Genomic DNA, 121,896 nt, shown 5'->3' on the forward strand with positions numbered 1-121,896 from the left:
CCCACTGTGGTACATTTATAGGGTGACCAGATTTGTGCCTGCAGTTTAGTGAGGAAAAGAAAAAGTTCAGGGCATGAGGCATGGGGAGACATGCTATAACTTTCAAAGGTACCGACAATGCATTTATTCATCGATCCAGTAAATGTTAGTTAACTACTCAAGGCCAGAAATGACTCTCAGTACTTTCATATGGAAATGAAAGATAGTTCTTGATCTCTGGGAGTCAGTGTGCCCAGTGCAGTCAGGTAAACCAGCAGTGACGTTACATGCCGGCTTCAAGGAAGGCTTCTAGAAGAAGGAACATCTGAGCCTGTCCAGTAAGGCAGAGCGCATGTTATCCTGAATAAAGAGGGAAGGGGTTGTGCAGGTGCATGTGCGAAACTTCATACATGTAATTGTATCCGGGGATAAATACATGGGAGGAGCAGGAAAAATGACTAGAAATTGGCAGGAGTACAATTGCACTGGAATGCCACACTAAGACGTCTAAACATAGTTCGGGTGGCGATAAGATGATACTGACATACTTCAAGGAGGGAAATAATTTTACCAAACTTCCATTTCATAATTACATCATATTTGGGAGGAAGAAATGAAGGTGGGGTAGGGTGGGGTGGGCTGAGATTCAATACTGTTAAGAAACTCTTGGAGTAATCTGCCTGAGTGATAACTCGAGATACAGGTAACATGAGCCTGGCACTTTCACTGTTCCAACTAGAGCAGTGATGGTGAACCGTGAACCTTTTGAGCTCAGCGTGTCAGCATTTTGAAAAACCCTAACTTAACTCTGGTGCCGTGTCACATATAGAAATTTTTTTATATTTGCAACCATAGTAAAACAAAGACTTATAGTTTTGATATTCACTTAATATATTTAAATGCCATTTAACAAAGAAAAATCAACCAAAAAATGAGTTCGCGTGTCACCTCTGACACGCGTGTCATAGGTTCGCCATCACTGAGCGAGAGACATGAACACAGAGCACTTACCTTTATGATGAGAACAAAGCAGCCATTGGAAAATGACAGAAGCGCACAAATATTCTTCCACTGAGTTCTAATAACAGTCATATGAGTTGCTATTGAAAATGCACGTCAGAGGAGGAACCGAGGCTCGGAATGTTTAAATGACTTAACTAAGGACTTACAGCTCCAAAGTCAGATCCAAGCGGACTGACTCGCACACCGGGGACCTCGGGACCATCGCTAACTACCTCTGAACACAATGCTCAGCCTCTTCACGACTCATTTGAGATCCAGAAATCCCATTTGCAAAGATGCCGATGGAATTCAAACACATGAGTACAAACACCTTCAAAAACTCTGATTCTGTGTGTCCACTGTTCTTTACAATATGGGGCAAGCCTGCAGAACCACAGCTAATCCAGAGCAAATCTGACAGCAGCGAGGGAAAGAGGTGATGTGGGCACTGTAGGCCCTGAGATTACTTGATTTCCATTCCCATTAGCTGAACATCTACCACATTATTTAGGATAATTAACTATGAGTCTCAAAGGAATATGGTATGCCTATTCTCACTCTAGCCTCTGTGATGGGCATAAGGATGAGTTTAAGAGAAATGGCAAAATATCTCTATGAAAATGAGTTCCCAGTTTGAGCTCCCACTATAAATCCATTTTCCTTTTTTTTTTTTTTTTTGTCTCCCATCCTCCAATACTTTGATAATGTCATGGTTTTAATGTGATTTCTGAGAGTAAAGAGCTCTAGGGGAACTTGCATTAAGCAATTACCCCAGGGGCCAGCAAACACAAGCTCATGATATTTACTTAAAATTCTCAATTCTGTGGATATGTCAAAATCTTTATAAACAAAAGTGACTTTTTCAGGGTTGGCAAATTAGTACTGTGTCCGGAATAATCATTTCCGCAAGGGGCATGACATGTCCTTATTTTCTATCCCTGTTCATTGGTGACAGGTGCCATTTCAAGGAATTTGCAACATAAATTCTGAAAATTGTATAGAAATGATGCTTAGGAGACCTTGTTCATGAAGTAAAAAATTCTTTATGTGTCATGAATGTTGAAAGAGAAAAGGATCTATGAGATCTATACACTAGATAAATTGGGGGGAGGGGAATGATCTTCTTATTTGATGGATTTTGTTTCCCAGTGTTTCCCAGGCAAGACCAGGAGAGAAATACTTGTAATTGGAAAACAGGGAGATTACAGAGACCACCCAGGTGGATTCACATGAGAGGAGCTACAAGCAGCCAACTGATCAGGCAATAACATCTGACCCTGAAGAGTTCTGTGGCAAAAAAAAAAACTCTTCTTATGGTGGAAAAGAAGAAACTAACATTAGATTTTTAATCTAATAGCAAGAACTATACCCAGCAATTCCACTGCTAGGGATAAATCCAAAATAATTGAAAGCTGGGACTCTGCTACTTCTACCCAATGTTCACAGCAACATTATTCTCAATAGCCAAAAGGCGGAAACAACCCAAGTGCTCATCAACTGAAGAGTGGATTACAAAATGTGGTGTATACACATAACATAATATTATTCAGCCATAAAAGGAATGAAATTTTGATACGTGCTACCACAGAGATACTTAGTGAAATAAGGCAGATGCAGAAAGACAAATATTGTATCATTTCACCTATATGAGGCACCTGGAATAGGCAAATTCATAGAGACAGAAAGTAGAATAGCTATCAGCAGGGACAGGGATGAAGAGGGAAGTGGGAGTTATTGTTTAATGGGTACAGAATTTTTGTTTGAGGAGATGAAATATTTTGAGTATAGACAGTGAAGATAGTTGCACACCGTGGTATATGTATCAATGCCATCAAATTGTACAATTACAAATAGTTAGAAAGATAAACATTATGCTATGCATAATGTACCATAATATAAAAAAAAGAGATCTTAGCAATCTCCCTATAAAAAGAATTAGAGTCCTCATAATGTGGAGACAATTGTTCTAGGACTACACATTACAACAAAATGGTACATTACAGGAGCATTTTTCAATTTCAACTTATTAGAAATTATTGATAGAGAATGGGATAAACAAGATTTGGTGCATACACACAATGGAATACTATTCAGCCATAAGAACGGAAGAAATACTGCCATTTGTGACAATATGGATGGGCCTTGAGAATATTATGCCGAGTGCAATAAATCAGTCAGAAAAGGCTAAGAACCATTATTTCACTCACATGTGGGATATAAAACTGAAACTCGTGGACACAAAAAGCAGTGTGGTGGATGCCAAGAGGAAGGGGGCAGGGACGGGTGAAGGGGGACTAATATATAGGGATGGAAGATGACTTGACTTTGGGTGGCGGGCACACAATGCATTATACAGGTCTTGTATCATAGACGTCTACACCTAAAACCTATATGATCCTATTAACTGATGTCACCGCAATAAATTTAATTTAAAGATAAAATTTTAAAAATAAATTATTGGACCCTTGAGGAATCTTCTGGAAGTGATGGAACCCCAACACTGTCATGTATAATTTGGGGGACAGAAACTCCAGCACCCTGAGGTGTCCCCGCTGACCTCTCTGCAAGAACAGTCATGTGAGACTCAACCACACGGTGTGGCCAGCTGCTGAGGCTCCAGATGGCTTTCACTGAAGGGAGGGGAACTCCCGGGCCTGTGATCGCCAACGTCAGCTAAAAATGCTAAAGTCACAGACAGAATTACAGGACAAAGGACAATCGTTACCAGCCCCAAAGCTCATGGACTCATGAGTGCAGTTTCAGCTTGGTCTCAACTAACTGCCTTTCTCCCAGCTAAAGATCACAAAGGGTGCATGGTAATGAAATCAGCAAGAAGGATAGAGAGTTACACAGTTTGACTTCAGCTCATTAAAATATAGAGCCATGTTAATAAGCTATTACATTCATCTTCGGGTCCATTTTTGAGAGTTGCCTGTGCACAGCTGGCTTCTCTCTCTCTCTCTCTTTTTTTAAAGGAAAACTTAATAACATCCTTTCTGAATCAAAAGAGGTTTTTTGTATCCGGTTGTAATTTGAAAAGGAACGACTAAAATTATACATTTCGGAGTAACGTAGGAAATAAACACCCCTTCATTACTGGTCACGAAGTTCTATTTTTATAGTCCTAGTTAATGCTTACTATTCTCTGAAATTTCTAGGGTTGGCAGAACTTTTACAAATTTAGTAGAAACTGGTATTTTATAAGTCTAGGATGAGAAGGGTAACAAACTTGAAAAGTCTTAAATAATAATTTTCTTTGTTTCTAGCTCTCAACTTATTAAGCGTTCAGCTTCTATGCGGACTCATTCTTAACAAATCAAATAATAACAGCGTTTGAATGTAGACTATTTCTACTGCATAGCTACTAAATGCACAAATCAGCACCTAGAAATGAAAAGAAAAAAGAGATGGAGTAATTAACAGTGATGTGAATTGCATATTTAAACTTTTACCATAAAGAATGGATCCCTTTGAGATTTTTGTTAATACAGTCAAATAGCATGTGCAATTAAGTCTAGCCCAGCGGTAGTCCTTGACCCTTCCCAAATCTAAATATAATAACTGTTTTTATTCTAAAGTCATATTCATCCTACCATATAATCAAAAACATTTAGCCTGAAAGAGTTTTCTGCAACAACATCTGCCCCTGAGGCACAGCACCCACTCCGACTGCCCTGCGATCTCATTTGCTCTTATCTGTATTTAAAACTTTCCTCCTGAATGAAGGCAAAGGCCGTAGGAGAAATGTGCCATGAAACACTTTTAAAGCTTCCCATAACACTGTTTAAAATTGAGTTAGTCAACCAGGATTTGCTCCATTGCACAAGGTTAGGATGAACACTTCTTACTGTGACAATAATTAGAAATAAATGTGATTATTTAATGACACGTTCAAGCCCTTTTACGAATGTCTGTCTCTTTTATAAGCTACAAGTGTACAATGGTCTGTCAATCTGCTCCAGAAAAATCTCTCTCTTTAAAAGTCTACTTTTGGGTAATTTGATAAGTGATATAACCGAACAGTGCTTTCCAAAAGTTAGTATGTGTTGACCTGCAAGATGATTTTACACAACACACAGGAAGATTGTTGTAGTAGTTGTACTTTTATTTTTATGGTCTTATATCTATTGCAAGTACCACTGCACCTCCATTCAGAGCAGAGATATAAAAGTTCCTTTTGATGAGTTTTATTTAAATTAAAAATGGTTATATATTTTTTAAAAAGCTATCCTATATAATAAAAGCCTAATATGCAAATTGTCCCCTCGACCAGGAGTTCGACCGCTCGCTATGATGTGTGCTGACCACCAGGGGTGGTGTGGAACATGGCGGGCATCAGTGATGCAGCACTGGCAGCAGGTGGCAGTGGAGGTGCTGCCAGCCCCGATGGGCCCCGACAAAGAGCAGGACCGTGGCGGGATGGTGGAGCAGGTGAGTGGGCAGTGCCAGGCCAAAGCGGGTGCAAGCGGGGCCCAATCACACTGCTGATTGCCCCACAGACGGCGACCAGCAGTGGCGGTGGGGACAGGGATGCCACCTGGCTCCCAGGCACTGAGGGAGCAGGGTGGGGGCCCAGTGACTCAGGCAGAGGGAGGTGTGTGGGGGCCCGAGGGCCCAGGTGCTGTCCAGGGCCCAGAGGTCAGCTGGGACCTGCCCTTCCATGCCAGACACTCATGCTTCAATAGCTAGCCAGGCCTAGGGACCGCACCAGTGCACAAATTTCGTGCACTGGGCCTCTAGTTAAGTATATAAGACCTCAGGTACACTGCTACAGCAGAAATTGAGAAAATAGTGCAAAGAGGAATAGAAACTGCATGATGGTATAAAGAGAGGGTGTTATAAATATCCAATGGCCCTTGGCAGAAAAAGGTTCCCCACCCTCGAGTTAGAGGGACATACAGGAAATGACCAAGAGACTGAATAAAAACCACACACACATTATTTGTGAATGACAAAGCATGAAAAGGCAAGTGGCAGAATAAAAGGAAAAAATTACTACACACCTCATCCCAGAAAAGATTCATATGCTCCACATAAAGCACTCCTCCAATGGAAATCGTATCGAAGTTTTATTGTATTATCATGAAAAATTCACAAGGTAACTCAAATAATAAAAAACAGAAAGGAATAATAAAATGCATGGAAATGCTAGTAGTTATTGGTGATCATGAAAACATAACTTCAAGAGAATGAAGTACAGCTTTTTGCCTATCAACTTGTTAAAAACTGATGATTTTTAGAGTTGGCAAGAATGTGCATAAAAAGACACTTTCATATAATGTTAGTGGGACAATATATTGATGCAAAGAACATACCATCAATAGGTAAATGGGTTGTCATTAAATTCAAACTAATGTACAATCTTTTAAATTTATATTCACAGAAGCTATAAAGGAATAAGAAAAATGGTGATGTTAATATATCCAGTGTCTTATTAGTCTACAAAGAGTGTGTGCTACATCTGTGAAAAATGCTCGTCTCCTGCCCTGGCTGGTTGCTCAGTGGTTAGAGCATTCCTGCAGACTAGAGGGTCTAGGGTTCAATTCCCGGTCAAGGGCTCAAGAGGGAGGCAACCAATCAATGCGTCTTCCTCTTGTTGATGGTTCTCTCTTTCCCCCTCCACTCCCTCCCTCCACTCTCTCTTTAAAAGATCGATGGAAAAAATATCCTCAGTGAGGATCAAAAAAAAAAAAGGCTCATCTCCCAAGCCATTCACTTCCCTCCTCCACAAAATAATGAAGAAATTCACAAACTTACCTAATGTGGTAGAAGTGGTCATGGAAAACGGAAGAGGAATATGAGATATATTTAGGAGAAAAATAATTATAGAATTTAGTGACCTGGAATATGGGGGGTGACAAGAGGGAAGAACCCATTATGGCTCCATGTTGGAGAATTGGACGGTATCTCTCCCTCAGATAAGAAGCACAAAAGAAGCCATGTTTGAGAATAAAGATAATTCGTTCACCTTGATACTTGATGGTTTTGAGGAACAATGGTGTACTCAAATGAAAATATCCAATAGAGTGTTGAATATTGGAGTCTGCACCTTGGGAGAGGGTGTTTATGAAGCTCATCAGGAGAGGACAAAAACCATGGCCTTGGTGAAATTACCAGGGAGTTTATGTGGCATGAAAAGAGAGGAAAATCAAGGAAGGAGCACAGCCAGTAAAGACAGGGCAGAGGAAGAAAGCACGCTGCTATGGTCTGAATATGTGTGTCCTCCGCTCCCTCAAATTCATATGTTGAATCCTAGCCCCTCAGGGGATGGTAGTAGGCAGTGAGAGCTTTGGCAGGTGACTGGGTCATAAGGGTAGAACATTCATGAATGGGACTAGCACTCTTATGAGGGATGCCATAGAGATGCCCAGCCTCTTCTGCCATGTGAGGACACAGCAAGGAAGTGTCTGCTGGGAACCAGGAAGAGGGCTCTCACTAGAACGCAACCATGTTGGAAACTTGACCTTGGACTTCCCAGCCTCTGGAATTGTGAGAAGTGAATTTCTGTTGTTTTAAGCCACCCAATCTATACTATTTCCAACAAACTAATAAAACACACATCAAGGAGGTATGTGAGAGGCCTCATGGGCCCACGCCCAGGCCCAGACGGAGGCATGTCCTTCCCTCCGCCGACTGGCCTGAATACCCAGGCCTCGGTTCTGCCACCCCGGTGGCCAAGTGGGAACCTGTGCCTAGGAAAACAGGTGTGAGTGAAGGTGAGCCAGAGCATCTTCTTTGTCTGAGCCAGAGAATGTGTCCTCGTTTTCAGAGGAAGGGAGAGCATCATTTGTATGGAAAGTCTTGGAGTTAGCAGCCACAAGGGTCTTAGCTCACAGACACCCTCTCCCCCGGATCCAGATGCAAAGATGCTGGGAGGAGAATTGTCACCTCCCTTTTCTCATATGTTATTAAGCAATCGATGCCCTTTTTCACACACACACAAAAATAATCATATTACTCCAACTGGATTAGTTCAATGCATATTATTTGTAAATCTCCTGGGAAAAGGTGAAGAATACTTTCCTTTGTTTTCAGGAAATCTGATTGAAGCAGATCATACATATGTTTACAAAGGATAAAGAGCCGGATTAATTTAAAGAGGTGAAGCTACAGGGAGCGTTAGCCACAGACATTCATTAACAAAAGCCATCTGAAAGATTAGAATAAACAATCACCAATGGGTAGTTGAAATTCATTAAAATACATCCTAATCTACAGTCCTTACATGGTAAGTCCCAAGGTAAATTTATTTATAATCTCAAATCCTATTCAACTATCCTTTTATAATAAACCCCAGGGTAAATTTAGTTATAAAAATCAAACTCTAATGTGAGGAAAAAATATTAAGCATATTGAAAATTAAATACAAGTTTAGCAATTATGGAATGGTATGAGTAACAGAAATGAAATAAAATATTTCAATCATATGCTATTTATTCTTTTTTTCCTATTCTTAAACTTAAAAAACACATTTTTATGATTCCCAAATTCAGTATTTGCTGTTATATTAAGTAACAAAATAAAAAAATGTTAGTTGTTAGAACCATCATGGTTTCTACATATAGATTATCTAGTCTTTTAAAATAAAATCTAGTAAAAACAGAATTTGGATAGGATTCTTAAATCTTTTATTACATAAGATGCTTATTATGAAATGCTTTATTGCAACTGTACTTAATGTTCAATTCTTCATGAAAAAGAAGACTTTTTCATCCAGGAACATACTGAAATTACTGAAATTCTATGCCCAATTTACATTTTTTTCCCCTCAGAACACAGATATAAAATACCTTTCCCCCTGTTAAATCAAGAAAATGCAATGCTGCTATATTTCAAGAGAAGACAATAGATTTCCATCTCTGCTGGATGACATTTAAAATCGCTGTCCTCTTGGTCTCCCAAATATATGTGGCGGCTCACAACATGAAAGAACCAGAAACGAAATAAAGACTAAGGAGGAAAAATGAGGCAGGATGACAGGCTCATTAAAATGTGCAGAAAGCATCTCCGACTCCCTGGAGGAAGCTGTTATCGTGAAATAATCACATGGACGAACACGGAGAGACTGGACTCCGGCAGGGCCTTGTTTTGCACCCAAGAAGTTGGTGATTACATCCCGGAGATGTGACCCCTGTGAAAGCCTGGCTGCTTTGTTGCTTAATAGAGTTCACAGAAAATGCTTGTCTCCAAAATGAGATTTCTCCCCCATCCCCTGCACAGCCTGGGAGTCCTGGCAGGATGAGCAGGGGGCCATAGCCCCTCATCTAGGTGGCGGGTGGGGGAAGCCCTGGGGGTGGAAGATTGTAAGCAATCAAGCTCAACTCTTGCAGGGGAGAGCTCCCGCCTTCTGTTTGGTTGTCAAATGGCCATAAAGGAAGGGTTAGGGAAACAGCTAGAATTTGCTAGACATAAGGGATAATGGGTGAAATGAACCCATTTTTCTTAACAATTATCCCATTTCTTATCTCCAAGGCAACGACAAATGTTCCCTTGCTGCCTAAGTAGCCTGTCTATGTATGCATGTTTAGCTCTTAATTGAAATATTTGTGAGTGTTTCCATTTTTTCACTCCCTGGGTTCAAAACTCTGATGTATCCTTTCATCTGAAGACACAAACAAGGCTTTCTAAATTGCTGCACTGAATAGAATGTTTTCCCTCTTGTGGCAGCTGGATTGGGAGACAATGGGAAGGATTGGGGCAGGGGGGAGGCAGGGAATGAAATAATACAGTCTGGGCCACAGGTGAGGGAGGCCTTTGAAAAACTCCAATTCGGGGTTTATAAACAAGAAGGGATCCCCAAACCTTGAAGGTACCTGTTTTAAGCATAATTGAATTATTTGTAATAAATCATTAAAACCTAAGGATTCACAAACACAACTCTAACCCAGGGGAATTTTCAAGTGCTTATTCACCCCAAGCAGAGTCCTGTCCCTGTTCAAAGGTTCCTGGAGCTAGGTCAGAGGACCTTACAGTGCTTAAAGGCCACTTGGTTGGCTATCTGTTTACCAAAATGATCATCTTTGCCCTGGAATCCCACAAATGTCCCTGAGCAATAGTAAGCAAGCTTCTACCAACCTGTGAAAATTTAGGCACAATCTGGACCTTATGCTTGAGTTTCTACCAGAACTGGTATAATCTCCCTGTTGTGGGTACACACTCTGTATATTAGAGACTAGAAATGTTATGTTACTTCATACCAACACTTCTACAACCCTAGGGACTGGCACATTGGGGATGAATAGTTCAGACATATCCTGAGAACTCAGGCACAGCTCACTTCCTAACAAGACTAAAAACTGCCTAACAAATCTCATACTATTAACGAGTGTACCGGTTAATAATGTGGATTTTTTCAATAGATGGAGTTACACATATGGTGATCTATATGCGATTTGATATGTATGCTATTTTGTTGTATTGACGACAAGTTTCAAAACGTCATATGTCAAATTCTCTGAAGGTGATAACATCATAGATATTTTTATGCTTAAAAATGTCAAATTTCATGCCAAAGAAGAGCACTTGTGGGAAGTTTTAATTCATTACTTTATTTTCAAGAAAAGTGCTGCTGAATGTTATCATATACTTCGGGAATCTTATGGTGAACATGCTCCATCTCAAGATACTTGTGAACGCTGGTTTAAACGCTTTAAAAGTGATGATATCGAGGTGAAAGGCAAAGAACATCCAGGTCAACAGAAAAAGTTTGAAGAACAATTACAAGCATTATAGGATGAAGATGGGTGTCAAACTCAAAAAAAAAACTTGCAGAAAGGTTAAACGTTGCTCAGCAAACAATTTCTGATAGTTTACAAGCAATGGCAAAGATTTTAAAGAAAGAAAATGAACGAGAGACAAATGGAAAACCGAAAAGTCATCAGTAAAATGTTGCTTCAATGGCACGAAAGAAAGTCCTTTTTGCATGGAATTGTGACTGGCCATGAAAAGTGGATTTATTTTGAGAATCCCAAACACACAAAATCATGGGTTGATCCAGGTCAACCATCAACATCGACTGCAAGGCCAAATCGCTTCAGAAAGAAGACAATGTTCTGCGTTTGGTGGGATCAGGAAGGTGTGGTGTATCATGAGCTTCTAAAACCAAGTGATACCATTAGTACTGATTGCTACCGACAACACATAATCAATTTGAACCACGCTTTGGTGGTAACACGACCAGAATGGGCCAGAAGACACGGCCAGGTAATTTTGCTTCATGATGACGCACCATCACACACTTCAAAACCAGGTAAAGACAAGTTAAAAGATCTTGCCTGGGAAGTATTAACCCACCCAGTGTATTCACCAGACCTTTCTCCTTCAGATTACGACTTGTTCTGATCAGTGGCACACGCACTTTCTGAGCAGCACTTCAAAATGTACGAAAACGTGGAAAATTGGGCCTCTGAATGGTTTGCCTCAAAACAAGAAAAGTTCCATTGGGACGGTATCCACTAATTGCCTGAAAGATGGAGGAAATGTGTAGCTAGCGATGGACATTACTTTGAATAAAGTACCCTTGATGTTTCCTTGAAATTATCGTGTGTTCTTTTATTGCAAAATCCGCATTAGTAACCGGTATCCTACAAGTACAGCACTTGGAAATGCCAACTATGAAACTAAATGAAATATTTTTGATGTGGGATTTCAGCCTGAGAAGTAAGCTCCAAATTTAGTGTACCCTGGAGTCGATAACGTCCTCCAAATATTTTTGTTTCTTGGAGGTAGGCCAGCCCTAAGCCCTGCGCATTCAAACCAGCGTGTAGGGTGGCAAAGGAGCCAGGAAATGTAACGTACTAAAGCCAGGCGTCCAGTCATTCACACAGTCCTCCCTCCAACCTCCAGGGGCAGATTCATACAACACCACCTGGAGCCACTAGAAGAGGGGGCCAAATGGGCCCCAATGTCTACAATCCTTTGAGCTAAATCCATTACACTAATATCTGACAATTAGGAACTAAGTCTCATGCGTGGATGCTCTCACTGAAAGGCAAAATCACTGAGAGGAGTGAGCTGTGCCCCAGCCCGGGGTTGAAAAGACACCCCACTGGTTATAATGCAACCATCAGGCAGACCTTATTATATTTAATGCTGAACAAATTATCCTTTGCAAATGACAGACTGAGGATTCGCACTGTCAATCTAGCTTTCTACTCAGCTACATTTCCATTTCACGGGACACCTTGAATCTGACTGGGAGGTAGGATCCCTAAAAATAGAGAGCAAGAATAAGTCCAACAGGAAGAAGGAGTCTAATAGGAACTGCTTGGCCAAACTAAGGACAGTAAAGCATCCTTTTGGCAAAAATTCCCCGCAAGGGTGACTTCTAGGACCCTTACGTGTTTGCCTCTGCATCCGGGGCAAATATATATAGAGAGAGGAATGGGCTTAGGAGGATTCCACCTCCAGGGGCAGAATTGTTTGCACTGTATCAGGGCCTCTTTCCTAGTATAAACATTTAGAATTTAAACTGCAAGGCCCTGTTAGAGGTCATGGGATCTGACCTGCTGTGCCTATTTCCATTCAAATGGAAATTCAAACTATGTGCAATTATTCGTCATAAGGAGTCCTGCAGACCTCCTGAAAGGAGTCTTTGCATAGTTGGGCAGCTCTCTCTGCATGTTCTTAGTCATGAGCCACACCTGCAGCCTTTTAATATCTACTTATTTGCAACCTTCAGAGCAACACACCCCAACTGACTTTGAACCATAACCCTCTTTTGCTGAAATATAAACATCACATAATCCCCTTAAAAATGTTTTAAATCATGCCATCATTTAATGAGGAATAAGATAAAAAGTAATGTTGTGACTTTCATTTTTAATATGAGAAGATTATTAAATATTCTCTTAGAAAGTTTATTATATCAAGCATACTGAGTAAACATGCGATGATAAATTTTTATTGTTGCTTATTTACAAGTTCTATACACTGTGCAATTTACTTTAATCACATGAGGCAATGTGTTCAAATTGAAGTGCATATAGTTTAGTGAAAGAATGAATCTTGAACTGAAAATTAAATTTTAAATATCTGTGTCAATATGAAGAATACTACTTATTAGGCGCCAGGGAAACAATGATGGACAATATACAGAGCCAGCTTCTTACATACTTCCTTCTAGGACTATAGATAGAAGCAAGTGAATGCATGAAATGGGGGAGGTAAAGCTTATGGGAGCAGGAATAGCACATGACCACTGGTGAATAATGCCAGACAACTACAAAGATGCACTAAGAAACAATATTTATATTACATACTACTAAAACATGATTTTATATTCAAGAAACTATGAAATATAACTGAAAACATATGTCAGAATAGTGTGATTTTTTTTTTTAAATGGTGATGGAAAAAAATAAAATTTAAAAAAAAAAGAAAAACTGCCTGGCTGGTGTTGCTCAGTGGTTGAGCATCAACCTACAAACCAGGAGGTCACAGTTCAATTCCTGGTCAGGGCACATGTCTGGGTTGTGGGCTCAATCCCCAGCAGGAAGTGTGCAGGAAGCAGCCAATCAATGATTCTCTCTCATCATTGATGTTTCTCTTTCTCTCTCTCTCCCCCTCTTCCTTCCTCTCTGAAATCAATGAAAATATATCTATAATAATAAAAGCATAATATGCTAATTAGACTGGAAGGCCAAACAGAGGAACAACTGTCCAGATGACCTTCCCAACAAAGCCAGGGCTGTGGGGGCCAAGACAGCCACCACAGCTGCAAGGGCCCATCCCCTTGCACGAATTTTGTGCATCGGGTCTCTAGTTTAAAAAAAAATAATAAAATGGAACGTGAAGAGTAATTTCATTCATTCATTCAACCAAATAACAATTATTGAATGCCTTCAAATGTCAAGCCCTGTGCTGGGCATTAGTTATACTAGAATGACAACAAAGTCTCCAAGGATCTATTGTCCAGCAGGAGCAACAAAAATTCGATTATTACAATACAATATGCATTAAGTCCTATGGCACAGTTAACATTAGGGTGTAAGGAAAGACTTCTCAATGAAGCTTTGAAAATTTCACAGGAATCAGTTAGGGGAGAATGTCATCTACTGTGAATGAATAGCATATGCAAAAACAAGATGGTGAGAGAGGACATGGCATGTTTGCAGATTTGGAAGTAATTCAACATGACTGGAGCATATGTTATGAGGTTAGGAAGCAAGGAACATTGAGGCTGCAGAGATAGACAGAGGAACTCTAATAAAAAGCTATATTAAAACATGTGGATTCTATCCAAAATATAATCGTCTCTGACTTTAAAATAATTTTAAGTAATATATACAAGAATCTATCATACCATAAAAATCAAAAGATAAGCAAAAATAGGCTGTCGGATAATTTTGTTAAGAAAATAAAAACTGAATGATGGCTTTGCACATAAATCTTAAAAATAAGAATAGGAAGCCATTACCATCTAAGTTCAACTTAGAGGTCGGGTTTATTTAGACACATAATGCACTAATAAAAGTCCATTTCTGCAGCTCTAAAATGGATTCGAGGCATATATTTGGACTTTAATAAAAGAAATAACAGTGTGGTCATGAACACCTTCATTTTAGAATGCAGACATGACTGAAGCCTCAAAATGAGAAAAGATTCCCCACTCCCTGGATAAGATGCTGTTGCTATGGTGATGGTCTGCCAGCCTGTGGCTGAGCAACTTCAGGTGGCTTTAGTTTGGGGGGACGGGCTAAGACACCTTTGAACCATCTTGCTTTGAAGCACCATAGCAACATGACCAGTGTTTAAACCACCACAACCTGACCAAAGGAAACTTTTCACATTTCAGGATAAGTTATCCAGCCCTAAGCTGGTTTGGCTCAGTGGATAGAGCGTCAGCCTGAAGTCTGAAGAGTCCTGGGTTTGATTCCGGTCAAGGGCACATGCCCAGGTTGTGGACTCAATCTCCAGTAGAGGGTGTGCAGGAGGCAGCCAATCAATGATTCTCTTTCATCATTGATGTTTCTTTCTCTCTCTCCTTCTCCCTTCCTCTCTGAAATCAATAAAAATATATTTGTAAAAAAGCATAAATTACCCATTTTTATAAAACATGCCATGGCTTGAAATCTGCCTATGTGATGAAGACTCTCACATGTTTATCTGCAGCCTGGACCTCTCCTCTAAGCTCCAAATTTCTACTCTCCACCTCCATCTGGATGCCTTGTTGTTATCTGACATTTCACATGACCAAAACAGAGCTAATCGTTTCTCCCATCCTCACCCCAACCAAACCACAACTACAATCCAGTCCCATCAAAGTGAACTGCACCTCCGTCCACCCAGTTGTTCAGACCAAAAACCTAGGCATCATCACCACACTGCCTATTTTAATTTCTGTAAAACACTTAGTGCCTGAAAGACCTGTTTGTTCACTCATTTTGATCTGGCTCTCTCCATTAGAGTATCATATCTTAGAGAGCAGGATTGCTATCTGTTTTGTTCTCCACTCTATTCTCAGCATCTAAAGCAATGCCTGATATGTTGTAGGCATTCAATAAATATTCATTGACTGACTCTGCCTGTTTCCATGGTACTACTTCCTTACTTTAGAATTTGCAATATTATTAAGGATGTGATGTGACTGCAAACAATTTACTTTCTCTGGGCATTTGTTTCTTCATTTATCGAACGGGGAAAATGAATCTATAAATTTTCCACTTGTGCAAAAACTTCATGGCTGTGATCAAAACTTATGTAAATTATAAAATATTCCCTTTCCACTCAATTCACTATGTGATTTCCATTTAGCTATTATTATCATATACAATAATGTACTATATGTAGTTATAGTTTTCAAAGCACTTATGTGTCCATTATTTTCTTGACACCTGAAACTCCTGGAGAATTATGCTGATTACTTCTGTTTTACAGATAAAGAACTACAGGCCCTGAGAGAGTATATGAGTTGCTCAAACTTACCATGTAGCTCATGGTATTCATAAACCAAACTATGATGCATGAAAGTTGTTGGCCTGGCTAATACTTTATTTTTAGTCATGGTATAGACCCAAGAATGATAATAAATAATCTTTCTCCAAGACATTTTTCAATACATATTCATATTTGTGGTTTAAGAGAGTCTACCATGGTTTTCCAGTCTTCCCAAGGGTTCTGATTAAACTCTATTAAAAAAAAAAGAGAAAGCTATTGGCATCTTTGAGTTGAGCGGACAAAATATTATCAAATCTATTCCCTGTCCATCCTGCAGTACTATCTCATATTTCCCCCATTTGACTCATTATCTTTGAAGAAAGGCATTGTTTTCAACTGCCACAGCAACATGACCAATGTTTTAACCACCACAATGACTTGACCAAAGAAAACTTTTTACATTTAAGAATAAATTATCCACTTTTTAAAAGCACCCCATGGGTTAAAAGCTATCTATGTGATGAAGCCTGGGCAGTGAATAGGAATACAGGAAAATCAGAAATAGATTTGGGTTCAAATCCACACTTCACCATGTGCTAGCTTTATGACTGTAAACAAGGCAAGGCTCCCCTATTTGTCAGCAGCAAAGTATAGAAGGAATAACTACTTTTTAAGAAAAATGTAACAAATTAGACGATATAAATTGGTATATACACACTCAGCAAATGTAAGCTCCTCTCCATCCTGGTAATGGAGGAGCACATATATCAGCTTAATCAATCACACTTTAACCAATGAGCCGTAAGAAAATGAAAAGACAAAAAGGAAAAACAACATAGGCTTGGAAGATAGTACTGGGTAAATATTGTTGAATGAATAAACTAATTATAGCCAGGAACTAAGATACAGTCCCAGGAGACCATCAAGCTGGTGAAAGAAATAAGTAGTTTTTGACAAGAAGCCAAAGGGGTGGATATATCTGTGTTGAAGGTCAAGAAAAGTTTAAATTTACTGGCTGGCTCTTGAGTGAATGGGGGTGGACAGGGAAAGGTGCATACTAAGATCTAGCCATGTCAAGAGAAGAATTTGTGTTGTGATGGGGTTCCATTATGTTACGGATCTGTATTTTCAATGGAGGAAGGGGTTTCCAAGACTTAGAAAACACCAGAGAGAATAAATCTTAGAATCGGAGCCTTAAGATGAGAGAGAAGTAGGAGAAGCGATGACCAGAGGAAAATGTGCGGGGATTTAACAGGATGTTTCGTGCATTTAGTAGCTTCCAAGTTAAGCTAATGCGAGACTGGTGGGTTTCCATTGTATAAAGTTTGCACTGCAGAGTTCTTGCACACATAAAAACAGGACTGTTGTACTTTAAGCTGATTGTGTGTGCTAAACTCAGGTGACCAGGGAAGAAGGGGAGGCAGGGGAGGTGAAGCAGGTCATGGTCAGGGCGGGGATGCTATTCTGCAGAAGCAGACTCTGTACAGAGAGCTCTTTGTAAGCGTAAAATGAAGATTAAACTAAGAGTAAGCAAATAAGACAACAAGAAACTCCCCTGGAAGAGCCATGGTGGTGGCTGCCCTTTGACCCTTAGCTATGGCAGGACAAGATAATGCAACCAGCTTCCTCATGAATCTCTTTAGTTAAACTGAACATTCTAGATGGGGCTGCCTGGGGCTCTGGCAAATTCTAAGGGGGGGAAAAGTACCTTCCCACCAATCTCTTCAAAAACCTACCTTCCCAGAATAGCAGGTAGGGTGTCTGATGGATTCTTTTGCTTTTGGACTCACGGATTGGAAGCGTTTTCTTCCCAGTCCTGGGGATTCCTTCAATCTCACCTAAAGTCAATACAAAGTATATCTCTATTGCACTTGCTATTAAAGATGCTTGGGGTATTTTATCTAGTCTAAAAGCATTTTTATTGATGAGGAGAGAGAGGGAGAGAGAGAGAAAGAGAGAGAGAGAGAGAGAGAGAGAGATCCAACCAGCAACCTTGGCGCACTGGGTCGACGCTCCAATCAACGGAGCCGCCAGAGCTTATTTAGTTTTTAAAACCCAATCACTGTTACCTCTTGAGGGCAGAAAGCGAATGGTCACACTGATCCCCGGGATCGGGACATTCGGATACAGACCCCTTATTTAGACCCGGCACCCCAGGTCACTGGTGAAGTGGTAAAAACTGTGCCTGCGGGTAAGTCCTCATCCCAGTTGTGAGCCTGGCCTCCTGGGCGGGAAAGGAATTTCCCGGGGAGCAAATGGCCTACAGGGCACCTCAGGTCCCGGCTGCGGTTTTCGGGGGTTCATTCCCAGAGTGCCACAGGGAAGACCACGCGGCCGCCCCGGCGTCGGGAAGCGCAGAGCCTCCGCCCTGAGCGTTTCCTCCAACCGCGGGCACCGGCGCCTCCGCAGTGCGCCGCCCGCCGCGTCCGAGAGGCTCCGGGAACCCGCCCGCGGCGCCGGGGCAGGGGCCCTGCGGACCCGACCGAGCCTGCAGGTCCCGGGCACGGGAGGCAGGACCCCGCCGCGCCCCACCTACCGGCGGCCCGGTGGTCCCCGCCCTTCGCCCGTCGGTTCGCCGCCCCGGCCCGGCCCGGCCCGGCCCGGCGGCTGCGGAGCCCGAGGGGCCGCCCAGACCCGAGCGCGCGCGGCAGCGAAGGCACCACGTGTCCGGCCGGGGCTGGCGCGGGTGGAGCGGGCCTGGCCCGGCTCCCCGAGCCCGAGCGCACCCCCGCGGCGGCGCCAGGTCGCCCCCGCACCCGCTGCAGGCCCCGCCGGCCGCCGGCTCCCCGGGCGCGCGGGGATGCCTCCTGCTGGACGGCGGGATGGGGCTCCTCTGGGAGAGAAAGGGTAAGACCCCCCCGGCACTGAAGGCCGGTGATCCCCTGCAGTTCAATGAGGGCAGAGATGGACCCGCCATGCCCGGGCGGGATGGGGGCGGCGGGAGGCGGGGGGGGGGGGGGGGGGGGCGGGGGGGCGCGGGGGGGCGGGTTAGTCCAGGGCGCACAGGTGACCCGCAGAAGGAAGTCTTGGAAAATGGGGACGGGACGGTCAGCAGAGGGAACCCAAGGGACAGTGCCCCTGACTGATTGGTTTTTGAGCCCGTTGGGCTGGACTTCTTGCAACAGATAAGCTGAACCCAGCAGTCTTTTGGGGTCTCCCTTTACTGCTTGTCCTCGGGAGTGGGCCTTGGAAATGCTGCCTTTTGAGGAGGAAGGTTTAGTCGTGAATCCGTGGTCTCCAAAAGGAAAGCTGCTGTAGATCTCCCCAAAGACGTGGCTGGTCCAAAGTCCCCAGAGGACACTTTAAAAAAATGTTTTTTTTTAATTGATTTAGAGAAAGGGGCAGGGAGAAGAGAGAGAACCATCCATTGGTTGCCTCCTGCAGGGCACCCCGGCTGGGAATGGAACAGGCAGCCCTTTGGTGCACTGGACCAGGCTCAACCAACTGAGCCAAACCAGCCAGAGCCGCTAGACTCTGGGCACTTGTCAAGGTTCTGTTTCTTCTGGGATTTTTCATACAGACGATTTGAGGTGAGGAGAGAGGACCCGTTTTTCATCAATATGTTGTTAAAGGGCTCAGTTGATGAGTTCAAAACCTCTTTATACTGGGTGGTATCAACAGGCTTGAATTTAAAATCAGAGTGACTTGGAGAGGAAGAGATCTCTGAGCCTAAACTGGTGCATGGCAAGAGATTCCTAAAGCTTTCCATGGAAGGGGTCACTTGGGGAAAACTGCTTTCCTGTCTTTATCTGGTTCTCCTGCATCCAGCAAGTAGTGACCTCAATGAAAGCAGGGAACTCCACTGCTAGGTTCCTTGCAGGTGCTCTGCCCTGACCCCAGACCCTGCACAGCAGAAGCAAAGAGCAGCTCCGGTGTCTAAATCTTCCCGCTCAGAAAAGGGCCAGGTTTGGCCCCCTCAGTTCAGAATCTCAAAGTTTCTGCTGCACCATTGCAAGCTCAGATACTTGACCAGGCACATTTTAGGGATGTTTCCTTCTTCTTCCCCAAAAGGGTGCCCTTGGAGGCAAAGGTAGCCAGGTAGTGGCTGTGCCAAGTTTTCTCCACCTGTACATTTGGGAGAATAGTAGTACCTGTCCCCTTGAGAGATGGGTCCAAGTGAAATCATGTTTTTCACTTGCTTCGGATGTCACAGCAGTAATATATTATCATTTTCCCTATGCATACATACCTCTGATAAAGTTCAATTCATAAATTAGACACAGTAAGAGATTAACAATAATAAATATTAGTAAAATAGAACAGTTATAGTAATACTAGAGGCCCAGTACATGAATCCGTGCACTGGTGGGGTCCGGCCGGACTGCCCTGATGGGGGCTAATTGGCCATTTGGCCAGCCATGACCCCGATCAGGGAGGGTGACGGGGGGCGGGGCTGGCCAGGGGAAGGGCCGAGGGTGGTTGGCGAGGGCGGGGGTTGGGCGGGGGGTCGCGACCAGGGCTGTAGTCAGGCTGGTTGGCCGCTGCAGTGCACATAGTGACCAGTCGTTCCAGTTGTTCCCGTCCTTCCGGCGTTCCAGTCACTTGGCTTTTATATATATAGATACTGTAATAAATGGTGTGTGAATGTGGTCTCTCTCAACATATCTTACTGTACTGTATTCACCCTTCGTAGGATGATGTGAGATGATAAAATGCCTACGTGATGAGATGAAGTGAGGTGAATGACGTAAGCATTGTGACTTAGCGTTAGGCTATTGTTGATCTTCTGAGGATACATCAGAAGGAGGATCATTTGCTGTGGGTGATCCTGGATCACTGAGCCTTGATGTCCATGGTCAGAAGTCAGGAGCAGATGATGTCCATGGTTGGGGAAATTTAATATTTTCCCGCCGTGGTTGATCACGAGGAGCAAAAACCACAGACAAGGAGGCGACTACTGTATATGGAGTTGGTTTGGAGTAGAAATTCCTTTGGGGGAAAAATCATAGATGAGAACAACTTTACATTCTCAAGGTAAATTTTTTTAAAACTGTATGAGGAAATATAGTATGGAGGGACAATAACAGTGATCCTTAGGATGCTTTCGCTGTGCTTCTGCTGGTTCCAAAACAAACTTTTAAGATCATCAAACTTCAGTGAGAATGTTCACTCATCAGTAAGGGTGGGGCGGGGGAAACAATAGTATGTTTACAAAGGCATTCTTCAGGGCCATGATACTTTTATTTCTTTAAGTTGTGAAATGGTAATTAAAGATATTATAGGAGGTTTGGGCTGCTGAGTCACCAAAGTATTCAACATGTTGGTGTATGTAGAATGTGACCAGATACCCCAGGCTGTACCTATTGACACCATATCCCATCTGGTTTAGCATTCGGCAGGTGTAAAATATTTTAGAAATAAAATTTAAATGAATGCATGAATAAATGTATTAATTAACAACACCCATTTGCCACAGTGTAATGTGTTTTTTACCCAAAGTAATTTCATGTCTTAATGCTGAATGCGTAGGAAAATTCCAGAATGAAGTTAGCACACAAAGAGGCACATTCGTGGAGTGCTCATATAACTTAATGTCCAAACTGGGGCAAATATAAACTCCATAAGAGCAGATATTTTTGTTCCTATTTTATTCCCAACACCTAGAATAGTACTTGACAATGGTAGGTTTTGTGGTTGTTGTTTTAAACATTTTTAATATTGGTTTTTATCGAGAGAAAGGAAGAAAGAGAGAAACATCAATGTGAGAGTGAAACATCGATCAGGCTGCCTCCTGCATACCCCCTATCGGGGATCGAGCTGACAACCTGGGCATGTGCCCTGACCATGAATTGAACTTGCAACCTTGATGCCCAGCCAACTGAGCCACTTCAGCCAGTGCAACGATAGTAGGTTTTTAATAAATATTTTCAAATAAATGACTGAATATAAGTAGACATGTAATATAAGTAGACACACGTAAGTACATTCACATATTTGAGAAAATATTAACATTAAATTCAAAGTCCAGCCCCAGGGTTTTTTCCATATGGTCTAGTGAATTGCTGGATTGTGGTTCAGGTAAATATTTCTAGTGTAAGAGCAATCTAGGTCATCAATAGGAAGATCCAGTTATTCTTCTATTGAGATTAAATTTGAACTCACCTAATTGCAATGTCTCTATTGCTCATTATTAAATTCTCAATAATGATATTATGTAAAACTTTGCCAGATGCCTCACCGAGGTCCATATGCTTCTCCACGGGTCCCAAGCTGGCAGCGTACAGGCCAGATTCAGTCTACAGATGTGGTCTGTTTTGTTTTAAAAATCAGGGGAGTATTCATTAACAAAAATTCACAGTTAAAATTTTTTTAATCAAAAAGATTCACCAGCATAGGGAATATAGTCAATAATATTATAATAACTCTATGGTGCCAGGTGGTTACTAGACTTATCAGAGGGATCACTTTGTAAGTTATATAAATATCTAATCACTATGCTGTACACCTGAAACTAATAATATTGAATGTAGTTGAAAATAAAAAAGAAGACTTATTTAAAAATATAAAAATCCCAGATTTCCAGCTTCCCTGGGAAAGTAAACAATAAAGTTAGAGCTGAGTGGTGGTAGCTGGGCACAGTCTCTTCTATTCACAGTGCCCATTATCATTCCATTTAAAATCATACTGGGCCACTTAACTCATGTGTGTTAATTATCTGGACTAAGTAAGCTTCTAAATTGGTGACTTCTGTCCTAACCATTTCTCAGATTTACTAGTATTAACCCTATTTGTTATAAAAAAAGAAAAAGAAAAGAAAAGAAACGAGCCTTTCCCAAGTTATCCTTTGGAGCCGGAGCCGATTGCTCTTCTAAGTGCTCAGAAACCATCTTTTTATTGTTTTGTGCCAGAATATTGCCTAATATTTCATTTCAGTCTTACCAGTGTTTTAGAGACTCTTCTAATCTTTGAAACTCAGAACTATATGCTTAATTGCTAGATTTCTAACCTCATGGCATCTCTCCTTATCTCCAGGATTCTACAAAGATATTAACAGTATTATTAGAATCCTATTTGTAAACGGTGAGATTATAAAGCCCGAACATAATTTGTCTGTCAAGTGAACTAAATGTTTTGGAAGAAGTTAGTAGCCTTACCTGGCCTGAGCTTACCTTTTTAGTTTGGATATTATTTTGCTTGATAGAGAAGAAAAGAGTAGCTACAAAGTTCTGTTTTCCTTTAGTCACCCATCAGTATTAAATGAACTGCAACAAGTGGTAAGCTTGTACTTTTCTTTCTCCAAACATAATTTAAATGAATATATTTCTCATATTTGATGTTTTTGCAAGTCATTGTTCAAAATTATTCTACTCCTGCTATTATGAACCAGCATTTTGGTATATCAAGTGTTTCTGGGACCAGACCATGGGTTTTTCCATTTTTTTTCACATTAATAGTAATAGTATTATCATAATATTTAACTCATTTTAAATTGATTAGACACCACTATTTTGTGTGATACATGGTGATAATGTGAGGGAGAGATTACAAAATAAAAATATCCTGAATGACCCCTAAGTTGAATCTGTAAGATGAATTCAGAAAAGGAAATGACATGTTATGTATTTCTCTGAAATTACTGAATAAAATATCAATTTAATCTCAGAAGTGCACATATCTTCTTATTCCTTGAAGAAAACTGCAAACCTTTGATAACCCAACCAAAGACAGTTACCTGAATTTAAACCTATAAAAATAAATTTAGGTTCAACTAACAGTGAGCTTTTCTTTTCCAAAGGGCAGGGCTGACATCTTTTGTAGCATGGGGTGAAAGGTAATATTAACCTGTCTTCTTCCTTCTTCCTTGATTTAACTTGTGCCCAGAGAAACTCTACTCATAATTTCATCAATTTCACACCATTATTGTGCATTAAATTAACTTTAAAAGGTATGGTATAAGAGTCTGAGTGAGTAGGAGCCATTAAACCTAATGACACTTAAATGCATTTATCACAGGGATGCATGTCTTTAAAAGGACCATTATGTTTTTCCATAAGATAGAGGAGGTTTGAAAGTGTAAACTTGATATAATTCAGCTGAACATTATTTAGCACTCATTTTGTCCTTAAAACATCTTAAAATGGAAGATGGCTGCTATAGAGTTATTTCTTACATTTTAACATCAGGGGAACATTTCCTGTAGCCCCAAGAGTAAGGCTGAGTGCTTTGTCCATGGTGCTGAAACTTCTCCTGGTCAGTGATCCCAGGTTCAGACAGAGGAGGGAAAAGGATTGATACTTCTCTCAGTTAATGACTTGTAAGAATACAAATATTGACCTAGAAATGAATGTATTGTTCAACTTTATAACCAGCATAGCAAGAAAATTTTCACACATTACAAGTTTGTGTATTTGAACGACGTGTAACATGGAGGCTGAATTGGCAAATGCTTGTTTTTAACCTATTTGATCTACAGCTTGGGAATTTTCATCACCTTGCTCCTACACTTGATTTAGTGAGATATACCAATAGCAATAATATTCAACAGTTGTCCATTTCTATTTGGTTTCCAAAAACTCTTTATTTTGGATTTTCTTAGGCCTATGACCATGCTTTTTCTCTTTGACTTGTTTTATATTCCCCCAGTATAATGAAAAAGAGCATTAAAATAATTTGGAATTAAACGTCTTCTATACTTTAAAACATGTCATGTTAGCACATGAATAAATTGCACTGTTAGTTTTGTTTTCTCTTATGACCTTAACTTTTTCATAGCATTTTCCATTCCATTAATCTATGCCTTGATCTATATTTCACTGACCTAAGGAATTTCTTCCTCTTTTTACACTGCCCAGTTTTGCCTGCCAATGAAAATTTGGCACATGAGGGAGAAGAGAAAAGTGAAAAAAAAATTCGAAGACACACATAAATTTCTTCGTTCACAAGAAATGGAAAATTTATTTTCTCGGTCTCTTGAATACATCTTTCAAAAGAGGTGAGATAAAACTAATATGACTACAAATTTCCAACTGTTCAGATTTGCACATTCATTGAGTGGCTTGTTTTACTAGTTCACAGGCAAGTTCCATCTCTGGGACTTATTTTTTTCCCCTTTTGGATATTTAAGCTGGAAGCTTTGTCAGACTGCATCAGTGTTCCCTGAGCAAGCAGGCATTCAAACTGCGGTATTAGCATTAGCATTCTACTTAGAACAAAGGGACACCCAGGAAGCTCTACCCACCAGTGCTGATTCCAGCCCTCTGACTCGGGTTCATTTAAATAAGACTCCAACCCTGGCTCCAGAACTGAAGCCTCCTATATAGCTCTTTATATTTCCCTACCCAGTGATTTCTGATCACTTCTCCTTGCCAATAGGTAAGTTTGCTTGTGGTGATGAGGGAGGAATATTTGTTTTGCTTGGGGGGGCGGGGATATATTTTTTGTCAAGGATTTGTCATAAAAATATTAAGAAAATAGTGGTGAATAAAACCACATTTGGAAAACATTGCTGGTTTCTCCAAAGAGCCAAATTTGGGAAATTGGAAAGGATCTGAAGAAAATTTGCATTTCCAAATGAGCGTTGAAACAGCAAAGAATTTGCTCTATCTGATTTATGATACCTGCAAAAAAATATATAAATCATGTATTGTAAAAAGTAACCCTAATTTTTCACTTTGGTAGACTGCAGCTTTCCTTTTATCAGACCATACAGAACTGTTTCCTGTGTTCTTCACTGAGTATTTCTGATCTGGTTGACAGGAGGTCGTTGTTAACTACAGTGGCATGTAGACATTCCTACACCTGCTAGCTAGGTAGCAGTTGAGTGAGTTAAATGAGTTTCTATCCAGATTTATTCTAGACCATAGGTTTTGTTTTATCATGTAACAAAAAGACTTCTCTTTGATCTGGAAGCATTGTAATTAATAGTAACTTGATGTTAGTTGTACTGCAATTGTACAAATGGAATGCTTCTGTAGTCTATGAGAGTCTACACACACGCTCTCCTGGTTGGGAGCTGTCACAGAATCGGATTAAAGACTCATACTTGCTGTTAAGTAGAAGTGCTGTACTATTTATTGCTAAACTATCCAGTATGGAGATTTCCAGAGATAGCTGCCATGAATTTCATAGTCTAGCAACAACTTGATGGAGACTCTTGTAGGTGAAACTGGATTTAAATATAGCTGTTTTCTTATAGGCTCCAATTCCAGGTCTCATTAAGTAGCTGCCAGTTTAACTCCCACCTCAGCAAGGCAGAAAAGGTGTGTTGCCTGCTGCTTTAAGACTGCCTCTCTCCAGTAAGTCTTATACTGTTTGTATAGATATTCAGGCATCTACCCCAAGGTGATGGTGATTATTGTTATGTCCGAGTTATCTCACTCTAATAACATTGAAAGCTGTCATTCTTGTGCTGTCCCTAATTCCTCACACTGACCCGGTGCCCCGAAGTTCATCTTATTTGACATCACGTGGGTGCAGTAGCAAAACAATAGCAAAAAGAATAATGCCACTGGTGTGGATGGAAACTAAGAACAGTGTTTTCTGACCTTAGCTGCACATTAGAATCACATGGCGGGCCCTAGGAAACAATATTTTTTCGTTTCCTAGGTAATTCTAAGATTTAGTCAAGGTTGAGAACCATTGCCTTAGAAGAATCATCTTCCTGTATAATTTTAAAAAGTCCTTTGAAACTGCTGTCCTCTCCACTCCAGGTAGCAATATAGATACTAGTGATTTATCCACTTTTGAGAGAAATAGGGAGATATCAAGGTTGATCCATCGGTCTTGAATTACAAGGCATGATGAATAAAATAAAATGCACAGAGCTGCAAATGTGTTTAGTTTTGAAAGTGTAAAGCAGGATGCTTTATCTAAATGCTGATGTATTTGGAAGTCAGGTAAGGAAAATTAAAATTAAAATTAAAAATCTCTAACTAAATATAAAAATGGTGTTTGAATTATTCAGCAGTGCTTATTACATTTCTCCAGTCCCTGAGACCCATCTCAGCCTGCAGTTTGGGGAACACCCGAGCAAGTTTCCACATCTCCAACAAATGGCTAGATTTACTACTTTATTTAAGGAGTTACTAAAGGGTAAATGGAATATGCATGTTAAATATCTGGCCAGGTGCACAACTGATACTTGTCTAAGTTAGTTCTTTCCTTCCTTCTTCAGTTTATTTATTGTAACATTAAAACATCCCAGATTAGCCTTAGGCAATGGATATGGAAAAACTGTTGATTTTAGTATGTTGATTTCTCTGTTGTTGTTTAAACTAAATGAATTCAAAGCTTTGCCTGGAATGTGATATGTATTTGTTTCTAATTCACTTCAAAATAATTAAAGAAATTCAAAGTAACTAGAAAATGCAAGGTTTATTAATTTGCCTAAATGTTAAAGTAAGGAAAATGAAATTATTAAAATGCATCCTTATTTTGGTAATGGCAGCAAATAGACTGCAGAAAATATTTACAAGTATTTGGCTTGTAAATTTTTTAACTAAAAAGTTTCCAGGGATCAATTTGTATATATTATTTTTATTTTATTTATTTAAATATATATATATATATATATATATATATATATATATATATATGAAATTGATTTCAGAGAGGAAGGGAGAGGGAGAGAGATAGAAACATCAATGATGAGAGAGAATCACCAATCGGCTGCTTCCTGCACGCCCCACACTGGGGGATCAAACCCATAACCCAGGCATGTGCCCTGACCGGGAATAGAACCTTGACCTCCTGGTTCATAGGTCAACACTCAACCACTGAGCCATGCCAGCCAGGCCTGTATATATTGTTTTTAAACTGTTGTAAATTATTTTAGTTTTTTGAACAACCATTGTCATTTATTGACACAGTTCTTTAAAAGGCATCCAACTCAAATCTTAACTCATCTGTATACCACTTGCCTCTATCCAACTGAAGACATATTTCTAGCTTTTTTTTTTTCTTTTTATCTTCCTTAACAGCAAGAGGGAGAAGGGCACTCTGAGATCTTAGCCAATTTAAATGTTGACAACAACTGGTTACTGCCAAAGCAATCCACTGAATGCCAAACTGACTCCCTCTTAATTACCCAGAAACAAATCCCATTTCTTCTTGGGTGCCACGTCCACAGCTCAATTTATTAAGAAAACATTTTAAAAGACATTTTAATCCTCATCTGAGGATATGTTTTCATTGATTTTTAAGAGAGATAGGAAAGGAGAGGGAGACAGAGAAAACAAAAAAACATGGATATGAGAAACATCAACTGGTTACCTCCCATATATGCCCCAATTGTAGATTGAACTGGAAAACTATGTATGTGCCCTGACGGGGAATCAAACCCCCAACCTTTAGGTGTATAGGAGGACACTCCAACCAACTGAGACACTGGCCAGGGCTAAGTAATTTTTAATCTTCCAATTCCTGGACATCAAACTATAAATCTCAATACCGAAATTACTTATGCTTTTTCTATATCAGTTGGATTCTTGCTAATTTATACAGGGTGTGACAAAAGTAGGTTTACCATTGTGAGGAAGTGAAACACAGAGGTTATTCTTGTATTATTATTTATTAATTATTGTATTATTTTCCATATGAACAACTATAAACCTATTTTTGCCCCATCCTGTATTTTGTGTATGAAATACTAGTATGTGCTCTATTGTGAAATTGGAGTTAGACAAATGCTAGTGATATTGAGACCCCAGATTACTTGCTCAACTACAGTTTATTAAATGCACAACCACCTGCTTGGCCGGTGTGGCTCTGTGGTTGAGTATCGACCAAGGAGCCAAGAGATTGATTCCTGGTCAGGGCACATGCCAGAGTGGTGGGCTCGATCCTCAGTAGGTGGTGTGCAGGAGTCAGCCAGTCGATCATGTTTCTCTCTCATCAATGTTTCTCTCTATCCCTCTCACTTCCTCTCTCTAAAAACCATTACAAACATATTTAACATATAAAATAAATAAATTCACAGCACCCTTAAAATTACTACCATTTGATACGTTCCTTCTAATAATAATAACTATGTGAGTAGTTTACTAATGTCAGTAAGTGTTTTCTTGAGATAACAGCTATGCATCTGCCTCAGATATATGCAGAAGTGAGGTGTGGGAAGAAGTTACTTCTCAAATTCATTTTTGGTTCCTGTTTTTATGTAACTTTTTGTTTAATACTGAAAGTATGCAGGTGGATCAGGGAAAATATATAATCTAATATTAAGGAAAATGATTTTCATTCCTATTCTTAGATTACATAATACATTTTAGCACCCAATTTATTAGTTCATGTTGACTTCATAAATGAGTTTTCCGAAAACAGTTTACACTAATACCTCCTTTAATTCAAAAGGCGGGAAGAAACATGCTCTCCTTGTTTTTATAATTAAAAGTTTATTAAGTACCCACAGCATCTTTGACACATATTAATGAATGCATAGGCCTAAATCGGCTGTACATTCTTCTAAGAAACATGAATCCAATTTATATAAGTAAATAAGTGACATGAACCCTTCCAAATTTAATTAGAGATTGTTTTATGTTCATATTTCAGAAAATAATATTTCTGAAACACAAAGTACAAAACACATGGAAACACGTAGTTTGAAATTTTTTGAATGCTATATTCACTCAAATTATTCTAGGGCAAAGTGCCATTGGCCTGATTCATGTGACCAAAGATTGAATCCCAGTGGAACTTGGAACCCACTGGAGCATCTCTGTAAGGATATGTCTGATGACACCACCTGCCCTCTTCCCAAGCTGCCCTCCAGCCCCACTGCAGAGCCCCTTGGAGCTGTAGGCTGAGTGTGCCCCTCAGAGGACACATCTGAGAGAATGCTCCATGTGTACACACTCCTGTCTACTGGTATGAATAATGAATATAAAGCCTATGAAATATGCACTCACATAGCCTTCCTCCCTTTTTAAAACACTCTGCCACACCCAGAATAAGGAGAAAACCTGATAAATCTGAAATAAAATGTATTTTCAACTTCATATGACTTTTACCTTGAAGAATGGTTTCCTGCATGTAAACATTAGTTCACTCTGTCAAAAAGAATTCTAATGGGAAGAAAAACCAATATTGCACATTTGAAGTCGGGATTTTCATATCTAATTACTACGCTATAAATTTCAAAGAGCAAGTAGTTTTATCTAGAAGGTTTATAGATTGAGAGGTGTTTTCTCAATTACTTCTTTGAAGACAACCTGTCTATAATTATATTATTCCCAGAATGATATAATATATGGAAGAGAAGAGGGAGAGAGGGAGGGAAAGGAACTAAAAAAAATGGAGGAATCAGGGTTGTTTAGTAAAAACATATCCTGGCAGAGATAAGGCAAATATTCTTTAATCAAAATTTTAATTTAAAGATACTATATTTAAACACTGGTGATAGACATGAACCACCATGTATATCTTCATTCAATAGTATCTACAAAACCAAAAAAATAATTACACAATAGGCTCATTAAAAATAGTACAATAAGGGTCGAGAGACATTTTGAATTGAAATGAGCTAGCATACATGAAAATGGTTTGTAAAACTAAAATATATAAAATATATTTAAGTTGTATTTTTCTGGAATTTTCTTCTTATACATATGAAAAGTCTGATCTTCAAAACTTCTTTAACTTAGAATTTTACCTTCTTAGTGCTCAATTTGGATATTTTTGTTGGTATAGTGATGCATACATATTATGTTGATAATAGCCAATTATAGAAGCTAATTTCTACAGCATAGTGTTGTTATTTATTAGAGTTCTGTCCATAATTCTGTTAATTTCACTAATCTTTCTTTTATTTAGCTGAAGTCTAATCCTCTGCATTTACACTGAAAATAAACATGCCTATGAGCATTCATCACTTATTGAAGGATTAAAGTACTTTGACTGCAATTTTTACGTATGTAGCTGGGATCCAGGCTCAGTCAGTAATACATACACAGAGGCAGTTGTCATTAAAACATAATAAGTAAATACCCTTCAACTGGAAACTATAAAACCAGTGGATATGCTTTTTCCAGTTATGAATAATGACCTCTGGCTGCCTTACATTTTCTTGGACAGAAAGAGAAGTGGGAAAAGGAAAGGATCAACCCCAAAAAGCTTTTAATTAGTAGAATCTCTAACTTGCACCCCAGAAATTAAAACATGGTGTTTGAATAAAACCTCACATGATATTAAATGAGAAATGACAATAAGATGTTTTCTACTTGAAATTCCAATACATTGATATGTGTTTTTTTTGTTTTTTTTCCTTATTATCACAATTTTATTCCATTGATATGTTTTATATATCCATACTGTGTAAATATAATTTACTCAATCAGATTTTATAGGTGTTTATGCTAGCACCAATAAATACTTTCAATGTCATAGATTAGTTGCTTCATAGACTAATAATTAAATAGGTCATGGAAATAAGCCTGCATATGGATTTTTAGGTCCATTTTGTAACTAAAATGTAATGTAATTGAATTAAATACACACCTTTTCTATTTTTCACAAAATACAGGTAATACAAATCAGGGGGATTCCAGGTTATAAATTATCGAGCTTGAGTGAGCAGCAGATCTTTTTCACAGTGACTCTTTTGAAGCACTATTCAACCATTCAGTGTTGCCCTGGTTCAGTCTGAATTGCAACCATCCTGGGAACCTCTAAAATATAATCATCTTTGCCAGCAATGGTCTGAAAGAGCAGGATACTATTTTTCTATTGTAAATGATACCATGAGGAATATGACTTCATTTATCTTACTGGAAAACTGGAGTGACATCCCCCTTGAAATCACCTCTTACCCCTAGCCTCCTGCCATGCACACACACATACAAAGATAGAATCACGTTGTTTGCTGGGTTGAAGTTTTAAAGAAGCATGCAAAGTAAACAACAATAATAATAAAGTTCAGTTAATCTTTGAAGATTCTTTAATTTGGCCATAAATTCACTATGTAGCCAGTTTTCTTCTAGAGTCAGAATAGGGTCACTTTTTGTTAGCTATATACCAGAGATGAACATGTTGGTTTATAATCAGAACTCTTGTATAAAGATATTTCTATCTTTAAACACTAGAAACACACATGGTTCAGTGAGCCATGAAAAACTAAAGAAATAATTGATTCACATCTCCCATTTCACTTTAACTTCCAGGCCTAAGCTGGAAAATGCCTACACTATTAAAAATCTCTCTCTCCTTTCTCTGCCTTCTCTCCCAAATTGAATAGTTGAATATGATTAATTTAAATGAGAATATGACAAGACTCCTCTGTTTTGCCAAAAAGTCCATTAGCCTCTTCAACTTACAAGGCTGATGGTATTCGGCCAGCTCTCATTAAGAGTTGCCCAGGAAACAGTAACACACACGGTGAACTTGAGCCTTGAATTTGAATATCATTTCGACCAGACACATCAATTTTGACAAGTTTCTTCAACACTTTGAGCTCAGTTTCCTTCATTTTCAGATGTGGGTCATAATACCTACCTGAAATCAAGCAACTGTTAAGGGTTAAGTGAGAGAATTTTCATTAAGCCTACTATAGTGTTTACCAAGAAATGGTGGCTACTGATATTATTAGTGATTAGAATAATGGTTCTTTAAGGTGTTTTTTTTAAAAACTTTCTTTTTTGAAAACAAACCACCAGAGGGTAGTAGAGAACAAATAGTTTATATACATTGTTCCAGATGCTGCCTTTGTGAAATCCCCATATTCTTGCCCTCATAATACATCTGTCTGCCTTGACTGTCATTTCAAAATAAATGTATAAGCCTAAAAGCTTGGGATATGCTTTCTCTATTCTTAAACTCTCCAAGTTTTACACATGACAAAGAATAAGCTATACTAGGTATAAGATGCTGTTAAATGAGGAGCAATATCTTGTTTTGAAGAGTTTTATGTGGTTGAAAAGGTGTTAGGTACTGCCATGAATTACTGCATCTTCCTTGTGCTACTATTGAAAGATACCAAATTGAAGGTAATGAAGTGTTAGTGTTCATCTTGCTTATTTAGGGAGTACAGTTCATTATAAAAACCATTTCAGAATAACACCCTTGAAATATAAGCAATTGCAAGCTGCTACATCTATTCACTCTGTTGCATGTAATGACTGTGTATGAAAGTCTACATTATCATGATAGTATAGCAATTTCAGGTAAAAATGAGGTGGGGTATATAAATTAAAGGGCAGGCTAAAACAAGATCATTGAGATTGAGAAGGTGGGACACAAGAATATTCTACGAATCTAATCCATTTTTCAAAGGCTACAAGCTCTTAGGCAAAGCAGATGTAGATATTAATATTAATGGGTATGTACTCTGAAACTAGAGCTCATACTATATTTGTACATACATAATTTTCAGACTTAGAATAGAGCAGTGGTTTTCAGTCGGGCAGTTTTGCCCCCCGAGGACCTTTAGCAATGTCTGGAGGTACTTTTGATTTGACGAGACCTGGATGGGGGCACCAGGGGAGGATGCAATTGGCATTCAGGGAACGGAGGCTAGAGATGCTTTTAAATACCAAGCAATGCAAAAACAGTCCCTACAACAAAGAATTATCCAGCCCAATACGTTAAAAGTAGTGATGTTCGGAAACGCTGGATTAAAGCCATGAACTTTCAAAGACTATGTTGTGTTGTTGAGTATTTTTCATTCCTATGCCATGCCATTTGGAGAAGAGCTCTCCACTCAGAAGCACAGCAGTTGCCTTGGCGTTCATCTCCCATTTTTAAAGCAGCAGATTTTGCAGAGCTTTTATTTAAAGAATGTGCCATGTTCACTCAGCTTCTGACGGGTATTAAATGTGCTTTGGAAACTAAGCAAGAAATGTACAAGCTCTCAAGAAAGAGAATTTGTTGAAAACATAAAGAAGAGCAGGTTTCTAGTTTCTCTTCCCCCAATATGGCCTTTATGGACTAAAAATTGAACAGAAACATTTGGAAGTATTGGTACAATGCCTTCAGGACATGCTATCTTCAGTTACTTATTTAGAAATGTGATGAAGTGTGAAGAAACTGCACCAGCAGGAGGAATCATTTACAATTTTAAAAACCTGAAAAAATACTTTCATAGAGTGTGTGTGTGGTTATAAATCGGTGGTATATATAGTAGAGCCTTCATGTTTAACTGTCACAAATCTACAAACTTTTCTTAACTTACTAATAGTTAAAAGAGAGCCAAAAAAGAGTGTGAAGTTAATTTATTTAGATTAATTAGCTGATATGGAGGGAAAATGGAGATTTTTACTTTGAATCTATAATTATACCTTATTTGCCTATTTTAAGTACAGCTAAAAATATTTCTAAAAGCAGTAAAGCAAATGTGTCTTAGCCATTTAAATAGTTTAAAATTTTCAATCGTGGTTAACATTACAAGAAAACTATTCAAATTGACAGTATTGTCCAACTAGTTTATGGCCAATAAGGTAGTGTTAGATGTGTTATAAATGTCAAAAAGAAACTGGATTTTGAAGGTTTGACTAAAAGAAAAATCTCATTAATAATTTTATATGGATTACATTAACATGATAATATTTTGGTTATGTTGGGTTGAATAAAATATATTGTTAGGTTAGTCTGTTTCTTTTTTTTAATGTTGCTGCTTGAGAATTTTAAATGTACATTTGTAACTCATTTTTATTGGACAGTGCTGGCCTAGACCATTCAAGTTTTAATCAAGTAATCTCTTTCATGACCAAAAATGAATCTATGAAATTATAATAATACTAGAGGCCCTGTGCCCTTTCGAAATCCGGGACCCCTCGGGGGATGTTGGAGAGCTGGTTTTGGCCCGATCCCTGCAGGCCAGGTCGAGGGACCCCACCGGTGCACGAATCCATGCACCGGGCCTCTAGTATGCATATACGATCTTTGGTTAATCTCTTCCCACCCTCCACCCTCCCCACTTCACTCTGAGACTCATCAGTCTGTTCCATGTTTCCATGCCTGTGGTTCCCACTCCAGCATTGAGCACCTGCCCCCTGGTAGTCAGTGCTCATCATAGCTACCAGATGGTCGGACGGTTGCTTAGGCTTTTATATACTAGTATATAGATGGAGGGAAACATAAAAATACAGTTTCCTAATCATTCTATTACATAGCATCATTTACATAATGTTTCTGCATTAACATAATATCACGGCTTCTCTATTTTTCTATTTCTGCCCTATAGGAACCTTCTGATTCCCCAAAAAGGTTCTTCCAAACCTTCCCGGAACAACCTAGTGTTCTCTCCTCTGTGTCTTTCTGCTCACAATGTTCCCTTTGTCTAGGATGCCCCCTCTGCATCATCTCCACCTCAGCCTGCCAAGATGTAACTCAGCATACTAGTAGCTCTCCTTCACAATGGTTTTCCCCAACAGCAAGTGGTCTCTCCCATTCCTCAACCCGAGCACTTACTCTGTCCCCTGTACCAGCCTTTCTCAGACGGTGCCTCTTCTAATGCTGGGACTGCCAGTGTTACAATAGGGAAATGCTGAGTTAAGTGCAGTCAAATTGGTCTCTTTACCTCAGGATTTCTTAGGGCTCTTAATAGCTTAATCTGGGTTGAGAACTTTTAAATGGCCATTTGGTACACAGCATTGCCCAGACCTTATTGACAATGGAATGCTTTATTTTTCTCTCTACACATTTCACAAAATTGAGTTCCTAGCAACACTCTTTGGGAAATAATTCACATACCATTAATCAGCACATACTCTCATGTGGTTTTTTTTTCTCTTGATTATAGCTGTTATATAAATCTTATATCTCTACGTAAATTTTAAAAGTTTTATCTCTTGTTTCCTAACATATACTGAATGCAATTTTTTAAAAGCCAGAAATCAGCTTGGTTGGCACTGTGCAAAATTACTAATTATCTGTTGATTTAGCTTAATATATTAAGTGATCATGCTACATGTGTATCAGCCCTGTTAATGATAATGGCAATACTAATTGGACATTAAGTAAGCAAAACCCTATAGTTCTTACCATTGCGCAATACTTTCAGATTTAAACTCTAATTGGTGGGAGAAGTTCAGGGCAAGCCTGCAACCTGTTCAGTATAAAATAGTACAGCAGCACTAAACAAAGCCAATAAATAACTTTGGTATTTCTTTGCAGGCAAAGAGGGTAAAGTCATTAGAAAATATAAGCGAGGAGCCCACACAAGACTAGGAAATGATAGCGAAATAGAGAATTTAAAGTAACAAGTGTACTAGGGAGAAGGAAAGATAAGGATGAATAATAAAGGACCACCAGAAGTATTTTTATTGCAATCAGATGACACCAATAGGAAAAAAAAAAAAGCCCTTTCATAAAATATTGGCTAGGTCATATGTTAACTAACTCATTCTTTTCAAAATTATGCACTCTGTGGCCAAATTCCAAAGCCTAATTGATTCATTACTATTATACACACATGCATTGTCTAATCAAAATTAGAATACAAATGGCCCCTGAGTTACACTTTATCGTGGTGTGAAAGCTATAGGCATTCAGTAGAAACAGTACTTCAAGGTTTGAATTTTTATCTTTTCCAGACTAGTGACTAGCCTATCCCATTCTACCCTTTATTGCCCCTATGGATGTCAGTCCTTTCTCTGCCCTGATTCTTGCTTTATTCATAAGATGAGTGAAGGAGACCGAAGAGACTGTATTTTTTGCCTCGTTATACAGGGTATCCCAAAAAATGTATACACATTTTGAATAATTATTCATTCCAGTGGGTTAAAGCTGAAAAGAAAGAAACATCAATTGAGTTATCAGCTGCTGAAGTGTGTATACATTTTTTGGACACCCTGTATTTCTGGTACCTGGTATAATTCACTTATTATTTGCAGAAACCCCAACCATGGCATCAAGCATTGTGTTGACCCAAAAGAGTAGTAGCTGTTTTGTTTATTACCATTTCAGAAATCGAGTGTATTTCAGAACCTAAATTTCCCGTAATCCAGGATGCATATTCTTCATGACTTCTTCTATATTGTAAAATATATTAATCAATTGACCAACAAGTGTTTATTTACAATCCGTTCACTATGTTTGGGGACAGGTGCTTTGGGAGGGTAAAGAGGAAGTAAAAAACTTTCTTCCTTTATCTTCAGGATTGAGAAGAAAAGACAACATGTTACTAGAAAACAAATGGAGAGTGAGTGCTAAGTTCTGGGGCACATATACTCCAGGTCAGAAATGGGAATTGAAAACGGGCTGGAATAGCCAAGGAAGTATGCAAAAGGAAAGGCAACTTTGAAGGTTGTTAAAGCCAGGGGCATGGTTTACATTATGTTCTAGTAGACATCAGAGAGCCCCTGAAGATTTCTGAGGAAAGGGTCCACAAGGTAAATCCTGTGGTAAGATCAGACTCACATAGCCCAACCAGGAGATAGACAAGAGTTGGGGAGAGGCTGCGTAAGCAAAACCAAGTCAGAGACTGGACTTCAGCCCACGTTGGAAGGATGCCTGTCTTTCTAGGGCAGTTTTGCACTAGACCAGGAGCAGCATTTGAGAGAAGAACAGATAGGACTTGGTGCCTGACTGGAAACTGGAAATTAAAAGATGTGGTTGAGGTAATAATAAATGACCCCAGGGTTTTGAGCACAAATAATAATAATAGTGTATGATTCTGAGCATTTATTCTGTGCATGTCAGTGTTTGTATGCTTTGTGTGAATTTTTCTGAGTTTCATGATGCCTTTATTGATGTAAGTACTAATATTTTCCCATTTAACAAAAGAGGAAACAAATTTATAGAGGAAATGTACCTGTCCAAAGTCACAGCTGAGTAGAAACGTTAACCCAGGAAGCCTAGATCCAAATCCCATGCACTGAGCTTCTATGCTGTTCTCTGTCTCATGTCTTAAAGAAATGAGGTTGACATAGAGACATGTGGGATGAGTTGCTAAAATGGCGAGAATAAGAAATAATGACTTATTTTTTGAAATAAAGTTTCGGTTTGGGACAACAGTATTTGCAAGTAGACAAGTTCAGATGAGATCTGGGAGATGAAAGACCTCCAGCTTGGACAAGACGGAGCCCTAAATTTAACCGTAAGCATCACAGAGAAATTAAAGGTTCTCAAGAGAAGAGAACACAGCAAAGGTATCAAAGACTGCAATTTTTCAATAGCTAATACGTCTTGGGGGGTAATGACTTTGATAACCATGCATATTGGTATTTCATGTTCTACGACCCCAGACCGGTGCTCCACAAACATCTTCGACCACACGCCTCTATTATAGCACAGTTTTTGAGCATACATCTTTAGTCTATGTAACCTATTCTCTGCTGTTTTCACTTAATAATGTAGCTAATAATTCATACTGGGGAAAGAGGCAGTGCTGGCATTTTCTGATTTGCTTCTGTCTTTGCACTATGAGCGTGAACTTCAATCTGCACTTCTTTTGCAGGGCACTATTTGAAGCCATTTCTTTACTTCGTTGAATTTAAACTATTCTGTATTGTCCAGGCACATGTAAGCTGCACTCTTTTACAACACACTGTACTTTAAAGGACACCACTGTCCAAACCTGCGTATGGGCCTCTCATTCTCACTGCATTTACGTAGGTGGCGCCAGACATCCAATTTAAGAGCTACATTATGGCATTGGTTTCATCCTGTATATGAACTATCATAATTGTTCATTTATAGATTGCCACTCTAGCATTTCCTTTCCACCCCCAAATAATGCTTTAGTTCAGTGGTTCTCAACCTTCTGGCCCTTTAAATACAGTTCCTCATGTTGTGACCCAACCATAAAATTATTTTCATTGCTACTTCATAACTGTAATGTTGCTACTGTTATAAATCGTAATGTAAATATCTGATATGCAGGATGGTCTTAGGCAACCCCTGTGAAAGGGTCGTTCGACCACGAAAGGGGTCGCGACCCACAGGTTGAGAACCGCTGCTTTAGTTGTTCTCCACCCAAAAAGGGGAACTTCTCTGCACCTCAGAGACCACTGACTTTGTCTTAACATTCTCAAGGGTCAGAAGGTGCTTCCTCAATGCTCAGATTGCAGCATTTGCTAAGTAGAGAAGCCTGAGATCACTGTATGTATACACTGTATGGTGTACTCGCTCCTGTTTCTCTTTTTTCCTTTTAATCACTGTAGCTTCAGCCCTCTCCTGTTTCATCTTATAGTTCTTGGGCTATGATATCGAGAATTTCACAGTCTTTTCAGAGTCAGCCACTATAAGTTAGTACGTGGACAGGTCTATGTTCACTCTATGCATCCAGAGTTGCCTTCAGAAATACCCAGAAATTCATGTCTTTCCCAGCTCCACTCACTGGGGAATGAGTAGTTCCCCTTCATTTGTCAGAAGTAAAAGTTGTATCAGTGTCAATAAACATCTGCTTAGTGAGAAATAATTTGGAGATTAGAGTCAAATGGTAATGTCAGAAATATTTATTAATTCTCATCAAATGAGTAGAAAAAATTAATGTGTCTTATTTTTATTTAGACTATTGCATTTAAATTATTTTTAATTCCTGTCTTTTCTTGTTAATCACTTGTCGTTTTTTTTTTAGCCTTGAATTAAAAGTCTTCCTATGGTTGGGCAGGTGGTAATTATACAAATAGTTACGCAGGCTGGCCACACTGCACTTGGAAATAAATTCTCATTTGAGTCATAGAAAATAAGTGATAGCATTGAAAAATTGTGATTGTGAGTATTAAGATATCAGACAACTGGGAACCCAAATTGGATTATTTGAGATAAGACACAATACAGACATAGTCCAGAAAGTTTGTGATATACTCATCTTTCCAATAAATATAAATAATTAAATTGATATTAAAATAACTTGTAATTTTTACTATGTACTGATGGGAACCTTTTATTATGACTGTAAATGGGGAAAAATTAAAGAATTTATAAATAACTGTGGAACAATTTTCTTCCTTGACTAATAGGGAAAAGGGCTTTTATTTTTTGATTTGTAAACAAAAATATGGTTCTGGTTTTATTTTAAATTTGACATTAATTTGGAGGGATGTCTTCAAATATATTTTTTATTGAAATAAATGAAGCCAAATGGATACTGCCAGAAGATGACTCAGAATTAGGTATATTTTAGAGTCATTGCATCACAGCTGTCTAGCTAGTTGGCTTTTTGGCTGCTTGATTCATAAACATACCGTTTGATATTGAAGTAAAATTAATTTTTCTGTCCGTTTCCATGCAGCGTTTATATTTTCACATTTCAAATGAAGTTAGGATCCTATCAATATAATTTTTTAAAAAACTGGCTTGCTAAACAGTTTTATAAAAACACCCACCTCTCTTTTCTAAAACTAACTAATAATAGTAAATACATATTTTCCCCTTCTCATACTAACAGTTCCCTAGATTGCACCTATTTATAGGGAAATAGAGTTGAGGTTATTAAATGTGTTGTTCTCTGTGTAGAAAAGAAAAAGAAAAAAAACAAATGGGGCCGCTATGGACTATGGTGCTGCTTTTATCAGTGACACAGTGGGCTCCTCCTTAAAAAAGAACAATGTAAACAAACATTTGGGCAGTGAAATGCAACAGAGAGCTATCAGCTTTGAAAAGCTCCTACCAGGACACACTGGAGAACTTCAACTTGGCAATCCTAAACAGAAGTGTAGGTGCGGAGGCAAACAAGAGGCAGCAGATTTGCCAAGTTGTTTGCTCTTGCCTACACAATGGCCACACTGGAAATGCCCTTGGCTAATTTTCTCTCCGTGCCCAACTAGATGTTCACCGGCAGTAGACTTGGGGCAAGACGACTTTCCTGAAAGTAAATATAAGGCTCACCCACATCACTGGAAAAGTCGTCAGACATGATCTATGATCACTGTTTAGCAAGTTCAGTACTTTTCCATCCTTAGTAATGGGTCTGACCGCAAAGTGACGTATACATTCTGTGTGGGTAAGATAGCTTTGACAAATGTTAAATGATTGAGTTCAATAGAGGCCAGGCAGGTAAATGCAGAAGGTTTGAAGAATATAATTATTAAGCTAGTCTCAGAGCTTAGAGTGGATGTGAATGGCAAGCATACTGGTTTAATGGGTAGCAGCATCCGTTCACTCTAATCTCCAACTGAAGAAAGAAGACTTGCTCAAGCAAGAAATGCTCTTCTTATTTCAATAGCTTGTCTTAATCACCATTTAGAAAGCTAGCAGCTATGGACACATTTAAAACACTGGCTTTGTTGACATTTTTACCACACTTCTCCTTATAACTTATATCAGAGCCTCTTTTTTGTGTGAATTAAAAACCTTAGCAGAGTTTAACAACACTGAGGAAAGCAGATGGAACACACTGGTTATAGCATAAAAACAGGACAGGTAAAGCCTTCCTTCATATATTTCCTCTGTTAGTGCCTCACTGTAAAAAGCATGGTCAATGGGTGGCTCAGTTGGTTGGAGCGCTGTCCTGTACACCAAAATGTTGTGGGGGGCAGCCAATAGATGTTTCTCTCTCTCTCTCTCTCTCTCTCCCTCTTTTTTTCTCTCTCTCCTTCTTCCTCTCTGTCTCTCTCTCCCTCTCCCCCTTTTCTCTAAATCAATAAACATATCCTCAGGTGAGGATTATTTAAAAATAATAATAAAAAAGCATGGTCAGTGGGAAAATCACAAGTTCAGGCCTACAAGTGAGGATGTTAACTAGCCTGAAGTCTGTCCTACATCTTGCACTCATCATTGAGATATTAGACCTAGTCACCAAATGGCATTGTCTTCCTGAAGGACAGTGTGGTTGGCTCTTTGCCACATCCCTTCTAAAATAGTGCTACTGTACCCTCAAGAGGATCAAGACAGGGAGCTTGTATGGTGACTCAGTGGTTTACTGGTGGGGGCAGAAAGAAACCCAAAGGTAGCATCTTTCAGTAGGATCAAGCTAAATGGGGGGTAGCATTGTGAGTAAACATTTTAGGGAAAGAGTCCTCATTTATACTAATGCAATTCAGAACTGTGGGTATCCCATGTTGAGGGGACTCCATAAAGAAGATGCATCTGGTGGTGTTTAACATTTTGGGATATAAATATATGGTCAACAAATAAGCAAGCCTTAAGAGAACTTGAAATGTTTATTAATCCCTGAGGAAGGGCTGCTACCCAGTTGGCTCAAGAATGGCATCACTCAAAGGTTTCAGATTCAAAAGCCTCACACAGCTCTCTAGGCAAGAAATTTGGCAGAAATGCTGGAAAACTACAAAGAAAAATTCTCCAATATTTATCATATGATTTGTATTCTGCAGTCATTTCCAGTTTCAATGGCAACGGTGGAAAGGAAAGGGTGGACTCAGGTTGCAGGAACTGCGTGCTTCAGAAGGGCTTGGATATCTAACGCACGTTTTTATGAAAGGCCCAACGCCAGGAATGCACAACTGCAGACCTTTTTATATTAAAACTCTCAGAACAGACAAATTACCTTCTGGCCAAAGACCATCAGAAAACTCAGTTTTGAAGGAGAGCCATATTCCTTCTGATAAAAAATAAATAGAATTTTCTGCTTGAACCCCCTCTGTAAGTCACCATTATTTCTGGCTATATTTGTCAATTATGGAGAAGTGACTATTCTGTTGCAACGTGTAATAATAGAGCTATTATGGCAAAATAAAATGATGAAGCGAGTACATTTCCTACCATCCAGGGGTTGTCGTGTGTCTGTTTAGTTTTTAATGTTTATAGAAACAGCAGTGCTCTGTGGAAAAGGAATTCAAGAGATTCAGCCAACAGGGAAAAAAGACTTGCTTAATTTTCACTTGACTGCATTTCTTAATTATAATGAAAAAAATACAGCATTTATTCTGTGTTAATAAATAGGATTCTTTTGTCATGTTTATTTCTGTATTTTTATTCTTGGTTTATCTTAAAATAGAGTTTAAAGCTAGAAATTGAAGTATTACTATTAAATGAGCTGTCATTACCCTATAAATGTTAAAAATGATCATATTTTATTTTATTATTTTAAACTTGCCCCAAAAGAGTGCTCATGGCTTCATATTTGGTTGGAGTTCATCATTCTAACCTTCTGATAATTGACCATATAACAGGCCAAACCCTGCTTAGGGCACCGTGCGAAGGCACAATGTAAATTTTTAAAAATCACACCTTTCCTACTACCAAGGCAAACTACTTAAAATTTCTCCTAGAATTATTTACCAGAATTCTTGGTGCATAGCAAGGAAAACTCGATTAATATTTGTTGAATAAATAAAGCCACTTATTTATAAAGAGTCTGAAATTCACAGGATAAAATTGGCAGCTGTAAAAGTATAACTCTGTAAGGCGGTTCTTAGGCGAGCATTACAGAAACTGCCTAATTACTACTTGCATCAGCTCCACTGTATTTAGGAATGAATAATCTTCATATTTTAAAACAATGTTTCACATACCCATTCATGCATAATTAAAAGCCAAAAATGAAAAACAGAAGATTCTTAATTCTGTATTTATTCCCCATTTGCAACATTTCACAATCCTTTTCTATAGAGGTATTTCTGAATTTAGAACTGTAGAGGACTACTACTGACAGTGTTGGCAGAAAAAATGGTGAGTAATTGATATGCAAAAATTACAAGTGTTTACCATGGGAAACATAGCACATTGGTTTTTAATGAACTCTCAGTTCTATACTTAGCATCTCAAGCATTAGGACATTGGCTGCTCTCAAGGGTATTTAAAAAGATGTTGTAGTGTGGGGGGTCGTAACATTCTCTTTCCCAAGTAGCTATTCATTATAAATCATGAGTTTCGAAATAGTTCTACCTAAATCATAGATAAGGTGGGAACTATCTGAATTTGACTTAACCATATGACTTATACATATGATTTACCTCGCTTGTCTGTAGTGGTTACAGAAAAACAGAATTTAGAAGCAGCGTCTATCAGACCTTAGAGTACCTGCCCATTATCCCATACCCTCTGAATATTGATTATGTTCATTGATATTACGTGAGGTGTATCCTTAAACTTGGAGTGTGTTCTGAAAATTTGAATAAAGGCACTATTAATATTAGGGTTTGTTTTGAAGACCTTGTTGCAAACCAAGACTGTCAGAAGAATAATACACTAGTGAACCAATAGGTGGCAGTATGACAACGTTCTTGAAATTTTAAATAATGTTGCTAATTAACAAAATTTTGATTGAGGCACTAGGTGCTGTGCGTGATGCTGTGCAGGTAATCAAAACTCTGAGGCGAGTGCCTTTCTCCCAGAAGGTTATGTCAGACAGTAAAATTTCTCTCGGCATCAGTCTATTGTGGAACTATCTGAGGTCCACTTTGTCAAGTATGTGGTTATCACACCACCTGGAAGTAATACAAAATAATAGTGAATGTAAACTGTAATTGAAAAATAAAATGTAAAAAAAAGATATTGTGGACAAGTGTGTTGGGCAGCAGAAGTCTCTCGAAGTAGAAAGAAGATATGGGGGTGGAGGAAGGAAGGGGAGGAAATGGGGGAGATAAAGAGAAAGGAACTCTGAAAGAGCCTAAATTATAATAGGACCTATTTATCCTTCGAAATTCATCTCAAAACTCACCCCTGAAAGCCCCAGATCCCAGTCTGATTCGGAAATTATCAAGCTCTCAGAACATTCGTCTGTCATGGCACTGACATGGTGTGTAGTGGTGCACATGCCCATGCCTCTGTTAGACTGAGGTACTTGAGGACGGGAAACACTGTTCAACTTTGAATACTCTGGAACCAGAGCCTGATCCAGTGCCTGGCTCAGAATAGGAGCAAAATAAACATTGATGAATGAAGGAATGGTAGGTATCAGGACATTTATCATGCCTTTTACCTTTTTAATCTACCTTTGGGAAGAAAGTCCTGTCAATATATTTTCTGAGAAGAAATTCAGTTTCTTTATACCTCATAAGTCACCTGAAAAAAACTTATAGTTTACATTTAATAAAAGTTAAAAAATTAAAATCTTTAGGAAGAGGAGAATGTGAAACCGCACGTAGGGGGCAGCAAAGCTGGTGATCCTGAGGGAGAAAGGACATAGGTTAAGTTCTAACCATGTGTCAGACATAATTGGGAGGCTATGCGTGTATTTTTATCAAGTCCTTACATCAGTATTATGAACTATTATTATTAAGCCCATTTTATAGTTGAGAAAATGAGAATCAGAGAAGTTAATCTACCTGAAGCATTAACTGGTGCAAACTTAGCTTCCTTCCCGCCCTCCCTCCCTTCCTTCCACATGCAAGTGTCACATGCTGGGCCCTAGAGGGGTTAAGTATCTTCCCTAAGGTTGCACAGGCGGAAAGAGGTAAAGAAGGACTCACCATGCCTATGGCACTTGAGAAACCATGTCCTTTATTAAACTACTTTTTTTTTTCATCACAGATCTCTTGCAGACTTTTTAATCAGCATTGCATTATGCAAGCCCGTAGCTGGGCTTCACATGGAAAGGGGCTGAGGTGTATTTCCGACCAGCTTCTGAGTTGAGATCATTTCTCCAGCCTGGGATTTGCTAATTCTCCACCACATTACCGATAGCTTTTCCTAAAACTTTTGGCTGGTCCACTTGCCACCAGGGCCAGGGACCTGGGAAGCTATCCTTGAGCTTCGAGTTTCTTTTCAGTAGCCCCAGCAGTTTGCAGTGCTAAGGACTGAGTGACTTGTATCCAAGATTAGTGCCCACTCCGAGGACAGAGGCGGTAACTTCTGGGGAAACAACAGGCATGGGCGCCTACCACCGCCACCCAGAAATAGCCAGATGTGATGGGGTCAAGAGGCCCCAAATGCCATCCAATGTCATTTAGAATTTTATTCTCAAATTAACAGCGCTGCACTGAAAGATAAGCCTGAAAGCAAGTACAAGAAAATGCTAACGGAAGGACTATTGATGTTAGGGTGATGAAATGATGAGTCATATTTTTTTCCAAAATTTTGATGATGCAGTTTTAGTACCTTTAAAAAGATATTGTTCAAGTTATCTTTTTTAAAGTGCTTCCCCCTTTTTTTGATTAACCAGCATTCTATAAATAGCTAGAGAAGACACATGAACAGACAAAACAACAAAGGCCAGATTCCCAAATTCTGGGTTGATTTTCCTACGGATTTTTCTGCACCGGATTGGAGAAGAGCTACAACTACACAGCAAGTGCTGTATTTACTAAGTCAGGAGATTTCAGGTGATGAAGGAAAATGATTCACAAGAATGCCTAGGAGGTAGAAATAAAGTAATAATCAAAACTGCCTTCATTTTCACAAATGCAGATGTCAATCCTCCACCCCTACCCCCCGCCATGTCTGTCCAGCCAGTGCAGTGTGTCCAAGGTTTCCCAAGGGTTCCTGTAGCCGTCTTACAGCAGTTGGCCTCTGCTCAGCGCCCAATTTTGCAATACTCACTACTCCTGTCCTTTGAACAGACAATCTCAAAATCCTCCTCTTTCTCCCTCCCCATCTTTTTGCAGAAATAAAAGCAGAATTATTTTTTTTTTTAGAAATTCCAAAGCATGTTCACCAGAAAGTTGAAGGGAAAACAAGTACAAAATCGTGGAAATAAATGATGGAGAATGGATTCCTTTACTTTACTGTAATTAAAATCTAGTCCCAGAGCTGCTCTCTGGGAACCCAGGCTATACATTTGTCTAGGCCTAGGCTGCTGTGGATGCTGAAGGAATCCCTCAGAGCCTCCGACCTGGACCACCTGCTCTGCCCCTGCAGCATCTGCGAAGAGTTCAACCCTCATTCCCCGTCTTCTCTCTAGGGAGCTAGGTGCTGTGTTCAGGCAGCTTTCAACTGCCCTGTCCTTCTCATACTTTCTGGTCTCAGTCTCTTGGGCAAGGAAGGTGCTTTTCTCTCGGGCTCAGGATTCAGCCTCCAGACTGAGGCCTTCCTGTGTCTACTTACAGGCAACATCCTTTGCCCTTCCTGTGAGTCTGTAAGACCCACACATCTGCCTGTCTTGTCCAGTCAATTAATGCATCTCATTAGGTAAATGTCAAGACTTCATTTCTCCTATCTGGATGGCAACCTTTACACTCATACTTCCCAGAGCATCTTCATTCCAGTCATTCTAATCTACCATTCCAATAAGTCAATTACTTATCCAACCACGTGTCCCCAGTTTGTTCAGTCACCATACTTATGTCTCTGGCTAGTATCTTTCTCTGTTCTCACAAATGGGCAAAAGGTCACAAACGGCAGACGGCATTCTGGGAGGATACCTCAGGTTGGCTCCCCCATCAGGCAAGCTGAAGACTGTGTCCTTAGCAGTCTTTAAAGCCCCCAACCCCCAACCTCTGCCTCCTCACATGGATTTGCCCTTAATGCCTGTGACTAAAAACTCATTTGCAGAATAGAGATAAAATTGACACACTCCAAACCCGATGAATGGTCCAATCGATCTTGCCTCAGGTTACCCACTCCCCTCTCTACCCCAGCTACTGTCTGGGCCCCTGGTCAGGGAGTGATCTTGCAGAATTCTACTCATTATAGTTTTACAACATCAAAATCTTTAACCATATAGTAACAATAACACACCTACAATAAGAGAAGGGTTGATCATTCACACACGCTCTTATGGGAAAATGGGCTCTCTCCCTGGTTAAGAAAAATAAGGGTCTGCATCCTACAACAATAAAAAAAAAGGAAAAAAAAAATCCCAGGATGCCCAGAATGCAGTTTCTTTTCTTCATGACGTGTTGTAGAGCACGTCAGCTGCTCCTTGTTGCTGTGCAGATCGCCCAGCACCGGGTCACAGAGAGAAGGCAGCGCTTGGTCACAGAGAGAAGGCAGCGCTTGCTCGCACAGCTGATAGGATTAGGAGCTGGTGCGGTGTCAGCCCTGACCGAGTCCCAGAAAGCTCCCAGCATACTGAGGTGAGCGGAGGAAGAGCGGCTGTGAGGACCACGAGGGGTCTGGTATGGTGCAGACATTTTCTCTTTGGCAGTGTGTTTGTATTGTCTTTTCTGGGAAGTTTGCAGTCTGGTTGGGAGCGGGGGTTCCTGTCCATAAAAACCTGTCCTTTATCACTTACCTGGTTTCAGGGGGTGGTCACAGGATTTTTGTGAGTCTCAAATAAGATTATGTATGTGAAAGAGCTCTAAAAATATACAAAGTTGTGGGCAGAGGAATAGTATGGGTCATTTAATCACAAATTTCACATAAACAAAGAATCAAATAATTCATACTAGACTTGGAGGCATGATTACACAGACACATTTCTTTCCCCCCAATCTGCAATGCCCTGTTCCTCCCCAGACCTGGGCAAGAATGCTGTCTATAATCTTGAAGGGTTGGTTCTAGCCCTCGAAAGCAGCTGATATTTTTCTAAAAACCAGCATGACATTCATTTCTAAAGGAAAAGCCACAGAATTACAAAACCAGACCATAAAAAAAGTACGTCAGTAGAAACTGGAAATGATGCATGGGCATATTTTTAAAAGCAGATGAAAGATGAATATAATATACTGTATTAGATTATATCTCTTTGATGGTGTAATCCAAACGTTGTAAGACATTTCTCTTCGTGACACGGGAAACAAATGAAATTAAAGGCAACACAGATACTATCATTTGTAAAACTTGCCTTTTTGAACAGTGGAAAAACAGGCTCGGGCTCCAAAAGTACAGAGCTAGGAGGCATTTGAGCACTAACTCATCAGCCTTTCCCTCCGCAGGGTTGCTATGGTGACAAGAGGGCGACTGTAACCGCACAGCCTCTCGCTGCCTGCACTTCGGCAGTAAAAGCTTTCACTGAACACATGTTGGATTTTTTTAGGCAACCACCTCATCATCAAATACAAAGACATAATGGAGGCAGCTCTTTCCCTGCGTCATTTTCAGGACAGAAGTTGTGTCTATGTTCTTCCTGCTATACTGACAGGCCCCTTATGGGGTTATAGAATTCACTCATTCATTTGACTGGTATATATTGAGTGCCTACTGTGTGACAGGACGTGTACTAGGCACAGCCTATACAATCCCTGGTGAAGACAAATAAACAGGGAATTCTGATGCAAGAACATAAAGCTCTCCTGGGGGTAAAATAAATACAGGCGTCCTGGTATGTAAGAGGGGAATCTGGCCCTTCTTGGGGGATGAGGGAAGGTTTCCTGGGAGAAGCTGTCTCTGACATGAAACTTAATGTCTCTTTCGGAGTTGGGGAGGATGTGTGGGTGGGGTGCAAGAGTTGCTCTAGTCTAGACAAAGGGGCCAGCATGTACAATAGAAGAGAAAAAGAGAGCCTATACCTCCAGAAACTGAACGTTCCACAGTTTGGGGGGTAATCCATTTGTGAGGGAGGAAGTAGGGAGGGAGGAAAGGAAGGGGGAAGGATACCTGGTAGGAGAGAAAGGAGTGGCAAGAAACGAGATTGAGGAGGTAAACAAGGCTAGATCATGAAGGCCTTTGTGCCACATTAAGGAGCTTGAATATCACTTGGAGGACATCTGGGAGGTCATTAGCGGGTTTTAATGAAGAAGCATGGCTTAATTTGGCCTTTCAGAAAGACCTTGTGCAAAAATGAAAAAAAAAAAAAAAAAAACAGGCAAGAAAGGAATAAGAGGCAAAATTGGAAGCAAGACAATTTTAGGTTAGACCACCCTTGCAGTAACCCAGAATGTTTGTGGTTGAGACTTATACTGAAGATAATGCAGTCGATCCGTGGGGAGAAGGAATCAGATTGAAGACATTATTACCAGGGTAGCATGGAGATCACGTGTGGTTTATGCTATGTGGACCACGGGAGGGAGGAGAAGTCAAAAATGACTCTGAGGCCCAGAATTGGATAGCTCAGTGGAGGATGTTTCTACTGTTAGGCCCCCAGACGCCATTTTCAGTTCTCAGTAAGGAACTCAGAAGCACCTTCTGGCCTTAGCAGTTCATTCCTATCTAACAGTATATGTCCTCAGGCTCATAATTTTGGAAATAATAAACTGCAGGAATCATCATGGACCATCACTTTCCTGAAGTCCATTATCTGAGATAGCGATAGAAAGTATTAATTAATCTACCCCTTTCCCCCAAATAAAGAATTTTAAGATTGCCAACCTCACTACTTAAGAGAGCTAAGTAGGTTAAAAAGGCATGAAGATGTATGAAGTAGAATTTCTTTGGGGGGAGCGTAAAAAGGCCGTTGAGTCCACGAATCTCCTGACGAGGCTCTTTCTAGACTCATACTGCACTTTTGTAAACTTGACAGTTGAGGGCTGAGAAAAATGCTGTTTGGAGGACAAATGGGGGACAGACACTTGGCTGTAAGGATCAGTCTGTTCCCCACCCACATTGCTACTTAAAATTCTCTCCAATTCTGAATAAATGTATTACACATGTGGAGCTCATCACCGGATAAGGTTTAAGTATACCCAGTGTAAACATAAACCAAGGCCCATGACCCAGCTGATGGTGCCTATTCTAAGGCCTCAGTTGGAGTTTTTTTGGAGTTTTTGAGTAAAATTTAGAGCTTTTTTGAGTAAATTTGTCTGCCTCACAAATGATTTTTCTGCCAATCATGTAAGAGGCAAATATTGAATGGACAACTCGGAGGGGACATAACCTCCCTTTGGAAAGTGTTGTTCTATCAGTTGGGCACAGCTCTTTTGTATTCGTTATCTAATTCTCACAGCTATCCTTTGAGGTAGATACAACTATTATTATTATGATTGTTATCCCTCAATTTCACGAGGCAGAGCTGAAGTCCAAAAAGGTTGAGGTTTAGAGGCCATTCATTCAGAGTTGGCCAAGAATTTTAGGCATAAAGGTACTACAGGGAGTAGGGTGGTGCCTTGAACCCGGCTCTCTGAGTTCAAGGGCAGTGTCCTTCCCATAGCAGTGACCCTGGGCTCATTCCCGGGCGGCTGCGGGCAGAGTTGGAGAAGAGGCTGCTCTCGCCCCGCACAGCCTAGCTCCCCGGTCCCGCGGGAACCGCCTTGTCATTCTAACCCAAGGACCTCCCGATGCACCCCCCCCCCGCCCCCGCCAAGCAGAATCGCAGCCCTTGGGATCCCGGAACCCCGCAGCGGCGTCAGCTCTGCATCCTCGGCTTGGCTGGGGCCGGGCGGAGAGGGGGCCGCCCTGCCTCTCGCGGGCGAGGTAACTGTGGGGAGCTGTAAGCTGACTTGGGGCCGGGAGCGGCGGCGGGGAACAACTTTCCCTTCTCCATTTTGGCCCGTGGCGATGGCGCAGCTTTTCTCAGCTCTTCCATCCGACGTGTAGAGCCTTCCCCCCGGATACCGGGTGCCCCAAAGAGGATGTCGGGCACCTCCCAGATGCAGAAGTGCCGCGCCTCGCCTGCCCTCCTCGGGTCCGCATCTGCAGAGAGGGAGGGGCGCGCGGCACCGGGGGCGGCCGTGCCCGCGGAGAAACCGGGCGGGCTGGACCAACCGAGGCGCGGACCAGCCGCGCGGGGGCCGGCAGGTGCGGGAGGTGGGAGAGGGGGCGGCGCCCCGGGGGCGGCCCGCGGCACCACGTGTCCGGCCGGGGCGGGGCGGCCGGCCGGCGCGCCCTCGGAGCCGAGAGCGAACCGCGGCAGTGGCTGCGGCGCTCAGCCCCGCCGCAGCGCCCCGCACCCGCACCCGCGCCCGCGCCGGCTCAGCGCAGTCCCTCGCCCCGGTGCCCGCAGGTGCCTCCTCCTGGACGGCGGCAGCGGCAGCGGCAGCGGCGGCGCGAGGAGCGGGCGGGCGGCCGCGCGATGGGACCCCTTCGAGAGCCCAAGGTAAGGAGGGCACGTCGTGCGGGCGCGGGTGGCGGCGTCCCTGGGCGCCGGGGGAGTGGGAAGGTGGCCACTGCGGGGCGAGAAGCGGCCAGGTGTGAGCTGGGGGGGGGGGGCAGGTGGAGGGGGAGCGTTCAGGGCAAACGGGGACAAGGGGTGGTGGGACGATGGGGAGACAGAGAGCCGTTTGCTCAGGTGATGAGATGGGGAGATGGTAGTGGAGGATCAGATGTGGGGGTTGACAGGAGGGTGAGAAAGATTGCCTTTGGAGGGTTAATCCCATCTCCCGAAATTGAGGCTTTGGGATCTAGCTCTCAATTGAATTCCTGTGTGTGCGTGTGATGATTAAAAGCCATTTGAGGTATTGGAGGCTGAGAGAGGAGGACAGCTGTGAGCGACCCAGCTCCGGTTCGGGGTCTGCGGGGTGCTGGGCGGAGAGGCGGGCGTGTGCTACCTGCTGGCTGCCTGATGTGCAGGAGAAACCCGGAGGCTGGGCGGGGCGCGCGCCCCCGGGTGGGCTGGGTGCCGGGGCGACCTCAGGATTCCCCGGCTGAGGCTTTCCCTTCCACACGCCTGCCCTGGGCGGGCCTCCCCGAGGTGTTGACTTTGGCAGCGACCCTTCCCGGTAAGCAGCGTGGAAAGGAGCAAGAGGTCATGTTTCGAAATAGTGTTTGTTACCTAATCCACAGCCTCTTTTCAGCGGCAGAGGTTGGAGGGAGCAGTGGCTTTTTTTTTTTTTTTTTGCCAAGAGCTCCTCCTAGGAATCCATTTTACTAAGGCAGGGTGGTGGTGACTCCCGAAAGCGCTGGGCTTCGGGTTCTGCTTCTAGGTGATGTGCTGTGTTGGCCAAGCATCTATAGTTACCTCTTTGGGCCTCAGTTTTCTCATCTGTAAATAGGGATATAAATTAGTGTTCTCTGTGTGGCTGGATGATAAGGGACAAATGGAATCATGGTTGGGAAAGCCCCTTAAAATTGGAAAGACATTGCCAAGATATTACTTCTTATGCAATTTTTTTTTTTTTAAAAAAAAAACCAAGACATGGCCCTCTGTATTTAATGCTGTGTTTTTAAGGAGACAGAAAAATCCCTTCCTGTGGGTATCCCGTAGGAAAACAAAAGCTGACCATGGTGTAAAAGGTGGAGCCATCTTACAGAGTATTGGATTTTTGTTTGCTTGTCTGTTGGCAACTAGCCTTGTGTACCAGGATATTAATGAATAATTAAGAGCCGGGCTGGAAGAGGAGGGATTGGAAGATAAGGCTGCATGATCTATCAGGAGGGGATTGTTCCAGGTATAAGGGTCTATGTGAGGAGGTAGGATGGCAGAAGTCACATTGTCACTGCTGATTCAGGGACAGCAAAATGGAAGTCTAGAGGAAATCAAGTCGTGTGCTGAGAGTAATAAAAAGCCTTTGCAACAGTCACAAGCTTGAATGGGACAGAAAAAGCCAGTGGGAAGGTGAGTCAGATATATACCAGCCAGTGATGTGATGGACGAGTACATGGTGTGTGTGTGTGTGTGTGTGTGTGTGTGCGCGCGCGCACACACGCGTGCACACATCCTCGCTGGAGTGTGTGCTTTTCAGTAGATTAGAAGGGCTAGCTCAGTGGAAGAGCTTTGGAATTCATTTCAGCCACAGAGATAAGGGCTACTCGGTGAAGATTCAGTATTCACAGATGTGATTTCTTAGAAACTGAGCCCAGAAGGAAGAGACTAGAGTTCAGACGGGGAAACAAGTTTCCTTTTTTCTTTTTCTGTCCGATTCTGAGAAGGAGCAGAGAGTGCATCATGAGAAGGAGCTTTCCCGAAGCCGAATTCCCCGTCTGATTCTTCGGCCCCATCTGCCCCAGCAGCAGCACAAAGTGTCCCCAGCCTCGGAGTCTCCCTTCTCTGAGGAAGAGAGCAGAGAGTTCAACCACAGCAGCTCTGGGCGCTCAGGGAGGACCATTAGCAGCAACAGCTTCTGTTCAGGTACAGTACGAAGTGTGTGCATTGCAGGTACATGGCGAATGGAGTAGGAGTATGAAATGTGTGCATTGCAGGCACATGGCGAATGGGCCAGGAGTATGAAATGTGTGCATTGCAGGTACATGGCGAATGGAGTAGGAGTATGAAATGTGTGCATTGCAGGTATATGGTGAATGGGCCAGGAGTATGAAATGTGTGCATTGCAGGTACATGGCGAATGGGCCAGGAGTATGAAATGTGTGCATTGCAGGTACATGGCGAATGGAGTAGGAGTATGAAATGTGTGCATTGCAGGTACATGGCGAATGGGCCAGGAGTATGAAATGTGTGCATTGCAGGTACATGGTGAATGGGCCAGGACTGGGCCCTGAGAGCCTAGATCTAGATTTCTGTTATTAGGATGAATTGTCTATGGTTGCACCTTTTTTGCTGTTTGACCCACAAATACAGCAGTTCCATGAGGTTCAACCCAATGGAATTTCATACCTGTTTTTATATGTTATTTTAGTTGATAATTTACAATGCAAATTCTAACTTCTTGTTTCTATGACTGTTTAAAAGTGTATTCCTTTGTTGCCTAGCCGATGTGGCTCAGTGCATGGGAGACTCATCCATACCATGCACAAGGTCTCGGGTCTCATCTGGGTCATGACACATACCTGGGTTGCAGGTTGGATCCCTGGCCCTGTTTGAGGCATCCAATCGATATTTCTCTCTCTCTTCCCCACCCTACTCCCTCTCCCCCTCCCTTTCTCCCTTCCACTCTCTCTGCAATCAATTGAGGGCGGGGGGGATATCCTTGGGTGAGACTAAAAATAAAAATAAAATAAAAATGTGTTCCTTTGTTAAATATGGAAAACATATTCGCTTGCATTTTAAACTAACAACCTTTATAAGCCTGTGGACTGCTATTTGTGGAATCCTCAAAGATAAAGCAACTCCTAAACCTCAGGATCCAGGAGGTTCATACCCCAGGACTGGCCTTGGAGTTTTGACAGAGGGGAAGAGGACAGGTTTTATAATCTTTCAGGCCTGTGTGGGGGATCCCTGGCTTTTTCACCATTTACAAGCGGCGTGCCTTTGGGCAAGTTGCTTAAGCTCTTTAAACCTTAGTTGTTACATCCATAAAATGGGATGGTAATACCTACCTTGTCGAGTTGCTGTGAGGTTGAATGAAACCACATACCTAAGTGTACTCCTAGCTCAGTGCCTGGCTTCTAGAGGTGGTTAACAAATGATGGTTCTTAGTATGAAGATCTAGGGATGTCAGTTTTGGCACATGATTAAGGAAGTTTTCTTAAAGTTCTGAGCATATTTGGTAAAAGTACAAATCTCTTCATAGCTCTGGAAGGTGCCACCCCACCATAGTCACTTGACAGAGCCTATTATACTTACTCATTGAAGCACATGACTTCAAAGGATTTGAATTATCTCAGAAGTAGTAGGAATTTGGGTAAAAATTAAATGAGTGACTATCTCATGATTAATGAAAAATGCTTCATAGTGGATAATTTTTAGAACTTTTAGGGAAAATGTAATTTGAAGATTAAGCTATTATTAGAAGGAATATGTGAATCAAGATACTGTGATTAATGGCCTAATTTAGCAGGTTATAATATTTCATTATATTTAGTATTGGTAAACTACATTTTTCAGGGATTTTAAAATGCAACTTTGGATTTATTCTATACTTTCACAAAAGAATTCCATCCATAACTTGTATATTAGAAATACTGTGCTGCTTATTTTTTTTCCCTTTGTAATGCTTTAGATTATCTGCTTGGTTCTGAAAGGAAATTCTATCAAAATGTTATATTTTAATATTTATTGCTATCGGAATGATATGAGTTTAGATTAAAATGGAAATCCACTGATGGGTTTGCTTGATAAGGAAGAAAACTGACCAGCTGGAGCAGTTAAGATCCTTAGAAACTGGAATCGTATTTGCAGAATGTAATGCTGTTTACTTTCGCTCCATTTGGAGCTCAGGAATCACCAGGGGATATCATTTCAAACTGACATGGCTTTGTTTACGTAACTCAGTTCCACATTTATTACTGATATTCTCTCCACATAATCATTTTCTCTAACTGACTTCAGGATGAGTAGTGTTATCAGAAAAAAAGAAAAGAAAAGTTGGTCAAAATAAAAAAAAAAAAACTCCAAATATATTTTAGAAAAAATACATTTGACAAACCAATAAAATTATTACTTTGGGTCATGAATCACTCTCTCCAAGACCCATTCCGTGGATCACCCCTCCTTCCCAGGGGACCCATCTCCCACTAAGGCCATAATGCTGTACATGAAAATCGAAAGTAGGTATTGATCCTTCTGCCACTAACTAGCTGAGAATTGAGTGGTGGAAGCAGCTAATGATGGGTGTCTGTAAACCTGCCTTTCCATCTTCAGCCTCGCATCCTATCTCCTGATGGGATCCCCTTCGTTCTGGGCCTCATCCTCCTGTGTTGGTGACTCCCCAAGGTTTGGGCTGGTGCTTTTTCCTTCTTTGCCTGCCTTTCCCACAGAGCCCTGACAAACCCCAAGAGGACTCTGAGTGCTGCGCTGACTAAAATGGACAGGAGCAAGGCCTTGGGGGGCGTGTTAATGATGCTCGAGTCTAGGAGGTCAGTCAGTGGATGGGAAATAAATGGGTTGGTACTGTGGGGAGCATTAAAGCTGCAGGCAGTGCGGGAGAAAATGTAAAACAGTCCAACCAGCAGATGGGAGTAGCTGGTTTTAATCCAGCCACTTTAGCACTAAGGCCAGAATAGGTGTTGGTTGCTTAATCATGGCAGTTAAGTCAGAGACCAGGGTACCTGCAAACATTGCAAAAGCCATCCTCTGCTAGAATGAAACTGTAATTTTTTAGAGGTGTCTGTTACCACCATAGCTTCGTAAGCTTACAGTGGTCCTTCTGCATTAGCTTGTCTCCTTCATAAATCATCACATTCACTAATGGGAAAGGGGACATGCAGAATTAGGGGGACATGCAATTTAATTTGAAAATTATCTTTTAAGGACTGCAAACTAGAGACTCTTTCCCCAAACCTGTGTCAAAGGCATTTCATTCATTGCTAAGAGCATCACATATTCTAAGATATCTAGTTATTAAAAGGAGGATAATAGGGAGTTTACACAAAGTTTACTTTATTTAATATAAAGGATTATCCTTTATTTTGAGAGTCTGGCCCTGTGTTATAAAAAAAAAATCATGATAATGGATTTGTTCTCCACCCTCACCCTCAAATTTTTCTTCTCATTTTACGGATCAGTGAAATTGAAAAACGGGAAACTGTTTTCAAAGTGACTTGTCCATTTTCACTTTACTCTGTTCCTTCCCACATGCCACTGCCTTCCCCCTTTTTTCCCATGGGAACCTTGATAAGGAACATTTAATGACTTGATATTCTATATGCTAATTTGTATGTTGTATCTATCTCATTTCAGGAAGGAGTTGTGTGTGACCTTTTGCAATTCATTTGGGGTGTGTCCCCAAAGAGCTCTTCTTTTAATAGCTTCTTATGAGCAGAATTTCTTTGAAGATGTGTGTGTGTGTGTGTGTGTGTGTTTGTGTGTTGCAATGTACTCGAACATCATTCTATTAAAAATCTACTCTTTACAGTTGGTGTTCATCTTAGTCACTGAGTCCTTAGTTGGGTTCAGTTAAATTGATATTGTACATATTGGAGGCCAGGCCCTATTTTGTGTACACAGCAATAAAACATATATTTTTAGTAAATATTAACTAGCACTTTCTTTAAAAAAGAATATACAAGCATAAGGAAATACAGTTAAGAGTAACAAAACACCTGCTTTCATGTCTTACCTTTTATTTTTAATCAGTTTTTAACCAATGTTTTGGCATAAATTTCCCCTGTCTTTTTTCCCCCCCAAACCCCCTGCCCATTTTTCTTGTTTCAACATTCCCCTGAGAAGTGATAAAATCCGTATTTATGACTTGTGTCCTGCGTATGGCCCACTGCATCTAGGTGTCTGTCTGTCTCTCTCTCTCTCTCTCTCTCTCTCTCTCTCTCCCTCTCCCTCCCTCGTTGGTTAATTGTGTTTGTCATTGTACCAGGACTCCAGCCACTATTAGAAAAGCTGATGACCTGGGTGAGTAAGTCAGTCACATACATCAGTCACCTGACATGGTTAGCAGCATGCTGGGCATTCCTCTTCGCTTAGTTCGGGCAATAATTGCCCCCTTAGAACTGGGAGGCAGATGGATTGCTGGGTTTTAAGCGAGTTCTCCTTGGGGTGCCTTGTAAACATGGCAGGTGGAACAAATTATGCATATAGAACACTGCTTTATGGGAGACCAGTGATTTCTCTGAGTTATTTCCATGTTTCTAATCTGCACACACAGATACATAGGCAAATTTATGACTTAACCCATTAAAAACTATCTACCCCATCAATACACTGAGTGGTCAGAATCCAAAATTCTTTGCAATCTAATCCTGAGTAAGATGTTTGCAGAAAGTGTTTTGGTTTTTACAGTGGCTATGGAGAAATCCTTCTGCGAGTGCCCATGACCTAGAAGTAATCATTGTTGCTGTTTGTGGGAAGAACAATTAAGGCAAATTACAACCTGACTAGTGCTCTGCCACGGCATGACAACGCCTCCAAAAATTTGCCAGGCCTTGCCAAGCAGAAATATGTCTGCCATGCCTTTGTCCAGAGGAGGAAACTTGGCATCTGGATACAGCAAGCCTTTGAACATAATGAACAGAATTGAGATGAACTGCTTAAAGTAAAGTGAGCTGCAGTACCGAATTACAGCATAATTGAATGACTGCCAGCCTGCTGTGAAGAAAAAAAAAAACCAAGGCCCTAAGACTTCAGTATCATTTTAATGAGGAGAGGACTTAGGCACAGTTGCATAATATGTATTTCAGGTCCTTAGCTGCCTCAGTCACAGAAATAAGTACCTAATGAAATAGGTTATATAGGCACTATTTCTGTAAGTGGTAATTGCCATTAGGAGGACAAGAGCAAAGTTTTCTTGACATTTAATAATAATAAAAAATACTTAGCAGTAGAGACTGTGAAAGCAATCATGACAGAATTGGACCATGCCTGAAAGCAAATTATGGCACCCAATGTGAACATCTTTTACGTCCCAAATTACTCATTTTTTATGACAACATTTCTCAATTTCAGAGTATGGTGTTGGTCTACTTTAGAACCCTCAGGAAAATGGGTTTAAAATATGGGTGCCTTGGTCCCACCCTATGATCTCAGAATGGGAGGGCCCAGGAATTTGTATTTTACAGGTTTTCCAGATGACTTTTAAGTCAGCCTCGCTGCTCTGTGGTCTCTGTGTGTTTGGGGATTCTGTATGAGAAGTGCAAGGGGGTGTGCCCAAGGTGGCATCACAAGATGAATGAGGATCAAGATGGTGGAGGTGGGGCCCAGCCAGGCCATTTAAACCCATGGATATGGACAAGGGAAATGCCTGCACAGTCCTTAGAAATTACAGCTTCTCGTTTATTTACAACTCCCATGCCATTAGTCTTAGAAATAATATTATTTATCTCTATGTAATGGATTTAATTTGTGTTTAAATAGTAGAAAAGTAAAGGGGAGGAGAAAACATTTTTCTCTATTTTCCTATAGAATCCTTTCTTTCTGGATTTACTATTTTGAGCCGTGGCTTTTATTCTTTTGTATTTTCTCTCATTGGTACTAGGATGATTTGGGTGCACCGAAGTGCTATACTGGGTATACCCTGCGTGTACCCTGAATAGTTAGTGGGTACACTGAAAGAGACAAAGCAAAAGAGAGAAACTGTGGCCTGGGAGGAGTAGGACATTCAGAATTTTGTAAACTTCCACAGAAATGCATGATCCTATACTCATTTATTTAATACTACTAAGAATCAGGAAGTGTGCTAAGGCTACAAAGATGAAAAAAGCACAGGGATTGCCTGGCCGGTGTGGCTCAGGGGTTGAGCGTCGACCCATGAACCGGGAGGTCACGGTTTGAATCCCGGTCAGGGCACATGCCCAGGTTGCAGGCTCAATCCCCACTAAGGGGTTATGCAGGAGGCAGCTGGTCAGTGATTCTCTCTCATCATTGATGTTTCTATCTCTCCCTCTCCCTTCCTCTGTCTGCAATCAATAAAAAACATATTTTAAAAACATACGGATTAAAAAACAAAACACAGGGATTGGAAACACCTATTACTTTACTGCCCTAACCCTGGCACCAAAATACACGGAGAGCAAATCTTTGAATGTGATTCCCACATGACCATCTGCACTCACCTGTTTTGTTTCCCTGCCCCTTTTACCCACACACAATCCTTCCTGGTAATTTGAGTTTGTTGTTCCACTTATGATCGCATTAGCCTCTCACATTTCATAAGCCCAGGGATGCAGAGAAGTGACATTATTAGTGTAGTGGGTAAGCACGAGCCTTGGCATCAGTGGACCTAAGTTAAAAGCATGAAATGAGATTAGCAAGGCGGGCAGGTCCGGTCAGAACTTGACCCATGAGGTCAAGGATGCACACAGAACCTAGAAAGTAATGTAAAGCGTGAGGCTGCCTGGGTGGATGACAGTCGTGGGGGACTCTAAACCTGGATGGTGGTCAGAATACCTTCTAACGGTTCATTCAGAAATTTAAAAACTCGGCTCTTTAACCAACTCTGTAGGCAAAGTAGCAGACGTAAATAGTGGGATGTGGCTCATGGCTGCCGCTGTGCAATTCACAAAGGTCTTGAGGGCCCAGTGAAGGGTTTTCAGCAGAGAAGGGTTATGACCGGATTTGTAATTTAAGAGATCTTTCTGATTATGTGTTGGGCAGTGGATGGGAGGGGCGGCCTACTTGGAAGGCCATTGTGGCAGTCTAAGTGAAGACTGATAAAATGATAGGTGTGAGGATTAGGGGCTAGAGCATATGGGTCTTAGTCACCAATGGCAGGTGGAAGGAGAAAGGATTGTGTCCAAGTTTCCACTGGATGAGCACCAATGGAGCAGCAGGACTTGGGCAAAGGACATTGAGTCCGGTTAGTGAGCTCAGATGAGACTGTGTTGCGTTTGAGTTAAAGGTAGAGGCCTGGAGTGAAAAGAAGTCAGAGATGTTGGTCGCTGAAGTTAAGGAAGTTGCCGCTGTTACCCAAGGAGAGTGCATGGAAGAAGAAGATGAGAGGACCAGGGCTGGAACTCTGAGATAAAGCAAGAGTAGGCAGAATAAGGAAGCCAAGGCACCTGAGAATGAGCACTCAGAGAGGAAGGAGGGGAGCCAAGAGGGACAGTGTCTCCATCCCAAAGGAAGACTTTTAAGAAGAAAGTAGCCATTAGGTTCAGAGGTCACAGCAGGATTAGGAGGTATTCACTGAAGAGTACTCGGGGAGAAGACCACCAGGGCATCAGTGACTTAGGCAGAAACAGTCCCAGGAAATTGTGGGGATGGAATCCGAGTTGCATCAAGCCGAGATATGAATGGGAGGTGACAAATGGAGCACGGACAGCTTTTTTCAAAAAGTCAAAGTGGGATGAGAAAGAGGAAACAGAATAAAAACAAGTGTTTCGTGTGTAGTAAAGATAGGGTGTTCATCAGATGACAGGTATTTTGATGATGTTTTCAGGCTGAAGGGAAATGCACAATAAAGAGAGAGATATTGAAAATAGTAAAGAAGTGATAACTTTGTGGTGAGACTGGGGTAGACCGAAAAAAGACATATAAGGAAGGACGGAAAGGCCAGAGTGAATACAGCACAGGGGTTTGAGGCTTCCTCTGTCATACCACATGACCTGGTTTTAAAATTGCATATTCAATTACCTGATTCCCCGGGAGGCTGATGGACTATAAGCTCCATGAAGGCAGGAACAAATACTTATTAAGTAGCCGACATGTAGCAGTTACTTAATAAGTATTTGTTGGAATTTGGTAGAAGGCATCATTATGAGAATAGGACACGTAATGTATTTTCATTCATTTAATAAAATCTATTAAATCATTGGGGAAATAAAACAACTAGGACTGTACCCAGTACTCAATTTAATAGGTTTATTAAATGAAGAAAACATTCCTGTCCTGAGAAGTTCCTGTGAAGCCAAAAAAACAAATAATAATAATAATGATCTCCATAATAGAACCATGCCCCCAGGGCTGTGGGCAGCTGGGAGAGAAATCTCTTGCTAAGAAAATCAGCAAATGCTCCACTAAAGAGCTGGCACTTGAAAACCACGGGGAAAGCCAACAGCCCAGTTTAAAGTGAAGAAGGAATTGAGCACAAAGCCACATCCCCACTTTCCCAGGACTCCAACCTGACACTAGCCACCACCCCACCTTGCTCCACAGGTGCTTTTGATTCTGAGAAAGCGCTGTTCCCCTCCCCCTGACCCAGCGGAGGCTGGTGACTTCAGGAATGCAAGACTGCAGGGTGCGCCTGTGTTGTTAAGTGGCTTTGCTGACTCCTGGACCAGTTACTGCCCCAGACCGCCTCCGCTGCTCAGCTTGGCTGTCTCCTGCTTTGGAGACACATCCCAGCCCCTCCTCTGCCCAGCAGGGACTCCTACCCAGCTGCTGCTCACAGGACGGGGTAGCCATCCTCATGCCCAGGCGCTCCACTGCCCAGGTGCCACGATCTGGCTCCAGAAGGGGGCCCGTCAGTTCAGACTGACCGCTCTCTCTTTTGAGAAAACCCAAACCGAGTGCCCCAGTGACCCCAGTGCTCATGAGGTGGGCTCATCCAGCTCATCCCCCTCAGATGAATGTTCCCGGGTTCCTCTTCCCTGGCTGCCTCAGCCATCCTTCCCTCTGCTTTTGTGTGGGCGGCCCGGCCATGCAGATAGGATTCCGCTTAGATGCTGACAGAATTCTTGAGACCCTGCGGATCCTAACCTACAGTTCTGTTGATTCTGAGGTGTTTCAGAGGACTATATATTTTTTTCATGCTTGTTACTCTCTCTCTCTCTCTCTCTCTCTCTCTCTCTCCATATATACATATATGTATATATTTAATATAAAAGTAATAGAAATGTGCAAACACATATCAGAGTGGAGGTCGTCACATTTATAAGATTTATTTATTTATTTTATTTTGTTGTTGCTGTTGTTAATCCTCTTCCAAGGATTTTTTTCAATTGATTTTTTAGAGAGAGAAGGAAGGAGATGGGGTGGGGGGAGGGAAAGAGGGAGGGAGGGAGGGAGAGAGAGAGAAACATTGATGTGAGAGAGACACATTGATTAGTTGTCTCCTGAACACTCCCTGACCAGGGCTGGGGATCGAACCTGCAACCCAGGTATGTGCCCTTGACTCGGAATCGAACCCAAGACCCTTTTGTGTAGGGACCAATGCTCTAACCACTGAGAAACACTGGCCAGGGCTATAGGATTTATTTTGTTTTGCTTTTTGCCAAAGTGAGGTTGTGCTATATTAACCTGCTCATGTGTTAAGTAAATATTTATTGAACCCCTATTGTGGGGGAGGGACCACCCTAGGAGGTGAGTAGAGCGATGAACATTACTGACGGGACTCCTGTCCTGGAGTGTGTGTTCCGGGCAGTCCCTGCACGGTCACTGGGTGCCGGTGCATGGCTGTGCCCTCATCCATTGCAGTGACAGCCCGCGTCCCACTCTATGGAAGGCCATCACTTACTCAGCCATTCTTCTGTGGATGGACATTTCACCTGTGAGGTTAACTTTCAAAATTCAGAATTTTATTTCATGAATGTCGCTGGAATTAGACTGTTTCTGAGCATAGTCTTTCTTTTTTCTTTCATGTTCCTTTCTTTAAAATGAAGTAAATACCATGATAACACATATGTTATCTAAAACAATTCTTGTTTCCAAATAGAAAAAAAATGTAGCGAGAACCCAGAATGCTGTGTAATGAGCATTGTTTTTTCCTCAGCCTTCTCCCATTTTTATCCCTGTCGACCTTCACCATTTTCAGCTTCTCAGTGTGGGGAAATAGATGGGAGGGGGCTATATTTACATTTCTATAAGGGAGCCAACTGTAACTCATGTGTCCTTACAGTGGTTTGGCATTTCCTTGTTGTAAGGTTTTCTGGAGAGTAAGCTATCCTAGCTTTCCAGTTCTCCCTGCCTCTCCCTCTCCCTCTCTGCCATATTCTCCTGCCAAGGAACCTAAAACAACACAAAACAAAACCCAAACAAAACAAAAAAAAACGAAGTCTTTGTAAAGGCATGGCTTGGAAACAGCAAATGAACTCATATTGCTAAGAAGATAGAAAGTCGGAAGTATTAGTAACATGCTTATTTTGTAAAGATCATGCCCTAGGAAAGAGAGCAAGAGAAATAAAGGCTTGCACCCCACCACCCTTGTCGGGCTCACCTGTCTTCTGGCAATGATAGAGGCAACCTGCTCCCTCCCCAATTTCAGCATTGGCAACTCCTGCCCCCAAACTGGGTAGATTCCTTACTCACACTACATTACATGTATGAACCAAGATATTTTCCTCTCCAGATTCCTTCTCCTTTGGCTGCTCACGCAACTCGGACAACTGCCTGATGCTTGGGAGGAAAACCAAGGGGAGGCCCTTATTTCAGAGAGAACAGGAGTTCTAGGAAGGAAAGGAGACCTGCCCCACTTCATGTCTTCGCTTCCTCCTGCACTGCCGGGGCTGCACCAGAATGACTTTTACAGGAGCACTCAAGGCTCCAAAATAGCTCAGAAATCCCGGGAATGTTTCTATGTCAAATGATTATTTTGTCTCCAAGAAACCAGGGAGACATTCATTAAATAATTGCTTCACTCTCCCCTGTATTTTTATAGATGGAGGTTGCCTGTCTTAGCCGAGGCGCTTCATTTGAATTACCATCAACACACATACACTCATTTCCATCACCTATGCGCAAGTACACACATCTTTTGCAGAAAATAAGCTCCCTTTGACCCCCTCATCATCTGGCAACTGCCATCTTATTTCTCTGCGCCTTTTCAAAGCAAAACTTCCCCAAAATCCTGTCTCCATAATTTGCCCTTGTTAAGCATGTGAGTGACCATGTTGGCAAAATCCAGTAACATTCTCTTGTCTGTGTTTATTTTCCTCGACTTCTCAGCAAAAATCAGCACAGTTGAACAAGCCCCTGTCTTGGGATATATTTTCCTCCTGCCTCTCATCTCAGTCCTAAGTCACCTTTGCTTCCTTCACCCCCCCTCACCTCATTGTCCCCACAATGTGATAGGGCCCCAGGCCTCAGTCCTCTTCTCTTCCTGTTCTCCCCTCACCCCGCAACCCCCAGGACTCACATCTGTAAATCCCTCGCCTGTAGGATGGTGATGCTACCTGACCTCTCCCTTGAGCTTCAGGCTCACCTATCTAACTGCCTATTTGATATCTCCAAAGTTGTGGGTAATTTGTGCCTCAGATTTAACATTATCAAAAACAGAAGTCTGGATTTCACCCCTTACTCAGAAATGACCACCCTAGTCCTTGTTGTTTAAGCAAAGAACCTAGCAGACATTCTTTCTCCCTCCTATTTTTCATGGTCATAAATTAATGCTTTCAATTATGTTTTCAAAATCTATCCCAAACCCATCTACGTTTCTCATGGTCCAGTGCTATCTCCCTAGTCAAACCACATCATCTCACACTTCTACGATGGCAGTGGCCGCCTCATGGGTTTATTTGCTTCTGTGTTTTCATTCCTGAAGCGTCCACAGGGCATATGGTTAAGAAGGAGGCTCTGGAGTCAGCCTGTTTGATTCATGTCCTGGCTCTGCCACTTCCTGGCTGTGACCTCGGCAGGTGGTTTAAATGCTAGTGCTGGTATTTCACGCCCTCTGCACAGCAGGATGATTGTATGTGTGCCGATCTCAGGGGGATATTAGATGTTAAGGTCGGTGTTAAGTGTTTAGAACATGCCTGGTACTTAGTAGCACTCAGTAAATATTAGATATATTATCACTAGTACATCCTGTTCTCCACAAACAAAATTGTTGTCATCTGCTTAATGCATGCTATGGCTTCCACTGCACTTAATACACACTTAGGATTCCTGGCCAGTCCTGCACACGCTCGGGCTTCTACCTCCCTTCGACTTCATCATCAATCCTTTCCTCCCATCCGCCTCTCTGGGCTCCTTTCAGTTTCTCCAATGCACCAACTTCCTGCCTGGAGTTCTTTCCCCTGCCTTTTCCATGACTGGCTTCTTCGCATGTTTTGGTCCAGCTCCAATGGCCTCTTCAGGGCCTTCCTTGACAACCTGTCTAATGAAGTACCTTCCCACCTCCCACCTAGATAGTCTTTCTGATATCACCCAGTTTGTTCATTAACAGTAAGTACATCACAATCAAAGTATCTTCTCTATGTATTTTTTACTTGTTTATTGAATGTCTCTCTCCACCACTAGAATGTGAACTCCTTGATGACAAGGATCTTAGAGTCTTGATCATAATTACACCCCTAATATCTAGCAGACTACCTGGTATAGGAAGTCACTAATTATTTGTGGAAAGGGTGGATGAATGGATGGATAGATGAATGAGATTCTTACACTTCAACAGTGGTAATTAGGTAGTGTTTCATTGTATAGTGCCAAAGCCAAATTAGCGCAGAACCTTGTAGACTTGTGAATTCTCACTCCAAAAAGATGCTAAAATTAAATGAAGGAATAGAAGTTCAAATGTTGCTATTGGAAACCTGGAATGCAAAGCTATTTGAATGGCAAGCATTTATATGGTCACTGTGTTGAAGCAAGAATATTGGAAAAACTGGAAACATCTAGAGTTTCTTGCCTCAGATTTTTGTGGTCTGCTTATTATGGGATGGCTCCTTTTAACAGCTCCCTTTGTCTGTTTTTAATTTGAGCCCTCCCCAAATGGCTGCTGTTTCCTCTTGGAACAAAGGCATAGAACATTTTAGAAAACAGCTAGCTTGTGGTAGTTAGAAAAACAAGAACCTCGTAACATTTAGACAAACCTGAGTTTGAATCTTGAGTCAGTTACTTAGTAGATGTGTGACTAAAACGCTTAACCTCTCTGAACCTCAGTTTTCCCACCTATAAAATAACGTATTATTAAATTATATGATAAAAAGTAGTGTTCTTGCCACGTGATAACTACTTAATAAATGTTACATTTCTCACCTTACCTATAGTCCGTGCATTGTAATACTTTTCTTACCTTACCTCTTTTCAATGCATTTGAATGGTTTGTGGTATTTCACAGGGTTCAGATTAACAGTGAGTGTAAACTGTGGCATTTTATCTGTGTTCATCAGACTATCTTCAAAAATGTCAGTATCGAAAGTAGTAAGAATAATAACACTTATAACAGTGTCTGGCACATAGTAGATACTCAATAAATATTTGAATGGATGAGTAAGTAGTCTGTAAACATTACTGTCTTCGCAAGAATCAATTCATTTCCATATAGTTTTAAGCAATGTTTCCTTAAAATAGCAAAGATTTTTTCCTCAAAATGTGCAACTGAACATTGAACAGCATCAAATCATAACTGAATGTTTCAAGACATGATGGGGCAAAACCATGTTTTCCTCTGCCTGTTATTTTTACGTATGTCTTCTGGAATTGTTTAGTTCAGTAATGAGCTCCGAGATCTAAATTCAAAAATTTAGAACCAAAAGTTTTAGAGATGTTTCTTGTGTTTTTAAGAAATATTTTACATGTAGAACCTAGTGTTTTATTCGTGGATGTAATTGATTCAAGGAGAGTAAATAGGGACTTAGTCATCATAATTGCCACCAAATGTGTTTCGCAGCCCTGGTTGCCAGGCACTTTAGTTATATGTTAGGAAATGATGTATAAAATATACACACTTTGGGCAATCCCAATATTTTAAAATGTAGATTTAAAATATATGTAGATATTTTTGTTTACTTTGCAAAAAAAATTCATTGCTATAGAAATTTCATCAGAAAAACATTGCACAGTAATATGGAAAGGAAAACATTTCTAAAAATTAAAAAAATAATGTTACCCTCTAACCTCATCAAAAAAGACTAAATTTAAATGAAAAGATAAGTTATAAAAAGACAGAATAAAGAATATATGAAATTTAGTTGATTTGGAGTAGAGAAAGAGAGTCTAAGCATTAAAACATTAGAAGAAATCAAAGGAAAAAGATAGAAAAATTTGGCAACTAGAAATTAAAGAAAGTTTGGAAATCAAAAACATTATAAAGTTAAAAGCAAACAACATACTGGATGAGAGATGACAAAGGGCTAATGCCTTTCACATACAAGGATTTCTTCCAGGTCAGGAAGAAATTCTTAACACTTTAATAGAAAAGTTGTCAATGGACATGAACAATTCATAGAATAAGTAAAAAGGCCAATGAACACGTGAAAGACAGGAAGCCTCACTGATAACTAAATACCTGCAAACTAAAACATCAGAAATATATTTTCCATTATTAACTCGGCAAAAGTGCAAGCAAAATCGTATTCAATACTGATAAGAATTTATTAAATGGGGTACTCTCATACAATAACATAGGAATGTAAGTTGTCTCAAACTTCTTGGAAGTCTTAGTAATTCCACTAATTTTAGAGATAAATTCTTTAAGATGATAAAAAAAACTTGACCAAATATTTATCTGTAAAAATGTCACTAAAGCAATTTTACTAATAGTGAGAAAGTTAGAAACCACCTAAAGTATCCCACAAGAAGAAATTGATTTTTTAAAATACAATGTTTACATCTATTTTAAAGTTACTCATTTAACATTTTTTATAAAATATTTTCAAACTTTGTAAAACGTACTTTAAAGCAGAGAGAATACGGCAGTGATTCCCAATATGCTGCTTATTCACTTTATCCACATTGAGCAACAGCAGGATATCATCATATTTGCTACATTTACCCCCCTTTTCTTTTCTTTTTTACCTTGCTGAAGCATTTTAAAGCAGAACTCCAGACATCATGTCATCTTATGTCTACCTACAATTATCAGCATGCATTGATTTTAAAAAGTGGACAATTTCTTACATAATCATAGTGCCATCTTCACTACTAACGCACTTAACTGTAATTCCTTGATGATAGAGAACACTGAAATGGCCCTGATTTTCTCAGAAGTGTCTGTTTGCTTCCTCGTGGCATCATTTAACCCAGAGGCCTGCAGACTTTTTCTGTAAAGGACCAGAGAGTACCTGTTTCCACCTTTTCTGGCCAGATGATCTCTGTCACAGTTGTTCAGCTCTGCCACTGTGAGCGTGGAAGCCAGAGTAAACGTGTGGAGGGTTGGGCATGGCTGTGTTTCAGGGATATTCTATATTCACACGCAGACAGCGAACTAGGATTGGCCTGCAGGCTATATACTTACAGTTCACCAAGCTCTGATTTAACTCATTAGTTCCTTCTCCATGTATTTTATAAGGTGGACATTAGCTTTGAAAGTTGAATAGATTCAGGGGAAATTTTTTGTGGTGAGAATACTTCGTGGGGCGTGCTGTGGGCTTCACCTCCCATCCCATCAGAAGGTGCATGCTGTCTGTCTGTTGTCCTACTCTGTTGTTGGTGATACTCAGAACACTTAGTGGGTACTAATCCCTCTACTTTATCAATTATGTTTGTTGCCCAGGTAATTTAATTAGACTTAATTACAAAATAGCCCTGACTGGGTGCACAGATGATGTCGTCCCATACAACAAAAGGTTTCAGGTTCTGTTCTCTTGCGGGTTCAATCCCAGGTCAGTCTAGTATGGGAGGCACTCAATTGATGTCTCTCTCTAATATTGATGTCCCTCTCCCTCTCCCTCTCCCTAAAATCAATGAACAAATTTCAACATATAGCATGGTCCCTGGGTCATCTCCAATGATTTCCAGTGGGTTGGGATTCTTATAAGTGAAAGGGATATTTTTTCTCTCTTTAGTTTTGCTTTTCTGTATGACTGTGAATCAGATTTTTTAAAATATTCAATGGTTATCAGTTGGTAGCATTTATTATTCTTTTTCATGCCCAAATTATTCCATCTTTGGCCAACTGGGACCCCTTTGTGTTGGCTCCTGTTAGTCATTAATAGCTTTCTTTCTATCCTAACAAATTCCAGGGAGAAATGGTCAGTAGCAGAATAATAAAACTGTCTATAATATATGTTGGAATTTTAGCAAAAGAAAAGTAAGCAACCAGATACAACCATATATATTTAAGATTAATAAGAAATATGCCAAATTGTTAAATATTTTTTGTTGCTAGTATAGTTATAGGAAAATAATATCTCTTTATTTTTTCTTTAGCGTTTTGCACTTTTCTGCACTCCAGATTTTCCACAATGAGGATTATTACTTTTATAATAAAAATATTAAGTTAAAATTTTAACAACCCCAACAGATTTTCTTTACTAATAAGTTCTTCTAGTGCAGTGGTCGGCAAACTCATTAGTCAACAGAGCCAAATATCAACAGTACAATGATTGAAATTTCTTTTGAGAGCCACATTTTTTAAATTTAAACTATATAGGTAGGTACATTGTTGTTAACTTAATTAGGGTACTTGTAAGGCTTAGGAAGAGCCACACTCAAGGGGCCAAAAAGCCGCATGTGGCTCACGAGCCGCAGTTTGCCGACCACGGTCTAGTGCATTTAAAATAAAATTGAAAGTATTTTAAAAGATACTTATGCACACCTTTTTCAGAACTGTAAATGGAGTAATTATACAATTATTAATTATCTCCCATATTTTCAAAGAGCTGTAATGTATGCAAAGAGGAAAAATAAACAATTTTAAAATATTCGCTTTTTTTGTTGAAAGTATTGCAGATGTCCCCTTTTTTCCTCTCTTTGACCCCCTCCACCCACACCCATCCCCCCGTGCCCATTCCCAACCCCAGGCCTTCACCGTACTATTGTCTGTGTCCATAGGTAATGCATATAGGCACATAAGTTCTTTGGTTAATCTCTCCCTGCCCGCCCCCGATTTCCTCTGAGATTCATCAGTCTGTTCCATGCTTCTATGTCTCGGGATCTATTTTGCCCATCAGTTAATTTTGTTCATTAGATTCCACGAATGAGTGGTGCCTGGTTTTCCCATTTGTCTTTATAGACCTTACATTTTTTTCCTTTAACAACAATTTGGAAACTAGTTAGTAGGTATATCTCTTGCAACACTTTAGTTAGGCCTCAACTTCTGGGGGTTCCTGGATCTGGGAATATTCTTTCTACTATTCTCAGTCCTGCATATTGACAGGTTCAAAGCAAATAAACAAGGGCAACAACAGCAAATAAATTATTCCGTAATGTGAATCAGGGAAGACATGTACTAGTAAATGTGTCTCCTTCGCTGTAGTTAGTGGTCACTTAGATGTGGCCGTGATGAGGGCCACTTTTACCTGAGTTTCACCAGTAGCCCTTGTTAGTGGGATTTTAAATGTTGACCCTATGAAGAAATCATCCTATATTTTTAAATGTATCACGTATTGTTTAAAGCATGGACCATGGTTCTGGGGTGTGTGTGTGTGTGTGTGTGTGTGTGTGTGTGTGTTGAAGTTATTCTTACCATGAATAATAGAGAAAGAAGTGTAAAAACTCAACAGTGTAAGAGCTGGTGTGTGAGTGGATGTGTGCACACGTGCCTCTCTGTGTTTTACAAGAAAAACTCCTCCCTCTCCAATGCAGACAGCCTTCTACACCCTCTTCCTAAAGTCCTTGGAGCAAAGCTTCCCTGGTGCCAAAACCAGACTAAAATGCTCTCACTTTTCTCTGGTACGCTTCTGGAAACTTGGAACAACTCACATTTTTGGGGTAGATCATTCAGGATTTCTGCTGTTTCCTGCCCAGAGACACTTTGCTCATGGAATCATCGTAGAACTACCTTTCACTGATAATTTCTTTATACTAACCTAACTAACAAAAGCTGTCATTATAAATGTTGCGTTTCTAAATCTCTGGATTCTACAGGACAAATTCAGGAATCAAGGTACAAAGCAGGAAACAAGGCACAGGCAAAGGGTTTACCCGAAGCCGGTTCAATAAATAAATCTCTTCAATATGCGCTTGATCCACAGGCAGCTTGGCTCGTGGTGCATTAGGCATGAGCAGCCAGAGAACATCAACGTGTCTGCACTATTCTCGGAGTAAATGTGAATGAGGAATATTTTACATAGACTTTTGGAAAGGAGAGTTATCTCTATCTGGACTGGTGATCTGCTTCCAGCTGTGACCAGGAACTTAAAAAGGAGTAGAAGGAAGAAGAGGGAAGGGGGAGAGTGGAAAAGGGGCCTTAAACATGACGTTGAAAACATAACCACTCCTTCAGTGCTGCGTGGAGGAAAATACCTCAGGTGTCACTGGTGATGAGATAGCCCTCCCGTATGGGAAGTTCTGTGGCCCTGGCTTTGGCCTTACTTTGCATAACTTGAAGTGTGCTCTCCGGGGTAGGAAAATTTATGGCCCTGCCCTTTGCAAAGCCAGATTCCTTTGTTAGTGTGGGTCCCACTAGACAAAACAGGCAAATGTCCCAGCTTCTCTAGCTCACAGATTTTCATGGCTATGGATTTGCCTTTGTAGGCTTGCCAGTGTATAGGAAATATCACTTGCATTGTAAGTGCCGTGGACCCAACTTCTTTGGTCTTATTTATACACGCCATCAGTATGGGGACTGGGCATAATGTGTGTGGGCTGGTGCAGTGCTGAGACTTGATATACTGGTATATTTGTTTAACCAGTGAAAGGCCATGTCTTGTATTCCTGTTTCCTGTTTAATATGAAACACAGTATTAGACAGGTAAGAGCTGCTGGGTCAACAGTAGTTTATGTAATGATTCAAATGATGTATTAGGTAACTAAAGTTAAAATTTTATTTAGATAGCCCAGGTGGGTGTGGCTCAGTTGGTTGAGTATTGTCCCATCCACCAAAAGGTCGCTGGTTCCATATCCAGTCAGGGCACATACCCAGCTTTCAGGTTCAATCCCCAGTTGGGGTGCATTCAGGAGGCAGCTGATTGATATTTCTCTCTCTCTCTCTCTCTCTCTCTCTCTCTCTCTTTCCCTCTTTCCCCTCCCTCCCTCCCTGCCTTTCCTTTCCCCTCTCTCTAAAATCAATTAGAAAATACTAAAAATGTTATTCTCAATACCTGTCTCTGAAGATACTGGCTATACATGTTAGTGAAAGATAAGGCACACACTCCAAGTGGGAAATGAAAAATTGTTATAGCCTTCACTAAATTGTTATCATTCTAAATAATTTCAGTTTCCAATTTTTAATAAGACCCAAGCACTTAATCCTTGAAATTACTAGCACTGAAGACATGGTGCGAACATACTCTTATTTAACTTTAACCAAAATGATAATAGAACCAAATAGGACACATATGCTTTCTGTTTATTTAAAGCATACTTTTGATAGTTTCTCAACACCAGGAATTGTTTAATAGTGTCACTTTGAGTCTAAGAGTTTCCGAGAGAAAAAAAATTACTGTTTAGGATAGAAAATCTGAAGCATGGATTTTTATTTATTTGGGCCATCTCTCTTTCTAAAGAAGTATTTTATGGAACCGACTCATAAAGAAATGACTTTAAAGGCAATGGGTAATTTTGAATGATTAGGCCTCATTCTTTTGGGTTGATCTGCTTTGGGGTAGGAAGCAAGGAGACACTCTCCTGAGGCAATGTGGAGACCTGTGGAGCCTTGTCAAAGCACTGGAATCTGTCTGGTAATGGCTTTGGACCTTTAGAGAAGGAGCTCAGATTTCTTTGGGGTGAAACATGGGACCTGCAGAAGTAAGAGAAAGGCAGGGATAAGAAGCCATGCAATAGCTGCGCAGTAGCAGCCAAGAGGGGTTCTCATCACTGTCACTCAGGAGTTCAGGAAGAACATAGCACATTGAAAAGAGCAGCAAAGGCAGTAGGCACGGGCAATGCACTAAGCACCATTCACTTCCAGATGTAGACTCTTGAGGTCCTATGTACACTATGTCCAAAAGTTAAAAAAAAAAAAAGGATATTAGGAGAATAAATCATTTTACCAGTTCCAAATTTACTTATTCCAGGAACTAGGCTATTTCATAATAAAAACTTAAATGAAGGCCAAAAATGAAGCAATGGCAGTTCTTTCTAGATGGATTCTAAATTCAGGCAATCGGCATATTTTATTCAGGCGTAGTTCTATTTCTGTCTTCAGTCAAGCTATGGAGTTTTAAGATAGATTTTCATAGATGGCAAATTATTTTTAGTTCTTTTAATATTTATAAAAGTATAATACTTCTAAAAGTTTTACTAAATGTCTTCTTTTTTGTCTAACTAGTTACTAAGGTAACTCTGGCATCAAAATATGTTTGTATAACAAATATATATTTAGTAATGAAAATTACCACTGATTGATTAGTTTGAGTGGACATACTTTTAAGTAATATTGATTTGCATTAAATTCCCATAAAATTCTCCTCATCAAAGTATACATGAATTAACCAACCATCATAAATATTTAATAAGTGTGGAAAGCACTTATAGGAGTCAGCAGTACAACTTTCCTGTTTGCTGAATAAGCACCTACACAGGTCACTTCCCATCATGCATATTTATTTATAATAATAGCAGTGGTAATAATCTGTAACTTGGAAGTTAAGAGAACATTTTGAGTATCAAAATTCATTTTACCTATTTACCCCAGACAGCAAGACACTAATTAATATACTTTGGGATGTACATAATAACAAAACAGGACCACTTCTCTCTGCTTCCTTGAACTCACAATGCCAGCTCTCTTATCTCTCACTCTGTTAACCAAATGATGGGCCAAGTTAGCGATCAACAACTGGGTGTGGTCAATAATATTCAAGTCACTTTTTTTTTCTAACACAGACAACTCTGAAGCTTTCCCATTAATGATCCAGGTTGCTGTGCTGAATTATTACTTAACCCCGTCAAAAATCCGTGGACATTTATGACCCAAAAGTAGATTACCTAATGTGTTAAAAAGAGACAAACCTTTAGGCTTTGAAAACATGAATATTACAGAAATAATTGTGATCCAAAAAGCTTATAAGGTATTGCCTTAAAATATGTTTTTTGATCATTTATTTTTTTATTTTTTATTTTTTAATTTATCTTTATTGTTGAAAATATTACAAATGTCCAATTCCCCATTGACCCCCTCCACCCCACACCCATCTCCCCATAAGGCCTTTATTACACTACTGTCTGTGTCCATGGGTTATGCATATAAGTTTTTTGGTTTGATCATTGATATTTTCTCTGTTAAAATGATTGACCAAAATATGGAATATAAAAGGAGAATCATTTACAGGCATTAGCCTGGGGCTTGATAAGCAAAGTGTGTGTGTGTGTGTGTGTGTGTGTGTGTGAGTGTGAGTGTGTGTGTGTGAGTGTGTGTGTGTGGGTGGGTGTGTGTGTGTGTGTGTGTGTGAGTGTGAGTGTGTGTGTGTGAGTGTGTGTGTGTGTGTGTGTGTGGGTGGGTGCGTGTGTGTGCGTGTATGTGTGTATGTGCTTATGTGCATGGCTCACTGTATGTTTCTCTCGGCCATCATTGATTTCCTCCTCCTCACTGAACACTTACTGGTCCCGGTCTTCCAGATGACACTGGCTGTCCTAGTAGCCAGTCCGTGTCTCCTGTGAAGACGCCCTCGGATGCTGGAAACAGTCCTGTTGGCTTTCGCCCTGGAAGTGATGAAGATTTTACCAGGAAGAAATGCACAGTTGGAATGGTTGGCGAGGGAAGCATCCAGTCAGCTCGATATAAGAAGGAACCCAAGTCAGGCCTTGTAAAGCCAGGTAAATGCACTTATATTCATCTTGTTATCAGCGTGGTATGACTGCAGTGAATTCACACTTGAAATGAAACACCTGTATGTCAAGACAGGGAACACTAATGCTGTACCCAGAACCCAGAAACATCTGTTTTCAAAAAGGATGTGGGACAAAGAGTGGAATATTTTCTGCACTAGTTGTTAAAAATTGAGTCATTATAGTGATATGAGTACAGTATAAAGACACAGAAGATGGAGCAATGTTGAAGAAATGTAAACTGGATGATCTAGTAGACATTTAAACTCTATAATTAATCCCAACATAAATTATATTAGGAAGTTACTTGGTACCATCTAAAGTGCCCACAAATTATGAAAAGAAGAGGTTATCTTGATGCAGATCTTTAGGGCTGAGCATACTTGCAAACCTAGTTATTTTATTTGCTTTTAAAGATGGAAATATGAATATGATGTTATATGTACCAGTTGTACTGCTTACTAATGCAGATTTTGCAATCAAACATGATACTTTCAAGAGAAACATCACAAATGCTATATTCAAAGTAATGTCCGTCGCTAGCTACACATTTCCGCCATCTTTCAGGTAATTTGTGGATACCGTCCCAATAGAACTTTTCTTGTTTTGAGGCAAACCATTCAGAGACCCAATTTTCCACTTCTTCACATGTTTTGAATTGCTGCTCAGAAAGTGCGTGTGCCGTCGATCGGAACAAGTGGTAATCTGAAGGAGCAAGGTCTGGTGAATACAGTGGGTGGGTTAATACTTCCCAGGCAAGATCTTTTAACGTGTCTTTACCTGGTTTTGAAGTGTGTGATGGTGTGTCATCATGAAGCACAATTACTTTGCTGTGTCTTCTGGCACATTCTGTTCATGTTATGATCAAAGCATGGTTCAAATTGATTATTGGTTGTCGGTAGCAATGAGTATTAATGGTTTCACCTGGTTTTAGAAGCTCATAATACACCACACCTTCCTGATCCCATCAAATGCAGAGCATTGTCTTCCTTCCGAAGCGATTTGGCCTTGCAGTCGATGTTGATGGTTGACCTGGATCAACCCATGATTTTGTGCATTATGGGGATTCTCAAAATAAATCCACTTTTCATCGCCAGTCACAATTCGATGCAAAAAAACTTTATTTTGTACCGTTGAAACAACATTTTATTGATGACTTTTCGGTTTTCCATTTGTCTCTCTTTCAGTTGATGTGGCACCCATTTTCCTTCCTTTAAAATCTTTGCCATTGCTTGTAAACGATCGGAAATTGTTTGCTGAGCAACATTTAATCTTTCTGCAAGTTGTTTTTGAGTTTGACACGCATCTTCATCCTATAATGCTTGTAATTGTTGGTCTTCAAACTTTTTCAGTTGACCTGGACGTTCTTTGTCTTTCACATCGTAATCATCACTTTTAAAGTGTTTAAACCAGCGTTCACAAGTATCTTGAGATGGAGCATGTTCACCATAAGCTTTCCAAAGTATATGATAACTTCCAATAGCACTTTTCTTCCAAATAAAGTAATGAATTAAAACTTCCCACAAATGCTCTTTTTTTGGCACGAAATTTGACATTTTTAAGTGTAAAGATACCTGTGATGTTAACACCTTCAGAAAATTTGGCATATGAAGTTTTTTTTTTTCTTTTTTTTTTTTCTTTTTTTTAAAATATATTTTATTGATTTTTTACAGAGAGGAAGGGAGAGAGATAGAGAGTTAGAAACATCGATCAGCTGCCTCCTGCACATCACCCACTGGGGACATGCCCGCAACCAAGGTACATGCCCTTGACCGGAATCGAACCTGGGACCTTAAGGTCTGCAGGCCGACGCTCTATCCACTGAGCCAAACCGGTTTTGGCGGCATATGAAGTTTTGAAGCTTGTTGTCAATACAACAAAATAGCATACATATCAAATCACATATATATCAACATATGTATAACTCCATCTATTGAAAAAATCCACATTATTAACTGATACACCAGTTATGTTTATAAAAATATACATATTCAAGGATTACAAAATATTAAAAACTAATAAATGAAATAGAGATCATTATTGTATTGGATGAAATACCATGAATATTAGAAAAGGTCAATTTTCAGAATTTGCAATATATAAATAAATGTTTTATATCTCAGAAATATATACAGTAAGTGAGCAAATATAGTTTCAGTAGAACTGAAGTTTTAACCTTACGGTAAAAGGACATGAGCATTGGCATTGTGAGACATCTATATTGCATTATTTTCTTTAACATTCACAGTTATTCTATACATAATATTTATGAACCTGAAGACAGATTAATAGCCTGCATGAGTCCTCATTCCTTACATTTGTCTTCTAATTTTTGTTTGGTGATGACATTACTGTGCAAGGAGCTATAGACAGCTTTATTTCAATGGAGGCAAAGCTTGGCAGGTGTCCTTTTCCATTGGAAGGTCTGGCATCCTCTTCCATCTCTGTCAACTTTTGTTCTTCCTGAATAATTGATGTGCACAGCATATCTTAATGGATTATTCTTCATCTTGCATTTAGTCAACCAAAGAGAACGTCATTTAATCTCAGGACAAAACTTAAACTGTGTGAAAAAGAAGTCCCCTCTTTCCTAGGCTCCTGATAAATGTTAGTCATGATGAATTTGTTAATAATCTATTGCTTTTGAATCATATAAAAAAGAAAAGGAATGATACGCAGTGGGGAAGACAGCATATGAAAAAGAAAGATGGATATGGTAACAAGAGTGTTGGGTGCCTCAATACTTAGGACAGAGGCAGTGAGGTAAAGAATGTCATGTTAATTATAGACAAGAAATAAAACCATTACCTTGTATACTGTGTGGGAGGAAAAATAATTTTTTTCTACCCTTCTAAGTGCTTCTGGCTGGTCTAATAATCAAATTGACATGAGACAGATTAACACAGTGGTTCTCAACCTTCCTAATGCTGCGACCCTTTAATACAGTTCCTCATGTTGTGGTGACCCCCAACCATAAAATTATTTCGTTGCTACTTCATAACTGTAATTTTGATACTGTAAACAATACGTAATTATATATGTGTTTTCCGATGGTCTTAGGCGACCCCTGTGAAAGGGTCGTTTGACCCCCAAAGGGGTTGCGACCCACAGATTGAGAACCGCTGGATTAACAGGAGAAAATAACCAATCGTATTACAAATATACAAACGGGGGTTCCCTAAGAATATGGGACTCCTGGACAAATCAGGCAGTTGAGGCTTTTATGCACTTCTGGACAAAGAAGAGGGCTTCAAAGGGGAAGTAAGCAATTCACAGGTGTATGAAAAAGAGCAAATATTTGTTAAACAAATTCTTGCCAGGCCACCCAGAAACAGTGGGGCACAGATGGGAGTCTAACAACCAGACTTTGCAGCTTTCTCCCTGTCTGCCACACTTAGTGTATATTATACTAAGGTGACAGCTTCCTGACAAAGCAGGTTCTTCCATCCAAATTCCTTTAGGCCGGTGAGAGGGCGGGGAAGTCAAAGGCTCTTCTTGACTCTTTTGGTTCTTAAAAATAGCCAGCTTAAACTAATTTCCCCAAAAGGCATATTTGGGGTGGCAAAACTCCGCTTCCCCTCAGGACCCAAGAACAAGACCTGCCTCCCTCCCTTCTCCAGCTCAGTTGTCCTTTTAATATTGAGATATAAATCACAGGCCATGACATCCACACCTTTGAAGTGCACAACTCAGTGGGTTTTAAAACGTTGTGCAACATCACCACTAATTCCTGCACATTTTTATCACCCCCAAAAGAAACCCCGTGCCCACGAGCAATCATTTGTACACTCCCTTTCCCCCCGCCCCTGGCACCCCCTTACCTAGTCTCTGTCTCTATGGATCCGCCTGTTCTGGGCAGCGCATATAAATGGAGTCATGCAATATGCAGCCTTTGGTGTTTGGCTTCTTTCGTTTAGCATAATGTTTTCAAGGTTCATTAATATAGCATGGATTCGGATCAATAACATTCTGTTATGTTGATAAGCCACATTATTAAATAGACTTTTTTTTAAAGGAAATTTCGGTTTATAGAAAAATTGAATGGAGAATACAGAGTCCCCAGGTACCCTCTCACCAGTGCTACCTCCAGCTTCCCCGGTTACTCATCTCCTGCCTTGGTGTGATATACACATCTTGTTTCTCCATTCACAGTGGATGGACATTTGGATTGTGTCTGCTTTTTGTCTGTTAGGAATAATGTGTTATGAACATTCAGGTACGGGTTTTTGTATGGACATGAATTTATTTCTCTTGGACATATAGCTAGGGGTAAAATTGTTGACACACGTGGTAACTTTATGTTTAACTCTTTGAGGAACTAACTGCCAAACTGTTTTTCCAAAATGGCTGTGCCATTTTACATCCCCACCAGCAATGTGTGGGGGCTCTGATTTCTCCACATCCGTCCTAGTTAACAATTGTTATTGCTTACCTTTTTTTTTTATCATAGCCATTCTAGTGAGTGTGAATTGGTATTTCATTATGCTTTTAAATTTACATCTCTGTCATGGATAATGATGATGAGCGTCTTTTCTTAACACATGGGATGTAAGTTTAAGAGTAGACGCTCTGTCATCCTCTTTCAGTTCTCCTAGTACACAGGGTCAGTATATATTGGGGGCTCGGTCAACATTTGTTGACATCAAATGCAGCAAAGGTGGCCTCTGGGATTGAGAAGATAAAATGATGCTGGAAAGAATGTCAGCTTCATGGATTGCAGAGAAAAAGTAGATTTCATTGTGAAAGTAATGTAGGATTGGAATGCAACCTGAGATTATTTCGTTTTTTCTATCCACCCCCAAATTATCTCCCCAAATATCCACCGCTCATTCTAAAATCATTTCACAGTGGTAACAGTACAAGGAAACAGTGAAACACGAGACAGGTGTGGTGCAAAAAGAACGAACTAAGTTTAAATAGGAGTTACGATTTTCATTGACCTTCCTTGTTTTAATAATCATAATATAGAATAGTCATGTTAACATAAGACTTAAAACTCTACATGTGCACACAAAATTCACACCTAGCAACTTCCTGATCCTGCAGGAGGTAACTCACTTGGTAAGTAAGGATCAACCGCTTGTCTTGCTGAGAATGTTTAAGGCCTTAGGTCTTTATGAGGAAAATGCAGACACAAAAAAGTAAGGGAGGGAGGAAAAGAGGAAGGAGAGAGACAGAGAGACAGAGAGAGAGGGAGGAAGAGAGGAAAGACAGTTGTCTTCTGAGAATTATGAAGGCCGTGGACCCATATCCAGAAGAATACTCATAAACACAGAATATTGCATACTATTTCTGAGATTTCATGGATCTCCTTTATTAGGATTTATGAATCCTAGTTTAATGACCCTTGCCTCTCAGAGGCAGAGCCTGAAACACCTCTTTTGTCAACTGCTTCTAACTTCATTACTCATAGGTATAACTACCACCTAAGCAGGTAAGGACCTTGTGCAAATATATTTGTTATTTGCATTTAACCAAGCTCAGAGGTTAAAACTTACTTTTTAGTTGCCTAAAATGCCTAAGGCGATCCCTGAAAACATTGTTCGAGCATTTGAATGGGACCCAGTTCTGTACAGTAAGCTCTTTTTGTATTTAGAAAAATCTGCACCTTGGCCTATAGTTCTCTGAACTTTCAGCAGAATAAACCTGTCAGTCACATACATAGGAAGAGAGGAAATCCTGGAAATGAGGCCCCTGGATGACTCCCACATTTGTAAAGCACAGAGACATAATCTGTTAACCACGAGAAGACAGAGTTCTCGGGTTAAAATGTCCCCCCTCCTCCCTGGCCCCAAGTGGCCGTCTCCCCTCAGCCCAAACCGATCTTGGTACACGCTCTACTTTTTAAAAATAAACCGTCTCATTAGAACCAATACCATTTTATTAAAATAGCAAGCAATTAGTGTCTCTTAGACAGATGCTCATGGCCCGTGAACAATAAAGAACAGGAGCCCATTTAATTTTAGGTTGGTTGTTCTAGATTCTGGCACAAACTGCTGTCCACCTCAGAAAGGAGTTATTGAAATGCCCCTTTGGTCATTACCAACGAGCTGATAATGCTGACTGTACCTGATGCAGAAGGAAAAAGAAAATAGGTACAGGCCACCAGGAAGGGCTCAGGAAGGTGAGCTGCGAAGCCGGCCCCTTCCCAACAGGGCGCGGTGGCACAGGCAGCGTGGGAGCCCTGCCCGCCTCCAGGCATGACTTCTGGAACTTCTTAGAGGCAGCGAGCCTTCTGTTATTCTGGCTTCTATCAGTGCCTGTGCGGATTTCATGGAAAATTGCCACCAAAGGGCAAAAGAAAACATCCCTACAGTCCAGTTGGATCGTGGCTTGATGTGTTCCTTTTACCTACAAGTCAGTGTAGCAGAGGTTGACGTGGACTCTCCAGAGCTTAGAAGGGTGCCTGTCGTACAGGAGGCGTCCAATACATCCTTCACTGAGAAGGGGGCGCACGCTGGGTGCGAGGAGTCCTGTTTACTGTGGGGGGAGCATCGGGAAGATATGGCAACCATGGCCTCAGTGTCAGCCTGCTCTTAGGGAGCTTATGACCTCAGGGAGAATACTGTGTCATACGCCGGGCCTGCAGGACAGAGCAGAAGGAAAGGAGTGAAGGCTGAAGGTATCCCAGCTGGGAACTTGTGGGAGACTCGGGGCTGGAACATTCCTCGGCCCAGGTGCTCCTCCTATATTTAGTTTGCAGTTTTCCTGAAGAGATTTTTATTTTACTCAGAAAGGAAAGGCCTTAGTTGGGTTACCGCTAGTACATCAAGCGGCATTCCTGGGCCTCCGTTTATGTTGATTTACTGCTCAGGGAGCACTATATCTTACCTTGGAAGAAAAAGACTCAGTGTCAATGTTTTACAAATAACAAGCCCTGAATCCTTTCTCCAGAGCAAAGGAAACAATGACGGCGCAAGTTAAACAAATAATTAGAAAATGTGTGCCCGGCTGGCGTGCTTAGTGGTTGAGCATCGACCTATGAACCAGGAGGTCATGGTTCGATTCCTGGTCAGGGCATGTGCCTGGGTTGCAGACTCGATCCCCGGGGGGAGAGGGGGGAGAAGGGGGAGAGGGGGCATGCAGGAGGCAGCTGATCAATGATTCTATGTCATCAGTGATGTTTTTCACTCTCTCTTTCCCTCGCTCTTCCCCACTGAAATAAAAAAAAAAAAGAAAGAAAATGTGAAAGGAAAAACCCCCAGCACCTGCAATTAAGGGGACAGGTAAAGAGCAAATAGTTGGGGCCACTTTGATTGTAAAGAAATCCACATTTAGAAACTGAAACGTTGAGATCTGCATTTGAAAGATGCCACCCCACCGTATTTTATCAGCATTCAAACCACGTTAGTATTCCCTTATCATCAGATGGCACCCAGGCCACTGAAATTGGAAACCTGGCCAGATGAACTATAATAACTTCGCAACAATAACAGAGGATTGGTTCCTTTAAAAAAGCTATTTTCCACATTTGGGGGCATTTGCTAGGAAACTCAGAAGGGCACCAACTAGGTTAGGGACTGATCAACACTGCTTCCCTTAGGAGAGAGACGTCCTTTCACACACAGCCCACAGCCTGCAGACGTCCCTGCGCTTATCACCAGCATCGCTTTCACTTCAAAGAGAGTTCTGTGAAATGAGAGCCGGACAGCTTACCTGGGGAGGCCATTCTTATAATAACTTGCGCTGCCTAGAGGAGAGCTGGGAGCTGAGCATTAACAGGGCTTCTCCCCAGGTTACCTACCCTGGGGGTGTGGGGGAGGGGAGAAGGGAGTGCTTTCTAACTACCAGATTCTCAAGTCCAGCATGCTAGGTTCAAATCGAGTGTGCGCTTCAGCTACTAGTTTTAGTCTTGAAACTTAATGGTTAGCATCTGTACAATGGGTTGTTGTGAAGATTAAATAGACGATTGAATGTAAAGTGCCCGGCCTTGGACCTGGCCCAAGTAGTTTCTCAGTAATAATGGTCATTTGTAGCTCTTAAAATAGAGAGGTCACAAATGCAATGCACTTTATTTCCAAGGAAACCCTTAAAACTCTCTTACACCGAACTTAATGTTTATTTGAAACAAAAGTCTAGCATGTCGTGTTATTCCCGTTTACGTAAATCTGGAGGAATGTTTGCTATAGGACACTGACAAGAGTACAGTTTGACAGCTGGTACATTGCCGATGAGAAAAGAGATGGGAAAATACGAAAGAGCAGACAAAAGGCCACTAAAAAGCATTTAAATGTTTAAATGCTTTATGGCACTTAGTGCAGTAATTAATGTTCTAGAAACAGACTGAGTCATTGCAGTGGTGGAATTGGCAGAAAATGATGTGTTTGGGGGCAGAAAAAGGTCTTAAGAGAAATATTTTCATAGAGTAGAAAAAAATAGACTTTTAGTGCCAAAAAGAGAAGATTTTGGTTATATGGAAACTTTCAGCACTCTTGGCAAGGCGTTATTTTTCTAATAGCTTATAGTTACAAAGGGGTTGCAGCATCTCGGCCCAGCCTCAAATAACGACTGCCACCTTTTCTGGAGACCTATGAAAATATCTGGGAGGACATGCAATTGTGGGCTTGGATAACACTGAAATTGGATTTAAAACATTTTTTAGCTAATATTTATTGAGCACTGACTGTCCCAGGCTAAAATCTGAGCACTTTACTCATTTTACCGTAATGTCGGTGCTAAAAAGGGAAATCATTATCTCCTCTTTTACAAATGAGGAAAAGGAGGCACAGACAGGTTAAGTTACTCACCCGAGGTCACACAGCTTGTAAATGGATTTGAAACAGAGGAAGTTTGCTCCTAACTCCTAACCACTGCACTGGTTGTAAGATCTGCTTTCAAAGGATTGATTTTAATTGCAGTAGAGGAGTGTGATAATCGAAAAAGATGTGTTGATTTAAGACAGAAATTATTTTTCTCTAATGTTTGTGTAGCCCTAAAAAAAAGTCTTATTAATTTTTTTAAATTCGCTGATACAGTGTATATGTAGATTCTGCTGGCTGTTGCTGATAACAAAATCAATGAACATTAGTGTAACTTCAATGACATACAGGAAGTTGAACACATAAGGCTGTTTGGATGCAGATTAGTACAATAAACCATGAGGATGTGAACATCAAAGAAATGTTAAGGTCTTCAGTGTTTTCTACATAATTGTGAAGTGGTCCTCGCTCTACTTGTCAAAATGTTTATGTGCTGCCGGCGTGGCACGTAAACAAAGATCATTAGACCTTCTCAACTTAAACAAGAGCTTTGCATTGATACTGAAATGGGCCTCTGGAACTTTCTTTCACTCTGAATATAGCAGAGACTGTTCTGTGGTGGACTATTATAACGTCTGTCGCTTCTTCCCAGCAGAGACCAGAGCAGTAAAACCAGCTGAACTGTGATGAGTGGACGCCGTGTTCATGTTTATGGCGGGGTTACATATTTACTCTCATGCCTTTCTCCCATCTTTGCTCTTGATGATGCCCCCGGTCAATGTAATGCTGCCAAATGGTCCGCTAGTGGTTTTTCCCTCAGAATTCGTCAGTTATAATCCTCTTCTCCCCAAAGGTGCCTGCCATCCAAATCCTGGCTCACTAGGATTTATTGCATGTACAATGTTCTAGCCACTGATTTGGGCGCCGGCCAAGCGCTTACTACGTGCGGTAACGTGTAGAGAACGAAGCACTATAGCCTGTCATACAGAGCAGACACTCCAGCAGACCACACACCCACTGCTGGCAAGAGAAATAAAACTGGAAACTTTTTTCACACACAGACTCACAAACCCAGAGCTGTAAATCATGCAGATATCTGATCTTGTTCCTTAGTGAGGAGGAGAGTTTATTGAAGAGGCCGTCTGCATGTAAAGGCAGAGGCCTAGTTAAGGAGATCCAACAAGGGATGGTGAAATACCCAGCAGCAGCTTGGAGCCATTCCACATCATTCAGGGGCGCGAGGAGGGCTGAGGTACCCAGAACCCAGACAGAGAGAATTCCCAGGCCATATGTGTGAGCAAACCGTGCCCTTTCCCTGACAGGTAAGGAGCCAGAAGGATAATTACCCCGATCCCTCGGTCTTCATCGGTGTAATTTGTTGTGCGGCATTTTGGTGTACTGTAGGGTTATTGACAAAAAGTGATGTGTTGAAAAATACAATATCTTCATTTGGGAAATTCAGTGAGTTCAAGTCTTCCACCAGCTAAGCCTGTACCTGATAGCAGCCAAGGTGCGGCAGTAAGCTATGTGGATGCAAGTTGTGGTTAAATGCGGTCACACTCAGGAACCTGGCGACAGTGGCCTTATGTTCTAAGCTGCAGAGTCTAGAATGTTTGTGGCATTGCAGGAAGGAGCTCACCATATAAGAGTCTAAGGAAGACTTTCTATTTATAAAGGAAATATAAACCTCTTACTTCGCCACATATAAGATTTCTGCTAAAGCTAGGTTTGAATCCCAGCTGTACATTGACTGGCTGCATTCATTCATTCAACAAATATGTATTAAGCATTCACTCTGTGCTGACACCATTGCCCCAGGCATTAAGAGTAGAGGAGTGGAAAAACAGACAAGATGACTGTTCTCATGAGCTGCCTTTAACACGGAGAGATGGCTGACACACAAGCAGACAAGCCAGATGAGTTCAGATAGTGACAAGTAAAACAAGGCAATGCTATGATGACAGTGACTGGGGATGGGGCAGAGAAGTGCCTGGGGAGATGAGGTTTGAGCTGAGAACTTAGCCATAATCCTTCACAGGTAGGGAGAGTTAGGAGGGGGCAGGGAGAGTTGGGGGGTCGGGGGGGTGGAACAATGAGTTAGGAAGATAAGGCGGATAGCAGGTGAGGTCTGTATTGTTAGAGTGATTGGAAGCCATTGGAGGGTTTTAAGAAGAGAGACACAATTTAAGTTCTAGTATGTTTTGGATGCTTCTGGCTACTCTGGAGCTTGGATTATGAAGAGATGAAACTGGAAGCAAGTACACTAAATTTAGATGGCTTAGAAAGGAGGCTACAGGGTGAGGCAAAAGTAGGTTTACAGTCATTTGCATGGAAATATTACAATAAGAATAAATGATAATGCAAGAATAAATTCCAAGTATTGTGTTCTCACGGCTGTAAACCTACCCTTTCCCAATCCTGTATATGAATACAATGTATGTGACAGAATATAAGGTCCCCCATTTTCCTAATGAGATTAAAAATGTTCAATTTATTCGCTCACTCGAGTAAGCCTTTAGAGATATGGAAGAAATAGTCAATGTCCATTGGGTTTTTTATTTGTTACTTTAGTTGAATATATTTATACTCTATTATTAATTTAAAAACATTGACTTTGTTCATCATAGTTAATTAAAAAAATGTTATTCCAACTTTGCCAGAGCACATCATCTTCACTTCCGATCAGTTTGTTTGACACACAGCAGTTCTGAATCCATTGTCTGGTGCCTATTTTCAAGATAAGTCCTGTGAGGACATGAGTTCAGTGACTGTAAAAAGAGACCCACACAAAATACAGATGTTAAAAGTAAACAAAGCTCATTTGTCTCCTGTGAAACAGCACCTAGGTATTTGGGTAACCCAGGCTGGTAGGCAGCTGTGTCGTTGTCTGTCATCGACTAGGCAGAAGGAAGGGGGGAAAGGACCCCTCACCTAGGATGCCGAAGTGGCATGTGTCATTTTTAATTATATCCCAGGACATCTTAGTCACCTATTATTATGGAAGAAGGGGGGCATGGAGATGGACATTGGAGGACAAGAGGCAGGTTGTCACAGCATCCATGTATACCTTGGAGACAGTGGGTTTTGCTGTTTCCTCTGTATCTGAGTATCCTTGGTACCCAAAGCCATTCAGTTCCTGAGTACAGTTAGCAAGCGACATGAGTTTTTGTGATCTCTTCAACTTCGCCGTTGACTGTATTGCTATTTGAGTAATCTTTAAAAGGCTGGAGGAGTCGTACCACAGGAAAAATTAAAAATCTGTTTTTTAGTTTCTTGCCCCGCTTCATATTAAACAATCCTGGCAGTTGACCTCCGAAGGCAGCCCAGGTTAGCCCTGATGGAGGTCAGTTCAGATTGATGAGTCTTTCCAAATGGAGACTTTTTGTTCAAAGAAGGTAATTATAGAGAGACCTCTATAATAAGAGGCTTTGGAAAGACATGAACACAAAGGGATTTCTTTTCTGGGAGGTAGTTGTGGGTGGAGGGTACCTCACCTTCTATTTAGACATGGAATAGGGTGGACCAGGTCACCCGCAGAGCAGCAGGGCAAGAGGAGTTCATGGGTGGAAGGGTTTCTTTTGTAACGAAAGAAACATTTTTTTCTCTATAATATGGACGAATCATGAATACTTAGCCTTCTCAGGTTGCTGTGAGAATCAAAATCTGTTTGGTATATAGCAGACTATATTCATCACATCCTGCATGTCTTGCAAAACTCAGTGTCAGCATTTGGCAGGAAGCTGGGTTTGTAGAGACCAAATTTGCCCAGTATACAGTATGTGCTCAACAAATGATCACTGTCATTACTATTATAAAAATGAGAAGATGAGGCATGTTTCCAAATAGCACATCTTGAAGGCATTTGAATGTCCACTCACCATCTTGTCTGCATCAGCCCTATTTTGCCAGGGATGCCTCCTTACGATTTATTCTGATAAAACGGAGGACTCTGGTGGAAGCTTAATAAATGTGTTTAGTCTAAGCAACCTATTGGAAGGAATATGCCAACAGTTATTGCAGAGTGCCCTCGATCCTGTTTTCTCCCTTTGGCACAGTGTGCCTCTACTGCTCCTCTCTCCCGGGCAGCACTGCGAAGTGCCTTGCATATTTAAATAGCTGGAATTCATGGAGTACACCAAGCCTTTGCCTCAAAGCCTCGCCAGCCTGCCATTAAATTTAGGAATGTGTGGGGTTTGGATGTAATTTCTCCCTTGCCCACTGGGATATAATCATGGTACCACGACTCGAAGTGTCGTGCTCCAACATTGTCAAAGGCTTAGCCTTGACTTGTGTAGGCATTCACTTCTCTTTGACAATCTGGTATTTCTTTAAATGCTTTGTGTCCATTCATGAGGCGATGGTTTCATTTGAAATGCTGCAGTCACCAGGGAGAAGCTCCCGTGCTCTTCCCTGATTGGCTGGCATTCCCTCTGCCTCCTGTTGCTATGGTGCCCAGCAGAGTAACTTCCTTGCCCTGCACATGTAGGAGGCTCGGTCTCCATGGATACCCTACTCTGAGACTGTACTCCACTAAGAGATGAGCTGCACACACTGTATTTCTGCACAAGACACACCCAGCCTGTGGTGGAAGGCTGTTTGCAGAGGCAGTGTTTGCCATGAAAGTCTACGGAGCTTACCTTCTAAGTAAGTAGCATTAGTCACAGTAAGTAAATAATTATATTGAGATCACAGAGGATATGCTCTTTGTGTACGTGTGTGTGTGTGTAAAGTTAGTTGGGGTAGGCTGAAATCATAGTCTAAAAACAAGTGTTCAACTCTGCCTTTCACGGTTTCTGAATGCAGAGTCTATTGCTATAAACTATTAAAAATACACACGTATATTGTTCTCAATAGCCCTTGTCATAGGTGGGTCTGTTTGTATGATTTGAAGCCAAAAAAAACTCCAAAAACAATGACTACGAATGCTTACATTTTAGCACGCTCTTCTAATCCTGAGTCTTGCCTGCTGAATTTGTAAATGCAGAGCCTGGCCTTGCCCAGCGGTGTGCAGGGAATGGATGAACACAGCCACAATTAATGCTAATTGGCACTGCACAGAGTTTGCAGTGGGCCTCGGTGTAGGCTGAGACGTGATGTATGTATTATCAAGAGAGAGCCTGCTTGTGTGACCATGACAGCCAGTTCACCGTGGAAATTATTCAGAGCACATCTCTCTGACCAGTTTTAACTTACTTTTCCCATGTGGCATCCCAGTAGAAATTCTGAAACTCTTCGTGTGCATGGAACTGGGATGTGGAAGAGTTTTCCTTTTATTAACTGGTTTGATCTAACACTTCCTCTTTACTGTACATTTTAAGAGCTTAAGGGGTTGGGTTTTCAATGTTGTAAAACACATGAGTCATCTTAAAGTGATTCTCTTCTGCTGGGCAAATGATTAATGCCTGTGGTGTTAAAACTAATTAGTAGAAGCAACAGGAAGACTATACCTATGGTAACCCCAACTCCAGTTCAATAACTTTAATATTGTGTAAAATTTAGATTTTTAGACTGTCCACAGTAGATAGCTGGCATCTAGCAGCTCTAAACAAAAAGCAAGCCAAGTACTCTTGGTATAAGAGAGATTCATTTTGATCCTGTAAAAGAGTGTTGTGCGAGGTTGTAAATTTCTTTTATTTTCTGTACTCATGACCATTTAGGCAAAGGGCAACCAGTATGACGTCATTTTTTCCAACTGTTGGTCATGGCTCAATTTTAATTGCCTAAAATGGTGAAAAGCTACCACCCTGTTTGTACTGATTGACGACTGCTCTGACTCCGACTTTGTCATTGGGGTCAAGTTTTAGGTCGTTGCCTTGCCTTAATATTTTATAGACATAATTTCCATCCAGCAAATGAACAAGGGTACATGGTAAACTCTGTAGATATCATGGTTTTGGAGACATGGAAACCACATGGATGACATTTAACCCAAAGTTTTTCACCTCATTAGTATTTACATAGCCCCATTTCCCTTTCTCAGTATGTCTCTCTCTCTGAAAACCCACATAGTTAAGGATTTTTTTTCAACCTCAAAATACCTGAACTCCTCTCTAAAACTGTTTCCTCATCTGTAGAGTGGAATAATGATAGTACCTATGACAAAAGCTACTTTGAAAATTCAATGACTCAAAAAAAAAAAAGAAAATTCAATGACTTAAGGGCACATGGCATACAATAAGTATTAGCTGCTATTGTATTATGATTACTATATGTATTATCATTTTACAATGCCTTGTAGTCAAGGGAGACTGTCCCTGATAGCTTGAACAGTTTTTTGGTTTGGTTCCATTCAGCCTATCAAATTTCCTACCAAATACTTACTAAGAACCTTCTAACTAAGTGCTTAGCATTCTGATGGAAATGATGGCATTCGATGCCCATGAAAATGTAGGTAACAAAATGTGAGCCATACAATTAGTTTTCTCTTTTCAAATGTGTAGCTATAAAATGTTGCTAAGTCACTATGCACTTACAGAATGAAGGTTTGCCAATTAATTTTGCTTCCATAACACAATGGATATGCAAGATAAAAAAGACTAGGCCACATACCATAAGTCAGTTAATACTTATAACAAATTAAAAATGTGACAATTAAAAATCTGGGTTCAAACTTTAAGCTTCCTTCCTTTCCTGAAAGTATTTCCGTTCAGTGTGCAATGATGACATACTTTGAAAAGAAAGCAGTTTCATTAAGTTGAAGTTTGGGGAATGCTAGGAGAGGAAGAGATGGGAAATGATTGATTAATCTGTATAAAAATGGGCCCCATGCTGGGATTTTTTCCTTTTGCACTAATCCTGTGTGACATCTGAGCCAAGAAAAGTATAAAACTAACGCCATATGTGCAGAGCTTGCTGGAGCTGACTTTCAAACGCATGAAGAGTCGACCCAGATTATATTTTTCAGCTTTATTTTTATTTCCATGTCATTTTCATCTCCCATTTCTTCTTTCTGGCATATTCTCTTCCTTCCATCTGTTTGCCCTGGCAAGAATGGGGCATGTGCAGCAAGGATTATACCAACTCGCTTGAATGTAAACAGGGAAGACATTTGTAGGATGTGATTTAAAGCAAGGTCTCTATTATTTGAGGGTAAGGGAGTGGGAGGAGGTAGAAGAGGGGGAAGGAGGGTAAATGCTGATGGAAGGAGATTTGACTTGGGATGGTGCACACCCAGTACAATATACAGATGATGTATTTTAGAATTATACACCTGAAACCTATAGAATTTTATTAACTAACTAGAGGCCCAGTGCACGAAATTCATGCACAGGTAGGGTCCCTAGGGGCTGCCGGCTCCATCCCCTGGTTGAACTCCCAGTTGAACTCCCAGTTGAGGGGACAGTTTGCATATTAGGCTTTTATTATATAGGATGTCACTCCAATAAATTCAATAAAAAATTAAATAAATAAATAAATAAATAAATAAATAAATAAATAAAATGAGGTCTCTAGAGGCTGGGAACTTGTAATCAATGTATGTCCATAAATACTAAATATATTTTGCTAAACATGATTTCAAATGCAATATCACTCAGATAATCTACTTAGAATAAAATTAGCCTTGTTTCAAGGTCAACGTTAAATTCTTGGCAATATCCCACTGCCATGGGGACCTTTTATCTGTACTCTATGGATCTTCGGCCAAAATCAAGCCCCACTTCCTTTTCACTGCTGCTGTCATACAGGCACATGGTCTGATGGTGCCCGTTTGTCACGTGTTTGTTGGGTGCGGAGTGCTGTTGTCCTGGGCTGTGGGGCATATCCTCTCGAGCTCTCGGTAACCGATCTGTTTGCCGAGTTCCTTTTCATCAGAGGGTGTTCGCTCATGGCAGCTTCGAAGGGAAGGGGGCCCCTTGTCTTGGGTGGTGGCAGTGTTATTCAGAGAAACTGGATCTTCCCGAGTCTTTGGCTTCTTGTCCTCATCCCCGTGGCTGAGATAGGCAGGCTCTGCCAGCAAGATCTGATTTCTCTGCCGAGGCGACTGGCGGGCCTGACTGTTCTTGAGAGGCTGTGCCTGAACCTGATACTGGGTTACTGCCTGACATCCAATGCTTTCCCCTCCTAGTTGGTGGAAGAAGGGAAGGAAGAAGGGAAGCCACGGGCTGAGAAGTGCTAGTGCATACAGAGCAAGGTTTAGGGCCTGCAGGCGGTGCCGTATCGTCTGGTGTCCTGCCAAGCCCAGCCTACCAGGGACAGCAAAGGGGTTCCTCTGTGCTAAGCTGGGACATTCTTGAGTTTTGGATGGGATTCTCCAGCTTAGCATCTCCCCACTTCCTTTTCTCTGAAGTCTCAGCCATCATTTAATAGAACTGAACCCAGTAATGCTACTCATTTGTTTTTACAACAAATATCGTGTGCCTGGCAGTGAGCCACACCACAGCACACCAGGGCTCCCTGTCCCTGTGTGGTATGTTTCTGCGGCACCTGCAGGGTCCGACGCATGCACAGACGAGGACCATGGAACCCAGATCCGGGGGTCTGGGAAGCCATCCAGAGGAAGTAATACTGTGTCAACGCTTAAAAAGGGTAAAACCAGGTTTTTAAGTGAAAAGACACTTGGGGATCTGAACTTAGCATGCCATTGCTGTTAACTTAAGTGCTATGCCCTTAGAGTTTTCAAAATTCCTTTGTTATGGCTTGCCATGTTATATTTAAAAACTCTCTTTTGGATGACTTTTCTCTACTAGAATGTGAACCCCTCTAGGACAGTGGTCGGCAAACCGCGGCTCACGAGCCACATGCGGCTCTTTGGCCCCTTGAGTGTGGCTCTTCCACAAAATACCACGTGCGGGCACGCACATACAGTGCGATTGAAACTTCGTGGCCCGTGCGCAGAAGTCGGTATTTTGTGGAAGAGCCACACTCAAGGGGCCAAAGAGCCGCATGTAGCTCGCGAGCCGCAGTTTGCCGAGCTGCAGTTTGCCGACCACTGCTCTAGGACATGGATCATGCACGCCCTCTCTCTCTCTCCCTCCCCGTTCTCTCTTTTGCTCTCTCTCCTTTTATTATCTTTTATTTAAAACTAGTGTTTGATGTTTCTCTTATTTCTTTTTTAAATATATATATAATGTGATGCACAAAAATGATTAAATATGTAAACTATGCGCTATAATAAAGCAAACACTGTGCTCCACCTTCCACCCTAAGAATTACCACCTGCCTGTGGATTCGCCCAGATCCTATTCTCGGTCTCCCCCGGCCCCCCTCGCCCCGCCCCCCAACAGAGGTGACCACTGTATTGAAATGTGCGTTGTATCATTTCTTTGCACTTAAACATCATTTTACAACCTTAGGTTATGTGTCACTAAAAATAAGTGGGAACACAATGTAAAATTTAAACATGGAGCTGTGTTGTCTTTGCCTTGTGTTTTCCATAATCAGCACGGTGCCTAAAACTTAATAGCTGTGCGCTAGACGTTTGTGAATTAATGGGTATGCCTGAGAGCCTAGAAGATATTTTTGTGATTCTACATGATTCTACTTGCTAAGGCGATATTGGAATTCACCTTCAGTGGATTTGCTCACTTTGAGCCTTGTTAGTTTCATCTTGTTGGGGTGCCTATAGGTGTAGGCTACAGAAAGCAGCCAGGTGCTATTTAATTGTTTGGGGGTATTTCCAAACTACCATATCGACTTCTCTCCATTTCACTGCCATGCAACCCGTCCAGTGCTCCTAAAGAGAGTGGCCTTAATTTTTTTTTTTTTGTCATGGTCTGCTTTGCTTTTCCATTCTATTGTGGCTTTTCAGAGAACATTGGAAGGTGGAGAGAATAGAGAACAGTGAGTGCACTTGGACTTAAAAGTTAACTTGTTTGGGGGGTGGGGCAGAGCAGCTGGACAAGCAAAGGGTTGGCCTGGGAAGCAGGGCTCCGTGCCAGATGCCACTTCGAGTTGAGATCCTGGGGAACATTCCGTTAAGAAGTCCATGGAAACTCGGGGCATAATGTGTGTGCAGAGTACAATCTAATCATGGGTGTGCTCCATTCTTTTCACATGCTACAAACCACACAAGAATTCCCAGCCAACTCTTACAGGGGGCATTCAGAAACATTGTGTTCAGAAGCTTGAGAATACGAAGAGTTTTCAATTGATCAACAATGGTGGGAGGTGAAATTCGGGTGCTTGGTGCTGGGAGCTCAGCTGGTTTGCAGAATTCCTTGTCTCTCCCCAGCAGGTACCCAGCTCCGAAGGCCACAGTGGCACCTCCCTGGGCCTGTGCTAGGCTCCCTGGGCCTTGAACAGGTGTCCCAGGGCAGGAGGGTGGGAGCTGTTCCACCTGCCTTGCACCTGTTTTCCTGCAAGCCCATCCCCTGATCCGGAATTCTCTGTTGTGCTGCCAGGCCTGCTCCTGGAAGCATTTTCATATGACTTCATTATCCCCGATCCTCGTGTTAGCTCCTTGAACACGTGTCTGAATTAAAACAAACACCACCAGGCCTTCCATTTCTCCATGGTGTTTTGTTTGAACACACAGTATAGATGCCAAAATTGCCAGAATTTACCCAGCTTATTTGTTTCATTTCATGGACGTTTGTGCTTGCAGATAAAAAATATTTGCATTAAAGATTGACTGCACAGTGGTAAATCTAGCATGGATCTTGGAGTATCTCAAGCCATTGTGACTAGATTATTCAATTTTTCACAGTCCTCAGGCAACATGAGAGATGCTCCCCGCCCCCCTTTCATTTCACAGGGATAATTCCTGTTTTGTTTTTCCGCTCTTTGGTTGTACTGAAAATGTATCTTCATTCAATTGTTCTTTTATGTGTTAGCCCTGCCGTCAAGTATATAACATAAGGTGAGGTGTTTCTTAATGTTTAACTTACTTTATGCTTTTACTGTTTTAAATCCTTTTGTTCATCTGGGGTTTTAAATGATTTTGAACCTGTGTAGTTAAAATTGTAAACCTAAGATCTATGTGGATAGGGACTTGAAGGTCTGGACTCCCCCCTTACTGTACCACCCATATCCTAACTGTAATGCCCACCTGCCTTGCCTTCCAGCCTCCAGCCCCTCCTCCAGGTTAGCTGCCTTAGTATGTCCACAAAGCATCCCTCTGTTCATAGCATCACCCTCTTCAAATCTTGCCATGGTTCCCTCTTGCCTTCAGAGTAAATGCCCTTAGCTTAGTGTCCCATGCTCCCATGCAGTTGTGTTGGTGTAGCATTCACATTCTTCAATTCTCTGGGTACAATGCACCATTTTGGCTGCATTTTCTCATCTGGTCACTATATGCCAGCTAAACAAGGGATTCGGTATATTCTAATTATCCCCTGTGTGTTTTTTATCCTCCATGTTTCGCTCATGTCACCCCTTTCACCTGAGGTCTGCCCTCCTCCGCACCCACAACACTTGGTCTTCCTCCTCTGTGTTCCCATAGTGCCCGCTGTCTGTCTTACACTCCTCATGTCCTGCCTCATGTCCTAGTTGTTTTGGTTTCTATAGTTCATCTCCTAAAAGGAGCCTTGAGCATCAGAACTCCACTTCTCCATGACCCAGTGCCTTCACGCGTGCAAGGTTGAACACATCTTTGAAATGAACTAAATTGAGCATCATGAGTATCATCTTGGTTTCCAGTTCTTAGATCTTGGTGAATTCTGATCACGAGGGACCAAGCAGAGTGGGCAGAGAAGAAAGCGGACTCTGGGAGTCAGACAAGCCAGCTCTGCTGTTTACTCGTTCTGTGATTTGGGGCACATCTCATCACCACTCAGAACCTCCGTTCCCTCGTCTGTACCCTGCATGTCTTTGAGAGGAAGGATTAGAGGAAATAGCCGATGGAGAGTTCTTGGCAGGCGTGGGTTTCAGTACACGGTGTCTAGTAGCATTAGTGTCTGACGCCGTCATTCGTTGTGTGGGTTGTGCCTTCGAGGCTTGTGTAATGTGGGCTGCCGTCAGCACCGTGCCTCCCATGTTTTCATTCATGTCATTAATAAAGCATGTTAAGTAGGATAAGGGCAAGGACGGAGCCAGGTGACACGTTACTAGAGATTTCCCTGGAGGGTGACAGGCAATCCATTAGTCTACACCCTTCGGGTGCTGAACTGTGCTGTCATCCCGGGCGCGTGCCAGCCTTGTTCCTCAGACGCTCCTAAGTGTTTTGACTGAGTGCCTCCTGAGTTCCACGTGTGCCATTCATTAGCCCGCAATCATAACTCTGTCGGAAAAGGAAGTGAGACTTGGTCGTCACTGAACTCTGGCTGTTCCCACTTACCTTATAGAGGGACCTCTTCTATAATTTTACTGGACAAGAATTTATCTTTTTCTCTCCTTGGATACCCTGTAAGCTTTTATCCACCTCCAGCCTGCCTCCTTCCTTTGCGACGTTTCAAAAATTAGTGGTGCTATTTCCACAAACATATCTGTGATTTTTTTCCAGTACTCTTTCTTTCCTCAATAAATATTCTTCTGAGTCTACTCTGTGCCAGGCACTAGCTTTGGGGCATACAGTGATAAACAAGACAGAGGTCTTTCCAGGCTGCAGGTTTTTGCATGTTAAATTTTGGGCTGAAAACTTGAGTATTAAGCAACTTGGGCATATGGGATGGAGGTGGGAGTGGAGGGAATACTTATCCTATTTGTCACAACACTAGTCTGTCACCCCCACAGAAAGGGAAGAACAGGGGGAGGTAAGTCAGTGGAGAGCCTTCCCTGAAGCCATTGCTGAATGCCAAGAGTGGAGGAACCTGTAGTGCTTTGAAATCTTTTCAGGTGACACCACCTACTATGTGCTGAATGCTGCATTAGACACCGGGATGCAGTGTCCCTCGAGGAGCTGACACAGGTGTGCTGGGACATTGCAAACACATGGCAGTGCAGTGTCATACATGCTTGTTAAATTGTGGGTGAGGTCAGAGCATGAAGGAGTTAAAGGTGGAGGCTCACCTGTGACCTGAAGAACAGGTAGTAGTCAGCCTGGCCCAGAGGGACAGGAAATGGTCCAGGGAACAGCGTGTGTGAAATCTGGGAATCTAGAGAGCGAGGTGCCACCTTCAGGCAAAGGGGATGGTTCCACGGGCTGGGGCACTGCGGAGGCGGAGGCGGAGGCGGCAGAAAAGATCAAAAAGGGCGTGTAAATCATGCTGTGGAGTTGGGGCTTTATCTTAAGGACACGGGCTGCTGTAAAGGGGTTTCCTACAGGGGAATCACCTAATGAGATTGATGCTCTGGAGCAGAGTGGAAGGTGAAGGGCTCGGGGCCATGGAGCAGCTGGGACACAGCGTGTGGCTGTTTCAGAATTCTGGGCGAGAAAGGATGAGGGCCTGGGGTGCAGCATTCAGCCTGGGAGGGAGCAGCCAGATCATGGAGTTACTGAACAGACGGAATGGAGCAGGTGCCTGGATTCATAGTTAAATATGGAAAGCCAGAGCTATGAATTATAGCTGTTCCCCAACTTGGGTGTGTGAGAAAGCTCACCTGAGCAATGTGTAAAAATGTCGCTTACGGGAACCACTGGGGGAAATTGCAGTCAGCAGATCTGGGGTTGGAGTCAGGAATCTGTATTTTCAGCAAATAGTCCAGGTCCTCAGACAGCACTATGAAAACCCCCTTTCTGTTAGATGTTTTAAAATAGCAATGCTTACTTCCTCTAGGTGTATTCACAATGAGCTAACTTTTCATTTTTGAATACAGATTCAGTCCTATTATCTCTATTGAAATAGGTGAATGGCTCAGCCTCAAGGGTTAATGTGCAAAAAAAAAAAAAAAAAGAGCAGTCTCCTTGCTAGTGTGATCGGTGTTCACTAACTATTTGCATTCTGGTATGTGATGCAGAGCAGGGCAGGGTGGTGGTCATCTTGTTAAGACCCCTTTTGCAGACTGTGAGTGAATTTTCAAAGGGTCCAGCAACCCCTCTGCAAAAGCACACACTTGTGGGGAAAACAGTAATTTCCCAACTCTGGAGCTCCATGCAGGTGTGCGGTCTTAGTGTGTAAGGCACGTTTTGACACATTTATTATTGTGATATTTCTGTTGTACATCGAGGTCAAGCCTGCTGCTCTGTTTCTCAGAGGCAGCCATTCAGGAAGCTGCTATGGGAGGGGTCTTAGAGCAAGTGGTTCTCAACCTTTAGACACCTGAAGGGTTTGTTCAACCCAGATGACTGGGCCCCACCTGGCCTCTGAGTTGCTGACTCCATATGTCCCGGTGGGGTCTGAGAACCTAAATCTGTAACGCGTTCCCAGGTGAGACTAATGGCTGCTCCTTTGGAACCCACTTTGAGAACCACTGCCTTAGAGGAATGGGACGATGACTGGTGGGTGTAGGGGCAGAGGATGGTTTAAAATCTACCCTATAATTGCCCGACCGGCTCCATAGACCTAGTTATTTAAATTCACGGGATGTTCTAAAGCAGCAAACGTCAGATCTAATGCCTAGATGCTTAAGATGCCAATCAAAAGACAGACTATTGACTTTGGCTTTCACCTTTCTAAGGCAGAGCAGTTTCTCTCTGAAACAGGGGGCCTGTTCTAACACTCGGGTGTTTCCCTTACTCGTGACCGAGGTGCAGAGTTTGGCATTAGAGCTGCTTTAAGCACCAGCACATCCTCACAGGACGCAGCTACCTGTCCCTTGTCCTCCTCACCCTGGGACAAGGGTGTTTTCCCCTCATTGAGGTTCTGTGTGTAATGTGGTGACTCTGGGCCAGCTGGTCTCACTGCCCAGACCAAGGGGAAGGGCCGTGGAGTGACCCAAGCCAAACCCAACTGGTAATTCCTGATCTTTTAGGGCCACCCGGGTCTGAACAACCCTGGGACGAAGGGTTACCGTAGGCATGTTGGGTACTAAAATTGGGGTAGCTTAACCCAGAGATCCTGGTTTCACTTTGAACAGTTTATTGTCCATAACAATGAGAGGGAGAGGGGTACAAGGACAAATGACCCTCAGAGCGGTTGTTTTTGCCTACAGAAAATATTACATAAAAGCGGGCTCGCTCTTTTCATTGTTCTCTTACGGAGACTTCTGCCTCTGGGAATGCAAATAGATGTTGATCAGAATGGAAAATCCAGCTAGATGAGCAACTGAAATAAACCCAACTCATTTGGGTTTATAAAAAAAAAAAAGCAGAAAACAAACCTATGTTTTAGGAACACATATAGATGTGATCATTTTTTTGTAAAAACGAAGGCAAGGACATGGTGAGCAGGATGAGGGAGGCAGAGGTAAGTTAGTGTCAATGTCGCGGTTTTTGTGATGGGTGGCGAAAGGATGTCAGATATGAGAACAGAGCATGACCGAGTGCTGACAAGGTCCAGTGATATAATGCTGCTGGCAGACTGTTATAAGGAGTGAAGGTCAAGGTCAGTGCTGCTGGGAAAGCCAAGGGAGTGAGCAGCAGTGGCCCCGACTTCCGTGGAGACTGTGGCCTGTGGCACCTGGTGCTGCTGCCAAGGGTGGGAAGGAGGCTGTGTGTGGAGAGCAGTTATGCAGCCTATGTCCCGAGGCTGTTGGGACGGGATGAGGAGAAGCAGTCGAGAGTATTAGGTCTTAGAGACAATTTTAAAAGCTGTACTTAAAGCAACATAAGCCAATCGAAACCAATATCACATGATCTCACTTATATATGGAATCTAAGGGGCAAAATAAACTGACAAAGAAAATAGGTCCAGAGGCATGGATGTATGGAACAGACTGACAGATCTCAGAGGGGGAGAGGGGTGGGGGGATGGGAAGAGATTCACCAAAGAATGTATATGCATATATGCATTGCCCATGGACACAGACAGTGTGGTGAAGGCCTGTTGGGGGCGGGGGTGGGGAGGGGCGGAGGCAGAGGCTGGGTGGAGGGCGGCAAACGGGAAGGAATCGGGGGACATCTGAAATGCTGTCAACAATAATAAAAAAGCTGTACTTAAGGACAGAAGTGAGGTTTTGCAAAATGTGTTCGAGCCCTCGTTACATGTCTCTGCGGCGAGTTGTAAATTGTGTCACCTTTTCCCTAGCAAGCGGGTGTTTTATTCCATTCATGGTCTCGAACTGCTTGCAGACGGCACCACCTCACTGAGGAGAGTGGACACTGGGGTGGCTTCAAAGGGGACCCCTTCCTTTCCTTCTCGCTCATGTTCTGTACTTAAAGCCACAGACAGGTCTTAGCCCTGCCCTGACTTCTTAGTGTCGGTGGCATCTCAGTCTCCATTTCTCTCTCCCACCCCGTCATCGCCTCCCTCCTCCTGTTAACACCCCCCACAATGACACCCCTGCTTTGAACCCACCACCGCACCTCGACTGCTGCTTTTCCCTGATTTAGGTTTTCCTGCCAGACACGAAGGGCGGGCACCTCATTTTGGTAGACACCAGATAAACACTTCTCTTTAAATAGAAGCCGTAGGCTCTCGGACTAGCCTTTTAAAGGCGAAGAAATGCAGCATCGTGCAGTACCTTCAGCAAGAAATCAGGGAGAAAGAACATGGGAGAGTCTGGAAAATTCTGCAGGGAGGCTTTGCTTTTGTTATTAGCAGATCCCTCAACTAATCAATGTGGATGAAGTTCATGGACGCTGTGGATGGAACCCTTCCCAGAGCAGCTCAGTGGAGGGTGGTGGGGAGAGGGCTGCCTTCTGGCTGACCTATTGAAGGGCTTGTGCCTGATGCTGGTCCAATGTGGGGGACGATCAGGCCCGTATGGTTCCTTTGGTGCCATTCAGCACATCAGCCGTGGACACAACCCACCAAAGGCAGCAGGTTAGGGCTGATGGATAACCCAAATGGAACGCATGCTGGATTGTGAAATATTCCTTTCTAACAGATAGTGTTTGACACACCCCGACTCCAAACTAGCTGGCCCCTCCTCTTTCAAACAGGATTGGGAGGACTTCAAACCATGGATGAACTGCGAAGTCTCCAAAGCTTTACAAACCAGCGTTTGTGTGCATGAATGTGGCTGGAACTGCCCCGATTGGGACAGCCTGCGCCTTCTCTGGGCCCCCATCTCCCTTCCAATCCCCTGAAAATGCGTGTAGGCCAGGTAGGTGTTCCCGGAGAGATGTGAGGAGCCAGGTCACTCTAGAAACGAAACTCTTCGCTCCTGGGCACTTTGTCTGTAAATTCACTCTTCTTCTTGGTCGCCTGTCTGCCTTAGCCGCTGCTCACTCACTTTCCACTTCCCACTGAGGAGCGCCCTTGTAATCTGACCGGACCTGGGGAGAGATGCCAGGTGCTCTTATCTTTGGAGTGCTCCTCCTCACAGCCTGATCCACGGCCACTTGCTTCACAACCATGTATGGAAATTATTAAAAATGCACATTCCTGTCCTGGCCAGTTGCTCAGTGGTTAGTGCATTGGCCCACAAATGCAGGAGGCAACCAATCGATGTGTCTCTCTGACATTGATGTTTCTCTCTCTCTCTCTCTCTCCCCCTCCTCCCTTCCACTCTCTCTACATGGAAGAAATATCCTCAGGTGAGGATTAACAACAACAACAAAAGTGAATGTAGATTCCTGAGTTTCCCCTAGAACTTCTGGAGTGTTGCCCAGAAATCTGCATATTATCCAGCTTCCCAAGTGATTCTTATGCACAGTAAGGTTTAGGGATCATTACACTATTCATAGTCATTGAAAGGTTAATGTTTATGTGCATGTCAAGCACATGGCAGGTGCTCAATAAATTCTTGTTAAAGAAACAAATTAACCTTTAACAACATATACATACGTGTGTATATATGTGTGTAATACATAAATGAGGAAACTAAGGCTTAGAAAACTTAAAAACACTTGGCCAAGAACACATTAACTAGTGAGAGGTAGAGCTGGGCTTTAGGGCACCTTCTTTAGATGGACTTTGTGGGTGTGAATCTGCAAGCTGGCGCCTCCTTCTGGCAATGCTATGTAGTGCAAGGCATCTGATTGGCTCTCTGATTGAACTGACTGATCTCTTCTCCAGCATTCTCCTCTTGGCCACCTCTGGTAATTGACAGGGCCACCTCTTAGTATTTATTTATTACTAATGAAGAGAGCAGACCCAGGGAAGTTGGGTAATCAATCGCAAAGCCTAACAGCACCCATTCTCCTTCCCTGTCTGTGCTTTACTAAGGTTGGCCAATGCCCTGGTGGTGAAGCAGAGGGAGACTATATGTATCCTGGGTCCCTCTAGGAAATTCGTAAACTTTCGCCCTGGTCACAGATGTCCACTTCCTCCTCCTTCCTGCGTGCAGCCCTTTACAACCTCTTTATCATCTGTTTTCCTGGTCTGCAGGTGGATTGCCTGTGTCTCTGCCAGGACAGGTGGCTGAGCCAGCACAAGACAAAGGAGTAAACTAGGTGGAGCTGGCCTTGGCCCTGTTGGCCCGCTTGTCCCTCCTCTCCCACGATCTTCCCCTCCCTTTCTCAGGCCTTCAAAGCTACTTGCGCAGGGGACTGGCCTCTGCGAAGATGAAGTTGTTGTAAACCTGTGTGCATTTTCCTTGGGGCTCCCTGAAGGCAGGGTTCTAACCCTGGGGCAACTCCAGAGATTTTTGGAGGAGACCATGGGAAGTTTGTGTCAGGACCATAGATCTTCAGACACAATCTATTGTGTATACACACACACACACACACATACACACACACAGTTAAAAAAAAATAGAAACATGGTCTCCACTGAAGAATGGCTGAGGGAAAAACCACCTTTTTAAAAGAGTGTTTATGAAATGCGTGACTTAAGTGGAATCAGGCACTTCCCACTGTGGGGTTTCTTAAGGGAAAGGTGTTTGAAAAGCCTCCTTCTGGCCCTATAGCCACTGTGCCCATAGTTTTAACTACAGAATAATAAAAGCTAACATATGTTGAGTGTTAGCTATATTCCAGGCACTGTTCTAGTTTTTTTCATGTTCCACCTAGGTTCCACCATCCTGGAGTAGGACTTACTATGAATAATAAGTCCTCACCATTTTACAGGTGAGGAAATTAAGGCGGAGAGAAAGTAAATAGCTTGCTCAAGGCTCTATAGAGAAAAGTTCCATGATCCAAACCCAGGCGGCTTGACTCCAAATCCCTCTGAATATTACATTACATGGTGTAGTTACTTTTATTATAAAATAATTTTCTTTTAAGAAATATAGGTGTGTTTTTTTTAAAGAAAAAAGACAAAACTAATTGCCCATAATTGCACTGGGCCCCTGGTTATAATTTTTTTTTATAAGAGTAAGTGCACGTGGTTAGAAAAGCCAAATGGTTCCAAAAAGATATAAAATGAAAACAAGAGTTTCTATGTCCCCGCTGTACCCTTGCCAGGGGGAGCCCTATTATCAAATATTTTTTAATCCCTCCAGGTTATATATTCCTTGAAAAGTTGTTTACACAAAAGCAGACATGCCACAGTCACTAATTTGCATCACGTTTTCTTAACTAATAAGCGATTTTCCGACCGTTCCACTTCAGCATGACTAGAGTCCTTACTGGTAGATAATTACATTGTCTCTTTGGGTGCTTCTGTGCAGGATAAATGCCTAGCAGTACGGTTTCCTTTTGGGTGTGCTGCTTTAATTCATATTCTCACTAACCGTCATCAAAGGGTTTCCCCAGACCCTTCACAAAACCACGCTTAGCAAGCTTTGACTTTTTACTCTTTTGCCAATCAGATGAAGAAAGTCTCGTTTTCATTTACATTGTAATGTTATATGTGAAATTGTATGGCTTTTCATGTTTATTGCTCATCCCCCCCCCCCCCATTGTCCTGTCATCTGTCTGTTCATGTCCTTTGCTCATTTTTCTGTTAGTTCTTTTTCTTTTTCAAATTTGTATGAGCTTTGGTGAGTTAGCTTTTTTTTATCTGTCCTATGTTGCAAATAATTTTTTTAAATTTATTATTTGATTTTGACTGCTATTTTCCCCATAAATAATTTTATTTTATGTAGATTTATCAGTACAAAATTATTCACTTCTAAATACTTTAAATTTGAACTTTTTGTTTTTAAATGTGTGTGTATATGTGTTTATGGCAGCTCTATTCATTGCACATCAATCGGAATGAAGACAAATCTTTTTTGAAATTATGATATAAATGGAAATGATACTTACAATTTTCCAGGAAGACTTCTGTTTTGAAATGCAACAGTACTTTTATATCTTTTTGCAATCAACTGATTGACCTTTTGATAAATATTCCCTTTCTGCCTGGCAAGTGTGGCTCAGTGGTTGAGCATCAACCATGAACCAGGAGATCACAGTTCTATTCCTGGTCAGGGCACATGCCCAGGTTGTGGGCTCAGTCCCCTGTAGGGGGTGTGCAGGAGGCAGCCAATGAATGATTCCCTCTCATCCTTGATGTTTCTGTCCTTCTCTCCCTCTCCCTTCCTCTCTCTGAAATCAATAAAAACATATAAAATATTCCCTTTCTGAGATAAACACCCCAAGAAGGTTCAAGGAATAGTTTGCAAAATCTAAAACAAAAGTCCTCTGGGAAGGATTTTTTGGATTCCTTGGCTGCCCTGCCCGCCCCCCCCCCCCCCCCAAAAGCTTTGCAGCTAAAAGTCAGTTCTACTGACTCCGCTTTATAGAGCAGCTTCTTTTATAGTGTCTTCTATAATTACATCTGTCCACTGCCCCAGCTGCTCCCTAATAGCTCTGCTTGGCTTCAGTGAAAATGGCTCATCTCTCCTCCCTGGAGAGCTTTAAATAAAAGATCTGTGTATCTCTGTGTGGGGATGAGAGGATGAAGGGATGAGGGACTGGCTTTTGTTTTTCTTTTTTCTTTTTTTAATTTGCTGCCTCTATTTGAGATGGGGATATAGGTGGCCAGTCTGAATTAATTTGATAGCTTTGTGGTGACACCCTAAGGATGAAGGAAGGTTTGGGATTGTGTCAAGCTCTGGTTTAGAATGACTTAATACAATTCTGCGGACGTCAGGATTGCTGTCCTCAGAGGCCCATGATGTTTTGATGTATGAGGACTGCACATTATCCTAAAAGCAGGCAAAAATAATAACATCCTGAGAGACCACATCACAGGTCGTGGTTTTTAAATATAAGGCTGGTAACCCGTTTTTGCACATATTCTTTTCGTTTGCATTTTTCCTTCTCTAATTCCCAGCCTCACCATCACATGCAGAGAATGCTTGGTGTCCTGGCATTACGAATAGAGTAACGCTTCTCAATAGAATCTAGCAGCCCTAGCCGGTTTGGCTCACTGGATAGAGCGTCGGCCTGGGAACCGAAGAGTCCCAGGTTTGATTCCAGTCAAGGGCATGTACCTTGGTTGCAGGCACATCCCCAGTAGGGGGTGTGCAGGAGGCAGCTGATCGATGCTTCCCTCTCATCGATGTTTCTAACTCTCTATCCCTCTCCCTTCCTCTCTGTAAAAAATCAATAAAATATATTTTAAAAAGAAAAATAGAATCTAGCAAGACTACCAAACGAAAAACCACCAGGATTTCTGGAGGCCAGCGAGCGTAGCTTGTAGCTGGAATATGCCTTCAACTGCAGGTGCTCAGGCATCAGGACTGGCACCACACCGTATCTTAAAGGTCAAGTTCATCCTGCCTGTGCAGTCCTGGAATCCTACTCCGCCAACCGCAGCAGCTGATCCAAGACAGTATTGATAAGGAACAAAGACAGTATTGATGAGGATGACTTGGATATGCATATTTTAAATTCCCTTCCGCTTTTCAGCTTGACTCCTCAGTGGCCAAATCTTATTTCCCGTGCTTTGTCCAAGCATTCCCTGTGACATCAGAGATTCCCAGTTGGGTGTCTGCACACAGGCAGATGGGGGCAAACCTTACATATTAAAAGATTAAAAGCTTTCATACTTAATGATATTAAAATATTAAAAGTGTTGAAATTGAGCATACTCTTTGGCTTAAAAATTCTACCTTTGGGAATTAAAGAACTAAGTAGACAAGGATATGAATATGCCCAAGGATACCCGTTGAGGTTAGGCCTGTGTTTAAGAATGTGGACCCTGGGGTCAGATGGCCTGGGTCCCAATCTTGCCTCTACTTCTTATTAGTTGTGTCACTGTTTTTGTGTCATTCAACTTCTCTGCCTTGTAAATGTTCTGACCTCATAGGGTCTGTGCTATCACAAGAAATAAATGACTTAACCTGTGGAAGATGCTTAGGATGGTTTCTGGCATATAGTGTTTGTTACCAATAGTAGGAAAACTGGAAATAGCCTCCATATACGTTGATTTAATGAAACAAAATGTGGGCTGCTTTCAAGATATTCACATATTGAAAGAAAGACAATTAGGTTACGTGAAAGTGTATTAAGTCTGAATTCTAAAGAGTTGTATGTCAAAAGATTATAGTTTTGTGGGTTTTTTTTGGTAGTGGAATTATAGACTACATGTTCCTCTCTGGACCATTGCTATTTTCTAAATTATCTATAAAGGAAATGTATAGTATAGTAAACATTGTCTTTTTAACGTCTTCAGAGTAATAACAGCTAACATTTATTGAAAGCTTACAGTGGAGATCAGGTTATATGAATATATGCATTGCTTGCACTGTCCCTATGAGGCAGGTGCTATGATTACATCTCCGTTTCACAATAGAGAAACTGAGGCACGGGGAGGCCCTGTCTGGCTCAGGGCCCGTATTTTTAGATTAGGTACTCCCTTTGTATGATTTCAGCACCAAAAGAGCAATGAACTACAATAACCTCGTTGCATTCACTGTTTAAAGGAAATGAGTAAAGAGCGCCTCTCCTTCCTTGTGTCTGTGTTGCCAGCTAATAGATAAATTGGGGGGGAGGGGGTGCGGATCAGGTCTCTAACCTTCCTCTTAAGTTATCGTGCTTAGCAAATGGGGAAAGTACATCAGGTGATGTAGTAAAATTGACTTTTCTGTGTAGCCCTTAAATCAGCGGTTCTCAACCTGTGGGTCGCGACCCCTTTGGCGGTCGAACGACCCTTTCACAGGGGTCGCCTAAGACCATCCTGCATATGAGATATTTACATTACGATTCATAACAGTAGCAACATTACAGTTATGAAGTAGCAACGAAAATAATTTTATGGTTGGGTTACAACATGAGGAACTGTATTTAAAGGACCAGAAGGTTGAGAATCACTGCCTTAAATAGAGTGCATTGACTTTACATTGCATTAACCAAACTGGAAATAGTTATAATTTTGCAAATCATAAACTGAAATAGTTGAGAAGTAACATATTTTTTTCACTCTTATATTATTCAGATAGTCCTGAATGCATCTATTGGGTACCCTGAATGAGCCTTCTAATCTCTTTCATATGTGCAGAAGATAAGTTCAAAAAGTACAGGAACACGGTGACGTTAGGGCCTGCAAATACGTAAGAGTCAATTATTTAGTTCCTGTAGCAATGAGGTGTCCCTTCAGTTCAGAGGACTTAATTACCACAGATCAAAGGCATCATGAGGAAACAGTGGATTTTCAGCAATTGTCTGTTTCTCTTGTAGAATTTCCACACTGGGGACTGAGCCTGCAACCCCGGGCATGTGCCCTGACCAGGAATCGAACCGTGACCTCCTGGTTCATAGGTCGATACTTAACCACTGAGCCATGCCAGCCGGGCACGCAGTATCTATTTTTGAAAATCTTCTACCTTTATGATTTAATAACCAACCTGGTAATTTACTAGCATACAAAGCTGGTTGAAGGAGGGTGTCCAGACTAGTGTGTTCCTGGGTACCATGACCAGTCGTGCATCCTTGAGACTGAAATACGAGTTTAGCCAGTGCATTTCTCAGAGGCAACTAATTAGGTCCGGGGAGCTTCTGGAGTTCAATTTATCATTAGATAAAGTCTCTGAAATGCAGAAGGCCTGGCCTGTCCCATCTTGATAAATTGCCAGCCTAATCCTCCCAGAACTCTGCTGGGAGGTGAAATTCACTACTGTCTCCTGTGCTCAGAGATCATTCTTGATCTTTTTCCCAGAAGAGGCCGAACTTCCTGAGAGGTGCTGGCAGCCGGGGGAGGGATCTCTCTCCTTGCGGTTGCTTACCTTCCCCTCTAGCAAATCTACTAGTAATACAAGCCGTCAGCGACAGGACCTGCTCAGCAGTGGGCCAATCTGGCCACATCTTGCACATATGGCTCATCTTGCCAGTTAGCGAGGTGGTAGAACTCTCCCATGTCCCCGAGTTCCCCCTGTCTTACTAAGGATGCGGCGTGGTTCATGCAAGTAGCACGAGGATTTGGGCAGGCTTTGTCACTCACAAACCTCGCACAAATCAGCCTTGGTCTCCTCCATTGCAGAGCAGTGAGATGAATGCCTGCCTTACAACGTTGTCAAAAATATAAAGAGTTAGAAAGCATCTCCTGCAGGGCCTGGAACCTGCTAGGCACTCACAAAGTCGTTTTTATTATAATCATTGTTCACTGCCTGTTAGAAACGCAGGGGATTTAAATGATTCATTTTTTCCTCAACTCACTAATGTGAGCTGGCCCTGGGTTCTAGACCAGAGAGTCAGGAGTTGTGTTGTAGGAGTTGAGAGACAAGGTCAAATAACTGGTACACCTAGGTTTGCTTCCTGAAAGCAAATGGAAGTTCATCTTTTATTTCATCTCTTTCTTCTTCCCACTTATTCTCTCTCGCCTCTCTCTTCCCCTCCCCTCCACTTCCCCAGGCAAGCCCTGGAATATTTTCATTGCAATTTCAGAACCACGTATTTGTTGTTGTTGGAGACGGGATCCATATTAATTATTCTACCACACTCCTAATTACACACCAAACTCTAGTCTGTACTCAAGATACAATGCGATCTTCCTAAGCTAATGAACAATCCTTCCACCACCACCTCCCCACCAAAAAAGCACCTACATTTTCCAGTCTTCCTTTAATTCAGAGGTTCCGTCACTGTGAACTTTTTTTGTTCTGTTTGGAAGCACTCAATGCCTGCTTTTCGTTAAGGTTCTGTTTTATAGCAAAACTGCAGCGCAGTCAGAGAAAGGCCATAAGCAGATAGCACGGTTCCAGCACTTATCTGGAGCCCAGGCTTGCTTGCTTCCTGACCGCTTCTAACTGGTTGATTGTCTCCAGACCCCAAAGTGCCAAATGCAAGTGTGGCTAGGCTAGCTGACTACAAAAGCCCAAAGATAAACTCTCGGAAAAACTATGGGACTGACGGGCACGCTGTTCGTGTTGCTTACAGTTTGGGCCGGCACGTGGATGAGGCCGAGAGGGCCTGTGACTCACAGGGCGGGCGCACGTTTCTCCCCCACGTGGGTCGTGTTGGTAGTCTGCTGGACCCCGGGCATCTGCAGGCAACCAGCCTCCTGTGCTTCCAAGCTGTGCTTACGAAACCGTGTCCTTGTGTGTGCGCCTTCTCTTGGCTGCTTTGGGGAAGACAGCCCAGGGGCTGGGAGCTCTGGAATCTTGGCACGTGCCGAGTTAGAGAGCAAAGGCAGGGCGCCAGGGGCCCCGGGAGGCCGGGAGCTGGCCAGCGCGTCCTGGGTTTCCTTCCCCTCATGCCTCTCCCCCCTGTTGTTTTGCAGGTAGTGAAGCCGATTTTAGCTCCTCGAGCAGCACGGGCAGCATTTCCGCTCCTGAGGTCCACATGTCTGCCGCGGGAAGCAAGCGCTCCTCTTTCTCACGCAAGTAGGCACTGTCTCCTGCTCTGTGATTATTAAGACCCTTTGCACAGGTGACTAATCTGGACTTGATGCTTCTATAGAGCCGCCCAGATGACTGTCCACTCATATCTTATTGGTCAGTGAGTGATTTTTGTTTGTGTTTTAGTGATTAGAAATGGGTGGTTTTCTCTACCTGTCCTCCTGTGGTCACGTGACGTGGCCTCTGTCATCTCTCATCCAGGCCTTGGCTCTGGGTCCAACCCGCTTTCTCTTCCTCACTCGCCTGTGTACTCACCTGGGTATCCAGCTGGCCTTCCAGTTTCCACCCGCCTCCCCTCATGAATCTAGATTACGAATTCACCCTTTCTTTCTTCCAGCTGAGCTTCCTTTTCTTTATTTTTGTGCAAGAAGCATAATGACCATGTGGGCATCCCAATATTTACATGGAGAAAGGGTGAGGGAAGTATGACGTCCATAGGCATGAGTGGCCACCACAGAAAGGGGCAAAAGAACAAAATAGCTAAGTGTGTGGGCTCTGGGGTCAGGCTACACCTTGGTTTGAACAGCAGCTTCACCTACAGGCTGTGTGGCCGCGAGCAAGTTGCTTAGCTTCTCTAAGCCTCAGTCACCTCGTCTGTAAAATAGGGCTATCGTCATACCCACCTCATAAGGTTCATTGTTAGGATTAGATTGGCTGATAGAGGTAAAGTGTGGGCTCAGTGCTTGGAGCACGGTAAGCATCAACAGGGTTCGCCATGGATGCTGTTTGGATTGAGGGGAGAAGACTGGGGGACATGGGAGCCTCTTCACATGGGGTGGGACAGGGATTCTCTGCCACCATCAGTGATGTATTCTACAAGTATTTGTTGAGCATCTACTATGAGACAGGTTCTGGAGATAGGGCAGTAAACAAAATGCCATGAAAATTATATTCATTCTAGCAGGGAAAGAGACAGTAGATGCATAAGTGATATAATTACTTTTAAAACGTGCAGGGAAAGGCTATGGGAGAGTAATGGGGTTTGTGGTGTGTTTCAGATAGGGGGGTTCTGGGAGACCTCGGCGATGAGGTGAGCTCTGAGCAGAGACCTGAACAAAGCAACGGATGAGCCACAAGGCACTTGGGGGTGATTTGTCTCTAGACTTTGGGGATGTCACTTGGCTCTCCTGGGCCGCAGTGTCCAAATGTGTATAAAAGAGGTTGGACTACACGATGTTTTAAGGTCCCTTCCTGGAAGAAAGCTGTCCCATTTCTAAAACCTTGCATTTCCAGGAGTCAGCAAGCAAATAGTTCGATTCCTCTTGGGGAAGCCGCAGCCTGGGCTGATGTTTACAGAGGGACCTGAGACGCACAGTGTAGAGTTTATTGAAAACAAAGCTGAAGCCAGAAAAACCTGTAACAAAAGAGCGAAGCCCACATGAAAAAGCAGTCGTTCTATTCCCAAACACCATCTGTTTTGGAAATAAAGTGCCTCTGAGATCACAGGACGGTGCATATAAACGTTCTCTGTATAAGTCAGATGTGGCTTCCTCTGAAAATAACCCATTTATCTAACCCATTCAAGAAATTAGCTCATACCCATGGTACAGGTATCAAAGAGCAGAGGGCAAGAGGAAAAACAAATGTCCTGAAGAAGAAGCCAAATTTATTAAGCCTTTCAAAGGAATTTCTGTTTGTGGTTAAATTTCAAGGTAATGCCAGTAATGCTGAGTGACTTAGAGAAAATATGCTAGTCTGGAATCCATGATATCTCTAAGTGGTTAAAAACTGATATGATAAACATAAAATAGTTAAATCTAACTATGTGCAAATCAGATGTATGTTTAATAGATGGAAAATTGAAGCTGGAAATGTTCTATCCATTATCCTCACTTTTTTTTTTTTAAATCCTGACCCCAAGACATGCTTATTGGTTTTAGAGAAAAAGAAAGTGAGGGAAGGAGGGAGGGAAAGAGGAAAAAATGAGAGAGAGAGAGAGAGAGAGAGAGAAAGCGAGAGAAAGCGAGAGAACGAACAGTGACCAGGGAATTGAACCTGCAACCCAGGTATGTGCCCTGATTGGGAATCGAACCCGTAACCTTTCATTGTACAGGATAACACTCCCACTAACTGAGCCACACCAGTCAGGGCCCTCACTTTTTTTTTTTTTTAATCTGACCCAGGCACAGAGCACCGTGAGTAGATTTCTATGATGGAATAGCTCAGCATTTCACGTAGTCTTTGTGATCCACACATTGAGGGCAACTCCTCTAGATGGGCCAGTATCCGTGCCAAATTCTGTAATAGCTGTGATCTGTTTAATTGGCTCATTCCTCCTGTTAGAAAGGAATTTTCTGTGTGGAGAATTAGCTCCTGGGAGAAAGCATGGCAGGAACATTGGCAAAGGTGGGGTGGGAGGAATGAGGGACAGGTGGAGTTGGGGAGAATAGTTTTGATAGGTGATTTTAAAAACAACATGTTAGAGATTTGCAAATGATCTCTTCTTATAGAAGGCCAACTCTGCTGATGTATCTGAGGCATTCTCTTCCTTAAACTAAAACCCTATCTGATCAGAGGCAGACGGAAGCGAGAAGAAAAGAAGGGCTTGGGATTTGGAGTCAGACAGACCTGAGTTCAGCCTCCACTGTTTATTAGGTGCCTGACCTGGAGCCCTGAGCCTCAGTTTCCTCTCCTGGAAAATGGGGTAATAATGGCATCTACCTCCTGCTGCTGTTGCTGGTGGTGGTGGTGCTGATTATGGTGATGATGATCATTCCAATTTGCTAGGGCTGCCATGACAAAATACTACAGACTAAGTGGCTTAAACAATAGAAATTTACTTCCTCACAATTTTGTAGACGATTAGTATGAGATCGAGGTGTCAGCAGGTTTGGCTTCTTCTGAGGTCTCTCTCCTTAGCTTGTAGATGGCCGTCTTGTCCCATTTTTTCACCGTCTTTACTCTGTACCTGTCTGTGTTAAATTTCCCTCTTCGTACAAGGACAGTCGTCAAATTGGACTAGAGCCCACCCTAGCAGCCTCATTTCAACTTCATTTCATTTTTTGAAAATATATTTTATTGACTTTTTTTACAGAGAGGAAGGGAGAGGGATAGAGAGTTAGAAACATCAATCAGTTGCCTCCTGCACACCTCCTACTGGGGATGTGCCCGCAACCAAGGTACATGCCCTTGACCGGAATCGAACCTGGGACCTTTCAGTCTGCAGGCCGGCGCTCTATCCACTGAGCCAAACTGGTTAGGCCTTCATTTCATTTTAAAAGCCCCTTTTTCAAACATGGTCACATTCTTAGGTACTGGTGGTTAGGGCCTCAACCTATGGATTCGGGGACACACACAATTCAGCCCATAACAATGATGATGGTGATGATGGTGGTGTTGATAAGAATGTTACCTGAAGGAAAGGACAACAGCTAGGGAATAGAAATTCACCAGGGCCCCTCCAGAGGTTTCCATCTTCACGTCTCCCTGTCTCTCACTTTCCATTTTTCCTACTCATGTTTGCAGGCCTGGGGTGGGGCCAGCAGAGTTCTGTCTCTCCCCTGTGGACTTCATTCTTGTTCACCAAACCAGGGAGGTTAGGTGGGCTGAGGAGGATAGCATTGGTTTTGCCTGTTCACAGCCACGACCAATATGGAATCCCTGCTTCTCCTTCCAAATGTTTTATCATCATCCATGATGACTTTGGATTAAACTAAATGTAAGGAACAGAAGAGACATTTTTAAGTATGTACTTTCTCTTAAAAAAAAAGTTAGCTGTTACAGTCTAGTCATTCATTTCCTGAAATGCATGTGAATATATTTGAAGTCATGTTTAATAGCTTAAGAGTTTTTGCTTTCGTCTGTAAAGCAGATGAGTTCTTACAAAATCCCCATCTACTTGAATGTGTGTCTTAGTCACATACTACACTGAAGAAGGCAGTGGCAAATTCTTCAGGTAATAACCACATACATAGCCAGTCCCTAATGTACCTGTTTACAAGCTCAAAACAGTATATTCCACTTGGGTAGAGTAGGAGGCATTTCTGTAGCGTGAAAAGACCTGGATTTCATTCCCCGTTCAGCTCTGTGTTCTTGAGCCAGTTTTTTTGTTTGTTTGTGGGTTTTGTTTGTTTTTTTTTCTCTCTGAGCCTCAGTTACTTACTGAGTACTTCACGGAGTATTTCACTGAACACACAAGGGAGATAACCTCTGTACCAGCTTTATATCCAGCATGACGGTCAGTTACATGAAACAGTGCTCATAAAGCACCGGGAACAGGGCTGGAGTCACAGGAGGTCCGTGGTGAAGGTTGACTCAAGAGGATTCCCCAGGTCACAATTAGGGAGAGTTCCTTCGTGTCTGCCCTGACTTGTAATGGCTAATCCTCCAAACTCCTCACAGCCACAGTAAGAAGCAGTCTGGCCAGTTGGTGCCAGGCCTGGAAGGGACGTATGAAGAAGCAAATCCAAGGCAGGGTGCATGTTCTTTGCAGCTACTCCCGAGGCCCTCCCACCCCCGGGCTGCTCAAGTTGGTTTGTCACAAAGCCGTCAGCCCATCTGTTCTCTATAAAGCGCCCCCTTTTCAGGAAGAGGAGACCGAGTCCATTTGCATGATTTCAAAAGGAAAGAACCTTTTAACTTTCCAACGTGGCGATGTCTCCTTTGTGTGTGATTTATGGGTTGACAGCTAGTTGACATTGTGTTTGATTTTAAATAATTGTGGGTTGGGAGCCAAGTGCACCCACGTGCACGCTCACATTCCCGTTCACACACGTTTCTCATTGAGATGTGTCAGTTGGACACGGCGGTAATTAAAATGGCAAGTGGAGGATCGTCAGAAAAGCAGGACTGACTGCTCTGTGTCCTCCTGTTCCAACACTCTTTTCAGAATGTTCCCCTGGAACCAGATTAACAGGGAAGTGGAAACAAGTTTCTTCTCTAATGACACCCTATAGTTCAATTGCCCTGAACAGCTTACCAAATGCCCTCACATGCATTCTTTGATTTTTCATATCAACTCTGTGAGGAGGACAGGAGAAGTTATCATATATCCCCGTAGGTTAAGTTCCTTCTACGTGGCAGTGCCAGGACATAAACCCAATGTATTCAGTTACCAGTCATCCAGGGGCACCTAGTGCAGTGGTTCTCAACCTTCCTAATACTGCGACCCTTTAATACAGTTCCTCATGTTGTGGTGACCCCCAATTTCATTGTTACAAATTGAACATAATTAAAGCATAGTGATTAATCACAAAAATAATATGTAATTATATATGTGTTTTCCGATGGTCTTAGGCGACCCCTGTGGAAGGGTCGTTCGACCCCCAAAGGGGTCACGACCCACAGGTTGAGAACCGCTGACCTACTGTGTGCCAGGCAGCCGCGGGGATAGGAAAGGCCAGGCTGTGTTTCTGCCCACAGCATGCCCTCATCTCCGGGAAAGGAGGGTTGGAGTTGTGATGCATTGTGGTTCGTTTCACGTTGGAAGTTTGCACAGAGTATTAGGGAGCAACAGGGAATGGCACCTACACCAACCTTGGGAAGGAAGAATCCAGAGAAGGCTGCTTGGAGTAGGTGCCCATCAGTTTCGAAGTAGGAGGTACCCCAGAGGCTTAGTGTAGGGAGCAGAAGGAGAATATTCTAGGCAGAGAACATTAGAAGCTTAAAAATATAAAGGTGTTGGAGAGCGTGGATTGTCAGGAAACTGTAAGTCGTTTGGAATGCTGGGATAGAGGGAGGAGCGGGGCGTGGCAGAGGAGGGGTGGGACAGGGTGGCGGGATTGGACCTTTCGGACATGCTAAGGAGTTCGGCCTTTATTCTGGAGGCGGGGGAGCCAGTGAATGGCTTGGGGGAGGGCAGTGATATTCAAATTCCATTTTGGAAAGGCCACTCCAGCTGCAGGGCCAGCCTCCTTGCCCGAGGGGTCAAGACAAGAGGCCATGGAGCGAAGAGGGGGCTGTTACAACATTTCAGCAGTTAAATGATAAAGGTTATGCTAAGTTATTGGGGATGGAAAGAGAAGGGGAAAAATAAGTGGTTAAAATTATAGACCTGATACATGTATGTGGGCTATGTTTATTGTTCTATTTTCTCCTCCTTCTTTATGGACAGTCCCCTACTTCCCCATTCTCCAAATGAGCCAACCCACCTGAACCCACCTGAAGCTGAAACAGGTGTCCGGGAACAAACACCACATCTTCAAAACTGCCTCCAAAATGAACCTAAACCAAATCAATATTTACATGGTTTGTGTTCCGAGCAGGCTGCTGGGTTTAATCCAAAACAAGCTTTGTGGTCAGAAACCATTTGAAACAACAGCAGAGGGAGAGGTTGCCGGTGCCAAGGGCACCAGGAGAGAAAGTATCGGGCAGGTGGGAAGAAGGCTGCTCACAAGGGCAGTTTGCACCAATAATTACATCGCCTCTTTCTAACTCTGTAAGTTGGATTTCCTTAGTAGTAACTACCTCTAAGGAGTAAAGCATTAGCAGTGGCCACCAATAGCCTCGAGGGTTTTAACATTTTTTTTTCATGCTCTTCCCTCAGCCGAGGTCCCCACGGGCGGAGTAATGGAGCTTCATCGCACAAGTCTGGCAACAGCCCACCGTCCCCACGCGAGAAGGACCTTCTGTCCATGCTGTGCAGGAATCAGCTGAGCCCTGTCAACATCCATCCCAGCTATGCGCCTTCTTCCCCAAGTAGTAGCAACTCTGGCTCCTACAAAGGAAGTGACTGTAGCCCAATCATGAGGTGAGTACTGATCATCTTTCAATTCATGGTTCCTTGTTCGTCCTACGCGGTAAGTTTTCTTTTAAAAATAGTTACGCAACACTTGATCTGCTGTCTTATTCTGCAACAAGACACTTCTTTCCCACACTCAGCTCATTGTTTAAGGGCTGCTGCAGGAAGAACGCCAGCCACAATCTCTCTTAAGTTTCAGCAATCCAAGTGGTGAGTGGGTAGGGAGGAAAATGGAATCGCTCATGTGTTCATTTAGATACCAGTTATGTGCTGAGTACCACGTTGTGCCAGGTACTGTGTGACGTGCTGGGAATAGAGCAGCGAGCAACAGAGATGGGCCCTGTGTGTACCACCCAGAGGAGAAGAAAGACCTATCTCATGACAACAACTCATTAAGATTATTCTGCAAGTAGATGTGTATGTAAAAGGTGGCCAGGGGTCCCACTCTGAAGGGATCGCTGAGAAAGTGAAATTGAAATGAGATCTGAAGGTCAAACAAGGAATGAGTTAGTCCTTGAGGGATGGGGGTGGGGAAGCAGAAAGAAGGAGCTGCACATCCAAAAGGGCCAGGACAGGAGGAACAGAGGGCTGGGAGCTGGACTCGGGCCCTCTTGGATGGAGTGCAGGCTCAGGGTGAACAGGACGAGGGCAGTGGCTTGGGCTGGGTCCAGAGTCAGGGAAGAAGCTGCCAGCCGTCCTCCTTCAGCCCCTTCCTCTGGGCGTCTGTTCTCATCAGTCAGCTCTCCTACAGCCTGGCAGGGGCCTGGATTCCAGCTCCGGGTGGTCTGTAGATCATCAGGCACCTCTCTTACCAAACACACTCAGCCTCATTCCGTCAGGAGGAGGAAACTGCCCACCGAATCAGCACACTCACTCCAGGGACTGGTTTCAGAACAATTTGAATTCAACGCATAACAATTAAGATCTTAAGGGCACATTGTGTGGAAAGTTAGGTCATCTCGCTCCCTTCCTTCCCTCCCGCCTGCCCTCACTCATTGTCCTTTAACAGCCTGCTACTCTGAACTGGCAGGCAAGCCCTGGACCATTGTGTATTATTTTGTCTGAGATCATTCAGAAGCCATAGAAAATCCTCCCTCTCCCCTGTCACCCTCCCCACACACTACCCTGATATTCCATGTAATGAACATCCTAAGACTGGCAGGTATATTGCCATCCCCTTTCATGGTGAGGTCACACGTTACTGAGGTTTAATAAGATCTCAACACACAGCCGCCACTTCTTCTCAAGCTCTTTTCTGTGCCTTTCTTGGCCTTTTTATACTAAAGGTAACATTCCGTTACTTGGGCTGTTTCAGGCGGTCTGGAAGGTACATGTCCTGTGGAGAGAATCATGGGGTGAAGCCCCCAAATCCAGAGCAGTATTTGACTCCTCTACAGCAGAAAGAGGTGACGGTGAGACACCTGAAGACCAAGCTGAAGGAATCTGAGCGCCGACTCCACGAGAGGTGAGTCCCAGTTCCTCGCACAGGGTGGTTTAGGACAGTTGTTGTTTTTGTTTTGTTTTGTTTTGTTTTTCTATAAAATGAAATATGAAACTACACTGTAGAAAAGTGGAAAAGAAGAAATGTGATTTCATTTCTGTCATATTTCATAACTCAGTCTCAGAAGCTTTGGCTGTTTCAGGAGTTCAGGGGACCCTCCTTGGTTAGAGGGGACTGCCTACCTGCTCTGGGTGTGAGCAGCTTTGACAGGAGGAGTTGGGTGTGTGCCATTTAAAAATAGTCAGGAACACTCAGAGCAACAATCCATACTTCCAGCCCAATGGGTCACACACAGGGAGCCCCTAGTAAGCTCTGTTTATTTCTGTGAGAGAGTGGATGGCTGTGTGCACTGTGATTCCTGCCAGCTATTTCTGTGCTGAAGGAAGAAGTTCATTATTCTTGGCCAAGTGTTGAGTTAAAAAGCAAAACAAAGCAGCCCATGCTTAAGAGATCTTATCTCGGAGAGAAGAGACCTTTGACAGTTGGAGCAGATGAGATTCTCTCCTTGATGGTTTTCCCCTGGAACATTTTAGGATGGATGAGCAGAGCTCCGACCAGGGTAGCTGTGAACCCAGGATAAGGTTGCTCGGAGTCAGACCCTATTTTCTGGAAGTCTTTGGGGTATGATTTGAGGAAACCATGAGAGGGTTTGAGCAGTCATGGGAGGGAGAATATTCAAGCCTAAGCTTAAAGCAGAAAACTGACATCTCTTCAGATATGTCAAGATCCTCACTGCCAGGTCTTCATATCCCTGAGAATGTGTGGACATAGGAAGGCATTATATGTAAGGAAGAAATTTTCAACAAAGATCTTGAAGTAGAGTCCTTTAAGGGATCTAAAAACATAGGCTAGATTCTCTTCAGTGTAGGATGGATCTGATATCATCTTACCTAAGAGAAGATAGAATAATCAATTTTTCACAAAGTCCTTGCAACATGTATTATTTTATGATTTAATTTTTTAAAAAAAATTATCATTGGAATATGATGAAATTCTGCCTTCTTAGATAGGTGATTGAAAGTGAAATGGGCCCAGCTGGAGTGGCTCAGTAGTTAAGCATCAACCTATGAATCGGGAGGTCTCAGTTCGATTCTCAATCAGAGCACATGCCTGGGTTGTGGGCTCCATCCCCATTGTGGGGCATGCAGGAGGCAGCCAATCAGTGATTCTCTCTCATCATTGATGTTTCTATCTCTCTCTCCCTCTCCCTTCCTCTCTGAAATCAATAACAATATGTATATATTTTTTAATGTGACATGAACTTTCCTTCCACAAATTACCTATATATATAAAAGGCTAATATGCAAAGTGTCCCCTTGGGTGTTTGACCAGGAGACTGGAAGTTCAATTGCTCACTATGACCTACGCTGACCACCAGGAGGTGGCACAGAATGAAGGAAAGCCTGATCAGCCCTGATCGCCAGACAGGCCTAGGGACCCTACCCATGCACAAATTTTGTACACCAGGCCTCTAGTAGGTATATAAATGGATAACTGAGAGACTCTAATATGTTCTAATAATAAATTTTCAAATATTAAGGTTGGTCTTTTTAAATATATTTTTATTGATTGCAGAGAGGAAGAGAGAGGGAGAGAGATAGAAACATCAGTGATGAGAGAGAATCATCAACTGGCTGCCTCCTGCACACCCCCTACTGGGGATCAAGACCACAACTCGGGCATGTGCCCTGACCAGGAATCGAACCATGACCTCCTGGTTCATAGGTCGACACTCAATCACTGAGCCATGCCAGCCAGGCTCAAATATTAAGTATTAAATAAGGTAAAATGCTTGTAAAATACTTAATGCAGTGTCTGACATGTAGTGATGCTCCAAAAAGAGGGGAAAAAACAATAGGAGTGTTTTTTATTCTGATTCTAGTTACTAGAACAGGGGTCCTCAAACCTTTTAAACAGGGGCCAGTTCACTGTCCCTCAGACCGTTGGAGGGCCGGACTATAGTTAAAAAAAAAAACTATGAACAAATTCCTATGCATACTGCACATATCTTATTTTGAAGTAAAAAAACAAAACGGGAACAAATACCATATTTGTATTTGCATGTGGCCCGCGGGCCATAGTTTGAGGACCCCCATACTAGAATTATTTTAGCTATTTTACAGTTGGGGGTGGCTTATTTATGGGTATTAACCTGGGAAAGAAAAAATGTCAAAACTGATTTAATTAAGTCTGTGTTTCAAGTGGAAGAGCTTGGTCATTTGCCTGTGTGTCAGCTGGCTCAGAGATGACATTTTTCTCAGCCTCATGGGTGTGCTCCTCTTCTCACTGCAGGGAAACAGAAATTGTGGAGCTGAAGTCCCAGCTGGCCCGGATGAGGGAAGACTGGATTGAAGAAGAGTGCCACCGGGTGGAGGCCCAGTTGGCCCTCAAGGAGGCCAGGAAAGAGATCAAACAGCTCAAACAGGTCATCGAGACCATGAGGAGCAGCCTGGCCGATAAAGACAAAGGCATTCAGAAATACTTCGTGGACATCAACATTCAGAACAGGAAGCTGGAGTCCCTCCTGCAGAGCATGGAGCTGGCGCACAGTGGCTCCCTGAGGGATGAGCTGTGCCTGGACTTCTCCTGCGACTCCCCGGAGAAAAGCTTCCCCCGAGACACCCCTATTGGCCAGACGGCAGATGGGCTGTCCGTGGAAGAGCAGGTCACAGAGGAAGGGGCGGACAGTGAGCTGCTGGTGGGAGACAGCATGGTGGATGGCTCGGATTTGTTGGATGAGCTGGCAACGGCCACCGCCACCCAGGCTGGCGACCTGGAGCTGCTGCATTGCACCCCTGGGGCAAAGGTCCTGGCGATCATCCCCACGGAGGTGGGTCCAGAGGTGGGCCGTGCGGTGGTGGAGCGGGCTGTGCAGACCGACGTGGTGCCCTACAGCCCCGCGGTCTCGGAGCTCATTCAGTACGTGCTCCAGCTCCAGGACCCCTGTGCCTGGGGCTCAGCATCGCCTTCTGAGTCCGCAGCTGATTCCACAGAAAGCTTCCCGGAGTCCATCTCCGCGTTGATGGTTGATTTAACTCCAAAGAATCCAAACTCGGCCATCCTTTTGTCTCCCGTGGAGACCCCAGACGCCACGGTGGAGGCGCAAGCTCCTGCAGATCGCCTCATGAGAGAGCTGGATTTTGCAGGTTGCACAGAAGAAAGGCTGGACGGCATCATCCCGCGGGCCCCGGGGGCCGTGGGGAGGCAGTACTGGAGCCGCAGTTTCCTGGTGGATCTCCTGGCCGTGGCTGCCCCCGTGGTGCCCACCGTGCTGTGGGTGTTCAGTACTCAGAGGGGGGGCACGGATCCCATGTACAACATCGGGGCCTTGCTCCGGGGCTGCTGCGTGGTTGCCCTGCACTCGCTCCGCCGCACCACCTTCCACGTCCAGACCTAGAGAGCAGTGGTGGTTCCGTGTGCCAATGGGTCCCAGGAGGTGTGGTGCCAGGTGAAGAAGCAGCAGGTCGACCCAGGGCGGTCTCTGTTCTGTCGTGTTGCTCCTCGGTATTTGATTTGCACTCTGTTTAGTGGGAGCCTGTTCCCTGTGGAGGCCCGGAGGTGTCTTCAAAGGCATGGAGACCTGGTTCAAGTCAAAAGCCCCACCCGTGTGGTGTCGAAAGCATGCTCGTGACCCTGCGTGTCGTCAGAGGTGCCCGTTCTTACCCTGGTGGTTCAGGAAGAGAAAATGCAAAGTTTGCACTTTCAAGACAGCTTCTGTCCTGCCGGCATGCGATCTCCTTGCTTTGCTTCGTGCTGTTTTCCAATGTGTGATTGTTCCAGCATTCCTGATGGTCTTGTGCATAGCAGGGGACTGTAACCAAAAATGAACATGTATTTGCGCCCTTGGTTTGAAGAAGTCTTGACTAATCCTTTAGTGTCTTCATTGGGGTTGATAAGGTTTGAGTGTTTGCCGTTTTCTACTAAATGTAGCTCCAAAGTCTAAAAATGGCTTGTTTGTTCTTAAATCTGTTAATTGATGAAACTGTCTGTAAGTTTACAGTGTATTAACTTATTTTTTGCTTCTTATATATAGTGTTTTATTGGAAATGGTTTGTAACCAGACACTTTGGCATGATGAAAATAAAGATTAGTGTTTCCAGTTAAATAAATGTTTTATCCTCCTATAAAATGATGATCTCTGCAGTTTTATTTTAATAGATAAAGATTAAATGAGTAGCAGATCCTTCCATGGTTATCAATAGTGGTCTGTAAAAATGGGATTAATTTTAGAAATTAGAAAGAGGAAACATAATTATTAAAGGTGAGGATTTCCTATCCTGTCTTTTTTAAAAAAAACAACATTGTTTCTGAGTAAAAGTAGCTTTGGTGGTTGGTTTGTTTTTAAATTACCCATACACTTGTTTTTCCACATATTTATTCAGAAAGGATATGTTGACTATTTTCAGGAAAGTTGTGTTGATTTTTTCCCAGG

At 42.1% G+C, this 121,896-nt stretch overlaps 1 protein-coding gene across 4 annotated transcripts; it reads left to right on the forward strand.

Annotated features, from left to right (window-relative positions):
• Nucleotides 1-18,034: 18,034 nt before the first annotated feature.
• SYBU (syntabulin) lies at nucleotides 18,035-121,593 on the forward strand. 4 transcript variants are annotated; one of them, XM_070391926.1, is made up of 8 exons: nucleotides 18,035-18,049; nucleotides 51,335-51,427; nucleotides 53,197-53,398; nucleotides 74,870-75,067; nucleotides 109,167-109,269; nucleotides 115,769-115,972; nucleotides 117,279-117,428; nucleotides 119,757-121,593. In XM_070391926.1, the coding sequence occupies exons 2-8, from the start codon at nucleotides 51,404-51,406 to the stop codon at nucleotides 120,859-120,861; spliced, it is 1,986 nt and encodes a 661-aa protein (XP_070248027.1). In that variant the 5' UTR covers nucleotides 18,035-18,049; nucleotides 51,335-51,403; the 3' UTR covers nucleotides 120,862-121,593. The 4 variants fall into 4 exon arrangements, with proteins under 4 accessions (XP_070248027.1, XP_070248029.1, XP_070248028.1 ...); XM_070391928.1 differs by lacking the exon at nucleotides 18,035-18,049 and adding an exon at nucleotides 18,633-18,705; XM_070391927.1 differs by lacking the exon at nucleotides 18,035-18,049 and adding an exon at nucleotides 18,638-18,705 and having other exon boundaries at nucleotides 53,200-53,398.
• The last annotated feature ends 303 nt before the right edge of the window (nucleotides 121,594-121,896 follow it).

The sequence above is a fragment of the Myotis yumanensis genome, unplaced genomic scaffold, assembly GCF_028538775.1.
Source record: "Myotis yumanensis isolate MYYU_CA2020_CCGP unplaced genomic scaffold, mMyoYum1.0.hap1 SCAF_15, whole genome shotgun sequence".
NCBI classification, from domain to species: domain Eukaryota; kingdom Metazoa; phylum Chordata; class Mammalia; order Chiroptera; family Vespertilionidae; genus Myotis; species Myotis yumanensis.

Coding starts and splice junctions, on each gene's coding strand:
- SYBU (XM_070391926.1), top strand. CDS start 51,404: ATGGGACCCCTTCGAGAGCCCAAG. Junction 53,399..74,869: donor CAGCAACAGCTTCTGTTCAG/GTACAGTACGAA, acceptor CCGGTCTTCCAG/ATGACACTGGCTGTCCTAGT. Junction 115,973..117,278: donor GACTGTAGCCCAATCATGAG/GTGAGTACTGAT, acceptor GGGCTGTTTCAG/GCGGTCTGGAAGGTACATGT.